Here is a 144179-nt window from a genome sequence, read left to right on the forward strand (position 1 = left end):
AAGTATGGATCGACCTTTCAAAGCCCATGTCCAGTGGAAGATTATAGCAGTCAAAATTTCTGCCTTCTGTACCCTAAAAAGAATTTTTGTCCATGCTACCAGAGAGGTAAATAATAGGGAAGTTTCCAATGGAAAGGATAAGACACAGAACTCTGGTAGTTGGAACTGTATGGAATTATACTTCGATTACCTTACAATCAATATTAAATTACTAATAAAAAATTAAGGGGAAAAAAGCCCTTACATTGTAGGACCCCATAACCTGCAGCATGATCAAGCATTTAGGGCACTTAGCAGGTGTCCTTAGCACAAGGCAAAACCTCCCGGGCAATTGCTGAGATAAGAGGCAGCAGAAAGATGGTGTGTTCTTTGCTCTTATTGTTCAAAGGTAACAGGTCTGTCTGGAAACCATTTTCAACTCCCAAAAGGCCTTCGGGGTTCTGAGACATTCTGCCTTGGTAGATATATGCTACATGGTCATTTTCATGGTCATTTTCCTCTTCTCCATCTTATGAGGGAGGATCTGGTTATTGATATCTAGGGAAAGAAGCTATCAGTAGATTTGTTCATCCTCTGCAAAAAATGCTTGATAATCCCTTTCCTGTTTAAATGTATATCATGACAAACATGACAGAATAATCAGAACACTAAGTATTTAATGAGTGGCAGTTACTTTTTTTTTTTCTTACAACTGCAGATGATACCAACCTTCTCTCTAGGGAGAATTATTTCTTACTGATTCAGGAAACACACAGAATATACAATTTTTTTAGATCAAATATTGGATTGTCAGAAAAAGCATGATGTATTTTTCTATGTAAAATTGTGTCATGACTTTTCAGGCAACCCCAAAATACAAAATAAGCCCACAGTGCTTCTTAGCATGTAAAATAAAACATATTTCCCCATTTTAAGACAAATTACTTGATCTCAATGCAACTCACAGGTTCTAGAATTTGCATCTGGGAGCAACAAAGTTCAAGCAAGGTGATATTCCACCCAAGCCACCCCTATTTTCATCACCACCAAGTATGGAATCTTCCCTTAGAATCTGAAAAATTACACCCAAGATAACCTAATTAAAATGTCTTTATATGCACTGGGATTTGTATCTCTTACCCAATTCAACACAATAATTTCCTGGCACTTCACCTCAAGGGAATAATACTCTTAATTCTCAGAAAAATTTTAAACATTTCCATAAAGACAATTAATTAGGCGGTGCTCTGAGTTAAACACTACCCCCAGAAGGATCATTCTATGGTTTACTGATGATATTAATTTTTTTTTTTGCCACCAGGGTTATTAGTAGTACTTGGTACTGGCACTACAAATCCATTGCTCCTAGTGGCCATTTTTCTTTCTTTCTATTTTTATTTGATAGGACAGAGAGAAATTGAGAGGAAATGGGGATATAGGGAGAGAGAAATAGAGACACCTGCAGACCTGCTTCATGGCTTGTGAAGAATCCCCTGCAGCTGGGGAATGGGGGCTTGAACCCAGGTCCTCATATCTGGTAATGTGTGTACTCATTTGGGTGTGTCACTGTCTGGCCCCATAAAATAACTTTTAAGAATAGCTTTCTCTTCCAAGGTTTTGTCCTTCAACAGTGAGAAACACCATCTGTATATCTGACCTTTAGTCACCAGTCACACTTCATTTATCTTACCACCCAGTTTAAATTAAAAGTGTATCCCACTAGGGGACTTGTAGTTTCCCCAACCCCAAGATTTCCTTTCCTCAAGGGATCCTTACCTTATTGTTTTATTCAGGCACCCCTTTCCCAGTATCCGAAACCCCTCCCTGCCTCCTTGCCTCTTTACTTCCTATTTTTCCTTTGGATCTTAGAGGAAATTCGCCATCTTCCCTATGTGATCACTACTATTTAATTGTAAAATTCTAAAGGCAAGGATTCTAGTTTATAGGCATTTTCTTTCCCCTACTTTTAAAAAATAAATTAAGCAACTCTAAGTATGAATTTTTATTTTTATTTATGTGATATTACAGACTGAAGTGCATAAAGGAAAGCAAGAAATGAACATATTTATTTACCCTCTATTTTTATTCCAATAATTTTAATGTTAGATTTTTTTACATTTACAAAGAAATTTCTATTACAATGCCATTTTGTTGTTCTATTTCACTAAATATGATTCCTCAGTGCATTTTACAAAATAATCAACCCTCTAATACTTTTAATATATTTAGTTACTTAATGATAGAAAAAGAGAGATACAAAGACACCAGAGCACTCTGATTATATTCATTTCCAGGGGTTAAAACAAGTCTGTCATGAATGCAAAGCATATGCTCTACCCACTGGGTCTCCTCCCCAGTTGCTTAACTCATAATCCTAAGCCTACTGGCTGACCCACAATAGATGTTAGTAACTTTAAATTCTGAAATGATTAAAACCTTCTCTTAAACAATCTTTAAAAATTTAGCAAAAGGAAAGAGAGAAAGATACAACTTCAACTTTAGCATATAGGATGGATATGTTCTCTCTACACCCACCAGAGAAATTAACTACCTATAATGCTGACTGCCCATTTCTTCCACAAAGAAAACAATTTGCCTCGTAGATCAGTATTTGCAAGATAACCTGGAAGAAAAAGAAAGAAAAGTAAAATTCCAAGTTACTAATATGTAACAGGAACACAAAGATGATAGCTACTTCTCCAGCTTTACCTTGAACCCCCCCACACACAATATGAAAATGGTAACATACCTTTTCATCCCCCAAATTGAAGCGCAGCTTGCTTAAGGGTAGAAGTTGCCATTTCTGAAACGTACACTGACCACGGCTGTGGTGCGAGCCCTGGCTGCAGCTCGGGCTTGGGCCCTCTCTTCTTCATCTCTTAGAGCCTCTTCATACCAGAATGGAAAGGCACTGGGGACTGTATCGTGCACTTTGGCCAAGAACTCCAGGACTCTCATCTTGCTGGTTTCAGCCTTGGCTTTGGGGCCCCATAGGAACTCATAGCGGGGAGGCTCACTGTGGCGCACCTGGCGGTATTCCAGGTAGTTGAGCTGCACCAGATCTTCAGTGATGACCTTTCTGGGCTCTCCATAGATGAAGTGCTTCCTGTCAGCATGCACACCCATCATATTCAGCACTTCCCAGATCTCCTCCTCTGAGGCACAGTTGCCTTTCATGAAGATCACACCCAGTACAATCATAAGAAGGCCAGTCTTGGGCATGTTCTCTTCATCATTCATCGTTCCATCAGAGGAGAGGTTCAGTTTGTTGACAAGGGTGTAGCAGTGCCTGATGGGATCCACTTCCTTCAGATCAACACCGAAGGCCAGTTCCATGTGGTCAGAGGCTCTCTTGATGATTTCGTTGAAGTGATACTTGTATTTTTTTATGACAAACTTCAGCATGTCTGCCTTTGTAATTGGCTCTTTTTTTTGATACCTCTGCAGCAAGAACTGCACCAACAAAATCACCTTCTTGTTTAATGGGTCTCTGCGCCAGAGCTCAGGGATACTTGACGTTCTGGGGGGTGCCACATCTTGACTTTTGGCACCTTCTTCTGAATCAGCATTTGCTATGGCTGACGCAGCACCGATGGTAGCTGGGGTTTCTTGAGGCACCTTATGCTCGCAAGATGTCCCAATAGGAGGAAAATTATGAGATCTATCCTCAGCCTGAGGCTTGGCAGACTGATTCTCTGCCTGAGGCTTGGCAGACTGATTCTCAACCAGAGGCTTGGCAGACTGATCTTCAACCTGACACTTTGCAGACTGACTCTCAACCTGAGGCTTGACAGACTGATCCTCAACCTGATGCTTTGCAGACTGACCCTCAACCTGAGGCTTGGCAGATTGCTCTTCAACCTGAGTCTTGGCAGACCAATCTTCAACTTGAGGCTTGGCAGAGGCTGCGGGATCTTTTTCTGTTGCCACAGAAGCCTGGGCAGTCTTCAGAAACCGGCTTTCACCGCGGAGCTGGCGGCGTTTCTCTTGAGCTCGGAGCTTGCTCTTCTGACCTCGAGGCATGATGATTCTGCTTAGAGACAGCAGGTACGAGTGCAAGCAGTTGGCTTGATGCAGAAGCGACCCTAGAAGATGGAGGAAGAGACGGTGAACACAGCTTCAGTAGGGAGATTCTACTTTGAACTCCAAAAGCCACCTCTGTTGATTCCCTGTAGGATAATATTTTAGAAACCCACAAGGTAGGAGTGAAGGGCGGGGGGCTATTCAGGAACGCCCCATTTCTATGGGGGCTTATCACGTTTGTTCTAAATCAGGATGCTAAACTTGACCACTGACCAGTCCTTGGACTCCTCATTCGACTGGCCCAATGCTGCATCTTCAGACCCTGATTTCTCCCCAGGGCACCAATTCCCTGGGCGGCAGGCAGGGAGCATTCGGGCCATGAGCGTGGAGGTGGAGGTGGAGGTGGGATCAGACTCAGCAGCTCAGCAGGTGAGGGTTACACCTGCCGCTCTAGTGCTGCCCTCTGCTCAGGTGACAGGCTCCAGGTCACCAGCCTGGCGGAAGTCGGCGAGTGCTTCCGGTAAAACGCACCTGGCGACCTCGTGAAGCCGCGAAGACAAGGTACTTAAGTGTGTATGTGTGGGGGAATCCTCTGCTTTTTCATGAGGGGCAGAATTCCCTCAGGGGATCTCTCGTGACTTCCGACAAAGCCTGAAACCTGTGTGTGTGAGTCCAGAGAAAAAGCGGCTCATTTCCCGCTGAGCCGCAGAAGGAGGAGCCTGGACCGAGCCACCATGCCTGGACCTCCTGAGACAGTAAAGGGGTTCTTTGTGCCACCACCCCAGCCCCGTTGTTTTTCTAAAGTTACTCATTTCTTGTTTGACACAGGGTTTCATCTGCTAGAGAAGCCCCTCTTAGGGTGGGCGTTATCACTTTGCCAACTCGACCAAACCCATCAGGTAAGACATGTTTGTATATAATTCAATAATTAATACTTTTCCGCTCGCCTTGGTTAAATGCTGTTAATACTGCCCTGGTTAAATATCCTATTGTAAACTTCTTTTTACCTAAGATTTTGAGCAGTTTCTTTCCAGAAAGGCTGTGTACAGGTCTGGGGAAATAACATGAGGACGTAGAACTTGCCTGCCTGAGGGCTCAGAGGTTCCAGGTTCTGGCCTCAACACCCCTTTATGCCAAAGTTGAACCTGCTCTGAGCTTCCTCTCATTTTCTCTTTCACTCAAAGTAATCTTTTAAAGAAGGTTATGTGCACATTTGTTAGATTTCTTTATTGTTTTTTATATATTGCTGCAGTTCTGTTTCCCACCTAATCATTTTATGTGACTAGACTCTTGATTTTACGATATTGATTTACATCGGCTTTCTGCAGGTTTTATTTAAAATTATATTTACTTATTTGTTTTGGAGAGAGGCAGCAGGAATTGAGAGGGGAGAGAGGGAAACACCTGCAGTGTTGTTTCACCACCTGTGAAGCGTCCTCCTGCTGCAGCTCCTTTTACATTTGTATATTTGGCAGCTGTTTTTTTTTTTTTTGAGGTTTTTAATAAGAGCATGCTACTTTCTTTTTTTTAGCATGCTACTGTTCATTACTGTGTGTGTGTGTGTGTGTGTGTGTGTGTGTGCGCGCGCGCGCACGCACACGTGCGAGTGTGTTTTGGCTATGCAACTCAAATCAGGTTTGAATAACAGAATCAATACCATAGCTGTGTAAATTACTGTACTCTGGATTTTACTATGAATGTTTCTTTTTTCCTAATATTTCACACTTAGATATCTGCAGTGTTGGTTTTGCCATATGGAGATTTCATCCCAGTGTAAGTTTGCTAAAAGTTATTACCATAAACTCCTGTTGAATTTTTTTATTAAAGTTTTTCATTTCTTCCTCCCTGCAATGATCAAATGCTTTCTCCATCTGTTATCTAAGTGAATTCCACTATACAGTTTTTTCCCAAAGGTGATACAATCTCTATAGTCTGTGAACATTCTCTGTTTCACCATTTAATTCTGTATTGGATATACTATGAATTTGTTGTTGTTGTTAGCCAGAGCTGAGCAATCAAAAGATAAATGGAGGGAGAGGAAGAGGAAAAAAAGAAAGTGCTACTGCTTTTTCCAGACTCTGGGAGAAGCCCAGGAATACATTCATAACATACATTTTTTAAAAAATTGTGAAATTTAAATTTACATTTACATTTTACATTATAAAATTTACATTTTAAATTTACATTAAAATTTAAAATTTAATTTTTTAAAATATTTATAATTAAAAATATTTTTAATTCAGACAAAAAGAGATGGGGAGAGGGTGCATCAGTTAAGCACACAAATACTAAGTGCAAGAACCTGCACAAGGATCTGGGTTCGAGCCCCTGGCTCCCCAACTGCAGGGGGGACACTTGACAAGTGGTGGCAAAGAAGGTCTGCAGGTGTCTGTCTTTATCACTCCTCTATCTTCCCCACCTCTCTCATTTTCTCTGTATCCAATAAAAAGGAGACAATGGCCACAAGGAGCAGTGGATTTGTAGTGCAGGCACTGAGCCCCAGCCATAACCCTGGAGGCAAAAACAAACAAACCAAAGGAAAAAAAAAACAACTTTGAGTAAGTTAGACTCAAGAACTTTTTTATTTTTTGAAGCAAACTCATCTAGCGGGGAAGCAATTACAGAAGCCAGACCTTCCATCTTCTGCACCCCACAATGACCCTGGGTCCATACTCCCAGAGGATTAAAGAGTAGGAAAGCCATCAGGGGAGGGGATGAGATATGGAGTTCTGGTGGTAGGAATTGTGTGGAGTTTTACCCCTCTTATCCTATGGTTTTTGTCAGTGTTTTCCTTTTTATAAATATATTTTTTTAAAAAGTGGTTGACTAAGTTAACTTCTTTCTTATATAGTTGAGTTTCCTTAATGTAGTACATTTCCCCTTAACATTTGGTGTAATAGTCTTTTAAATTCTTTTGTTTTATTTTTATTTATAGGATAGATACAGTGAGAAATTGAGAGGGAAGAGCGTGGTAGAGAGAGAAAGAGAGACACCTGCAGCACTGCTTTCTCCCTGCAGGTGGGGACCAATGCCTCCAACTCATGTCCTTGTGCTCAACCAGGTATGCTACTACCTGGGCCCCTGTAATAGACTTTAAATGTTGTTGGGACTAGAACATTTTGGGAGTTTCAGTTTTTATCATTCAGTGAAGTTTTGTATTTATTTATTCTCTCTCTTTTCAGAGCACTCCTCAGCACTGGTTTATGGTGGTGTTGGGGATTAAACCGGGGACTTCAGAGCTTCTGGTATCAGAATCTCTTTGCATAAACCATTATGCTAACCACGCCTCCAAGTTTCATATTTCTTTCTTTTTTAAAAAAGATTTTATTTATTTATTAATGGGAAAGATAGGAGGAGAGGGAAAGAACCAGACATCACTCTGGCACCTATGCTGCCAGGAATCAAACTTAGGACCTCCTGCTTGGGAGTCCAAAGCTCTATCACTGTACCACCTCCTGGACCAACAAGTCTTTTATCTTTTAAAAAAATTTTATTACTCATTTTCCGTTCTGTTGTCCTTGTTTTATTTTGTTGTTGTTGATGATGTTGTCGTTGGATAAGACATAGGACAGAGAGAAATTGAGAGAGGAGGGGAAGACAGAGGGGCAGAGAAAGATAGACATCTGCAGACCTGATTCACTGCTTGTGAAGCGACTCCCCTGAAGGCAGGGAGCTGGGGGCTGGAACCAGGATCCTTATGCCTGTCCTTGTGCTTTGCATCAAGTGTGCTTAACCCTTTGCACTATCACCCGCCCCCCCCCAAGTTTTGTATTTCTATATAGACTTATATAGGGCTATATATTTTGCTACAGTTCTACTTTATTGGATTTACAAGTTTGTAGACATATTTATAAAAAATTATTTTAACTTGGGTCAGAGATGTAGCTCAGTGGTAGAGCACATGCTCAGTGGTGAGGCCATGAGTTTCATTCCTAGCACCAAACGTATGCACAAATAAAATAGCATATTTCAGCACCACCATAAGCCAGAGCTGAGCAGTAGTGATCTGGTGAATCTCTCTCTCCCTCTCCCTCCCTCAGGAGCAGTAGTAATCTGGTGAATCTCTCCCTCTCCCTCTCCCTCTCCCTCTCCCTCTCCCTCTCCCTCTCCCTCTCCCTCTCCCTCTCCCTCTCCCTCTCCCTCCCCCTCCCCCTCCCCCTCCCCCTCCCCCTCCCCCTCCCCCTCTCCCTCTCCCTCTCTGTATTACTCTAAAAATAAAATAACTTTTTGAAAAATTAAAAAATAGCACATTGTGCCTGATACATTAATAAAGTTTAGTAATGATAGTATCTTTTTTTATTTAAGAAAGGATAAATTAACAAAACCATAGGGTAGGAGGGGTACAACTCCACACAATTCCCACCACCCAATCTCCATATCCCACCCCCTCCCCTGATAGCTTTCCCACTCTCTATCCCTCTGGGAGCATGGACCCAGGGTCATTGTGGGTTGTAGAAGGTATCTTAAGCCTGTTTAGATCAAGGTTTATTTGTGCATTGATTGGCGCACTCTAATGGTGACACTATGGAATTCCACTGAGACATATGTAATAGGTGTTTCTTTTGTGGTGATATTGACAGTATTTTCAGGAGCATTATTGCCATCCCTTAATCTATTAGGGGCTACTGAAATGCAGTTCTCAAATTCTTTCTGACGTTAACTAAAACACCCCTTTCAGTAGAACCTTTTATTTTCCTCCAATTTGTTTTTAATTTTTTATTTTCTCCACTTTATAGAAGGTTAATTGTTTACAGCACAATTGTAAACACATGGGCTCTATTTTGCTTTCTTGAGATGAGCTTTACAATGTCTCCACTATTCTGTTAAGAGAGAGCTGGATAGGTAAAGAAAACTAAATCTTTGTCTTGTTATTATCAAAAAGAATTTTAGCCCAAAGCATATTGTATTGTATAATTTAAATAATGAATCATTTGATAAACCATTTAAGAACTGTTTGAACAATTCATTTATCCTAGGGATGATTAATGAGCAGCTGTAGAATAATCAATATTCAGGCTCTAGTCTTTGCTACATTTCATGTTACTTGTGCTTACATATAGTTTTGAATTTGGAAAACAGGAAATTTTTCTAGGATTTATTTAAAATGAGCTTTTGTTGAAAGGATTCAGTTTCTTTGTTTTCTATTTTAAAATATATTTTTATTAGTGATTTAACATTGTTTTACAGAATTATCAGATTTCAGGAGTATTTTTATACTTAGACTTGGTATATGTCACTACACTCCCTATCAAAGTTCTGTGTCCCCCTCAGGTCCTCCCAAACTTGCTTCCCCAGCCATCTTAGTTGTCAAATTTTATGACTGAGTTTTTAAATATTTTTTGAGGGTTCAAGTACCTGCACCGTGACTCTACTGTTCTGATGGCCATTTCTTTTTTCTTTTTTGATAGACACAGGAATAGAAAGAAGGGAAGAGAGAGGGCAAGTAAGAGATACCTGCAACCTGATTGAGTGCACACATTACCTTCTGCTTCCCACCTGCAGTGGGGAAGCAGGTCTGCAGATGTCTTTCTCAGTTTCTCTCTACCCTATCAAATGAAACAGAAAGAAAAAACAAAGAGGAAAAATGGCCACCGGCAGATTTGTAGTACCAGCACTGAGCCCCTGTGGTATCCCTGGTGGCAATTAAAAAGAGAGACACACACAACACTGCTTGTGAAGCTGTGGGGACTGGGGCTTAAACTGGGGTCCTTGTTCATGGAGATGTATGAACTTAACCATGTGGTCACACCACTGCCTGTACTCCCCATATGGATAACCAGACAGTATGCCAATTGAGTTCTGATTTTTCTTTAAAAAGTCTAATGTGAATATGGCAAGTATGAGTGTTGCTACTTACATGCCAGCAGACTAGAAATAATTATGACATTCTGGGAGTCGGGCTGTAGCGCAGCGGGTTAAGCGCAGGTGGCGCAAAGCACAAGGGCCAGGCATAAGGAACCTGGTTCGAACCCCGGCTCCCCACCTGCAGGGGAGTCACTTCACAAGCGGTGAAGCAGGTCTGCAGGTGTCTGTCTTTCTCTCCCCCTCTCTGTCTTCCCCTCCTCTCTCCATTTCTCTCTGTCCTATCCAACAACGACGACAACAATAATAACTACAACAATAAAACAACAAGGGCAACAAAAGGGAATAAATAAATAAAATAAATATTAAAAAAAATTATGACATTCTTTGTTCTTGGTTCACAAACTTACCAATTATAGGGATCTCATAATTGCATATTAGGATTCTATATGTTAATGTGATAAAAACCAGATTTTTTACTATGCTAACTTTTAAGTTTATTAAAGTTTCTAAAATCTTCTTCCACTTGTTAGACAACTGGATATCTGGGCCTTTTGAATGATTATTTCTTAAGTAGGTACCTTTTTGCACATGTTTCTTGGTAAAAGAGAAAGTTGGCAGAGCAGACACTTAACCTCTGGGTGAGAGGTCCTAGGTTACAAACACAGGCTTATCTCTGGCTATTTTAGAGTTCTTGATCTATTAGAACTTTTCTCTTGTTCCCTTGCCTATCCTGCTTCTCTCTGAATGGCATAATTCCTCAAACAGAAACATCCTCTAGGATGATTTGACTCATGACACCTTCAGCTTTTCAATGGCTGGAGACTTTTTTTGCCTTTTTTATTCTACTACAGTTCAACATGAGCAAGTCGTCCACCCATGTTTGTTGCTTCTAGTAACATTTCAGCCATTTTAGTGGTCACAGTGCCAATGAAGTCAAGTTCTGAAGACTTCCCCATCCCCTTGCCTCATTTGCTGAGGTATCAACTCTAACCAAGAAGATGATTTGAAGGAGAAACATGGCCCTTTAATGATGAATGGCATTTTAGAGGAATAGGTTCAGCTGCTCTCAGTTAGCCAACACCTGTGACATGACGCCAGACTAACAGTCAGGAGCCAGTTTGTAAACTCAGAATACCAACATTTTTGAATAAGTTTCACTTGCAAGACAACAAACATACTGGGTAGAACTTTCATTTTGGAAATAAGTTAACATTAATAATGAATGATAAGGAAGTATTGAGTCGGAGTGAGGACTAAGGTGAGTGAGAAATAAGATGTTATAGTTTTAAATAAAGAAGAATGAATCTTACCCTGAACTTGTATGGCCCTAACCATGAGACTTTTACATAATTATACGTTATCTTGTTTGAACATTTAGGCATCATTTCACTGTTTGCCTTAATGATTTTGAGCAATAAAATCACAGTATATGAAACTTAAAAATTAGAGAATAAATTCATTCTATTATTATTATTATTATTATTATTATTATTATTATTATCAGAGTAGTGCTCAGCTCTGATTTATAATGGTGCTGGGGATTGAACCTGGGAACTGTGGTCTCTCAGGCATGAAAGCCTTTTTGCATAACCATTATGCTATTTCTCCAACCCAAGATTATTCTCTGTATGGAGCTGCGAAATGATTAAATAAAAGTATATGAGAAAATGCTTTTGTAAAATTTACAAATTACTTGTTATTTAAAAATATTTGTTGAACACTTTTGAGAAAGTTCTAAAAATACTCTTGACCCCTCCTATGAAATATCAGTGGATTAATTTTCCATGGCTGAATAATTCTTTAGGTGCGACTCATTTGTGTTCACTGTTCAGGTCCTTACTCTCAGTGTGTCCTGTTTACCATGCCGTTTTACTGTCAGGAAGTTTTAGGCAAGGATTCATTTGAAGGATTCAGGTTGCTGGCTAATTAGAGTTCGTTGTAATTGGGTAAGACTGAGGTTCCTTGGATAGATGTCAGACAAGGGGCCACTCCTGACTCTGAGATGTTAAAGGCCACTCCTGCCATATAGTCCTCTCAGTTCTGGCTTATGGTGGTGCTGGGGATTGAACCTGGGACCTCAGAGCCTCAGGCTTGAAAGGCTTTTGAATGACCATTATGCAATCTCCCCAGCCCCATTGCCCTTTTTTGAGGGCTTATCTGGTCATGTTGGCTCCACTAAAGATATTATTTTTCTTTTGTTTAGTTATTGCAGGGGCATTACTGCTTGAATCATTTATTTTTATTTATTTATTCTTTTAGATAGAGACAGGGAAGAGGGAAAGACATCTCAGTACTGGAGCTTCCCCTAGGGCCACAAGGGCCAGGCTCAGATGTGGGTAGCAAAGCAGGCACGCTCCACTTGAGTTATCTCGAAAGCCCAATCTTCCTTTCTGAAAGTCAGCTGTGCCCTTTAAGAACTTAATCGGGTGAGACCTTTCCTTTAATAGTACACTCTAATTTCATCTCAGGTAGTTCACTTTCCAACAAAGTCCCATAACCTAGATATACACCAGTTTCTGTGAGAGAGAGCTTATGTGCACACGTATTCATAAACTACTGCAAAATATATACCTGAAAGCAGGACTACACTAGAGTTTGCAGTGAGTACCTCCCTAACACTTCCTCTCCACTATTCCAAGCTTGGGATCCATGATTGCTCAACAAATTGTTTGGCTTCATATGTTACCTCTCTTTTCAATCACCAGGTTCCAGATGCCACCAGGATGCTGGCTAGGCTTCCCTGGATTGAAGACCCCACCAATGTGTCCTGGAACTCAGCTTCCCCAGAGTCACACCCTACTAGGGAAAGAGAGAGGCAGACTGGGGGTATGGACCGACCAGTCAACGCCCATGTTCAGCGGGGAAGCAATTACAGAAGCTAGACCTTCTACCTTCTGCAACCCTCAACGACCCTGGGTCCATGCTCCCAGAGGGATAGAGAATGGGAAAGCTACCATGGGAGGGGGTGGGTTATGGGGATTGGGTGTTGAGAATTGTGTGGAGTTGTACCCCTTCTACCTTATGCTTTTGTTCACTAATCCTTTCTTAAATAAAAAATTAAAAAAAAAAAAAAGAAAGAACTTAATCACGGGAGTGACTGACTACCACATTCGCAGGTTCTTCCAGTTTTGAGTCTGAGTAGATTATGCAGAGGGTGAACAATTATAGGTTACTTTAAAATTCTGCCTTTTGAGGGGCTGGGTGTTGCCCCACCTGTTTGAGTGTTTGTTATGATGCACAAGAATTTGGGTTCAGGGAGCCCTGCGGTAGTGCAGGTTAAGCACACATCTCGCGAAGCGCAAGGACCGGCACAAGGACCCCCCAACTCCCCACCTGCAGGGGGTTGCTTCACAAGTGGTGAAGCAGGTCTGCAGGTGCTTTCTCTTCCCCTCTGTCTTCCCTTCCTCTCTCCATTTTTCTCTGTCCCATCCAACGACAACAGCAATAACAACAATAATGACGATGATAAACAACAAGGGCAACAAAAAGGAAAAAATAGCCTCCAGAAGCACTAGATTCATAATGCAGGCACTGAGCCCCAGTAATAACCCTGGAGGCAAAAAAAAAAAAAGAATCTGGGTTCACGCCTCTGGTCCCCACCTGCAGGGGGAAAGTGTTCAAACACTTGACTTCACAGTATTATTTCATCATTAATCACTGGTACCACGGTTATCACTGGGCCTTGGTGTCTTTGCTACTAATCCACTGCTTCCAACAACTTTTTCCCCTCTTTTTTTGGTCTACTTTATTTTATAGGAAAGAGAAATTTGGAGGGGGGTAGAGGGAGATAGACAAGGGGAAAGATACCTACAGATTTGCTTCACTGCTCATGAAGTGTCCCCCTGCAGGTGGGGAGTAGGGGCTCAAAACCAGGTCCTTGAGCACGGTAATGTGTGCAGTCAACTGGGTGGACCAACACCTCGCCCCAGGAAGCACTTTTATTGGATTATTTATATAACAAATCTAAGTTAGGTCACTACCATGGCAAGAGTAAGGTAAGCATTAATGAATGAGTCTGCCAGTGTTTTCAGTATAATAAATGGAAATCAAGAAGCTTCAGAACTCATTCTTCTTTGCAGTACAGTAGCTTTAAACAGAGAACAAGAAACTGTTTTTTACATTTTTTTTCAAAAGTCTAGCAGTAATCAGATAACAGAATGTGGAGTGACCCATTGAACACTAAACTGGACCTAAGACATGAGCTTCAGTGATTATCTACCTGCAGCACACCATTTAATGAATATCTTTACCTGCCTAGGCCACAGTTCCATTTTAAGAGGTAGTTGAACTAATCTATAGTTTGCAGCTGGTGCTTGCTAAAAACACAATGTAAGTCGAAAAAACTGTATGTGTATATATCAGAGCGCTACTCAACTCTGGCTTTGGGTGGTGACGGGGAATGAATCTGGGACCTTGGATCCTCAGGCATGAATGCCTTGTATAAATACTATGCTCTCTTCATTGACTAAATTTATAATTTAAAAATAATTTTGAGAGTCAGGTGGTAGCTCAGCGGTTTAAGTGCACGTGGCGCAAAGCACAAGGACCAGAGTAAGGATCCCAGTTCAAGCCCCCCACTCCCCACCTGCAGGGGAGTCGTTTCAAAAGCGGTGAAGCAGGTTTGCAGGTGTCTTTCTTTCTTTCCCCCTGTCTTCCCCTCCTCTCTCCGTTTCTCTCTGTCCTATCTAACAACAACGACATCAAAAACTACAACAACAATAAAAAGACAACAAGGGCAACAAAAGGGAAAATAAATAAAATTTAAAAAATAATTTTACTTTGAAAATGATTTTATTTTTAAGTCATATTTTAAAAGTAATAAATAGCATCAGATTCTATAAGATATTTCAGGGGGCCAGGCAGTGGTGCACCTGGTTAAGTGCACAGACCTCAGTGTACAAGGACCTGGGTTCAAGCCCCTGGTTCCCACCTGCAGAGGGAAAGCTTCACAAGTAGTGGTGAAGCTGTGCTGCAGGTGTCTCTGTCTCTGTACCTCTCTGTCTCCCCCTCCCCTTTCAATTTATCTCTGTCTCTATACAATAATAAATAAATAAAATAAACACAGAATTACCAAAAATATATTTTACTTGAAATGCCTAGAAAGGAGTAATCTGCAAAGTACATAAAGGCAACATAAAAACAGTACACATTTCTACAAGGTAGTTGGGAAATTTTCCTTGACTGTACATGGGAAAATTAGAGGAGTTCAGGTAAAAAGAAACACCAGCCTAAAATAGAATTTCAATTATTTTCAACAAGAGAGGTCTAATTTATTTTATAAAGAATATATTATAAAGAAATACTGTTAGAAATATTGTTGAAATTAAGAAAAAAGAAATATAGCTAACAAAAATAGAAGTTTGGTTAATTTAGCTGTTAGCAGTTATATAAATAGGTTATATATTTTGCCTGTAAAGAAATTAGTTTCCAAGTTATGAATATATAATGGAATATTTGGAGCATTTAAAATCTTCTTAGCTAAATGATTTTTGTTTATTAATTTTTACTCATAGTGTTACACTAGAACTAACAGTATATATGGATATATATATAGATACCCACTCATGGGGTAGATAAGAGAAAAAAACAAGTTATCAACTACAACAAGATAAACAGAAAGTGTTCTAAGAAAGATGTGGTTATGACTGGAAAAAATTAATTAGCCTACTTTCCCAAAATGCATTCAAGTCTTCAGTATGACTTTATTGTGGACTGCGGCACATATATTTTCCTCACCCCAATCTCTAAAATATCTGTCGTAGAGCCACAGAACTATGAGGGGAAACAATAAGAAAGGACAAATATTTGTAAATGAAAATTTAGCTACTTACTATTTGAAGACCTATAATGTTCAAGGAATTTACCATGTGCATTTTAAATCTTGTGGTATAGGTTTTATTCACTGGACTACATAGGCAAAACAAACTTGAGGGGAGTCGGGCTGTAGCGCAGCGGGTTAAGCGCAGGTGGCGCTAAGCACAAGGACCCGCATAAGGATCCTGGTTCAAGCCCTGGCTCCCCACCTGCAGGGGAGTTGCTTCACAAGCGGTGTAGCAGGTCTGCAGGTGTCTATCTTTCTCTCCCCGTCTCTGTTCTTCCCTCCCCTCTCCATTTCTCTCTGTCCTATCCAACAACAATGACAACAATAATAACTACAACAATAAAACAACAAGGGTAACAAAAGGGAATAAATAAATAAAATAAAATAAACCCTTGAGATTAATAGGGCAAAGAGTCTTTCATTTATCCATTTAGTTCATAGAATTACTCTGAGAACTTCATTAAAGTCATAAAAATAACAAAATTTTAGATTGGAAAAAAGATAGAAGGGAACCAGATGTACAGGGACCCACGTTCGACCTGCAGATATTGGGGGATGGGACACACTTCACAATTGGTGAAGCAGATCTTCAGGTATCTTTCTCTCTCCTCTATCTCCTCCACCCCTTTCAGTTTCTCTCAAATGTCGAATAAAATAGAAAAAAGAGAGAGAAGGCTTTTTTTCTGTATGCTCAATTGGGTATGCTACTACATGGCCCCTGATGATTTCCTTTTTAGCCTTTGTTTCTATTTATAATATTAATAATTAAAATAATGGATAAATTTACTCTGAACTAAAAGCTAGTATGGGAGTAATTATAGCAAAAAATACAAAATTTCATATAAGGACATAGTTCATATTTGAATTTTCTTAACCATTCAGTTGAAAAGATCCTTAGGAAATATGATTTTAGCTTTATTTTATAGAAACTTGTTTTTATCTGGTGGACTTTAAAAAAAATCAAGATCAAAAGTGGAATTTCAGAGTTTGATTTATATATTATTTTAAATAATTATTGAAAGATCTATTTTTATGTAGTTGGGGGAGCCCAGAACACCACTCAACTCTGACATGCGGTACTACTGGGTATTAAACCTGTGGTTTTAGGCAGGGAAGTCATGTGATTTAGCACCGACATCTCCTCAGCCCCAATTTTACATATTCTTACAGCAAATGAACATGAGCCGATTCTGTGTACTTTGAATACCAACTTGACAGCTTGTATTTAATTCCCACTTTAATAGTTTTCTGAATACAAAGATAATTTACTACTTAATTCAGTAGTTATTTGTTGGCAAATAAGTTGTTCATTCACTTTGTTGGGAGTTGGATATAAAATGATAAGTGAAATGTGGGCAAACACTGCTCCTTGGAGCTTGTCATCTAGTGGAAGGGATAGATATACATCCAGCAGACACACATAGACATTTATTACAAGCTGTGAACAAAGGAAAGAACAGGAAGGTAAAATAGTAGGATTCTACTTGGTAATTTTGGAAAGGCTTTCCTGAAGAATGAGTGCCTTCACCATGCATACCTTTTTAAAGAAACCAATTGTATCATAGGCTAATTGAGGCTAATTAGGTTCCTGTGGCATATTTCTGGTTACAAAACATCAACAGTTTTCTAAATAAAGACCCAACACACTTTCTAATATTCTTTTTTTGTACCTATTCATTTTGGACCCTTTTGTTCAGAGTTTTGGGTGGTCAGACACAATCCTGGCAACTCAGGGCATAACGTGAGAACTAACACTGAACAGGATACATTTACATCCCCCACACTTATTTAGACTGGGATTGTCTAGATGTACCACTGGGCCTCTAACATGGACATCTTTAAGATATGGGAGGAAACTAGAGCCTCTGGAGGAAAGCCATGTCCACCTGGGGCCAATGTGCAGATTCCATGTAGATAGTGGTCTCAGCCAAGAGTTGGATTTTTGTTTTTTTCTATTAACTATATAATGAAAGGACATTGATTGAAATAGTATTATTTGAAGACCTGCTGTACAAAAGTTTTGAAGTAGAGGAATAAAATGATCAGATGTATATTTTGTAAAGATATCTGGCTGAAGTTTAGAAAACAAATTAAAGGGAAACAAATATTGTAGGAAAAAATTCTTTATACTTATATATTGGGTTTTGTCAGAAAGTCATGATATGTTTTTTCTATGTTTTTATATGCAAAAATGCCTCATGACTTTTCTGACAAACCAATAGTATTTCAGGATTAGAGAGAGATCGGGGCCAGGCAGTTGCACACTTGGTTAAGAGCACACATTATAGTGCATAAGGACCCAGGTTCAAGTCCCTGGTCCCCACCTGCAGGGGAAAGCTTCACAAGTGGTAAAGCAGGGCTGTTTCTTTCCTTCTCTGCTTCCTCTTATCTCAATTTCTCTCTCTCTATCCAGTAATAAAGAAAAATATTATAAAAGAGAGAGATTTTGATGCAATGCCCCACATGAGAAAACTTTGCAGGATCTATTTGCTCAGTTTACATGTGAATGACATGGATGATGATAGTGTCAAAAATGTCTGCATATTTCTGGTATGTGAATTTGTATTTACGTTCGCATCACTTACTAAAACTGGGATTTCTACAAATGTGCAATTTACCGAGAGTGGAAATGATATGAATGGATGTAATTTGGAGATGTGGTGATGACTTCAATTTAAAAAAGGTTGTGCTTGAATATTCAAATGAAGATATCAGGGAAGTATAACTCTGTATGAAGCTGAATATTAGATGGGAGATGGACTTGATGACCTGTGAATCATGAGCAGATATTTGAAAATAGAAGTGATGAACATGAATGAAATTGGCAAGAGTACATAGTGATATGTGCGATATATATATATATATATGTAGTATATATAAAAAATATATGGACACAATCCAACATTTAAATAATTATAGAGAAGCATACTTATTGTAGAAGTCTTAGAATATATAAGAAACAATTTAATCACCCATCATTCTCTGGCACAGATGTAAAACTTAAGATTTTGGTGTAGACCATGCAGTTCCTATGAATATCCAGTCAATATTTTAATTCTTTTAAAAGTGTTTTCTAGAGTTTTTTCAAAGACTCCTACTATTTTTATCATTAGTTTTAAAAAATTGATTGTCTTTATTTATTGGCTAGGGATAGCCAGAGATTGAGAGGGAAGGGGTGATAGGGAGAGAGACAGAGAGACACCTGTAACACTGCTTCACCACTCACAAAGCTTTCCCCCTGCAGGTGAGGACTGGGGGCTCAAACCCAGGCCCTTGCACACTGTAACATGCACACTCAACTAGCACGACAACACTGCCCCCCTTTAAGTCCTAAAACATTTTTACTCTTAATTATCAGACATCGTAAGTTCTCAATTAGTGTTCATGAATAAATTAACAAACACCAAATATTTTTAAACTACAGATACAATAAAGTAATAATTGAATACATCCTATAGAGTTAAACCTATATGTTTAAGTACCTCAGAGTTTGGCAAAATGTATGATATTCTCACAGGTATAAAGTGGTATCTCATTGTTTTTTATTTGCATTTTTCTGGCCACCGGTGACTTTGAGAATTTCTTCATATGACTGTTGGCTTTTTGGATCTCTTCTTTGGGGAAGATTCTCTCCATGTATTCCCCCCATTTTTCAGTGGGGTTATTTTTTATTTTTGACTTTGGTGACACGTTATAATTTTTGGTTATTAGCCCATTATCTGTGTGTGGCATGTATACATTTTCTTCTACTCTGTGGTGTGATTCCTTTGTGTTTTGGTGGCAACTCCTTTGGCTGTGTGGAAGCTTTTCTGTTTGATGTAGTCTCATTGTTAATTTTTTGTTTTCCATGCAGGTAGACTTGAGTTGTCGAAGGTGTTTTAAAAACTCACATCAAAAAGAGTTACTGTAAGGTTTTTGTCTATGTATTTGATGATTTCTGACCTAATATCCAGACCCTTGATCCATTTGGAGCTTACTTTTATACGTAGGAAAATTGTAGTAGTACAGCTTCATTCTTCTGCAAGTTACAACCCAATTTTTCCAGCACCATTTTTTGAGTAGACTCTCTTTTCTCCTTTTAATATTTTGAGTCCTCTTGTCAAAAATTAGATGTCTCTATATGTGGGATTTGGTATGTTTCAGGGGTAGAAGAATGTAAACAGGAAGTCTCTGAAGTATTTATGGCAATGAATTATAGCTGCTCAATCTACACAAGAAAACATATAGGGATGGTGTTTGAAGATCTCAATAATGCTTAATAAGCCTACTATTTAATTTAATATTTCTACTGTGCCTAACCAGTTGCTATTTGAATGAAACTAGTTTTTGCTCCCCTTTCCTGATTCTTGGAGCTATTATTGGCTAAAAGACAAACACCATGAAAGGTCATGTAGCAATGACCAAGTCATATCTGAATCATAACCATTAACTTCAGAGAAAAAAGCATCATGGCAAAGAAGATAACCAAAAGAGACAAACTACATACATATTTTATGAATCGTTTGCCAATCATAGTAGCAATCTGTTTGTTGACAAGGTGCATATATTTAATTACAAGAAAATTTTGTACTGCCACCAGGGTTATTGCTGAGACTTGGTAACTGCACAAGTCCAGTGCTCCCAGGGACCATTTTTCTTTTCTTTTTATTATTATTTTTGGATATAGACAGAAATTAAAAGTGGAGGGCAGGGGAGAGGGAGAGAGAGAGGGAGAAAGAGAGACCTAGAAGCACTGCTTCACTGTTTGTGAAGCTTCCCCCCTGGGATGGGGGAGATACGGTAATGGTTATGCAAAAAGACTTTCATACCTGAGGCTCTGAGGTCCCAGGTTCAATTCCCACCATCACTATAAACCAGAGCTGAGCAGGTCTCTAAAAACAAACAAACATGCAAATTTCCCCCCTGCAGGTGGGGACTATGGCTCTATCCCAGGTTCTTAAGCATGCTGATGTTTGTGCTTGACCAGGCATGCCATCACCCACCCAACAAGATCTATTTTGGACCATTGCATATTCGGATCATAAGCTTATATTCAAGTATATCCATAATAGCAATGCTCAAATAGAAATTTAGTGTAGAAAAGTTTTCCAAATAAGTTGTTCCTGGTAGTACATTTTTATTCAGTGCAAGGCTGCACAAAAGACATTATTGAGATAGTGAAAGGCAGGGCTTTCATAATAGGAAAATTTGATATTGCTGAGAGCTTCCTGTTGGGCCAAAAAATTATTCATTGAATGGTGCACTGCTTTGTAGTGTGCCCGACCCAGGTTTGAGCCTCACCCCCACTGCATTAAAGGAAGCTTCTGTGCTGTGGTCTCTTCCTCTTTGCCTTTCCATCTTCTATTTCTAGTCTAAAACAAAAAGAAAAAAACAAAACAAAACAAACAATAAAACCCCAAAAACCTGCCTCTGAACTAAGGAGAAAAACTAAACTTCACTGTTTTCAGACATAACCTTTAAAAATCTCCATGTTGAGGAGTGTGGATGTATGTATTATTTTGCCTATCTTGTAGGCAAACTGAGCCACAAGGAACCTGCATGATTTATTTAAAGGTGATAGGACATTAATTTAATGGAGTATAGTTGTAAAATTGACTATTTTCACTATTCTTTCCTCCTCAAGAACCAGACTGTTCTAAATTAGATAGTTTATCCAGGATAATTTCTTTTTTTGGTGACACTTTATTTAAAATGCTACAAAACAAGAAAGTAAAGTTGTAAATTGATGAGAGAGAGAGAGAGGAGTAGTAGGGAGGGAGATAGAGGGAAGAAATATAAGACAGTGATGGAAGTAAAATTTCTGGAAATAGTGGAGTCAGAAGGAACAAATATAGTAACCAGTTGAGAAGGTATGAGTTTGTCAGAGGGTTCCTAGATGGAGTCTAGTCTGTGCAGCTTCAACTCCTGGCTAGGGGTCGCAGCGATGTTCATATGTGCCTTCTAACACCTGTTAACAAATGGTTGGTAAATGTCAGGTGAGCACAACATCAGTGACATAATTGAAATTTGTGTGCATCACAATGTAAATGGTTAGTGTTTTACATGAATTTTTGTAGAGAATATTATTTTCAGGTACTCTCATGTTATTTTCATTATTGCTTTAACGGTGCTGGCAAATGAATCGAATATGCCCTGTCTGGGTAGATATTCTGCCAGATTTTGCCCTGGACAAGCTTAAAAACACTTGTGAAGTTGCTGTAGTGTTTTTGGAACCAATTACCTATTGCCACTGTTGTGCTGCTTTAAAAGTCAGATGCAATGCATTTCATAAGCATTTCTCATTCAGACTGGCTAGTGTCCTGAGAGACTGGCTGAGTTTTGGGGAGTACTCTTTGCACCAGTGGTGATGTGTTACCTCTTCTCATGACAGCAATACCATATCACCAGAACAAACCCAGTGCCAAATACATTAGAACAAGCCCAAGCCCAATCATGCAAACATATTTCAAATCACAGTTGATGTTTACTAATATTCCATTGGTGAAAGCAACTCATGACCAAACCTAATATCAGTGGGTCATGCATGGGTGTACACTCTTCTCATCTAGGTGGACAGTGTGAAGGTTGAGTGTGAATATCTACTTAACACTAACCTAATCTACCATCTATGTCTTAAATTACAGTCTGTGACCTGGGAGATAGTTCACCCAGTGGAGCACACTTCGCTGTACATAGGGCCCTGGGTTCAAGAGCTGGCGCTGTGTGGGAACACCAGGGATGGCGGACTGCTGCTGTCATATTCCTCCCCTCTCTCCTCTTTCCCTGCATTAAAAAAATAAAATAGGAAATTGGGTCAGAGAAATGGCCCAGCAGTACTGTGTATGTACAAAACTCTGGGTTCATTTCCTGGGAACACGGCCTCTGAATTTTTATTATGGACCTCCCAGAATACAAAACCCAAATTTATTTTCTATTTTTGTTACATTAAGGAAATAGAAGTGTTTGTTTTTTTACCAAGCATTGTTCAGCTCTGGTTTATGGTGCTTCTAAGGATTGAACTGGGGACCTGGGAGGCATAGGCATGAGAATATCTTTGCATAACCATTATGCTATTTTCCCCCACCCAATAAATGAATATAATAATACAATTATTTTATTTAACTTTTATATTTATTTATTTATTTTGCCTCCAGGGTTATTGCCGGGGCTCGGTGCCTGTACTATGAATCCACTGCTCCTGGAGGCTATTTTTCCCATTTAGTTGCCCTTGTTGTTGAGCTTGTTGTAGTTGCTATTGTTGTCATAGCTGCTGCTGTTGTTGGATAGGACAGAGAGAAATGGAGAGAGGAGGGGAAGACAGAGAGGGGGAGAAAGAGAGACACCTGCAGACCTGCTTCACCACTTGTGAAGTGACCTCCTGCAGGTGGGGAACTCAAACCGGGATCCTTATGCCAGCCATTGCGCTTTGTGACTTTATTTTTATCAAATTACTGTTATCAAATCAGCTCTGGTTTATGGTGGTACTAGGGATTGAACCTGGGACTTTGGAGCCTCAGACATGAGCATCTTTTTGCATAGCCATTATGTTATTTCTTCCTACTCCTAAAATATTTATTTTAATGAAATACAGGCAGAGAGAGAGGGAGAGACAGGGACAGACGTACCAGAGCACTTTGAGCACCAGGGCTCAGCTCTGGCTCTGGTGGTGCTCCAGGAATGGAACTGAGACCTCTGGGGCTGCAAGTGTGCAGGCCTGGTATGCCACCTCTACACTACTTTGCCAGCTTCAGAATTGGATTATCTTAGTTTATTCAGAGGTGTATTTACAGATGAGTGTCTGAGGAAGTTGTGGTATATATACACAATAGAATACTACTCAGCTATAAAAGATGGTGACTTCACTGTTTTTGGCTGATCTTTGATGGACCCTGAAAAATTCATGTTAAGTGAAATAAGTCAGAAACAGAAGGATGAATATGAGATGATGTCACTCTCAGGCAGGAGTTGGAAAACAAGATCAAAAGAGAAAACACAAGTAGAACCTGAACTAGAATTGGCATACTGCACCAAAGTAAAAGACTCGGTGGGGGGTGGGGCAGGGGAATACAGGTCCAAGGAGGATGACAGAGAACCTAGTTGGGGTTGTATTGTTATATGGAAAACTGAGAAATGTTATGCATGTACAAACTATTGTATTTACCATTGAATGTAAAACATTAATTCCCCAATAAAGAAAATTTTTTAAAAATAAGAAAAAACAAAACAAACAAAAAACAACAAAGGTGTATTTACTTCATCAGAGAGACTAAGGAGGGAGTGGGGTAAGAGGCACTGACCCCAGAGCTCTGTTTAACTCTGGTACATTGAAGTTACTGGAGCTTGAACCAGGAACATCTGGGGCCTTAGGCATGAAAGTGTGGTATACAGCCACTTCACTATTTCCCTAGCTTAAACAGATCTTTAAAACTAAAAAACAAAACAAAAAATAGCAAGAAAGCTTGAGTGTTTATGTATACTACAGACAGACCTATGTAATAAAAACTCTTCACATGCACAGTTATAGTCTCTCTTTGAAATGATAAAAATTTACAAAAGTTGGGAGGACATTCTTGGTGCAGAATTTCATACTAATATTTAGAAACAAGATTTAAACTATAATCTACTACTTTTGTTTAATACTTTAAGTCATTGTATTTTTAATCAGAGAATTGCCACAGAATGCAAAAACTGAATTCAGACTGTGGATTTGTTGATTTGGCTTAAGACAGACTTGAGAATTTTGAATAAGCTGAAGATTGGTAATTTTCTTAGGAGGGCTATCATTACTTAGAAGCAAGCATTTGGTAATCCCAGTTCTGTGATGGAGATTGAGCTATCAAGTTGCTTTCTGTGAGGACACAATGAAATTTGATTTACTACTTTATATTTTGAAAACTATTGGGAACTATGAGAAATCCCCATTATGACAGCTCTTATTGAGCACTTGAATTTAACCACTTGCTTCTTATATTTTGGAGTATGAAAGCTTCTAGAAATGACCTGATGTTTTATATCAAAATGCTTCTACCTATAAAAGTTATTGTAATTCATTGATCATATTATCAAATTGCTTTTAGAAAAAAGAATTCTAGAATTTTTGAGGCTCAACATACTGTTATGATACTTAATTTAATTTGTAAATAGATAAAAAATGCTATTTTTGTCATGAAGATTGCTTTTGGGGATGGGTGTGGCACAACTGGTAGAGTACACACATTATAGTGTATAGGGACCCTGCCTTAAACCCCAACTCCCCACCTGCAGTGTGGAAACTTCACAAGCAGTAAAACAGTGCTACAAGTGTGTGTGTCTGTGTGTGTGTGTCTCCCTCTCAATTTCCTTCTCTATCCAAAATAAATAAAATAAAATGTTAAAAAGATTGCATTTGGCACTTGAATCACTATTCTGCATACTATTTTTTCCTGACAGTGAAGGTACTTCACTACTCTTGGCTGACTTGGCACAGAGAACAGAACAGGACACGGGAAACACATCTTAAGGATACTGAGAGACAATGACTCTTCTGAGTAGTTAAAACAAGCTTAATTTGAGAATAAGACTAGAAAACTGGACCAGGGAGAGACCCCACTTCTCCAGAGCCTTGCCTCACTAGGGAAAGACAAAAACGGGCTGGGGGTATAGATCAACCTGTCATTGCCCATGCTCAGTGGAGAAGTAATTACAGAAACCAGACCTTCCGCCTTCTGCACCCCATAATGATCTGGGTCCATACTCCCAGAGGGATAAAGAATAGGAAAGTTTACAGTGGAGGGGATGGGAAACTCTGGTGGTGGGAATTGTGTAGGATTTTACCCATTTTATCCAACAGATTTGTCCTTCATAATTAAAACAATAAAAAAGAAAAAAGCTTAATTTAAGTAACATTCTTCTTTTCCTCTTCCTCCTCCTCCTCCTCCTCCTCCTCCTCCTCCTCCTCCTCCATTTTCTCCTCTTCCCCTCCTTTTTCTGTTAATGTCAGGACTTCACTACTCCAGCTGAATTTATAGATAGACAGACAGACTGACAAAAAGAGAGGTGTACTTGAGGAGAGATGTGTTTTGTTCTGAGACTGTATAGGATTTCCACTGAATTAGCCAGGTATCCTTTGGGAAGAAAAATCACATCTGTAGAAGTTTTAATGCTACTTTAATTTTGCATCAGTGCCCTTAAAATTCATGGAGGAATGAAATACTTAAGGAAACACACCCCAGTTCCATTATGGCTAAATCTACCATTGCTGTTTCCTCCCTAGATGTTGAGACAATGACATTTCTGTATTCTGCTCATTGTCAGTCTCTGCTCTTGTGAGAAGAAAGTGATTTAAGGCAATTTAGATTAAAATTGAACTTCACCAGAAAGAATAATTCTGAAACAACCCTATTCACGACTTAATCCTTTTGATCATATTCTTGCATCTGCAACAGAACATTTGGGAATGATCACTTGAGAATTTGAATCTGGCTTCAAACTTTGACATAAAAAACGCGGTACAACAGTGGAAAAAAGTCTATAATATTAAGTTCATTTAATGGAGATTTAGATGGAGATAGGAACACTTGACCAAAATCTAACCATTTTCAGTAGAATGCATTCAAATTAGTTTTGTTGCGTCAAGTGAGAATCTCATTCAGAATACAATTGGAAGCCTCAGGTTTCCCAATAACCCAAGGAAACTTGCTGTTTAATAAAGGGTTGTGTTTCTTCACTAAAAAGCCCTCTTTATAATGTTTGAAAGAATCTCCCTTTCATATGTTTGAATTGATAACTAAAATATTTTAAAGGAGGACATCAAACTTCTTTAAAATTAAGAGTACTTTTCCCCTGCAACATACCACTTTTTTCTGTTCAAATAATAGTTGTCTCTTCATTTGAATAGATATCATTTGACATCAGAACCTCAGTTGTTTCATTTAGTGTCTTTCAGTGAATTAAAGCGTAAAAATGGCTTGTAACTTATGTCCTGAAAGGTGGTCCAGTTACCAAGGTTTTTTTGCTCTAGCAAAGAAACAAACAAACAAACAAACAAAAAAAAAAAACACCTATCCAGTGAGTGGAACATAATATTTTTAATTTATGTTCCTTAAAGTTTTGTCCAAATGAGTCATATTAATTATTTCACAGAGAATAGGCCAAGAAAGAAATTATAGCATAACACTCTCAGGGAAAAAGCAACAAGAATAAGACTCAGCAGCTTCAGGGAAGATATTACAGTAGCATTTTGCCTTTGGATTATAAGAGCAATAGCTCTTCTTAACCTGGTGCTTCACAACCATATAGCTCTATTTACTATTTCAGGACTTAAATAAGACCTTTTACTTGTCCATATAATCTTACAGATACACATATTTCTGCCTCCTTATCCTGGCAGCACAGTATTCTTATTCCTGAACTTGTCTGTTCTTAATTCCTTGCCATGCCAAGTTGTCTTCTCACAAGTATTTTAGGTCAGGTATTAACATTCCTTATAACATTTGCTGCTCAGTGAATCTCCCACTGAACATCAGTTAAGTTCATCTACTTATCTATCCACTTATCAAATATACATTGAGCTCTCTGAGTTGTCAGGAATCATGTTTAGTGCTGAGGATAGGGAAATGGAATACTTTCTTATCCTCTAAGTTTGTTAATGATCCCTCTGTGAGCATAGGTTAGTAGTCAAGGAAAGAATTGTTGGTAAGAAGATAGAGATTGGCTGGAAGTATGGATCTACCTGCCAATGCCCATGTCTAGAAGGAAAGCAATTACAGAAGCCAGACCTTCCACTTTCTGTACCCCATAATGACCCTGGTTCCATGCTCCCAGAGGGATAAAGAAGGAGGGAGTGGGATATGGAGATTGGGTGGTGGGAATTGTGTGGAGTTGTACCCCTCCTACCCTATGGTTTTGTTAATTTATCCTTTCTTAAATAAAAAATAATAAAAATAACAAAAGAAAGAATTAATTACATAAATATAAAAAAATAGGAAAGCTCTCAATGGAGGAGATGGGATACGGAACTCTGGTGGTGGGAATTGTACCCCTCTTATCCTACGGTCTTGTTGTTCATTATTAAATCAATAAAAAAGGTGGGGAGAATGGTTGGAGAGAGTAATTTGATGGAAATACAGAGAACTAAATAGCACATATTAAAAATACCTAACTGGGGGGACAGGTGTAACTCTAGGAAGCCTTTTGTTACTGTGAGAATTGAAAAATCAGCAAAGCAGAGAAGCTAGGTGAGATCATTCTAGGGTGAGAGAGAGCAACTTAAGCAAAAATGCTGTCTCATACTATCAGGATCTGGCTTGGCTATATTTTCATCAGGGATTTAATATTTTTCATTGGGCCAAGAGTAAATAACTTTCCTACTCTATTTCTCTTGCCTTATTTTTAAAATCTCATTTTATCTTTCAAACTATGTAAAACTTAAACATAAGTAGGATTTAGTTTAGTAAGAAAAGTAAAATAAGGGCGTCAGGCAGTGGCACACCCAGTCAAGTGCACATAGCACAAGGGCCTGCACAAGGATCCCAGTTGGAGCCCCAAACTCCCCACCAACAGAGAGGTTTCCTCATAAGCCGTGAAACAGGTCTGCAGGTGTCTGTCTGTCTCTCTCTCTCCCTCTCTAATCTTCCCCTACTCTGTCAATTTCTCTGTCATGTCCAAAAAGAAAATAATTGAAAAAATGGCAGCAGGAGCAGTGGATTCATAGAACAGGTACAGAGTCACAGCAATAACCCTGGAGGCAAAAAACAAAAACAAAAAAGTAAAAATATATAATGGAGAGTCAGATAACAGAAAGAAACATAAAATAGAATTCTAGACATCAAAATACATGTACTGTGATAAAAGTAATTGGACTAAAGTCTTCTAGATAAAGAAAAAAATCACATTTTTAGTAAGAAACTAGAACTGACCCCTGAAAGTGCAGTTTTCAGTATATTTTTAATTTAATGACAAAATAGACCAGAGTAATATAGTTTTAGGTTTTAAGTTAAATCACTCCAGTTCAGTGGATCTCTCTCTCTTTCTCTCTCTTAGATGAACCCTATAATCCAGTAATGGGACAGATAAGCCAGAATAATTCTGTTTCATTAAATATTTTTTAGCCTGTAGCATATTAGTTATCTATAGTTGCATATAAAATTGCCATAAAGTTAGCAAGCTTAAAACAATACTCATCTATTATCTCTCAGTTGTCATGAATCAGGATTTAGGGCACAGGTAGACAGATCGTATGCTCTGAGTCTTACCAAGCTGCTGTCAAGGCTGGTCTCTTTTCTGTAACCTGAGTCCTCTTCTAAGCAGCTCTGAGGTGTTACTCTATGCCTTAGGTACCCATTTTCTGACTGGTTGTCAGCTGGGTTACTCTTGTCTCCTAGAGGCTGCCTGCCTTCACAGCCTTCTTACAATATGCTAATTCATTTCTTTAAGGACAGCAGGACAATTTAACTTTTTAATACACCAAGACAGAGTTTTATATAATGTGGCCTTATCACAAGACTACCTATCTCATCACCTTTGCCACATTCTATATTCATGAATATAGACATATGGATCCTAGAAGTCTATATGATTTCTATAATCATGAGTCATATAGTTCATAAATAAAATTATAGACTCTACTTATACTTCATGGAATGCATCATATAAAGGCATGACCCATTTGGGGTAACTTTTGGATATGTCTACTTCAGTGGTAAAGATATATGTAAATTATATGACCCAGTAATTACTAATTTTGAGTGCTCTCTTAAAAGAAAATGAAGATAGTATATATCTGTAAATGCAAGCCACTTAAGTACCTTTGAATCTCAAAGTTTAACTATTTTAAGATAAATCATCCTACATTGAAATATAGTAGTTTTGTTCTACTAGGACTTTATGCCTGTGTGATTCCATTGCTGCTGGTGGACTGGATTATTATTATTATTATTTGTTCTACAGATAGAGGATGAGAGGTGGAGAAGGAGAAAGAGACAGATAAGTAGAGATACTACATCAGCACTCCACTGCTCACCATGAAGCTTCTGCATGTGGTGGTCAAGGACTGAGGTCTTTTGCATTGTAAAGTGTGCTCTACTGAGTGATCTAGACCCAAGATATAATAGCTTTATATGCTAAAGGGAGTCAGACATTAAGTAAACAAATATGTATGTATAATATATTAAACAAATTGAAGTATTAAGTAACACTATGAGAATAATGGTGTAGTGAGGCTGGCAGTTTTGAATCTGAGACAGGCACTTTATAAATATCTGCCTCTTAAGACCTGAGGACAAGAAAGGTTTGGGCATAATATATTCCAGGCAGAGGAAACAGCATGTGAAAACCTCATGAAGCTTGAAGGAGCACAGGGTAGTCAAGACCAGATCAACCAGTGCGTTTCCCATTGTTCATAATAATAAAAATCAGTCACTGGAGCTTTCTAGATAAGAGATATGAGAACTTGAAGTTATTTTCACTTTTTAAGGTTCATGAGAATGATTGTGGCCTGTACAGTGCTTTGGTATTTGAGCAAAGCACATTTATTTCTTTGATGATGAATAACATTCGAATACATAGGTTTAAGATCACAGAATTATATAATGTGTATAAATGTCTAAAAATATTGCTCAGATTTTACCTTGAAATATAACAGCTGTTATTTTTGGGGGGGTGGGGATGGGATCTGATTACTCCAATAATTAAATTATTCAAATAATAAAACTACAGTTCTCCTGGGCATTCTTTAACCATAGCCATATCAAAGAGGATAAAAAAGATTCACTTCTTTGCTCACTTTGAAGTATATGTTTTTAATTTTCCTTTTGATTCTTTTAGTCTTGCTAGTGATTCATAAGCCAAGAAGTAAATCGATAACTCTTCAAGGAAGACTGAGTTTATGGGAAAATCTCAGCTCAGAAAAAATAATTTGTTCATTCAGGCGGAAATGTTCTTTTCTGCCAACACAAAAATTTCAAGAAAGATTCTATGTTAAAATGATGCCTAACAGAAAATACTTCATAACTCACTTCCTATGTACAATAAATCTATTGTAATCCTCTCTGTGATGAAAACATGGGGAGATTTTAGAAAGTCCCGGGCTCCTCAGAGAGTACTACAGCACCAGCAAAGTGTTATATATCCCCTCAGAATTGCACAGGGAAGGTGAGAATTCAGAAACCAAGCTTTACCTCACAAATATAGAAAAGAATTCTGTACAATCTTATCAAAGATTTGGGGGGAAATTGTTGTAGTGTTTTACTGAAGAAAGGAATTTTTTAAGAGTTCTAGTGCCTGATTCAGAATTTACCATAAAAGGAACTTTGAAATGTAGTAATGCTTATTCTTTCAGAACTATCACACTTTCTGCTAAGTACAAAAACTTTTTTTCATTTTTTTTTTTTTACTTTTGGTTAATTATTTTTGTTTGTGGAGCAACATGAAGTTTATTATAAGTGTAAACAGATATTAACTTGAGCACACTGGAGTATATAGCAGGCCCTCAAATAATGTCTTCAGTGTTCTTTTGTTATAACATTGGTAAGAAGAATAACTTACTATCTAAAACTAAAAGTTAACTAGGAGTGGTTATTGTTCAGGGTGCCAAGCCCCAGCAATAACAAAGAAAAAAAGTCAATATTCACTTGTCTTGGTATGGAGTTTGCATGATCTCTCCATATCTGTGTGGACTTTATTTGTGAACTAAGACTTTTCCCACAAAGACTTGCACTTGAAGTTAATTGGCATGTCTTAGTTGTCCCAGTCTGAGTAAGGGTGTGAGTGTGCCCTTGTGTTGGAAGTGTATCTTGTCTAGGGTTGGGACCCACCTAAGCTGCCCAGGTAGGCTCTGACTATCTGAGACCCTGAACTTGTAATAAGAGGGTGAGTAAATGTACAAGTGGTTATAATTTATTGTTTAATACTACAACTATCTTGGGTATTTGTTAGATTTTGGTAATATTAATGTGTAAGCAGTATTCATAAAAATTCAAGTTGGCATTATTCAGCTTATACTAAAATTTATTTTGTTATACATTATTTTGTTGAAAGTGACAGTTTCCAAGAATCTACCAGCTTCTCTAGTGAGAAATTTTAGCAGATCATGTGAAGAACGTTTTAATAACCTGGAGATTGTTTCTCACTTAAGGGATCAATAAGACAGACACGATGAACATGAGATTTATGATTCTCATAAGTTAGTGACACTGGTCATGATGGTATACCTGCTGGAGACCTGCTGACTCTTTAGTGGTTATTCTATGGTTGGTTAATCATGTCACTCTTGACTCTTCACTTTTAGGAACAACTTCAATATCATGCAATAAATTTTTCTTCTTATAAGGAGTCAGTCAGTTTTATAATTTCATAGCCAGAGAGTACTTTTGGGATGCTAAAAAATGGCAGGGCATTAATGAGAGTATGGCTCTTGAAACTAAGACTCAGGGCTAAGTGCAGATTGGGCCTTCACCAGCCACCTGTTAGTCCAATCAGTAACATTTATGATGTATTGATTTTATTATTTGTAAAATAATAATGTTGACCTATCATTGTTGATAAGAGTTAGATACCCTCTTTATGTACATATTTTGGTTTCATGATGCATGTACAATATGTATTTGTCTACATTGTGCTTGTATGTTTGTCCTTAAGAAGTAAAGCTATCAGGGGGAGGGGATGGGATACAGAGTTCTGGTGGTGGGAATTGTGTGAAGTTGTACCCCTCTTATCCTATGGTTTAGTCAATGTTTCCTTGTTATAAATAAAAAAAGAAGTAAGCAGCACTTTTATAGCTTGCTAAGACTTTTTTAATTGCAGGAAGATATTTAAGGTTATAAGGAGCCTTGCTGAAAATATCATATCAAAGTACAGATATAACTTTAAAAAATGTTTAAAAATCTAACTTTTAAAAAATTTTAAAAGTCTAAATTTTAGAAAACAATTTAATCTTCATTTATTTACTTGATAGAGACAGCCAGACATTGAGAGGGAAGGGGGGATAGAGAGAGAGACAGAAAAACACCTGAAGTTCTGCTTCACCACTTGTGAAGCTTTCCCCCTGCAGGTTAGGGACCAGGGGCTAGAACCTGGGTCCTTGTGCACTGAACTATGTGTGCTACCACCTGTCCGATAAGTCTTAACTTTAATCATAGAAGAAATACTTTTCCCTGTGTGAGTTAGTATGGTTTGTGTACAGGACTCTGTTTAGCACTTTCTACCTGTTCAAAATTACTCTGCTGGATTTAAGAAGTGAGCAGACAGGACTCAAGTGCATCTCCTGGGTACAGGGAACAAAGTTAGAGGGTATGTCTACAGTGTCTGACTCACCTGAAATTTTAATACAGATCACTATGTACAATTATCTTTTAATTCACTCCTCATAAATCATTGATTTTACACTCCCGTGAGTGTGTTATTGAGGGTCTGTTTTGTTTATCTGTAACAACATTTAACTTACAGATTTTTTTGAGGGTTCAACTAAATAATAACCTTGAAAATACAAAATTAAATAAGTTCAAGAAAATGTTACTATACCAAATTTGTTAACTTTGTTATAACTCCTAAATTTTAATTTTCTTTTTTGTTGCATTAATTTACAGGAAATAAAGGCTAATTCTAAGTTTTTTAAAAAGAGAATGGGGGCCAGGTGGTGGCACACCTGGTTAAGTGCACACATTACAGTGCTCAGGACTTGAGTTCAAGCCCCTGGTCCCCACTCGCAGGGGAAAAGCTTCACAAGAGGTGAAGCAGGTCTGCAGGTTTGCATCTCTCTCTCTCTCTCTCTCTCTCTCTCTCTCTTTCTCTCCCTCCCTCTCTCCCTCCCTCCCTCTCTCCCTCCTCCTTCCCTCTGAATTTCTCTTTGTCCTAACCAATAAAATAAAATTTAAACAAGAGGGAGTCGGGCGATAGCGCAGGAGGTTAAGCGCAGGTGGCACAAAGTGCAAGGACCAGCATAAGGATCCCAGTTCGAGCCCCCAGCTCCCCACCTGTAGGGTAGTTGCCTCACAAGCGGTGAAGCAGGTCTGCAGGTGTCTATCTTTCACTCCCCCTCTCTGTCTTCCCCTCCTCTCTCCATTTCTCTCTGTCCTATCCAGCAATGACGACGACGACAATAATAACTACAACAATAAACACAAGGGCAACAAAATGGAATAAATTAAAAAAAAGTAAAAAAGAAATTCTAAAAAATAGTGGAATGAAATAGTTTCTTTTTAATTAAAAGTCAAGATCTAGAGAAAGAACACCATTATTTCATAGGGTCTTTGTATTTTTTCTTGCATAAATATAATCCTATATATCATGGTCTGAACTTGTAGATATGTAAAATAATTTTATATTTTGTTTTTAGTGTTATATAGTACTTCACTGAAAAATATGTGCATACACACCTATATACATACACACACATGGATTTTCCCAGGGCAAAGCAGTTCATTATGCTCAGTTGAGCTATTCTACCTGCCCTAAAGTCAGTTGAGGAGCTAATGTGTATCATGTTTTCATATACATTAACTCTTTTCTATATATGAATTACATTTATACACACTAAAATACCCACGGTCACCACTGTATGCCTACTAGACTATAGGATGTTTTTCCATTTGTCATTTGTCTTTAATTTGCATATTACTTTTTTACTGAAAATATTATTTACTATAATCTTTCTGAATATCAGTTTGTTACATCAAATAATGGGTTTGTAGTTTTTTCTAACCCCAAATTATATGTGTCTATGTTCATCATAACAATTGTACAATTTGACTTACATATTTTTTCATTGAAGTAACTTTGGTTTATATAGGTTTTAAGTATGTACCATTACAAATCTACATGTTTGCTAGAAATTGTACAGCTTCTTCTATTGTTTAAATAAATCTGACTAATCAGGTCATCAGACTAAATTAATGTGGTATGGTTCTAAGATTTTGGGAAGGCTTTAAGTTAGTCAAGAAATCATTTTCATTTTAACTTCCTATAGCAAGAAAACATCTGTCTCTTGACCCTGATGGACATGCAGACCACAGGAACCAATGAAGCTAGCTTGCTATTTTTGCACCAAAGGTAAGACAAGTACATACTACCATTTTACTGCATGCCCTTGTATAGCAGTACTCACCAGCAACCTGACCTTTTGTTCTGTTTTGACCTCTCATAACAATCAAGGCAATCAAAGGGCCGTGCTGCCAGTGTTTATTATTTGTTGCTGGTGTTCACCTGACTTTTATCCAAAAATGTATTACTGGTTACTAACATCACTGTAAATTTGTTGCCTCAATAGAACAGTTACCCCAATTGTTGCCCCAATCTTGAGCCACATTGCTTCTAAGGAGATGACATGGTTTCATGCTTTGTCTTGAGCCGACTTGGCAATATACTCTGCACCTGAAAGGCATTATGCCCAGCTCAAGTTTTGTAGAAGCTATTCTAAACAGACATGTAATAATAATACACTTATTACATCTTTTCTATAGTTTTTGAAAATCAATGAACATACTTAATCTTAGAATTTTAGGCTATATTTAAATTCAGTCCTCATCTTTATAACTTACTAGGTATTTTAATGTTGAATCTAAATCAGTTTTTTGTCTTTAAATGACAATATTAACACCTTACAGGATTTTATTATAATTGTGAAACCGAAATAATTTTTGTGACAATTACATCTGATAATGAATATATGTTTTTCATCATATATTCTGTGGTAAAAAATCATATTTTGTGGATTATCATATCTCATTGTGATATTTTAAATTGTTCATTAGATTTCCTCTTTTGTAAGATTACTCCTGTGGTAAATAACCAGTGTAGTTCGAAAAACTTGGTCTCTTTGGCTTACTACTTTTAGTACAAGGTTCGGTGTTAACTCCATAAACCAATGCAGAATAAATGAATCACAATTCAGCTACTAGGTGAAGAGCCAAATGTTCCAGCAATCAGTATATTTCATATACAGTAAGAACAGACACATTTGAAAAAATATTTTCCAGTAATTTTTAAAGACTAATATATGCCTAGTTTTTTTTTTTAATCTGTTTGAATATATAACAGCAAGAACATATTCTGGGAAAGTTTTAAATTCTTCATTAATCATGTTGATGACTTTGAATTCTGCATTTTTTTAATAAATACATGAACTGAATAGAAAGGGAGGAAAAATAATGCACACATTTAGCATATAGCCTGTAATCAGGAAACAAAGGACTTCTATAATAATGTGCATACGATTACTACACTTTGATTAAAACTACTGGAACATTTGGCTCTTCACCTAGTAGCTGAATTGTGATTCATTTATTCTGCATTGGTTTAAGGGGCTAACACCCAACCTTACACTAAAAGTAGTAAACCAAAGAGACAAGTTTTCTCAAACTACACTATTTCTAGATTTATATAAGAGCCCTGAATTGCTTTGATAAAGAAAAAACTATATTGTTCCTCACTCATACTATGGTTGAATTTTGGCATCTAAACAGTGCACTAGAAAAGAGATGAGAAATATATTATATTCTGTATGCCAAATTCTGATCAATGACTGGTAGCGACCTGTTGGGTTGTTTGTATTGATAATGATACTGAAGTCATGCTTGGCATGAGTGAGAAAGAGATATGGAATTAGATAATGGTGTCTGTTACTGGCATTATAGGACAACCATAGACATTGTCTGGGTTCCTGTCACCTTTATTTGTTTATTTTTTATTGTAACCAGGGTTATTACTGGGGCTTGATGCCTGCACGATGAATCTACTACACCTGGTGACTATTCTCCTACTCTCTTTTTTAGTTTTTACTTGATGCGACAGAGAGAAAGTGGGAGGGCAGGGGGGAGTATAGAGAAGGAGAGAGAAAGGTAGGTACCTTCAAACCTGCTTCACTGCTTGTGAAGTTTCTTCCCCTCAGATGGGGAGCGAGGGCTTGAACCTGGGTCCTTACACATGGTATTGTGTGAGCGCTCAATGGGGTGTGCCACTGCCTGACTCCCTATCTCACATTTCTGAAAATCAGCACTGCTTGGCTGGATTTTCTACTTAGGACTTCATAAGTCCAAAGTTAGGATATTCTCACGTGGAGCTTGGGGTCTTCTTCCAAGCTTATTTCTGTCATAGTGGCAGACTTTAGTTCATTGTAGTTTTGGAACCAAAGTCACTGTTTAGTTTCTGGTTACAGGTTTGGAGCCATTCTCAGCTCTTTAAGTCTGTCTCAGTCTCTCTCAGGTAGTCTTTTCATCTTCAAATCAAAAATGTCTTCTCATGCTTCAAATCTCCCTGACATCTACCATCAAATAGAGAAAGTTCTCAAGTGATTTACAGGTGCATTTGGATTCTCTCTGACCCTTACGCTCATGCCATATAACATAGCATAACTATAGAAGTGAAATAATAGTTACAGAATCTGTAGGTTAGATAAACAGGGTAATTTAGTGGGGAATATTATACGTTCTGCTTACCACAGGCTATTTGGCTCATTATAATAACACTCTCCCAAGTACCATTTTCCCATCCACATATCTTAGAGATAGAACATTTTAATTAGCATAAGATGGATCAGCAAAATAACTGACTTGGATAGTGCACCTGCCCTGCCGTGTGTGTCCCATATTTAAGCCTGGTCCCTACTCTATTGAAGGAAGCTCTGGTGCTGTGTTGGCTTCCCTTCCTTTGCTCTCTATTCCCCCATCTGTCTCTGTCTCTTTCTCTTTCTTTGTATTTGAAAAAGTCAGCTTTTGGCAGTAAAGCCACAGCAATTAAAAACTTAAAAAATAGTAGTACATTTTATGATATGTACTACAATATACTTAATCATCTTCCTGTTTATGGAAATCCCAATTTCTAAAAATTGTATTACTGCACAAAGATAACATAGTTGTTAAGATCACAGGCTCTTGTGTTGCCTAGTGTCACTGAAAATTCTTCAAGATTATTTTCATTGTCTATAAACAAAGTATATTATTAACTTTGAGGAAATTATCAGGAGTGATTCATAATTAATATCAAGATAATGATGACAGCAGTGATATAACTATAAAAAGGATACTAAAATAAATATTTTAATATACCATTGCTATTTTACTGTGATTATACAATTAATATGTGATTAAAAGTCAGCGTATCATAAACCTATTTTATGAAGCACTTGCTACTATGTATGAACTTTAAGGAATGTTTCTTGTCCTGTGATGTAGTTATTATTTACAAATCTGTCTAGCTTACTGGGTTACCTGAATATATGCACAGTCTCATTTATTTTTATTTCCTTCATAGCTTCTTTTATATGGAGAGTAAATGTATAGTACTTGGAGACTGTAATTGGATAGTTTGGTCAAATACAAATAAAATAGTTGATTATTCTCAGCATTTGCCTCCATATAGCTTATTTTACCTACTTATAGGAATCTATGGTTTTTTGTTTGTTTTTTTTTGTTTGTTTTTATTTTTACTTTTCATGACCTTTCCACCTATTGTTCTTTTTTCTTTTTGGTATTTTTTACTGATTTAATAATGTTTCCTACTATTCTAACTAGTCCTGTCATTTATTAATTGTTGGATATCAGGAATTTTTTCTGACTCTGGGGCCTCACACATGACTCCCCCTTTTCTGGACTGATGTTTCATTTTTTTAAAGATATTATTTCTTTATTCATGAGAATGATAGGAAGCGAGAGAGAAAGATAGGGAGAAAGAACCAGACATCACTCTGGTACAGGTGGGGGATTGAATTTATGACCTCATGCTTGAGAGTCCAATGCTTTATCTACTGCGCCACCTCCCGGTCTGCTGTTTCATTTTTTTATGAGGAGAGAGGGAGAGAGAGGGAGAGAGGGAGAGAGGGAGAGAGGGAGAGAGGGAGAGAGGGAGAGAGGGAGAGAGGGAGAGAGAGAGAGAGAGAGAGAGAGAGAGAGAGAGAGAGAGGGAGGGAGGGAGAGAGGGAGGGAGGGAGGGAGAGAGAGAGAGAGAGAGAGAGAGAGAGAGGGAGGGAGGGAGAGAGAGAGAGAAAGAAGGAGGAGAGGGAGGGGAGGGGGAAGGAAGGAAGTACAAGAACTAGAAGTAGAAGAAAGGAGGGAGAAGAGAAAGGGAGTGGCTTAAGCACTGGAGCTTTTGCTGATATCATGGTACTCCATGAGGTGCTGGGGCTGGAACTTGGACCACATGCATGGCAAGATACATATCCTACCAGGCGAGCTGTCTTTAAACCTTCAGGAATATATATATTTTAACATTTTTATTTAAGAAAATGAATGTGGATTTACAGGAAACTGAAAAGTTCCAGAATAATCTTTATATAGCTTCTTCTAATTTTGACATATTACTTAACTATGGTATATTTATGAAAACCAAGAAATTAATACCAGTAGACTAGCCCAATATTTTATTCATGTCTCACATCTTCCCACTAATTAAATTTTTTAATCCATGATCAAGTTCAAGATCCCATATTATGTTTAGTTATCATATCTCCTTGGCATGCTTTAAAGATGTTTTTCAGATTCCAATTGGGGATAATATTCATATATTCTTTTTTTAGTTTCATTATAGAGATAGGAGACTGAACATAAACCATGCATGTCAGGAAGATTATGGTATATAATATCAGGGGTGTTAGAAAGAGGGGCCATAGGTATTCTTCTACTTTCATATGTATGGAGATATATGTATTATTTCCCATGGATTAGATACTTAGAAATGGAATTAGTGAGGGGAGATCTTAGCCATTAGAGAGCTCAGCCTTGTGCATGAGGCCCTGGACTTAAGCCTAGCATCATATGGAAGCACCATGTATGGCACCAGGGGAACTACACGGAAGGTGGAACAGTGCTATGCATATGATCATGCTGTGTACCAGTTGTGGGGAAAGTTATGTTAAAGAAATGTAAAGGTGGTCTGGGAGGTGGTGCAGTGGATAAGGCATTGCATGCTCAAGCAGGAGGTCCTGAGTTCAATCCCCAGCAGCACATGTACCAGTGATGTCTGGTTCTTTCTCCTATCATTTCTCATGAGTCATAAATAAGATTAAAAAAGGAAATGTAAAGTATGTTAATAATATCCTATCTCATATTTTGATTGATAAGAAAATTTGAGTGGAGACAAAACAGGGAAGGTGAGAAACAGAATGTCATGGTTGGAAGTGTTACTTGCACTTTTCTCACTGTACTAGTTGTGAAACATGAGGTAAATAATTAGATGTATAATAAAGAAGATAAAGAAATACTCATCACATAGGTATCTAAAGGAGGGTCCCGTGAGAATTCATCGAGACTGAGACCTACGCTTCCTTACTGAGTAATGGATCCATAAAACTTTTTATTTTTCATTTGGTGAGAAAGAGGGAGAAGAGACCAAGAGACCAGAGTGCCACTTAACTCTGGTGTATGTACTGTTGGGTATCAAAACTGGGGCCTGCTGCATGGAAATCCTAGTGCTGCAGTATCTCTCTGACCTTTTTTAAAATTTAAATTATGACTTTATTGTTTTAAAATAGCACCAAAACTGAGAGGACATACTAATTTCCCATATATTCTCTGAATGAATAAAGCAGCTATAAATATTCATGGATTTTTTTATAATGGGTATGAACTTTCAACTCCTTTGGGAAAATACCAGGGAACATGATTTATTTGGTTATATAGTAAGAGTATGTTAAGTGCTTTTTTTTTTTGTTCTTTTAAGAAAAAGGGTTACTGGGAGCCAGGTAGTGGCACAGCGGGTTAAGTGCAGTTGGCTCAAAGCGCAAAGACCTGCATAAGGATCCCAGTTCGAGCCCCCCAGCTCCCCACCTGCAGGGGAGTCCCTTCACAGGCGGTGAAGCAGGTCTGCAGGTGTCTCTCTTTCTCTCCCTCTCTCGTCTTCCCCTCCTCTCTCCATTTCTGTCTGTCCTATTCAAAAACAACGACAGCAATAACAACAATGATGATAAACAATGAAGGCAACAAAAGGGGGTATTACATAATAAATAAAAAATAAAAAACACAAAAAACAGAAGCTGACTCAGGCAGAGTGGCTGCTGTTAGATTTTAAAAAAAAAGTAAAAGGGTCACTTGTTTCAAAAGTGGCTATACAATTTTACATTCCTACCAGCTGTGACTAAGGATTCTAGTTTTACATCCTCACTAGTAGGTCTGTAGGTAGCTTATCTTTTAATAAAAATTTAAATCTTCATTTATTGGATCGAGACAGCTAGAAATCAATAGGCAAGGGGGTGATAGAGAGGGAAAGAGACAGAGGGATACCTGCAGCACTGCTTCACCACTCGCAAAGCTTTCCCCCTGCAGATGGGGGACCGGGGGCTTGAACTCAGGTCCTTGTGTATTGTAATACATGTGCTCAACAGGTGTGCCACCACCTGGCCCACCTCTTACCTTTCTCTCTCCCTCTTATGTCTTCCTCCTCCTCTCAATTTGTCTATCCTATCCAATAAAGTAGAAGAAAAAGGAAAAAATGGCTGCCAGGAACTGTGGCATCAGAGTGCCAGCACTGAGTCCCAACAATAACCCAGGTGACGATAAAAATGTATTTTACTTATTTATTTTGGATAGAGACAGACACATTGAGACAGGAGACAGACAGACTTATGTAACCCTTCTCCTCCTCTTGTAAAGCTTCCCCCCTGTAGGAAAGGACCTGGGATTCAAACCATTATGACATGTGTGCTTTACTTGGTACGCTGCCACTCAGCTTTTCATTCTAAAATCTCAAGTATTTTTTTTTCTGTAAAATGAAATTATATGAACCAGGTACCGCTAATATTTGACAGGCAGTGCAGGTAACATTTTCATTTAACTTATTAGTGACTTTTTAAATCCCCATAAATTTTTCTACCTTGTGGTGGTTGCAAATTAAATCATAAATTGGATATTAACTAAAGCTGAGTCTTTGATTATTTTTTACTCACTATCATTATTTATTTTGAGTTTTAAGAGTTCTTTATAATTTTAGATAATAATCCTTTATCAGATGTCTTTTACAAAGATTTCTCCTATTTGTGACCTGTCTTATTCTCTCTTAATGTCTCTTTTCATTTTTTATTTGTGGTTAATAGTGGATTATAATATTTTAAGATTGCAATGTATAGTTCCACACCACACCCGCCACCAAAGTTCTTTGTCTTCACCCTTCCACCTCCCAGAGATAACCATCACAGTTCTCACAAGTCGTAGAAACAGTCTGCTTGCTTTTATATTTTCAAGTTCATGTGTATGAGTTCTCTAGATTCCACATATGAGTGAAACCATCTGGTAGTTGTTTTTCATATTTCACTAAGCATAATCACCTCTTGTTCCATACATTTTGTCCCAAAGGACACAAAATTATATTTTTTGACTGCAAGAGTAGTATTTCACATTGCAGTATATATCCCATAATTTCTTTAGACATCTGTTGATGGGTATTTAGGCTGCTTTCACTCTTTGGCTATTGTGAATAATGCAGCCATGAACATAGGGGTGCACATGTCCCTTTGAATTAGTGTTTGGGTATCTTTTGGACACATTCCTAAGAGTGGTATTTCTAGATCATAAGGTACTTCCATTTTGATTTGATTAAGAACTCTCCATACAGCCTTCCAGAGGGGCTGCACCAGTTTGCATTCTGAATGTCTTGCAGAGCAGACGCTTTTAAAATTTAATGAAATCAGGTTTAGCATTTAATTTTTTCATGAAGGATGCCTTTGGGAATTATCTCTAAAAAGTCACTGCCTGGATGGCCAACAGGTGACTAACCTGGTGGGACACACGTTACAATATGTTATATGCAAGGATCTGGGCTCGAGGCCCAGGCCACCACATAGGAACATACACAGGGAGGAAACTTCATGTGTAGTGGAGGGGCATTACAGTGTCTCTCCTCTCTCTGTCTCTAGTTCCTTCTTCATCTCTAACCCTTCCTTTAGAGGACAGTAAACAAAGGTCACTGTGACTGGTGGCCATACAGGCACTGAGTGCCATTGATAACCCTGTTGACAAGCAGAAGTCATTGCCTGACTGAAGGCCACCTTAGTTTTCCTCTGTCTTATATTTCAGGGCTTTAATAGTTTCACAGTTAAGCCAAGGTAGATTTCTCAGCAGTACAGTACAGGACTTGCATGCCTGGTACTATAGTTTCAATCCCTGATACTACATATGCCTGAGCTGAGTGGTGCTCTGGGCTCTCTTGCTCTCATTCTCTTCTCTCTGTGTCATATAAACAAATAGATTTAAAAAACAGTAGTGAAGTCTGTGAGCCAGAAGGAATTATTTTAGCAGTTTATAAAATAAGACTCATAACTCACCTTAAACTGGAAGATTGCTATAAAATGGGAACAATTTAACAATAAATCTTTAGCATGACTCCTTGCATGGTTCCTAGTCTATGTGTAAAACAGCATAATGTGGATAATGCACTGCATAAATAGTCAGAGATTGGTTCATAATTCATAATTATAAAAATTGCAACAGATGTCTGAACAAAGTTCAGTGGGAATCTAGACATATTATAGCAAGTCAGAAAACAGGCAAATTATAACAGAGGATAACTTACTGAAAACAGGAGCCCATGGCTTATTTATTTTTATGTTTCCAGTATGTTACCTAAAGCCTATTAAGTCAGGTGTAAATAAATTTTAGTGATGAATGCATGACTGAATTAACAACACGGATTTATTCTTCCCTACTAGATGGTATGTGTACCAGGGTAGAACACCATCCAAGTTGACCAATTCTGTATCCCTTATAGTGTCTAGGGAGATACCCTGTTCATAGAAAGTAAACACATTCACATTTATTGAGAGGTTCTTAATTATTATGAAATGAGTGAATTTGCCTATATATTATGTGATAAACATAATTTGCATGCACTATTTTCTGACATAGTATCAGTTGTGTTTTCTGTAATAACTTAAGGTAGGACTCTGATTAGAGTTTAAGATAGCTCACCTGGTACAGAGCAGGCATTGTTTGTGTGAAGCCCTGGGTTTGAGCCATGCCACCACGTGGGAGCACCATGAATGACCCTAGGGAACTCCATGAATGATAAAACATTTCTGTGGTGTCTCTCTCCTCTCTGTGTCTCTCCAAATAAAGGATGAAGAAATATTGGGCTGGGGAGGCCACTCTCAGCAGTGGCGTTGTATATGGATGAGACCCTAGGTTAATTCCCTGGTGCCACATTAACAAAAAGACTTGAGTTGCCAGGGTACTACAGTAGCTCTAACAATTTCCTGTGGTTGGTAAGAGTATTCATAAAGAGATGTAGAGATCCTCTACATACGTTATGAAGTTGATGTGGGAGAATGCTTGAGTACCTCCCTGCCCTCTCAGGGTAGGTCATGTGAAAGCCACTTTAAAATGTCGAATCCATAGATTGTTACTAACTCACATGTGCACTGGATACCCCATCTTAGTTATTCAGTGTTTTGACCCAAGTCCTCTTCACTCTGGTTCACCCTGTAGCTAATATTCTGTAAGTGATGCATTGAGATTTTTATCTAGTTCCTTTAACTTATTTTCTAAAATATGTCAGGTTACTGTTACAAGCAGAAGGAACTAAGGCATGATTGTCCATATTAACAGTAAGCTAACAGGCTAGAATATATTATAATTGTAATTGAAACTTTAGTTTTTAATCAGAGCACTGTTCATTCCTGGCTTATTGTAATGCTGGGTATTGAACTTGGGAGCTCAGAGCTTCAGGCATGAAAATTGTTTTATAACCATTATGTTGTCTCTCCCCAGCAATTGTAATTGAAATTGGACAGGGTTTATGTGGTGCCAGGGAATGAAGCCAAGACCTTGTATATCAGGATATCACTGAATGGTTTCCTAGCCCCAATTTTAAATTACATGTTTTTAAAATATTTATTTACTAGTGAGAGAGGGAGAGAGAGGCAAAAAATATGAATGAACCAGGGCATCACTCTGACATGTGAATCCGAGGATCAAATCCAGTACTGCATGCTTGCAAGTCCTGTGCTTTGTTGTGCCACCTCTGTGGTCAGTTTTTTTTTTTTTTTAAGAGGAGGAAAACGACATGAAAGGTGGCACCATTCCACCATCCACGGAGCGCCTCCCTAGTGCTATCCGTAGAACTGGGGACCAAACCTATGTTTCATACACCATCAAGGCATGTACTTGGTCCAAAGAGTCATCTCCTTGGCCCTTCCATAGGTTTTAATAACTTTTAAATATAAGGAAAATCACATTTGTGAAAAATTATTTCAAACTTGAGATAGTTGTAAATCCAGTGTTGTAGTTGATTCATATTTGAAAATAATCTATTAAATACTTCCACTAAATATTTCTGAATACATATTATCATAGATTATTATCAGAGTTCAAAGATAAGCACTTGATTTCTACTAAAAATTTATTATTACATATTCACTATCTGCAGGTACTTCATATATTCTCTGATGCTTTTAGGTAACCCTTAACTGTTAGTTTATTATTGTTCTAATTAATTTTTTGCTTCCAGGGTTATCGCTGGAGCTCAGTGCTGGCAGTACAAATCCACTGCTCCTGTGGCCTTTTTTATTTTTCTTTTTTTACACTTTAAATTACCCAAAGACAGTAGGTATAATCTTTAGCATAGGGTTAGGGTGAGGTTCTACAGAGAGAGCCGACAGAAATACTTACTCCAATCTCCTGGAGCCTGCAGCCAGAACCCAGGATACAAGCTGGATAATGTTCTCTATAGTGGCCGACCTCCTAGGGCCTAGAATAGAATATGACACAGAAAAAAAAAAAGATTTGCATAAAGTTTTAGAAAATAACCAGTATAAGTGGGTATATAGTCATATGACCTATTTAAAAATAAGTAAAAATGAATTTAAACACTTGTCCCTTATCTTGTCAAATCACATGGGACTCAGTATGCCTTGCAATTTATCTTATGTGAATTTTGAGTGCCATTATGGGCTAAAATTGATGTTGCAATTAATCTTGTACCCAAATCCTCTTTAAAATTGGGGTAGATAATTTTCTTGGTGGCCTATATAACAAAGGATTCCTAGGAAATGACACCTATGTGCACAAAAGCAGAAAACATAGTTTTACTAACTTTTAATTTGTACCTTTTTCTCACTAGCTATGTGACTATGAATAGTATCTTCTCTGAGACTGTGTCCTTTAAAAATATTTTGTTTATTATTGGATAAAGACAAAGAGGAATTGAAAGGGGGTAGGGGGAGAACTGGGGAGAGAAAGAGGCAACTGCAGACCTGCTTCACTACTCATGAAGCTTCCTCCTGCCGATGGGGGTCTGTTTCTATACTGTGGGGAAGTAAGACTCCCTTGAATAATAACAGGAAATACACTTCATAGGTACTGAACATATAGACAGAGGTCAAGGAATAGTTTGACATTACCATTAGTAATGTTAGTATCATTAATATAACATTTAGCTATTATCCAAGAGAATAGAGCATCGGATATTTCTGGTGTGTTCTCCTTTAACTGCTTGTTTGCCTAGATGTCAATTGTAATGTTGTCCTCTGCTTGCTTACTGGTATGATCAATGTGACTTCTTCACTTCAGGGTGGCTCTCTCTATATATGATCTTATTCCTCCTGTCAAGAATTAGAGCATCTATCACATTTATGTAAATATGACAGCTTCTGAGAGGACTAAAGAGTAGAAATGATAGTGACAATATAAAGCCTCCAAGAGTAAAAAAAAAAAAGGAAAACTGTGGGTGAAGTCAACACTGTGACTTCATGATAACCCTATAGTAACTTTTTAGCTTTTATTTACTGGATAGAGATAGAAATTGAGAGTTAAGTGGGAAATAAAGAACACACACACACACACACAGAGAGAGAGAGAGAGAGAGAGAGAGAGAGAGAGAGAGAGAGAAAGAGAGGCCGACCTGCAGCATTACTTCACCACTCACAAAGCTTCCCTGTGCAGGTGGTGATGGGGGGGGGGCTTGAACCAGGGTTCTTGTACATTATAACGTGTTGTCAACCAAATGTGCCACCACCCAGCCCCAAACCTTGTAGTAATTTATGATTTACTTAAGATTGTCTTTCAGTGACAGGTCCATTCATGTTCAAGTCTAAGTGTCTTGATATCTGTGAAGTTCATTTGATATATAGCTTTATTCAAACATATATTGAAGAAAAGCATGCAGAACCATCTGCTTAATTTGCTAGACTACAAGCAAAGAACCTGCTGGGTAAACATGTTTTGCCTGTCACTCAGTTATGACTCTAATGTGAATACATACTCATTATGTATTCATTAAGGCTCTGAAAGATAATCTAATACAAAAATTTAAAGGTGTTTTCTTCATATGTGAAAAATAGAATTGCTAATATGCATTTTAATCTGATTTTATATGGAACTTAGATTCGGTTAACTTAGTAGACTGACAGAAAGAGCAAAACACAATGACCTATTCTTTGAGCTTGTAGCAACAATTACTATGTTTTATAGTATTTTATAGTATCTGCCTTCATTTTATTCCACCACAAATACTTTATGTTAATCTCAATCAACACTGAGCTTTGTAAAGTGCACCTGTTACAAATAGTGACAAGTAGAGACCACTAAAATCATGAGAGTAGCTTCCAGGGAGATCTTGTAATATTAAAACTGAGCATTGCTTCCACAAGCTCATGATTTTCTCTCATGTCTGATATACTCTAGTCATTCTCCAGGACTAGAGTATACTGCCAGGTAGATTTGGGTACTTAATCACTGTGGATACCCACTAGGTGTGCTTTAAGATAAAGATCTAATGGAACCCATATCTTTTCAGGAATTAATCTTCATGGTGTATGGTAAATCAATTGTCAGTGGCCAAAACTTTTAAAATTTTTCTTGTATTTTTTCCTTTTTCATAGACCCTTGTGGTTCATTATTCTGACAGGTCTTCCTGCTCTACTTCTTGATTCTGAACTCTTTTGACTTGATTTGGCTAGTAGGATGGTAGACTTAACCCAGAGATGTGCAAAGATACTTAGAAATTTCTCATTTATTTCCCTTAGCCTTGAGAATATGTCTACTGAAACTGTGTAAGAGATTCACAAAGAGAGTTTAATCATCATTCTAGATGTAGTGATGTAGTCATCAGGAAATGAAAAGAAGGGCAGGGGTAAATAACATAATGGTTATACAAAGAGACTCTCATGCCTGTGACTCCCAAGTCCCAGGTTCAATTCCCCTGCACCACTATAAGCTCGAGCTAAGCAGTGCTCTGGTAAAAATAAAAAAGTGACAAGAATATTGAGCTGTATCTTAAAGATTGATAGGGATTTACTAGAAAGACTATTGAGAGGGCTATTTCAAGTAGGTGAGTTAGAATGCAAAAATATGAGTGAGATGTGAAAATACTCGACATGTTAAAAAACATAGGATGAGAATGATCACAAAAGTCATTGCTAGGAGCTGGGGTTATATTTTGTAGTTTTGTCAGTGAAGTTACTGAAGAGATCTTTATCAAATGTTGACTTCACATTAACATTAGTATTTTGGCAGTAAGATCAAAGTTGGACTTAGAGGTTACAGAGATTAAAGGAAGAGAGTGACCACTTGGGATATGATTGAAATGGTCCAGATAAGAGATGTTGACTGACACGTTTGGGCCATGGAAATAGGGAATTGAAGAGAGAAGTGAATTAAAGAAATGTTTAGAAGTAGAATTTATAGATCTGGTAAATCATTGGATTTTGTACAAGGAGTGAGAATGGTTTCCAAATTCATGAGATTATCCATTTACAGAAATAGTACATCCAAGAAATGAAGTAGACTTTGGCTGAAACAGGGAGGAGAAATTGGAAGGGGGGGAATTGTAGATGTTATGAAGACAGTAGTCTAAGCTGAGGAAAGAGCATAAAGCTCACTAATTGTGAATCTTAATACACAAATTGTAGGTTTATAGCTAGAAATACAAAAATAATAAATGAGTGGAAAAGGAAACAGCGTTTAATATTATTTTTGTGGCACCTCTGCTAAATAGCTAATAATGTATTTGAGAGATAGAAACCTAAGACAGTGTACATGAGAAAAAGAGAAGTAAAGGTGTGTAACTAAATTGTGTTAACCTTTTAACTGTGCTTTTGTGTTTCCCTCTTAAGAAGAGACACTGAAGACTGTTCAGCATATGGATTCACTTAGCATTGAGATTTCTCTGCATAGCACATGAGACACAACTGTGCCTCAGAGAAATCAATGTGACCCATTGCTAATCTTATAGTAAATTGTTCCATGGAACTATGGAAACAGTAGGAGGAACTGAATTTTTATTTTTGGTACTGGGTAGTTCTACTTGGCTGTGTGATAGGTTCCCAGGAAGAGTGTCTAGCAGAGGTATATGATTGATTGTTCTCTGGCCTGTGTGGTGTGTTCAGAAAGACAGACACAATTGGAGGGGGCAGTGAATAGAGTCTGAGGATGCTCGTAAGTTTTGTGTTCAATGTCAACATAGTGCATGCTGAAAAACAAACTTTGAGTGAAAAGCAGATTATTAAAAGTAGGCCTATACTATTGATACTTTAAAGATACCTTTTTTATTTTAATGAGATATAACAGAGAGATATATAGAGAGGGAGACTAACTGATCAGAGGACTGCTCAGCTCTGGCTTATGGTGGTTAAGGGGATTGAACCTAGGATCTCAGAGCCTCAGTTATGAAAGACTGTGTAACCATTATGCCACCTCCTTGCTCTCTACACTATGCTTTAAATTAGGTTTTAAACATCATAATATAGTAACATTTAAATAAATGTATACACATACTATTAAATTACAAAAAAATAATTGGATGATAAACATCAGTCCCAGCAGAGAGATGACTTCTGGCAAAAAGAGGGCAGTTGTATGGAAAAACTATGTAAGAACCTTGAAATATATTGTTGTTTTTTTTTGCTTGATTTCTTTGACCTTCCAACTCCTTTTAAAGACTACTTTATTAAATAAGAAATGGTTTATACTACAAGTCTCATATGGTTACAGCTTCTTATCTCTAAATAATAGTTCTTTTTTATATTTATTTATTTTCAGTTTTGTTGCCCTTGTTTTTTATTGTTGTTGTAGTTATTATTGTTATTGATGTCATCGTTGTTGGATAGGACAGAGAGAAATGGAGAGAGGAGGGGAAGACAGAGAAGGGGAGAGAAAGATTGACACCTGCAGACCTGCTTCACTGCCTGTGAAGTGACTCCCCTGCAGGTGAGGAGTGGGGGCTGAACTGGGATCCTTATGCCCGTCCTTGTGCTTTGCGCCACGTGTGCTTAACCCTCTGTGCTACCACCTGACTCCCAATAGTTCTTTACACATTGAAATATATTTGTAATGGTTTGTTTCTGAACTTGGTTGGAGAAACTTGTGTATTTTAAAAACATTTTTGTATAGTATATTTCTTTCTTTTAAAATTTATTATTATTATTATTACTTATTTTCCCCTTTTTTTGCCCTTGTTGTTTTAATGTTGTAGTTATTATTGCTGCTGTTGTTGATGTTGTCGTTGTTGGATAGGACAGAGGGAAATGGAGAGAGGAGAGGAACAGAGAGGGGGAGAGAAAGATAGACACCTGCAGACCTGCTTCATTGCTTGTGAAGCGACCCCCCTGCAGGTGGGGAGCCGGGGGCTGGAACTGGAATCCTTATGCTGGTCCTTGCACTCTACGTCATGTGTGCTTAACGCTTAACTTGCTGTGCTACTGTCTGACCCCGTGTATAGTATATTTCTATAGTCCATTATATAAAAAAGAAATAATAATCACTGAGACTTATGATCAATAGGAAACTATAAAAGTAAAACTTGAAGAAACAGATAACAATGAAAAGGGAGTTGGTAGGTAGTACAGTGGACAAAGTCTTGGGCTCATAGGAATGAGCCCTGAATTCAGTCCCCAAAATTGCATGTGCTAGAATGATGCTCTAGTTCTCTCTCTCTCTCTTTCTTTTTCTCCCATAAATAAATATATCTTTATTTTTTAAGTAAAAATGTAAGATATCATGTAAAGTAGAAAAATTATGATGGCAAAAATACATATAAACATATCAGGAACACTATGGATATGTATAAGCTAATTTGACTATTTAAATATAGATTATTAGAGTGGTAATTAAAACAAGTAAAACTCAGATATATTCTGTTTATAAGGAAACACAAGTTAAAATGGTGTTAAAGATTGATAACAGAGAAAATTATATAGCAGTTATATGACTGGGCAATAACAGTGATACAAACAGTATTTAAGGTCAAATAGGGTAGATTGGTAGAAGGCATTAAAAAATTCCATGTCTTGGGGTCAGGCAGTGGTGCACCTGGTTAAAGCACAAAGTACAAAGTGCGAGGATCTACACAAGGATCTGGGTTCTAGCCCCCGCTCTCTACCTTCAGAGGGTCAGCTTCATGAGAAGTGCAGCAGGTCTGCAGGTGTCTTCCTCTCTCCCTCTCCATCTTCTCATCCTCTCTTGACTTCTTTCTGTCCTTCTGATTAAAGTGGAAAACAATGGCTACTAAGAGCAGTGGATTCATAGTGCTGACACTGAGCCCCAGTGATAACCATGGAGTTAAAAAAAAAAATCCCATGTCTTGACATAGAGAAAACTTCCATGATTATATAAGATATAAGCAACTAACAAAAAAATTGTAAAACATAAAAGACAAATGTGAGAACCTCTTATAAATATATAGGAAATGGACACACAAATCAGAGCAGCAATATTTATTACTGAATGTGAGGAAAAATAGTGGATTGAAATAAGTTTAGAATTAATGTTCTTAAAGAAAAGGTGGAAGCAGAAGCTGAAGCAGAAGGTGGAAGATTTACTTAGAGTGAAAGTGAAAGATTTACTAGAGAAATCTATTTGATCTCAGTAAAAAAAAAAAGTAATAAAAGAATGCAGTGTGAAAAGGTAGACAAATTGTACCTGGCAAAATTATTGAAAGGTGGTGAAAACTATTGTGTATCTTTAAATGTATTTGTACGTTTAAGGATGGAGATTACAAACATTCAGCAGAAGCATTAAATTATATACAAGGGAAAACAAATACACTGGAAAATATTCTTTTCCATGGAACATAATTTTGGAATATTGGAATAAGAGCATGGAAAACATTCTTTCCCATAATGCTGCATATAAGAAACCTTAAAGTCTGAGAAGAATGTACTACTGAGTATATATTTATTGTAAACATAAGAATTCATCATATGTTAGCAAAAGCCAAAAATTATTTACAGCCAAATTAGCTATTACCCAAGAGAGCATTCTATGGAATATATTTCAAACAAAATGACTGTACCATTGAGAATGGAGTCTCAAACTGAGGAATGAATTTTTGGTTTTCAAAAACAGTGGATCAGTCTGATAAAGCTGTCATAACAAAACTCCATAGAACAGGTGACTTAACCAATAGCAACTTACTCCACTACAGTTCTGGGGATTTAGGATCTAAGATCTAAGTCAGTTACTGATGATAGCCCTCTTTCTCTCCTTGCCTTGTTCTCACAGCCCTTCTCTGTGGGTTTGTGTCAAGAAAGAGACTACTTGTTTTCTGGTACCCTTTACTTTTTGGCTAATGCAATTTTATTCACACTGAAAGTTCCAATAAATTAAATAATTCAATGATATAACATAATGAAGTAAATAATTTTCAGCATAAAGTTCACTTCAAAATGTGATGTTGAAACTGGGGAAAGATGGACAAGAAGCAATAGGGGGTATACTTGTAAACAACTAAGAAAATATCAGTGGTAGAGATAACTTGCCAAAATCGCATCTGGCAGAAGCATGTGCCAAGCTCTTGTATTATTCTCCCAGCATGACCATATCCTAGGATATCTTACTAGATGTAGTCCACTTATCATCCAGTCTCTAAATCTATAGTCTTATTGGATTCAGTGTCAAAGAGAATTAACTCATTGACACACAAATCAGGATTTTATGTGATTGTATTAACAGATGGCACTTGGGATCTGGTTCTCACTCTTATGATCTCATTTAATTTAAAAAAAGCTACATTGGGAATTAGGATATCAGCATATAAATTGGGATGCTGAATAAAAAATTTCTGTAACAGATAGGGAATGAACATTAAATTATTTAAACAAAAATATTATTAGGATCCTACACATGTAATTTAAAACATCTTATGTCTCAATTTAGTCAATTAAGCAAGTAAAATAAAGTGATAAGTAGATTTAGCAACAAAAACCCAGACATGAATAGATTTTAAAGAGTCATACTTTTATATTTGTTTTTTGTAGTCTATAACAACTTTTATTCTTGATATTACTATATGAAATTATTTTTTTGTTTTTATAACCTAGTTTTTAAAAAATTATGCCAAAAGGTGATAATGTCAGAAGATAATAGGTACATTGTAATGCACTACAAGAATCTCATAATTACTAATGTAATTTTTACAGTTTTTTTTTTACAGTTTGCTTCTTGTAACTCTAAAATTGACTAACATGAGAAATCTCTTTAATCAGCAATTTTGTTGATTTGCATTAAATTCCCACAGCTTTTGTGATACCACTTTAGTTGTTCAGCACAGGCTTTTTACCTGAGGCTCCTTAGTACTTCTCCATACCCTAAGAATAAATTAAGAATAAATGACAACTATAGTTGAATACCGAGGCATGCTAAGATGAGTGTGGCATTTCCATGTAATTTATCTTTTTATTTAAATTTAACTTGAAGTTAGTTATTAAGCACATTTTATATAGGATCACATACTAATAATTTTAAACCATCTTAAGTAAAAAAAATTATTAGAATTGAAAAATTCTACTAATCTGCCATAAGAATGATCTATAATTTTATCTATTATTGATTCCTTTTTCCTTGTTCATTCTATTTATTTTGTAGCAAGATATAAAAAAGAAATCAACCATCACAGTTTTAATCCAACTTTCAAAATATGACTTCATTTTTAAATTTAAGGTTGATTAATCAATCCATTCTAGTTATATCAATTTTTCAGATTAGCTACAAACTTTGATTGATAACTGTCCTATAAGATGCAAAAGAAGACCTATATAAATAATGGAAATTCTTTGTGCCTCCATCTGTCATATCAACTATTAAAATGCAAATGTATTCCTAAAAATGTACATTTATGGCACAGATTACATGGGCAAGATCAGACCAAATATTTAAATAAGAGGTTTAAAACTCTATATGAAAGAATAGTTAATGGAAATTGATATTTTCTGAGCTATAACTTAAAACTTGGTTTTAAACAGATTTTTACATAAAACCACAAGGTGTATGCACATATAAATATGTAAACATGCATATTTAAATGTACACATATCCTCTAATTATTACAGATATAAACATTTTATTTTTATAAAACATATCCAGAAATTTGATATGCTAGAAGGTATATTTATTCTTTACTCATATATTTCTTTTATGACATAATCTTGGCTATTGAATTTAGTTTTAGCCAGAACTCTTTGATCCCATGATTTCATGTTGTAGTCACTCTTGGACTTAGAAGATCTCTACTGTATCTCTTTGTATGTGATCACTAAGTAAAATAAGAAAAAGAACCTGAGAATTTCTATTAGAAGTTTAAAAAATGGTCTTGAGTATAATATATGCTACTTTCCCCTATTTTATTGAACAAAATGTGTATTTCTTCTATCACAAACATAAATGCTTAGGGCAAAGAAATATGTGTTTCTTAAAAGAAGAAACACTAATATTGGTTAAAAAGAATATTTTTTGCTACAGCATTAAGAAAAAAAGTCATCTATACAAGGACATATACCTTATACGTAAGTAATTGACTAAATAAAAATTGCGTTTTGTCATCTTTCTCATGAATAATATTTTTTACTTAGATAACTTAAATCTTATCAAACACATAATTAAACTTAATCTTAATCCTCTGTATACTTCTGTTTTTTATTTATTTTTTATTGTTGTAGTTATTATTGTTGATGTCCTCGCTGTTGGATAGGGCAGAGAGAAATGGAGAGAGGAGAGGAAGACAGAGGGGTAGAGAAAGACACCTGCAGACCTGCTTCACCGCTTGTGAAGTGACCACCCTGCAGGTGGAGAGCTGGGGGCTGGAACCGGGATGCTATGCCTGTCCATGTGTGCTCAACCAGCTGCGCTACTGCCCCACTCCGACTTAACTCAGTTTTAACATCCATATGCTAACCATTCCATGTACTCAAAATCTTTGTCCTTAGCTTTTCCCTTTGTAAACACTGAAAAATAGTCTACCTTTGCCAATCCAGTCTTCTTTCATTTATAAGTATATGAACATGATGGCAGATTTTCTATAAAATCACAAGTTTGGTTTTAGTTATTTCATACTGTGATATGTTTTAATATTTATAAATACTTTGAAGAATAGTTATAAAGTGACTTTAACATGTGGCATAATTTTTAATGCTACCTGGAACATATTTTAAATAGTAGACCTCTCAGGAATGGCTAAATGCTAAAATAAGGCTTTGCCTTCTCAAACCTATTTGTGCAGTAAATAATGCATCACCAATTTAGATGGAGCATACTGAGGTGCCCAATTTCCATTTTAACCATAAGTATTAAAATTGCATATAAGCTTTTTTAAAAAAAATATCTAAAACAAAATATAATGGCACACCATTCTTATCAAATGACTAAAGAAAAAGACAGATTAACCCCATTAAGGGCAAATGTACTTTAGATGCCAGGACCATTTAAAAAAAGGAAATTATACTCATTATATCTCACCTAGCTGTTAAAATTAAAACGTAAAGGAAACCATAACTGATGACTACTAATTTAGGTTCAGAATTCAAATAGGATCATTTTTATTTCTCACAGCAACACATGTATTTCAAAATTGCACTAGCAGTTTATACTGGGGTGCCATTATTTTTCTTTTCCTAAAGTTATGTGCTCTTCTGTGAAATGTCCCAGTGATATAGTGATAAAAACAATTGAACCAGTCTTTGTTCTCTTAGAACTGTAACAGTTGTGGATATAATAACAGATACTAGACTTGACTTTGTAAATACAATTAGAGTTTGGAAGAACAGAATGTTATAAAGGGATTTGTGAAGCTTGTTTCCTATTTTCATATGGGAGATATGTAAAAAACAGCAATTTTTCTAACTTTTTATCATCGCATTAATCATTAAAATACAGACACAAACATAAATTTAAACTAAAACATATCTTAGATCCTGCTTTGTTGACATGCCATACTTTACTGTGATTTTTTTAAAAGAATTTATTTATTAAAGAGAAAGATAGGAGGAGAGAGAAAGAACCAGATATCACTCTGGTACATGTGCTGCCGGGGATTGAACTCGGGACCTCATGCTTGAGAATCCAGTGCTTTATCTACTGCACTACCCCCCAGACCACTATAGTGATTCTTAATGCTTTTGTCTATATTCTTGTAACTTTCAGACACTTTGGGGAATGACCACCTGTTATCAGAGGCCAGTCGTGACCCAAAATGGCAAAATAGATAACTTGCTCTCAAAGTCTGTTGGCCATCTTGTAATCACTTTCCTATTTAAAGTTGTCTCTAGCTGTATATTAGCTTCAAGTAACCACCCTAGTTTCCTGAGAAACAGGTACAATTGTTTTATTAGTGACTTAACATTGTTTTATAGAATTACCAGTTTTCAGGGGTCTTTCTATACCCACACTTTGTGCATGCCAGTCTCCATATGCTTCACTAAAGTTCTGTATGACCCTGCCCCCAAACTAGTCACATCACTCTCTTGTCTCCCATAACATCTTAGTTCTCGAATTTTACAAGAGGCAATTTGGCTATCTTCTTTCTTCCTCTTTTCTATATTTGCAAGTTCTTTTGTTTTAGTCATTTATACTCTACATGTGAGCAGCATTTCTAAAAAACTTTCTATCAGACCAACCACAACAGTTTCATCACACTAGTGTCTGAAGGATGTAGGCCTGGGAATCTATCCAAATCCAGTAACATAAAGTAGGTTAATAGTAGACAATATCATAAATGTAATCCCACTGAATTAGGTATTGTCATTTTATGAGAAATTTTATTACTTAAACTGGAGGAGAGTGATAAATTAGAAAGACTTCACATGAGTTGGGAAGATTGCATAGCTATGTGGGAGGTTTTCTTCTTTAATAGTTCTCTGCTTATGATGTGAAATGGTTATCTGGAGAGACTCCAAGCACACTCTAGTTATACGTGTGATTTTGGCTCATGGTGACTTATACTTCACTATTCTGGGTTCCCTAATAGAAACTGTAGGAAATTCCTAAGGTATTTGGTAATGACATATATGTATAAAAATATATGCAATATTTTGAAATTTTTACACACTTTTACATATTTAGAAAAACTGCTAATGTTAGGTGAGTGACATTTATTACTAAGTGTGGTCATTTTTATAACTGGTTTAACTATTTTTGTATTTGAAAACAAATTCTAGAACTTTTGAAATGACTATTTCCTTAGGTAATCGTTGTTTTCAACAAAGGTATAGCTCTTAGGGAAAATATTTTACTGTTTTATTTTTCAGCATTCAAGCTATCTAAAATATAATAAAGGATCTGTTGTTAGTTTTGCTTAAGTTTCTTTTATTAACCCATAAATTAATTTTTTAACCAAAAATAACCTTTGAAGAGTCTGTATGGCAGGGAAAACATCTAATTACAAGGCATTTGCTAATTGTCATATGATATAAGCCACTTACAAAGTGGCTCAATAATATGGATCAATACAACCTAGGAGAATTCAGAGACAAAACCATAGGGTAGGAGGGGTACAATTTTGTTAATTAATCCTTTCTTAAATAAAAAAGAAAAATAAATAAATAAAATAAAAGCTTGACCAGGGGAAAAAATAATTTGGCAGAGTTCTATTTAGAATAAAAGCTTTCCTCAATAAAAAAAAAAGAATTTAAAGAGTAAAATATATGTGAATTAATGCTGTATTTCATAATCATATCTTTTAGAATTTAGTGGAAAGTTAAGAGTTTAATAAAAATATTTTCTTTCAAGTCATGGTTTTGGTAGATATTTCAAAATCTCTTAATGAGATTCCCTTTGAATGTGTCTTTTTATGTTGCCAGAGTGTTCTACTTCTCAGACACTTAGGTTTTATCTGGAGATCAAGAGAAAAAGTCATTGCTTACCTTTTGAAGTCTAAAAGTTTCACAAAGCCATTTTTATTAAGAGTTTGGAAAATCTGATTGTTCATTTTCAAGAGTCAAGCAATTATGAGAAGAGTAGAAATCCCAGATAATTTAATGATGAACCCAAGCCAGTAGGAGCCTGTGACTAATTTCCAGAATTGAACTCAAACTCTAAAAGTTCTGTCTCTATAGAGTCAAGATTGGGTTGGTTTGGAAGAGAAGAAATAGTAATGAGGGTACTTTGCAGATAGGAAATATTAATTGGTTACAGAAAAGTTTCCATGTGTGCCATTTCAGCATCCCCATGCTGAAGAACACATCATGTTAATAATGGTAAAACAAGAACTGTTTGAGAAAGACTTGAGCGGAGAAGCAATTATAGAAGCCAGACCTTCCACTTTCTGCACCCTACAATGTTCCTGGGTCCATGCGTCCAGAGGGATAAATAATAGGGAAACTATCAAGGGAGGGCATTGGATATGGAGCTCTGGGGGTAGGCACTGTGGAAATGTACCCCTCTTATTCTATGGTCTTGTCAATGTTTCCATTTTATAAATAAATTTTTAAAAGAAGTCATGGCAGGGATCAGACACATATAAAGCATACACTGCCCTGTGTAATGCAGGGCAGGAACAACTGTTGCTTCTGTGGAAACCAACATCCAGAGATGAATTGGCACACATTCAGTGGAAGCCACCGAGGAACAGCTCTGAGATTCTTCATCCTTGAGGCTCTAATAAGCTCCACCCTGTCTCAGATATGACCTTGGGAATCAATAGAAACCACAATTGCCTTAATAGTTTCATATATGTTAGAGATGATTAAAATGCCAGAGCAGAAATTAAAACTAGTTAGCTCTGAAGAGAATCACTTATTCCGAGTTACTGTAGCAATGTTTCCTCAAAGAGAATTGATCCCTTGATTTAAAAACTTGCTTGGAATTCTTTATTTTATTCTATTTTATTTTATTTATAAAATGGAAATATTGACAAGACCATAGGATAAGAGGGGTACAACTCCACACAATTCCCACCACCAGAACTCTGTATCCCATTCCTCCCTTGATAGCTTTCCTATTCTTTAACCCTCTGGGAGTATGGACACAAGGTCCTTGTAGGATGCAGAAGGTAGAAGGTCTGGCTTCTGTAATTGCTTCCCCACTTGGAATTCTTATGGGGCAATTATCAGAGTGAAAAAGTACTGGGAAATCAGATTCAATAATTGAGGAGTGGTCATACAAAGATAGTCCTGTAATATTTGTAATTGGCCAACTCTAGTTTAGGAATAAATCTTTGGTCCTTGGAATATTACTACTTAGAATTTTTGTTGTTGTTGTTGTTGTTGTTGTTGTTTTCAGGGTTATCGCAGGGGCTCAGTGCTTGCACTACTAATCCACTATTCCTGGAAGCTGATTTTCCCCTTTTGTTGTCCTTGTTGTTTATTATTGTTGTGATTGCTGTCATTGTTGGATAGGACAGAGAGAAATTGAGAGAGGTGGGTAAGAGAGGGGGAAGCTACTTTTCCCCTTTTGTTGCCCTTGTTGTTTATTGTTGTTGTTGTTGTTATTATCATTGTTGTTACTGATGTCATTGTTGTTGGATAGGACAGAGAGTAATTGAGAGAGGAGTGGAAGACAGGGAGTAAAAGATAGACACCTGCAGACTTGCTTCAGTGCTTGTGGAGCAAACCCCCCTACAAGTGGGGAGCTGGGGCCTTGAACCAGGATCCTTACACTGGTCTTTGCACTTTGCACCATGTGTGTTTAACCCACTGAGCTACTGCTCAGCCCTCACTACTTAGAACCCTAATCCAACTCCTGAAACTGCCTGTAAGAAGAGAAGTCCAACTCTATTTATTTATTCTCCGAAGAAAGCATCTTTACAAGTGTTTTCCCACTTGTAAAGATGGTTAGAAAGTGAAACAATTACATTTTATCTGTGTACATGTTAGAAATATGTACTGAGTAAAGTGAAATCCTAAAAATGTTACTCTTAGTTTTTTTATCCTTTTTAATTTGTGATTTAACCGAGTTTTACAAAATTATAATTCTTTAAGGCATAATTTTACATGGTAAGTGTAAGGTATCACACAATCTTCAGAGTTCTGTGACTGCCTCAACAATAACTACCATAGTTTTCACAAAGTACAAGAGATAGTTTGATTACAATTGCTTTTATAAGTTCATTTATTTTACTTATCTATATTCCACAGATGAACAGAACCATCAGGTAGTTGTCCTTTGCCTCATTTCATTAAGCATAATCACCCCCCAGTTTGATTCATTTTGTTCCAAATTATACCTATTTCATCTTTTTTGATTACAAAAATGTTCCATTGAATTTATAAACCATAATTTCTTTATCAATCATCTGTCATTGGTCATTTAGCTTGCCTCCATATTCTGGCTATTGTAAATAGCCCGACTACAAAGATATAACCCCTTGGCACATAATACAAAGGGCATAGAAAAACTAATTTAAAAGGATATTAAAGTGCTACATTTGAAATCAGCATTAATCACATTTTTATCAAGAATATTTTGCATTTATTTTAGGAACAGTGAAGCATACATAAAAGTGATAATCTAGTTTTGTATGCATTATCGATTAATCAATGTATGTAACTTATGGGGCAAAGTGTTAAATAGAAGCAAATCACTTTAAGTAAAATGTTATAGTAATTTCCTAAGGAAATCGCTTATGCAATGACTATATAGAAGATCTGAACTGTATACATGCATATATTAAACATATATGTGTGTATATGTATTTCCCAATAAGAATATAGCTAAGGATTTTGCTACATATTTATATGTAACATACCTTATATACTATTTAAAATAAATGTAATACACATTTTCAAAATTACATAGCAAAATTCTCTATATTCCTGGTAGGAAATCTGAGGGACATCTTTTCTTTTTCTTTTTGTATTTTTTGTTAACCAGAGCATTGTTCAGCTCTGGTTTATGGTGGTGCAAGAGGTTGAACCTGGGACTTTGGAGCCTTGGGCATGAGAGTCTCTTTGCATAACCATTATGCTATCTACCCCTACCCAGGGACATTTTTTTATACAGTTAATATTTTGCTTATGTAAGAGATTTGTTTCAAAAAATATATGCAATGGAAAAAGATTTACCATATAAATCTTTAGTTAGTTTAGCATTTTCTTACTTTATTGCCTCTTTCTAATCATGCAGGAATTTCAAAGTAACTTTAAATGGAAAAATCTATATTATATTACAGGATACATACTATGGAATTACATTTTATGGACCAAACTTAACAGAACTAAAAAGCATATTTTTTTAGGAGTACAAATGAATGTGATTAAACTTATTAAAAGGTAAAAGAATGGGAGTCAGGTGGTAGTGTAGCGGGTTAAGCACATGTGGCGCAAAGCTCAAGGACCAGTGTAAGGATCTCGGTTCGAGCTCCTGGCTCCCCACCTGCAGGGGGGTCACTTCACAGGCAGTGAAGCAGGTCCGCAGGTGTCTTTCTTTCTCTCCCCCCTTTGTCTTCCCTCCTCTCTCCATTTCTCTCTGTCCTATTCATCATCAACAACAGCAATGACAACAACAAGGGTAACAAGGGCAACAAAATGGGAAAAATGGCCTTCAGGAGCAGTGGATTCATAGTGCATGGACAACCCCAGCAATAACCCCGGGGGCCAAAAAAAAAGGTAAAAGAATGAGACTATCTGGTGATTCTACTTCTAGAAAGGAGAGTTAGGGAATCCTTACTATTTTACTTCTGATGATAGTTTTAAAAGTTGGATGAACTTGTACTAGCAGCCCAGATGCCCAATGAGAGATGCATGGTTAAGAAAATTATGGTATATATGTATACAGTGGAATACTATTAAGTTGTAAGAAAAGATGAAATATTATCCTTCTCCATAATTTGATCTGAACTTGGAGAAATCAGGTTAAGTGAGATAAATCAGGAAGAGATGAATTAATACCAAGTGATTTCACTTTTAGGTGGTACTTAGAAACAAGGGAAGGAAAAGGGAACAGGGTGAGGCTTGAACTTGGTGTGGTGTATTGCAGCACAACAAAGGAGTCTGGATTAGGGGGAGATGAAAAAGGAATGGCATCCTATATCCAGTGCAGGATGGTGAACAGGGATTTGAGTAGGTGGTACACATGATGTACCCATGTGTCAACAACTTTGCTGTAAATGATTATTTCCCCCAATAAAAGGTTAATTTTCCCACTCAGGGCATTTGCTTCTTAGATAGCCACAACTGCGAAAGTCAACTTTCACTTTTAGTTACATTATGGGAATAGAAGGAAGCACACAAGAAAAAAAAAAAGAGAGAGAGAAACATCAGAACAAATAGATTAAATAGTTTTGAGATCTACTGAAATTATCAGGGTATAAAGTTACTGTGTTTATTTGAATAAATAGAATAGGAGGCAGACAGTGGTTCACCCTGTTGAGAATATACACTACTATGCACAGGGGCAAACGCTAGAAGAAGAACCATGCACAGGAACCTGCAACACTGAATAGAGCCTACCCAGTGTCATTGGCACTGTTTCTCATGAAGCCTATCTCACTGCACCTTTGCTTAAATCTGTTTCTTATCTCCTCTATGAACAATGTGTATTTTTGTAGCCAGATACCATTCATTACATTTTTCTTAGTAACTCACATGTCAGAATTTATTTCCTGGTACTTGAGAAGATCTAAAATAAAAACAAAGCAAAACAAACAAACAAACAAAATTCTAGACTTGGCAAAAACTATGCTTTGAGACATTTGTTAATTTTCCTAACTCTTTATAACTGCCAAAATAAAATAATATTGCTTTAAGGAACATTTACATTTAGAAGATGTAACCGTTACCAAACTCTACATATGAAAATGTCACAGTGGTTACATCACCCATCTTAGTGTTAGCTGCCAAACTCTCATGATGATTGACAATGAGAGGAAATACCGTTTTAAAACATACATACTTTCTTCCAAAGGAATGGCTTGTTTGATGTAATATGTGAAAAACAGATTTCACACTAGTGAAATTAATATTGAACTTTAATATGTGCCTTGTCTATGTAATTCCTTTGTTACGATATTTGACTCTTTTACTAATTGACAGAAGCTTCCCTAATTTTGCTTTTCAGATCTGATGTAGCAATTTTGTAAAGTATTCACACATTTCTAATCAAGAAATGAGATGTGTTTTGTTTCCCTGAACCTAGATTGACCTTAGTGACTCATTTATTTTTTATTATTGTTGTTGTTGTTATTGTTTTTTTTATTAAATGGAAATATCGACAAGAACACAGGATGAGAGGGGCACAACTCCACATAATTCCCACCACCAGAACTCCATATCCAATCCTCTCCCTTGATAGCTTTCCCATTCTTTGTCCCTCTGGGAGTATGGACCCAGGATCGTTATGGGGTGCAGAAGGTGGGAGGTCTGGCTAGCTCATAGGACTCCTTAATTCCATTTTGGGTGGTACACTTCTTAACAAACCTCAAAACCTAGATATAGACCAGGGTCCATGAGATAGGGCCTATGTACATGTATCCGGAAGTTGGGGGGAAGCATATACCTTAAAGCAAAAGTGCACAGTAGTTTGCAGTGAGTCAATAAATGTAGCAAGCAAACACAAAGACCTAAAAAGACACCATGAAGTAACTAATGAAAAAATTTCTACTTAGACCTAGATACCCTCCTCACCTACCTCCTATTGCACGTTCCTCAATCACTCCAAAGCTAACCGTGTCAGACAAAGTGACTCATTTATAAGTAACCGAGTGTGGTGGCTGTGACACCTCTTGACTTCTGAGTCTTGGTAATCAGACAATGCTGCTCCTGCTCTTGCTGCTGCGGCAGCTGCTGTAATACTTAGTGGGAAATTTACTTTTGGATCCTTGAACTTCAGCGTAAGAGATCTGTTTCCCTGAGGCCAGCCTGCTCTGATGAAGCATGAAGGGGCCTTGCGTAGGAGTTTTGATTAACAGAGACAGCCGAAATCCTGACTGACAGCCAGCACCAAGAGCAAGAAATGGAAGTGAAGACATCGGCAGAGAGTTCTAATCTGTAGCCATTAACTTTACTAAGGGATCTTCCTCTCTGAAGCCCTAGGCATTTTGGAACACAAATTATTCTCAGGGCAGTCTGAATTCCCAGTCACAGAATCTATTAATTATATTCACTTTAAGCTACTATTTTTGTAATTTGTCTTATATTAATAGTATTTATGCATGAGGAACAAGTTAACACATTATCGTGCTCCAGCAATTACTGCCAAGGTTCTTATTTTGTGCATTATTATATTAAAGAGCTTAGGAAGCCTAAAAAATATAGAGGGTCAAACTGGGTAGCTCAGGCAAGGCCCTGTGTTCAAAGGGATCCTTAGATATTTGTATGAGAAACTGTACAGAATTTGCCATCGAGGTTTATACAGGTGTCTAAGCAGCTTCCTAGCAACTAAGTAGCAGGTGGTTGACCACTCATGCATGTTCTCCTGCTTGAACAATCAGCATCAATCACTTTATCTGCTAAGTCATATTTTGTTGAATTAATTCATTTTTGCTAAGTTAATCTTACAGTGAAAATTTGGGTTGCTATTCAAGTTGTTTCTTAGGAATATGGCATATAGAATATTATGTATACATGTCTTTTTGCAGATATGTTTCCATTTCTTTTGGATAAACACCTAGCAGTGGAATAATCAGACTTTCATATCAAGATCATGTGGTCTTCATAGGATGAGATGGAAATTTGATTAACATAGACTTTGCTAATAGAATTTTAGATTTTATCACTTACTATTAGAAAGAATTTCCTGACATTTTTTTGTTTTAATTTTTTGTTCTGTACAGAACTTTTATTTAGAATTTACATTTTGTTACACATGTAGATACTCAGATTTTTAAATTCCATCTCATACCAGTTTTGTTAAGTTATATTCCTTTAAGAAATGTAACCTGACATACCTAGCACATCATTTGATAATCCTTCATTATCATTTTCTTTGTCTGTAGGGACTTTGGCAAGTTTTTCTACTCATGATTTTAGTAAATTTTAGCAGTTTTATTTTCTAAATCAGTTTTGTTAGGTTTATCATTTAAAAAATAATTTCTAAGGCTTTACATCCTTACTAATGTTATCTATTGTTTGTCCACTTATTTTATTTATATTTTTGTTTGAAACTTTATTTCATTAATTACATTATGACTGAAATGATTTTCAAAAATTTATACAAATCATGAACATTTCTATTGTTTTTAATTACTTTGTATGAATTTGAGTGTCCATTAAGTACATTTCCATTCATATGTAAGAACTTATTTTAGCATTTTTTACAGTGCAAGTTTTCCAGAGAATTCTTCACAATTTTTCACTGTACCCTTTCAAGATTTTTTAACACTTTGAATATGATTCCAAATCGTCTAGCTTTTACTACCTATGATAGATGCACTGTGATTCTTAGCATTATTTATGCAAGTCTAATGTTTTCCCAGTTGAGCCCTTTCCCCAGCCACCTTATTATTTATATATGTGCCTTTTTGGCTGCTCTGAAATTACTCTTTCATTTTCAGCCAGTTTATGATTATAAAACTAGGTGTGCTTTGTATCTATCCTGCTTGATATTTTTTGACCTTCTTGAATCTGTAGTTGAATATATTTAATAAAATTTCAAGAGTTTTCAGTAACCACTTCTGATACTTTCCATTGTTTGTGTCTACTTGTTCTGGAATTTTAAGGACATGAATATTGTGCCATAGATATTGGATATCATTGCATTTTTTTTCAGACTTTGCATTTAATTTGGGTTGTATCTACTGATTTCATGCAAAAATCATTTATCTTTTCCTTGGTATGTGGATTCTGTTAATCAACTTGAATAAATTCTTCATAGTTTATAGTCATGTACTGCTTAACCATCTATTTAATGATCGCCCTTATAGGCTATATAGTACACTGTGGGCTATACCATTTAGCTTTGTGGAAGTACACTGTGATTTTTGCAGTGATGAAATCAGCTAGGACCATACATTTTTCAAAATGTATACTGTGTTGTTAAATGACACCTGGCTATTACCATATTAGCTTCCATTTCTTGTACATATTTACAATTATAGTCTCATGGTTTGTATCTTTCTATTTTATTTTTTGTGGCTTCAGTGAATTTTTACACTTGTTCACACATGCTGCTCTCCTTTGGCTTTACATCCTTTAGTCAACTTATCCTAATTATTTAAAGCTGTTGATTAGTAACTAGTATTTGTGTAATTTGTGTCTGCATATATTAAATAATAGCTCTTCTATTCACACAATTCTTGTTTGCTAAAATTATTTTATGCCAGATACTGTATATAAAACAACAGAACAAAATAATACTATTTGACCCCCAAATTGGATATAGCTCCTCTCATGAATAAATAGATAAGGTGACAAATGCAAGCTAATCAATTTTATGGTAGGATTTGAACTTTGTGCCATCTGTAGTTGGTTTACTTCATCACTAGATTTTAACAATTTGATTCAGAGATCAGGAACTTGACTTCAACAACATTTGTGACCTGAACATTATATATTATACTTGTCAGGGTGACTCTCATATGTCCAAACTGGGAGAGCTTGCTCTCTACTTTGTGGCTTTGCTGCATGATTTATGGCTCATTAAAAATTTCTATTTGCTACCAGTACCTATTTTAAGCTTTCTGCACTTGCAGTTCTCTCTGAGGCCTGAAATTCTTTCCCAGTTTCCAGAAAGCTAATGCAGTGTACTTGATAGGAATTCTTCTAGCTTTCTTGCCCTACTTTAAACCTTCAGCAGATGATGATCTCCACTGGGGGGTTTGTGGTGCTTAAAGGTAATTTCTAATCAGGTTTATGATCATTTGCAATTTACTTGATAAAGACATGTTATCCTTCATAGTGAAGTCCCTCTTTTCTCCTGCTTTAAGCCTTCAAGTGATCACAGTATTATCATAGGCAAGGCCCTGCCCACTTAGGAGTCAGCTCTCTGCATTCCTCCCCCCTTTAGTTTACTTCTATTATGCATCTAGTGAAAGTTTGGTAGGTAAAGACACTCACTGTGCAGTTGGAACTCATCCAGTCTACCATGTCATCTCCATTCTCAACCATTAAAAGGTTTTCAAAAATCAGACTGACTGAGACCAGATGATGGTGCACCTGAGTGAACAAATATGTTAATATGCACAAGGATCCAGGTTCCAGCCCCTGGTCTCCACCTGCAGGGGGTGGGGATGGGAAGCTTTATTTGGGATGAAGCAGTGCTGCAGGTATCTGGGGTCTTTCTCTCTCTCCTTCTTCATCTCCCCAACCCCTCTCAATTTCTCTGTCCTATCAAAAACAAACAAACAAACAAACAAAACAAAGGGAAAACATGGCTGCTAGGGGTGCCGGATTTGTCATGTAGGCACTGCCACTCAGTGATAACTGGTAAGAAAAAAATCAGACTGAGTTTTCCTCAACTTTATATGTGGAAGACTTCTCCTCCCACTATTCCTTGAGGGTTAAAAGCAAACGTGTACCTCTTCTGAAAGAGCTTGCAGCATTTTGGAATTTAGTCTACTTGGATTCACTTACATCCTTAGCTCTCCTCTAAGTTTAAGAATGGCGAATGGCACTTGTTTAATTTGCTATATCTACTGACACTGCTAAGATAAGAGTAGGGCCTGGGAGATGGCATAATGAGTATAAAAAAAATTCATGCCTGAGGCTCTGAGGTCCCAGGCTTAATCCCCTGCACCACCATAAACCAGAGCTGATTGATTATCAACAAGAAATGGAAGTCTGAGGGTTTTTTAAAAAGCCATATAATATAGTTTACTGTTCTTCTCAAACAGCTATACTTTATTGCAATAGCTATTCGTCATATAAGGAGTAACTTTATCCATCTGTACCTTACCTTAAAATGAGGTTCCTTGGACATCCTTATAACTGGCTTGTAGAAAGGAGAATAGTGGTATATTTTGAAAGATTAAGACACCTGCACTAGTAACCTATTGCTGCAATAACAAATCACTACAAATTTCTTGACCCCAGAATGACATAGCTTATAGTTTTGTAGTCACAAGTCTGACATAGGTCTCACTGGGCTAAAATTAAAATTTCTGCAGGGCTGTGTTCCTTCTGTAGTCACAAGGAGAGAGATTTTCCTTTTATCCCAGCTTGTAGATGTAGTCCATATATTTTGACCCGTTAACCACTTCCTCTTTTGTCAAAATCAACACTGTTGCACCTCTCTGATTCTTCTTCCTGTCACTCTTTCTTTTTCCTCTTCTACCTCCATCTGATACTTAAAGACCTTTGTGATTCTTTTGGGCCAACTCAATAAAATATTTTTCCCCAAGATGTCCTTTTTATCATTTTATTGGGGGCTTAATGGTTTGCAGTGTTGACACATGGCTTCAATTTCTCATCTCCCCATGCTAGGTGTCTACAAAGCACTATCTCCCCAATTTAGGTCCACCAGAACTTTAATTTGGAGCTGGGAGATAATTTAACCAGTAGAGCACACACTTTACCATGCTTAGTGACTCGGGTTTGAGACCCTAGTCACTGAATACCAGGCAATGAAAGCTTCACTAATGGTGGAACAGTGCTAGAGTTTCTCTGCTCCTCCTTGTGCCTCTTCCCCTCTCTGTCTTCCTTCTGTTTGGAAAGGGAAAAACACAACAAAAAACTATATGTCTACCTGGAACAATGGAATCTTGCATATGCAAAGCCTGGCAAAACAAAAACAAAAACAAACCTCCCAAATATTTAATTCTACCCACAACCTGAATTACTGTCTTTCATGTAATATAATACATTGGCAGGCTCTGGGAATGGGGATATATGGCTATCTTGGGGAAATAACTAGACTCCTCACTTCTTGTCCTTCAAAATTTCACAGGAATTCTGCAATGTTGTTTTTTAAAGTAGACTGAATCTCCAGTTTACACACAAATACTATGACTAATCCTAATTCCACTTGCATGGAAAAGTATGAAAAATTTAAAAATGTATCTACTCAATGAAAGATTGCAGCACTCTAAACCTCTAATATTAACATTTAAAGCAATATTAATACATTTTACTGGGCAGGCTTGCTTTTTGTACTTATACACTAATTTAAAATGCATGTAAGATGTAATCTTAGATTAATTTCCTTAAGTGAAAACATTGTAAGAAAAGTACACATTAGCCTGCTTATAGTATCAAATATTTTATTCATATGCTATAACTAGCTTGAGGCATTATCACATAACCCTCTGGTGTCATTTTGGACACAATATATTATGGAATAAATAATACAGTGAAAATTGGTTGGCAGAAAGCAATTCATTTTTTATAATAATCCAAGCATTTTAATGGAGAGCTATTTATCATGCTTTGCTATTATCACTTGGTATTTGAACCATAAAGCTAATTAACTGGGAATAAGTGAACCAAATAATATGCCTACACCTGTTCACACTTTATCGGCATGACTTTATGATGCACACTGGTAGGAGAAATGTTTTAGCTGGAGGCAAAAATAAAATATTAATGCTTTTAATATTGAATACTATTATGCCTTTAGAAAAATAATTCAATAATATGAGCCAGGACTTAGGATTTAAAGGTGTTAGAGTCATACCTGAATATATAGTTGTTCCTTTGCTGGTACCAAACATTCTCACTCAAAACTTGTACTTGACACTATCAGTAAGATCTTTTATATGCTTAAATGATACCTGACAACATTATTATACCTGATAATCTGTAAGGATTGATAGCTAGTATTTAATTTTAAAATATCTGTGAGATTCGGCATATTTATATAACACTGAATTTATAAATAGTGAAAATTAAAGTGACAAAAATAATCTCAATAAAATATTACATTTTTGTTGTCATCATTTTTGAAGTGATAGAACACCAAGGGGATTATTATATTTTGAGATGCCCCGAAGTAGGGAAAGCTGTTGTTGTTGTTGTTGTTAGTGTGTGTGTGTGTGTGTGTGTGTGTGTGTGTGTGTAGAGAACTGGTGTTGGGAAAACAATACAAAGTTACTGGTCATGGAGTAGAGGCTGAAACCCAAATAAATTAATGGTACTGTTTAAAGTCCAAACAATTAAATGGTTTTCTAGTCTAAGTTCAGTGATACTTCACATGGGAACTATGTATAAAGTTAGAGCTAGGATTGTCATGATGCCTACTACCCAGGTTTGAACCTGTCCCCCTCCCCACCACGCTTCAGTGCTGTGATATCTTTCCTTCTGTATCTCTTGTCATTCTATCTGAAACAGAAAGATTATGTGGAGCAGTGAAGCCCTGGTGATGACAAAAACAACCCTGCCCCACTAGGGAAAGAGAGACAGGCTGGGAGTATGGATCGACCTACCAACACCCATGTTCAGTGGGGAAGCAATTACAGAAGCCATACCTTCCACCTTCTGCATCCCACAATGACTTTGGGTTCATACTCCCAGAGGGTTAAAGAATAGGAAAGCTATCGGGAAGGGATGGGATACGGAGTTCTGGTGGTGGGAATTGTGTGGAGTTGTACCCCCTTATCCTATGGTTTTGTCTGTTGCCTTTTTATTAGAAAAAAACTAAATTAAAGGTCAAATAGGGGATAAGGAGAGAAAATGAAGTCAAAAATATGAATCTAAAGTCATATTTCAATAATGAGCCTGCACATAGTATATCTACTTGCTGAGCTTTATACCATGACCCCTTCCCTAGATTTTCTCTTTTACATGTCAGAGAGCAATTCTCTCAAAGGTATTGTTTTTTAGACTTTTACATTAGTCATTTAAAATTTTAGACTCCAAGTCAAAGAATGCAGAAATTCAGTAAGGTATGTCAGTCAACACTGTCAGGAATCAAATATATGAGGTCTTAATTTAACTTCCTATGATTTTTTTTAAGACCATCTCTCTGATGCTTCACATCAGCTTATTGTTGGAATGATAGTGTTTGGGGGAAAAGGTACAGGTAATTTTTAAAAATTATTTTACTCCTTCTACTGGCTTCGGATTTTCTTTGCTATTTTTTTTTCTTTATTGGGGGACTAATGTTTTAAAGTCAGCAGTAAATACAGTAGTACATGCATAACATTTCTCAGTTTTCCACACAACAATACAACCCTCACGGGATCCTCTGCCATCCTGTTCCAGGACCTGAACTCTCTCCTGCTGCCCACCACAGTGTCTTTTACTTTGGTGCAGTATACCAACTCCAATCCAACTTCTGCTTAGTGTTTTCTTTTCTGACCTTGTTTTTCATCTCTGCCTGTGAGTGAGACATCCCATATTCATCTGTTTTTGACTTATTTCACTTAACATGATTTCTTCATGCTCCACCGAAGATTGGCTGAAAACAGTGAAATCACCCTTTTGGATTTCCTTTTCTTTTCTCTACTAGAGACCTTCAGTCAGGTTTTTATTTATTTTTTTCTTGTAGGGCCCACAATCAAGACTTTAATCTACTTTATTAGTATTTCTTAATATTTTAAATTTATTAACATGAGAGAGAAAAGTGGAGTGCCACTTTGGTGCATGCATTACCATTACCAGGGACTGAATGCAGGATCTTGTGGTTTTGAGGAAGTGGTACATATTTTTAAGTTTATATATCTTAATTAATGGGGGGCGGAGAGAGTGAGAGCATCACTCTGGCACATGCAGTGCTGAGGACTGAATGCAGAATCGCATGCTTTTCAGTCCAAAGTTCTGGCCACTGTACCATCTCTTGGGCCATGTTAAATTGATTTTTGTGTGTAGTGTAAGATAGTAGTTTAGTTTTCTTATTTTTCTAAGCACCATTAAATCAAGACATTTTCCTTTCTCTATTTTATGCCTTCTCATAAAAGAGTTCTTCATATATTTGTGGCTTTATTTCTGGACTCTTGTCACATTGATCTGTGTGCCTTTTATTATATCCTGTCTTGATAATATTGCTTTGTACTACTGTATGATACATTTATTTGTGTTCTTTTTTTCTCAGTTGCTTTTGCTCTTGGTGGATCTTCCATAGTTCTAAATAAATTTCATTATTTCCATCCTATTTCTGTGAGAGATGGCATTAGGATTTTGATAGGAATTGCATTGAATCTGTAGATTGCTTTATGAAAGAGAGCCATTTTAAGAGTGTTAGCTTCTTTGTTGATGTATAAGCAAAGAAAATCTTTCTCAACACATAATTTCTTATAATGCATTGTACAGTGTAACCTTAAAAAAACAAGGTTCTTACCTGAATATATTTTCAGTAATGTTAATCTTCCCTTTACAAATTTGATTCCCTTTTTTAATAACCATAATGGGTGAAGTAGATTGTCTTAATTTGCCTACATGTAACTGTATATCTAAATAATATGTAATAATGAGTAGTAAATATTGTGAGTATCACAACATAGATCTAGATATATTTAAATAAAAATAATCTATTTACCATATCAATTAATGCATATATTTTGAAGAATTTTATTAACTGGATAACCACTATTGTTTCTTTACTATGTCAGTATAGTTAGATTGAATCAACTCATTTTTAAAAACTTAGTTACTTGATTTATTGGATAGATTCAGAGAGAACCAGAAAGGGGAAGGAGAGAGACCTTCAGCACTGCTTCACCACTTGCAAAGTTTTTTCCCTGCAGGTGGGAACTGGGTATATGAATCCAGGGCCTTGTGTACTCAACCCAGTGAGCCACTGCCTAACCCTCCATAATCATCTTGTCTAAAGAGGCATGGATCTTTCTCAACCTTTGTGCTACAATGTTAAAGTGATTCAGTGCTGTCTGATTCTTTATGTTATTCTACGCCAGCTGTACCTGTATTTCTCAGATGTATGGGTGAGAATCATGAGTCCTGTCAAGCTTAGCTCTCAACAACAGGTACTTAAGTTTCAAGACTGATATTCAGTGTATTTATAGAATGAAGTATCTGTGCATCTGGATGATTATGTGAGTAGGTTTATATCTTGACAAACCTCACCTTTGGACTTGGCAAATATTTCATTTGGGTAGTTCACTTGTTTTGCAAAGTGTGTAACCCAGGTTTGAGTCTGGTCCCCACCTCAGGAAGCTTTTGTGCTGTGGTATCCCCCTAGCCCACACCCCAGTCTCTATTTGAAGCAGTTAATGGCCAGTGAAAGCAACAATCCTATCTTTTAATGCCATCATTATTTATATAGATAAGCAGGTGTTACAATAATCTGTACACCTTTTAAGTATAGTGGCAATTGTAGTAGTAATACTAGTTGTAAAAAATGATACTAATAAATTACAAAATGTAACGATTGCTTCTTCAGGTCAGCATGTACGCGGATTATCTTGTTTATCAACATAATAATCCTGTTTATCAACATAATAATCCTATGAAGAGATATCAGTAGCTGTTTCAGTGTTCCATTCAAGCTTTCCAGTTCTGATCTTGAGCTCTCAAAAATGTCTGAAATTCGTATAGTGTATTTAGACTTAGAGGTTTGGAGTAAGTGAACAGAAGTTTCAAATAATTTCTTTAATTTCAATTATAGTCATTCTAATAATAATGACAAAATAATAGAATTTGTATCCCCTAATCAATAAAGGTTTGTTGTCCCCTGTAACTTGCATGTTAAATTCTTAGCATATGAAGGTGAATAAAGTTAACTATTATTATAAAGGAGCAGGAAATAAGTGTTTGTTTGAGGAAGGAGAGGGGCAGACTTGAAAACTGACTAAAGAAGTTCTTGAGATGATAAATTATGAGATGATAAGGATGTGTGTAAGTATATACATTTGCCTGGACTTGTTGAACTGTGCATTTTAGAAATGTGTATTTCTTCACATTTAAATTATGTTAACTGATGCGCTTATTTTTAAAACTTTGATACATTGTCTTATTAAATTTCAAGTCTTGAAACAACTTTTTGAGAAAATAACCATTATCATTTTCATTTAACAACTGAGAAAATAAATGTTAAGACACAACAGAGGCAGAATCAGAATCCAAGATAATATGTCTGCTGAATATGAAGTGTTAATCATCACTCCATTCTGTTTTACTTTTGTCTATTATGAGACACAAGTTAACTGCAATTACATTGAAGCAAGTATTATACTTTATGAAACTGATTTTAGAAAAAAATTTAGAAAACATAATTATATAATTATGTACTAGAATAATCAAATGAGTTTTAGTTCAAAGTTAAAACGATGAGGACTATTAGTATAAATGAATGAACTAATTGTTAGGTATAAATAAAATTATACGATAGGAAAAAAACTTTGCAATTATGTGAGTTTGTCCCTGACATTAGAAGTTAATTGATTAGAAAGGGATTCAAAGCAAATTCAATAATTATTTCACTGGACTTGAATTAAGAACAGAGTGTCCAGTAAAACTCAATAAATGTAAATAAACTGGGTCAGGAGAGTGTTCAAGCAGTAAGGCACACACCTATGTTCAGCTCTGGTACTACATGGGAGCACCAGGGATGATGAAATGGTGGTGTAGTGCCCCCTCTCTTGCTTTCCTTCTCTCACTTACACAATCAGATTGTCCTTGGAGACCACTCATCAGTGGTATTGTGCATGTATAAGGTCTTGGTTTCCTTCCCTAGTGTCACTTTAAGAATAACAGTAACAACATTAATAATAATAATAATGTTAATTTTTAATATTAATATTATTATTAATAATATCAACAATAACAAATAGCAATAGAAATTAAGAAGTGTAATATTCACAAGTCTCTGGAAGTATGATGGAACAACCCAGAGAAACTGGAGTTTGAATCTGGATACATCTGAAATATGGTTTATGTATTTATTTATTTATTATTGGATAGAGACGAGAGAAATGGGTGGGGTAGACAGAGAGGGAAAGAGACAGAGAGACACCTGCAGTCCTGCTTCACCACTCATGAAGCTTCCCCCTGCAGGTAGGGACTAGGGGCTTGAACCTGACCCTTTCACACTGTAATGTGAGCACTTAACCAGATGCACCACCACCTGGCCCCTGAAATACGGTTTTATTTAGTTGCAAATTTTGGCAGTGTGTAGATCTTGCATAAGTCATTCCACGTCATGGTAGAAATGCAGAAAAATAATAATAATGAAATATCTCGTACTAAATGATCAAACATGTTTATATCTGAAAAGGCATCAAGTGAGTATTTTGAACCCTAATATTAAGGAGCTAAGTAATTCCACCTTAACTGCCCCACAAAAGGTAACCTTTTGTTTGTTTTTCTTTAATACTGATTTTATAATGTCTAAAAACATTTAATCAGCATTTATGACAGACAGTTCAGTACAAAATGAAGATAAATGTCAGAATAAAAAGACTACCCACAACCTTCTATAAATGATATACAGTCTGATATTTCAAAAATTGTACCCTAAGATAATGAAAGCACATTACATCTTGATCAAAAAAACATATTTGGGAGTTGGGTGGTAATGCAGTGGGTTAAGCGCAGGTGGCGCAAAGCGCAAGGACGAGCTTAAGGATCCTGGTTCGAGCCGCTGGCTCCCCACCTGTAGGGGAGTCGCTTCACAAGTGGTGAAGCAGGTCTGCAGGTGTCTAACTTTCTCTCCCCCTCTTTGTCTTCTCCTCCTCTCTCTATTTCTCTCTGTCCTATCCAACAATGATGACATCTGTAACAACAATAATAATAACTACAACAACAATAAAACAAGTGCAACAAAAAGGGGGAAGCAAATTTTAAAAAATAAAATAAGGGTAGACACTTGGACTGTGTATCACACCAAAAGTCACAATATAGGCTAGTAACTCATTGTCATTTGTGCACATGCTGTAAGACATGCACCAGATGTGTTTCCTTCAGGACTTCACTTAGCAAAGGCAGAGGCAGGTTGATAAAGTTTAGAACACACAACTCAGTACTTGTTTTTTACTCTTTTCAACCTGTAGGGAATACTATAGGACTATCCATACTTCATAAAACCTAGCATGAAAATATTCAGTTTTAACGGTTTCTTGGGTTTGCATTTCCTAGTGACTCTGTGGCATAAAATTTACACTAAATGTGTATGCTTTATGTTAATGCATTTGCCAGTTCAATTTTCAGACCTAGCCAGGAAGCCTAAATGGGTTGAGGGAAACTTTTTTCTCCCCTACAGTGTGAAATAATGTTTAGGGAGAATAAAAGGTAAGAAATAACAATAAAAATAAAAAGATAACTTATAATAGCAACATTGAAAGTAAGCTAACCATTATTGAACTATAGATAAACCCCCTAAATTAAAAATTATTTTCCCAAAATGAAAATACAGATAAAGGCATCATACTGTAATTCTGTTTTAAAACAGTAATTAATCAATGTAGAGGATAAATATGGACTGACAATAGTAAAAGATCAAATAATTTAAATTTTCAAGAAGTTCAAGTTTAATACAATTTAAAAAATCAAAACAAACCGCATACAACATAAGGCTATACCGTAGAAGCATAACCTGTAGCACAAAGTGAGCTGATGTCTCTGCTTTATATTGGTTAGACTGGATCACATTGTGCCACGTGGGAACAGTCTTTGAAAAGCCATAGAGGGGCCAGGTGGTGGCGCACCTGGTTGAGTGTATATATTATAATGTGCAAGGACCCAGGTTCAAGCCCCTGCTCCCCACCTGCAAGGGGAAAGCTTTGCAAGTGGTGAAGCAGGGCTGCAGATGTCTCTCTCTCTCTCTCTCCCTCTCTGTCTCCCCCTACCCTCTTGATTCTGACTGTCTCTATCCGATAAAGATAATAAAAAATTTTGAAAAGAAAAGAAAAGCTATAGAGAAGGGGAGCATAAAATATCAACAACACATGTGAAGATCACTTTAGAAGTTGAAGAGGATGAACATGTGTGTAGTGAACATAAGCATTGTGTATGAAGGGGAGGCAAAAAGAATACAGATGATGGAATAACTTTTCTTTCTATGAATGAGGGTACTTTAAGTACCTTGTTTCAAGGGACTTGTTTCACAATCAATTCATGACACTCAGTACTTACATTAAAATTCACTAATAGTTTTGTTTTTGAGGTAACCTTGGTTGATAAGCCAGTGTTTCAGAAGTACAATTTTGAAGTACAAATCCCCTTGGTCCCTCCACTAAGATGGCCTTCTCTCCATAACTCCCCCATAGCTCTTTTAACCTCAGTTCATTTCTCTTTGTTGGGTTTTTCTTATTTTCCTGGCTTCATTTGAAGTCATTCTGTCTTTTCTTCTTTCTCTCTCTCTTTTCTTTTCTTTTCTTTTTTCTTTTCTTCTCTTTTCTTCTATTCTGTTTTCTTCTCTTTTCTTTTCTTCATTTTCCTACTAGAGCTATCCTTGAGGAATGATGCCTACATTATTCCATCACTCTTAGTGATCATTTTTTCTTTCCTCTAGAGAGAGGGTATGAGATGGGGGGAGAGATAGAGAAGGAATGACACTGTAGTGCTGCTTTACCACTTTTGAAGCTTACCTCCTGCAATGATCCCATGAGGTGTTCCTGGGCACTAGACCAGGTCCTTGCTCACAGTAAAATGTGCTGTCTACCAGTGATCCCCCATCATTATATATTTTCATTTCATGTGGGCCCCTTCTTACAGATCTGCCTTAGCGGTGAAGAATTCCTTTAGCTGTTGCTTGTGTAACCAAGTATTAATGCTTCTTTTGAACCCGAGTGGTAATTTAGCAGAATAAATATTCTTGGGTGGAGGTTTTTCTACTCAGATTACTGACTAGATACCTTCTAACATTTCTAGCCTCTAGGATTTTGGTTGAGAAGTCAGTTGACAATCCTATGTGATTTCCTTTACAGGTGACTTTTTCCTAGCAGCCTTCAGAGTCATCTCTTTTTGGTCTTTGCCATTCTAACTACTGTGTGCTTTGCTGAATTTACGCTTGGACTCACTTCTTAGAACCTGTCTAGCATCCTTAATTTGGAGGAATTTAAAATCAATTAAAATTCATTCAAATATAAATTCTGGGGGCTGGTTGGTAGTGCAGTGTGTTAAGTGCAGGTGACACAAAGCAGAAGGACCATTGTAAGGATCCTGGTTTGATTCCCCTGGCTCCCCACCTGCAGGGGGGTCGCTTCACAGGCGGTGAAGCAGATCTGCAAGTGTCTTTTTCTCCCCCTCTCTGTCTTCCTCTCCTTTCTCCATTTCTCTCTGTCCTATCTAACAATGACAACAACAATAATAAAAACAACAACAACGATAAACAGCAAGGACAACAAAAGGGAAAAAGATAGCCTCCAGGAGCAGTGGATTTGTAGTGCAGGCACGGAGCCCCATTAATAACCCTGGAGAGAAAAAATTAAAATAAAAATAAAAACAAATATGAATTCTGTCCTATCATTTCTGTACTCCTGTGATACAAATGCTGCTCCTTTTAATGCTCTTCCTTAACTCTATTATGTTATTGTCATTTAAGGCTTTTTATTTTTGCTGTTTCTTTTGAGGTATCTTCTACATTGTCTTTTTGTAGATGTTCTCCACTGCTCTCTGTGTGTTTAGCTCTGATACTTCACTATTACTCTGACCAGTATTTTGAATTTATCTGTAAATTTGTTAATTATTTCTCTGGATTTTCTGTAGTCCTCTTTCATATTTTTTCTCAGTTCAGTGAACATCTCTAGATGCTCATAGGACCATAGCTTTGAGGTATTCATTAGGATGTTTCTATAGTTCTGTTGAATTGGGGTTTTTCTTCAAGCTACTGTCTTGAGCCAACCTTGCAGGCAAATTATGTCTTCCCATTATGCTATTCTCAATGAAGGCTCCAAAGAAGTAGTTTTTGGGAGCCTAACTGGAACTGAAGCAGTGGAAGTAGCTGGAGCCTGGTGAGCTGTATTGGGCATGGGCAGAACCAGGAACAGGCTCAAACACACTTGATTTGAACCTGGAGGGATGAAGCTGAACGTGCTGAACTGACATGGGCTGAACCTGACAGCCATCACAGATGCAGCCAGCCCACAGTAGGTAATCATGACAGAGATGGCATGCAGATAGTAGATGCAACTGGGTTGGAGCTACCTGAGTGGACATTGATGAGAGCTCAGTAGGATAGGACAGGTGGCTACAGCTCCAAGATCCAGGCCCAGTAGTTTGGAACCAAGCAAGGAGTGAATGTTTACTTAGTTGTGAGCCTTTCTGTCCTCACTGTAGGGATTATCTGCCTTTTCTTTTGTTGCAAGTTCATCTGAACTCCAAATTTGTTTCGATGCTAGTTTTTTCATGTATATTTTAGTTTTTGTTATTGTGGTAATGGCTAGAGAAAAAAAAAAAAGGCTGCCAGGCTCCCTTCAAAAGAATTTTTTAAATTTCTGTATATGTGAGGGACATATTAAAAATTTCAAACATATTCTCTTCAGTGAATCTGAAGCTCTTATTTACACTTTGAATTATGGTATTCACAAAGTAAAATTTCTCAGAGTGGTCTGGGAGGTAGAGCAGTGAATAAAGCACTGGACTGAGCACACAGGTTACAGTGCTCAGGGACCTGGGTTCGAGCCCCCAATCCCCACCTGCAAGGGGAAAGCTTCACAAGGGGTGAAGCAGGTCTGCAGGTGTCTCTCTGTCTCTCTCCCTCTCTGTCTCCCCTACCTTCTCAATTTATGGCTGTCTCTATACAATAAATAAAGATAATAAAAAAGTTTTTTTTTAAAAATTTAAAAATTTTAAAAAAAGCACTGGACTCTCACACATGTGGCCCTCAGTTTGATCTCCAGCAGCACATATGCTAGAGTGATGTCTGGTTCTTTCTCCCTCCTCCTTTCTCATGAATAAATAAATAAAACATTTTTTAAATTGTCAAAGAATTATGAAACATTTACTTTGAAGTGGTCCTGGACTGAGTATGGTAATAACAGTCCTGAATTTTTACAAAATAGAATTTCTGTTCAACTCTTTAACCATGAATATCCTTTATGATTCCTGGGAGACTCCAGAAAATGAAAGGTGTATTTATGACTGTTTGAACCCATAAAGTAAAAGTTGAAAGACTAAAAAGCAGAAGCACCACAGGTACTACTGGAATTACTACAAGATAGCTTTTCCATGAAAAAAAAATTGAAAATCAGTCATGTGGAATGTGACATAGAACAATGTCTTCGGACTGATGCTTGCTTGACATTTAGGAGGCTTTTCTAGATCTGTCCAATCTTTTATGATTAAGGTCACTTCATTACTACTCTCCTATTACTGCTGGTCAGGTAATAAGAATTTAATGTAAACTTTGTTAAGAATGTGAGGAGGGCGATATTTAGTTCTAGTTAGTATTCCATGATACATATGCAACCTACCTTCAGCCCCTATTAATTAGAAAGCCTTTTTACTGTACATAGTTTGAAGTCATTACATGACATTCTTATATAAGTTAACTCTGCGTTGGGGGAGAGAATTTTGAGCAGCAAGGTTTATTGAAATCCTGGTAATCCTGATGGACTGGTAGTTAATGATAAAAATCTAGCTACACTATGATTAGTAAATCTGGTTGGAGACAACAGAAAAGTACATAACAGGGATTTCTATCACCCATATAAACTGCTCATTAAATCAATTTTTATTTTTAGCCACCAGGGTTATCACTGGGGCTCAGTGCCTGCATAACAAATCCACTGCTCCCACAAGTCATTTTTTTCCTTTTCAATTTTTTAAATTTTTTTATGTGAAGGAAAAAGAGAGGGGTGAAAGAGAGATGCCCACAGCTGCTTCACAGCTTGTGAAACTTCTCTCACCTGCAGGTGGAGACCAGGGGCTCAAACCTGGGTCCTTGTGTATAGTAACTTGTGTGTTTTACCAGCTTCCCCACAACCCAACCGCCTATAAAACTGATTTTGACAAATTTCTTTGCAGATAATCTAGCAGTTAAAATGGAAAAGTATCATAGTTGAGAAAGCATGTATATATTCTCACACATGTATAACTCATATTTGCTCAAAGGCAGATATTAAGTATAAAGCTAATTTCCTGAGTATAGATCCATTGTATTATGCTTTTTTCCCCCCAATCAGGGTTATTGCTGGGGCTCAGTGCCAGCACTACAAATTTACTGCTCCTGGTAGCCATTTTCTTCTTCGATAGGGCAGAGAGAAATTGAGAGGGGTGGGGGAGACAGAGGGAGAAAGACACCTGTTCCATCGCTCATGAAGCATCCCTGCTTCAGGTGAGGAGCAGTGGCTTAATCCTGGGTCCTTGCACATAATACTATGTGTGCTTAACTGGGTGCACCAATGCCCGGGCCCCAATCCATTCTGTTACACTTTAGAGTGAAATATCATGCCAAATAATGCAGGTAAGAGTAAAAAAAAAAATGGACAAGTTCTATTAGACATATACTTGAAGACATTTTTAAAAAACTAAAGGCTAGGCAGTACCAAAAATGTAGGTGTTTCATAAAAACAGACTGTCTCACTGAATGTAAACATACCTCATTAAAAGTTGCTTAATTTGCTTTAAAAAAGGAAGATACATTTTTAAGTATCAAGGTCTGTATTTTACTAAACCAAGATAATATGGGACATATTGGGACATATATGGGACAAGATAATATTGGGACAATAATTTGGGACATCTTGCTTCTTTATTTTTTAATAGGGGATTAATGGTTTACAGTAGAGTCTTTAACATATAGGCACAGCCTTTAATCTCCTCTTGACTGGTATCAAGGAGACACACCAGGATCGCAATGTCCCTTCATCTTGTCTCTCACTCCCTTTCCAGAATCTTATGGTGCAATATGCCACAACCAGTCCAAGTTTCCTCTTATGCTTTCCATTACTGTTCTTTGTTCTTAAGTTCCACCTTTGTAAATGAGATCATTAGGTATTAGTTTTTCTTTCTGGCTTATCTTACTCAGCATGATGCCTTTGAGTTCTGACTACGCTATTGCAAAGGAGACGGCTCTTGTCCCTTTATATCTATTTCTCCTATATTACTGTGGATATATTCAGTTGTTTCTATGATCTTTCTATATTGGGTTCTACTTGAGACTGTAAATTAATGTTCTTTTTCACGCTATCAGTAGTGAATGGACTCTACTACATAAATCAGATAGTTATATAACCTTTTGCAGAATATATCTGAGCAAACACTGAAACCTTGGTGTTCCTAAGGGACAATAAGATTCAATATCGTAAAATTTTGATTAATTAAATGTTTAGGTAAAAGAGATAAGTCACCAAGTAAACAGCTCATATCAGTAGTTTTTATTTGTTACTAATTTTTGCTTTTCCTAGAGTAGGAGCATTATTACATCTAAAAATTTTATAGTAGTATTTCCAAATACTACTTAAAATAAGCCTTTAATGCATGAGTATGAAGTGAACCAAGGAATATAAATAAACCCCACTTTTACTAATTTATAGGTTTGGTATGAAGAAAAGGGAAAGTCAGTGAAGATTATAATTTTAAAAAGATTTGGGAGACAAAGATAGTTCTTTAATCTATGAGGATGTTGTGGGAAAGAAAAAGTAAAAAAAAATGACTGATAAAGAAATATTTACTCATAGATGATTCACTCATATAAAATAAGGTTTTTCTGCCTGATTTCTGCCATTGCTTCTTGTATATGCTGAATATTGTTTTGGATATCTTTATCTCTCCATATATAGATTACAGCATATATGATTTACATATAGTATAATATGTAATAGGAACCTTTGTTAATATTAACAAGTCATTTAATGGCATTTAAAAGTTTATTAATATTATCTGTTTCTACACACTCCACTTTATTTTAATATTCTTAATTTCCTTTTTTCTTATTGATAGAAAAGGTCCCAGTCTAAAGAGACATATGTATCAAAAAAGAATCTCCAACTTAAGTATTACCTTTTCTATAAAACCTGTGTCCCTTTTCTTAATTAAGTTATTCTTCTTTAATCACTCTTAATTATTATTATATGGATGGTTTTTATGTTTTCATTGCTGGTACTGTTTGTAAAGATAGAACTCACTCTTCATTCCTTTACATACTGCTGGAGTTGGCAGTAACAGTGACGGGCTAAATAGTGAAGAGAAATCAAGTACTTTTTTCTTTTCTGAGCAGTTATTTCCTTTGGGGAGCTCTGTCTTGGAAATTGTCTGTGGTTAAGATCTGTGTTGCCTTTACCCACTTAAGGTCTGTAGGAGTAGTATTAAGTTGTGAAACTTGTTTTCTTGATATATTATACAAGTTACATAGTAATTCATACAGATGGAGCAAATATATGCATGTATATTTCTATGACTGGGGAGGATATTAGAGAAAACTGTCTCTGTGTATGCAGGAGTTTTACCTAGTAGCTCTGCTAAGCTCTAAAAATATCTTCATAAAAATATATTTGTATTTCTACAAATAAAAGTTGAAAAGGGTAAATAACCCACTAAATCTGTGTACTCTGAATAATTAGTAGCTTGGCAGGAGAGGGAAGTTTGGAAGGACTGTAGTGATTTTTCTCTTCTTGCAAGGGTAGAAATGACCAAAACAGCATCTTGTTATTTCTTATCCTGGCTAGTCTCTGAAAGGGTGAAGTCCAGAAAAAGTTAGGCATGTTCTAGCAACATGATCTATGGAGGGTGGGGGGACGCTTTATAGTGGTCGTAAATCTCACAGCCTCTAAGAAAAAGTCCATATCAGGCGCGTGATGCCATCCAACTGACATATATAAATGATGCATTTTCCACTAGAGCCATAGCTCATCTCCATAATCCACACAAGTGCTGAGAAGACAAAATGAGAAATGCAGTCTACCCAGTGCCGTGGCTAAAACAGAACAAGCTGCAGTTAATCTTTTATTGGCATCCCCAAATAATATGGCCAGAAAGTAAATACCAACAGTAGACTGTAATGATCCAGGGAAGTTTAGAGGGGAATCTTACATTTATAAATAAAACCATGAACAACAATATCCATATGAAAACACTGGCATGAGAATCCTTGTGAAAACATTGGAAAAATAAAAAGTACTTTTTTTTTTTCATTAGAATTTCATCCTGGGGGGTCGGGCGGTAGCGCAGCGGGTTAAGCTCAGGTGGCGTAAAGCGCAAGTACTGGCATAAGGATCCCCATTCGCGCCCCCAGCTCCCTACCTGCAGGGGGAGTCACTTCACAGGCAGTGAAGCAGGTCTGCAGGTGTCTGTCTTTCTCTTCCCCTCTCTGTCTTCCCCTTCTCTCTCCATTTCTCTCTGTCCTATCCAACAACGAACAACATCAACAACAATAATAACCACTACAACAAGGGCAACAAAAGGGAAAAAAATGGCCTCCAGGAGCAATAGATTCATGGTGCAGGCACTGAGCCCTAGCAATAACCCTGGAGGCAAAAAAAAAAAAAATTCATCCTCAAGAATAAAGTTTCACCTTATATGTGGGAAAAAAACTATAGCAAAAAAATTTTATTTAGATTTTTTAGAAATCAAATGTTCTTGAAAGAACCCCCCAAATCTACTACTACAGTTGAATTCTGTAACAAGAAAAATGAAGATTTATATAGAAGTTCAATTTCTTTGCTTAGTCTTTAGTGTTGACAGTTTATGGTCCATTTTCATCTATGCTACATGGTCACTTTGGGTCTTGGCATGTTAATGTAGGCAAGAGACCTGTGTAATGTCCCATGTCTTCTGTCCTCAGATGCTTAATCCTCTGGGTCCCCCAAACAGTGAGCACTTAGGAACCCAGTGAGCCACTGGAAAGGCTAGTTCTCTGCTTTAATTTGGGAGACAGACATTTCCTCCACAACCATGCAGCTCATTTTTCCTCCTGTCATGTTGCTGTCCAAATCTGACTAATCCCTTATTCTACACCACTGGAAGAATGCATGGAGGCTAAGAACGCAAACAAAAGCTGCTGACATTATTTAGTCACTCATTAAATACATATTTAAAAGGACTAATTTGTACAAAATGACTTTCTGATTTACCAGTGCCCATAACTTTTAATTAACTTCCATATTTGAAAGTGATTTGTTTCAGAGAGCACAGATCTTTAGGGTTTTCATCCTCTGAATCACACTGACCACAGGAATACATATTTGATAAGTGGAAAATGTATCATGTAAGCATATACTTAAACTGTATATATCTGTAATTTATTCATCTAGCAGGACAAATTCAAGTACCCCATGATCATATACTGGGAAATAAAATGTAGGATTCAGGCATTTCAGCTGAATATGGAATATTATTTCTTTTATTTACGTGATTGAAGTGCTAGATATCACATTTCATAACTGCTTCAAGATCAAACACTGAATAAAAAATTGAGAAGATATACATCAGTACAAAATTCACTTCTGCTTATCCGAAATCATTTGTAGAAAGTTATTTTACGCGAGCAGGAAAAAAATCAAAGCATGTTCAAATTACCTTAGATATAATACATTTACAAAACTTGATTATAAGCGGAATCAGTGATGCTTCCTCAAACAATAAACCATCAATTGTTTAGATTTTCTCCTGTCCTTTAGAAGTTTAAAAATAGGTTTTAAACTGGTACTTCTGTGTAACCAGCATCTTTGTTAACAGGTTTTCAACCCTTCCAAGGCAAGAATGAAATTTTAAAAAGTTGCTTTTGCCTTCCCTAGGACTTCATGCATGTTGTTTGCACCTGATAATGTTGGATTGACTTGTTTGAAAAGTACAAGTCTAGGCCTAATTTTATTCTTTGTTTGCCAGGTCCTGACACTAGTGGAATCAGACTTGTTAGCATAATCATGCTTTTTCACTCCTGCTTGCCCTGCCCAGATCTCCCTAGTCCTCTACTCCTACACTTTCTCACCTCTACTGCAAGCCACTTTTCAGGCTTATATGTAGCCATCTCTGCCACCAAGAGCCTCTCTTCCTCAGCCAGGCACCACCTCCTAATCCTCAGACTTTGGATCACTGACATTTTTTTAAGTGTCATTTATTACCACCAGGGTTGTTGCTGGGGCTCAGTACCTGCACTATGAATCTACCATTCCCAGTGGCCAGTTTCTCTCTTTTTTTCATTTGAAAGGACAGAGAGAACCTTCCCCTTTGCAGGTAGGGGTGGACTTGAACCCATATCTCTGGCTTATGGTGGCATTTGTGTGCTTAACCTGGCACTGCCTAGCACCACCACTGACACTTTGGTATTACTGGATGCAGAGGCATAAGTGTAATGTTGAAAGTCATGGCTACTCTTTAAATATATTATTAAATGATGAATCCCTTCCAAGGTCCCGGTTAAATCCCCAGCACCACCATAATCCAGGGCTAAGTAGAACTCTGGTAAAAAAAAAATATATATATATATATATATATATATATATATATATATATATATATGTATATATATCAAACTGTAGGTAAAAGATAAAATCTTGACTAAAAAGTTAATTTTCTGTGTAGAAAACATAATGTATGAGTAAATATAAACTTTCCAATTATGCAATTCATAAATTATATATATAATAAAAAGTTGTAAGACTAACTTAGTTGACCTACATACTCAGAGAGCTGTGCTGTTGTAGTGCAGGTTATATTTTTAAAAATACGAATAAAAGATCTTTAAATGTTGATTTAATTAATATGTAGTTTATAAATTATTTCAAGCATACCAATAACAGATAATATAACAGAAATCTGTGTCCAGCACTGTAGATTAAGTTGATGATGCCATCTTGCTATAAAGATAATAGATCTTTATAGGAATAATAACTAATTAGGATGATAAAGTTAACTAAAGTTTATTATTATTGTAAGAAAACTTAAAAATCTGTTAGTGTTATTCTGTCACATCTTTTTTTTTTCTCTGTGTGTTATACCTGTTTTACCGTTGGAATCATCAGTCTTATCTACTCATGTAAAAAGACTTAAATATGCTTTCTTGATTTTTATAATACTTTGCTAACCCTTACCGGTTATTGAATAATGAAGTTATTATTAATTGTTACTGTTATAATCCCATCCCACCTATCATTTGGCATTCTGAATGGAAACTACTATTTGTATCTTTGTCTGACTTTTAACTTTAAAGATATTAGCTAGGGCTTACAAGACTGCCTGACCTCCATAGCACTGAGGGTCTTTGGTGCTGTGGAATATTTTCCTCTTTATCTGAAAAAAATCACATTGGAGCAGTGAAGCCCCAGATATGACAAAAACAAATGAAAAATAAAGATATGATGCAGACAAGAGCCTTGGTACTCAAAGTGTGGTCTATGGACCAGTGCTGTCCCTGTCACCTGAGAGTCTGTTAAGAGATGTACAAGTTCAGACCCTATCTCACACTTACATCAGAATACAAATTACGAAATGCATGAATAGTAAACTGTAAAGTTCAACTCTAGGGTGGATTGGGCAGTGGTGTGTCTGTTAGAGCACACAGCTTATAATGCTTAAGGACACTGGTTCAAGCCCCTGGTCCCCACCTGCGGGAGGGAAACAGTGCTGCAGGTGTCTTTTTTACCCTTTCTCTTTGTTCTTGTACTTTAATTCTCACTTTCTCTGTCTCTAAAAAATATTGACACAACAAAAACCTCTAACCTATATAATGGTATAAGATAATGGAGAGTGACTTAAGAAAATCCCCTCTAAATAAACAAGTTTAGTTGCAGATGACTGTAGTGAAAAGACAACACTATCTCTCACCTCATCTCTATTCTCCTGTCCTAAAACCTTGTTTTTCTTTATCACTGGTTAAATCAGTTTTCACTATATCTCAGCCTAAAACTCTCTAAATGGTTTTTATTGGACTTAGAACAAAATTCAAATTTCTTATCAAGATTTAAACATTTATCTCCCCACTTATTCTTTCTTTCTCCCTCTCTCCCCCACCTCTCTCTCTCTCTCTCTCTCTCTCTCTCTCTCTCTCTCTCCCTCCCTCCCTCCCTCCCTCCCTCCCTCCCCTTTTCATCTGTTTTTTTTTTTTTTTTCCACCAGAGCACTGGTAAGCTCTGGCTTATGGTGGCTTAAGGGCCTTAAGCATGAAAGTCATTTACATTAGCACTATGCTGTCTCTTGGCCCTCTATTTGTTTTTTCTATCCAGTTTCCACTCCCTTTCTTCCTCTCACTCTGCTCTGACTGGATTTACTCAGACTCCTTTTATCTGTTGTTCACACTGTCCAGTTTCATTCCCTATTGACCTGTTTCCTCTGCTTGTGAACTGAGGTGTCAGCGGGACTGTCATTACCTTAGAGAGCCCTATCTCTTTCCTCTGTAACATATTACAGTCATGATTTTTATAGGTGCTAGCTCTATAAAATCGTTATTTTACAGTGTATTTTCCCTTGGAAAGCAAACTGTGAAACAAGATTAAAATAGGGGCCAGAACATTGATTTTTTAATGTGAATTATATTCATAGTTGTTGAATGAATAAATATTGAGGTGTGAACATCATTGTGATTAGACTTTATGTACATAGAGATATGAAGGTTCCTAAAGAAAATGCCCTTGGATATTTTTTTACTGAAAATAGTTATATTACCAAATTGAATTACAGATTTTTTGAAATTTTGCATTCAGAGATGAATATACAGCAATTTCCCATTTATTCTTACCAATTCTAGACACACAGTCATATACATATCAAAATCTATATGATTATTTGCTAATTTATTGGGTTTGGAAACCAGGCAGTGGCACGCCTGGTTAAGCACTCACATTACAGTGTGAAAAAGCCCAGGTTCAATCCCCTGGTCCCCTCTTGCAGGGGGAAACTTCATGAGTAATGAAGCAGGGCTGCAGGTGTCTCTTTCCCTCCCTTCTCAGTTTCTCTCTGTATTTACTAAATAAAAAGAAAGAAAGATGGAGAGGTCATCTTTTACAATAAAGAAAACTAAAAGAGTGTTGTGTTTTATGATGACCAGAAATTTAGTAACCTCCCTGATACTTTTTTTTTACATTCCTTAGACATTTATTTTCAATTTTATATTTCTCTTGGAATGCATATCATCTTATAATTCATTTTTAAAGTTTTAGTGAATTACATGCTTACATGTATTTTTCAAAAGTAATCATATATTTCAAAATATTCACTAACATTTTTCACAGGTTTTTTTGGGGGGGTTCTCACTTGCTTAAACAAAATCACATACAGTGTTTTTAAACAGTATATCTGGGTATTTCTATAGGATTTTAAAATTGTGTTTCTCAGTTTGTGATAAGCCCTTGTAAATACTGTAGATCTGGAAGCAGTTGTAATAGTTGATTTTGAAAATGACACCACATTTTATTCTTTTCTAAAAACTCAGGATATTTTTAGTGTTTCTCAGATGAATATTTGAATCCTGTCTTTTGAAGTCATTTACTCATACTACAATTCTGTTGTTTGATTTTTGTTGTTGAATTACAAAAATTTTAAAAGCAATTCTGGCTATAAGTGCTTTTTAGCTTTTCACTATGGATGTTAATGGTTTACAGTAAAGTTCTTGACACATAGGTACAATTTCTGACTCTGGAGAAGGAGTAGAGAGGACATTGGGGTTCTTGGCACAAGATGGTGAGAAGTGGGCTGCAAATATTTATCACATATATGCTTTGGGGATATGTTCTTCCACCTGTGTGTTGATTTTATCTTTTGTGTTTGTTGCCTTGACTTTTGGCAAGGCCCTGGGTTTAAATGGGAATGGGAAACCACAGCACCAGGGGAAGCTCCATTATGGTAGAACAGTGCTGTGTTGGTTCTCCCTCTCTGTCTCTCCAACTACCCGAAATAAACAGAAAGCAAATTTCAAACCAAGAGCAGTGGAATTGTGTACACAAAAGTCCCTACACCAGAAAAATTGTTACATATAGATGGAAATGTACATAAATAGTGATTGGGGAGTGCCAGCATTTTGTCTTCAATTTTATTTTGAATTTGCTCCATCTTTTAACTATATATTCAGTGTGCGGTGTCAGTTGATTTCCATTGCCATTCCTCCCTTACTAAACCTGATGCCATTGTCAAATGACTTAGAGGATTTTGTGCCTATCCCAAGTTCTATATTTGTCTGTGATGATCTTCTTCCCATTACTATGAATTGGTTCAAAATTCAACAAGTAAATGGAAAATCACACAGTGTTGATTCTGAATACGCTAAAATACTGTTTGAAGGGGGAAAAACCTGTGGGCCCCCAAACAACCATAACTTAACCAGTTACATCTATAATATATTAATGACATGGAAATTGATAACATACTTAAACATATGCTGTATATACATGCAGTGGAAATTAAAATGGCGTATGGTCTAAATAACCCTTTTTTGAGTGGAAGTAGGGCTGAAATTTGGATCCTACTTGAATTGTTAGAAGATCACATGGAGGCAGAAGACTATAATGGCTGTATTTCTGGAATGTATACTATTACTAGGAAAATGGTAGTGAGACTGGAAAGGAAGACGTATTAAAAACATACAGAAGAAAGTATTTGGTTCACGATGATGTGGGGAGAGAAGCCTTGGGACCTTCCAGGTTTCATTTATGTAACTATGCAATAAAAGTCATATTTAATTTTTGCAGGGTACAGGAAAATAATCTACTTAAGGATGGGGATCTATTATACTTCAGTAGTGTTGGTAAACAGTCATTGATAATGTGTATTAAAATACATTAATACTGGATAAATACAGGGACATTGCAGGTAACAGTTGGCATAAGTGAAGGACATAAGTAAACTCTGAAATGAGAACTGTAGAGATTATATTATACATACATATGAAATACACTTACAGTTCCCTTTTAGAAACTGCTTCTCTCACAGTTTTTAACACACTGCAATTTAATGTAACCTACCTAAAGTTTAAGGACACTCTCCATGTTGAAAGTCTCTAGATAGCATTAAACATAAAGTGCTTAAAAAATTAGTGTAACCACCCATCCCTTCCTTCTGCTGCTTCTGTCTCCACTGAAATTATAAATACGACTTCACACTTAATATGACAGTTAAAATACCAGTCAGATACTTACAAATATAAGTAATACCTCTCAAAACTTTTTAACACACTTCAGGTAGAAATCATAGGGAAATAAGTCTGCCAGCCAGCTCTTACTACCATAAAATCCCAGAACATTTATAGTTTATTCCTGGAAATATGATTCTGCATTAGTAGAGTTTTCTCATCAGTGAGGTATGTGCCCAGATACTTAATCTCAGAACCTAATTTTCATGCTCTGAGGGCAGACCATAAATGTAAGTGCAGAGACCTAGAGAACATTTCTCGATGTGAGGGAGACAAAAGCCCAGGGCAATTGCTTGGGTCATGCCTACCATAAGGCAATCTAGAAACAACCACTTTTGTAAATGAACACCTCACAATCCATTATAAATAATTTATAAATCATTTCATAGACAGTCTACCTACTGTAGTAGTAATAGTCCCCTAAATATATTCTGATACCCACAACTGCTGATGAATGTGTTAAATGAATTTACTTTACAAGCAAAAGGAACTGCAGAGATGTGATCAAGAATCTTGAGAGGCAGATATTACCCAGGGTTTAATCTAACACTCCCTAAAGTTTATTTATTTTACCTCTGTCACAGGGCTTCACTGCTTAAGGCCAACTCTTTCAAATAGCAAGAGTCAGAGTTAAGGACACCCACCACAGTAAGAAAGCTTCAGAAAAGCAACAGTCAGAGAGAGAAAATATAAGGGTGGAAGCAAAGTTCAGTGAGGAGGTCCTACACTTCTAAGTGGTTTCTAAATGGGGAAGGAACTAGAAGTCAATGTATGTGGTGGTTTGTATAGTAGATGAAAGAGAAATGATCCGCCCATACTCTCCAGAATATGGTGAGGGAGATAAATTCTGTAAAGAAAATATAAAAACTTGTAATAACTAAGATGAAAGTGCTCAAAAAAAAAAAAAAAAACACCATACTCACAAACAGTGCAGGAACAGCCTGTCTTGTGTACTGCACAATTAAACTCCAAAGGTCTTCTTTGGAAATGTGACAACCCAAATTTCCTTTGATGACCCATGTAGCTGCCACTAGCTACCACTGTTTCCAAAAGTTTTCATTTTCGTTGCTATTTCTAGTATTTAAATCCTCCTTTTGCATTTCACAGATGAAATTAAGTGTGCATCAGTCCTCCCTGTATGAAAAAAAATACTATGCTCTCATTATAGATAAGAGGTGAAGGGAGTCAGGCAATAGCGCAGCGGGTTAAGCACACATGGTGCAATGTGCAAGAACCAGCAGAAGGATCCTGGTTTGAGCCCCCGGCTCCCCACCTGCAGGGGAGTCACTTCACAGGTGGTGAAACAGATCTGCAGGTATCTATCTTTCTCTCCCCCTCTCTGTCTTCCCCTCCTCTCTCCACTTCTCACTGTTCTATCTAACAATGATGATATCAATAATAACAACAATAACTACAGCATCAATGAAAAACAACAAGGACAACAAAAGGGAAAATAAATAAATATAAAAAATTAGATATGAGGTGAAATGGAGATATTCTCTCTCTCCCTTTCCTCTCTCACTCCCTCCTCCAGAGTACCTGTACTACGAATCTACTGTTCCTGCAACCATTTTTTCAGTTTTTTTTTTGATAGGACAGAGAGAAATTGAGAGAGATGGGGGGATATATAGGAAGAAAGAGAGACACCTGTAGACCTGCATCACTGCTTGTGAAACAAGCCACCCTGCAGGTGGGGAGCTGGGAGCTTGCAAGTCATATGTGCTTAACCCAGTGTGCCACCACCAGGCCCCCGAGAGGTATTTTTCTATTAGTGATATAATATCAATTTACAAAATCATGAGACATCAGAGGTATAATTCCATACTGTTCTCACCACCACATCTCTGTGTCTGCATTCCCTCCATTGGAATCTACAGTCGTTCTCCCAAGGTATGGATATGGATTGACTATTTCTATTTTTGTATATTTGGTCATTTTTTCCTATGGTCCTTCCTTCCCTTTCTTTCTAAATCACACCAAGGAAAGCTGAGTGAGCACAACTGGGTCACAGGCAGGACATACGCTAGATAATACTCCTCAGTCACAAAGCCTCCTAAAATACAGGTCATAGCAGAGAGAAAAAAAAAAAAAAACAGGCCATCAGTATTTCAAATCTCTACTACACTCAAAGTGAGAAGAAAATATATGTAGAAGTGCAGCCTGCACTGCCACCCAAAAGAACAGTCAGGATTCACCTGTACACTCAATCACCTCCCTTTTTTTCAAAAAATAAACTTGCTTTAAAAGTTTTAGATTAACCAAACAAGCCTATTTTCCCTACGCTGTATAGTCATATGAGTATTACCTTTTACATCACATAAATGAGGTGTACTTGGTATAATTAACCAATATTGATAGCTTAATGAAGGTATGTAATCTTTCAGACTTCCCAGGTTTTTACCTTTTTTTTTTTTTGGTTACAGATTGACATTCAATTTATTTTATATACATAACAGTTTATTGTGTGACATAGTAGTTATTGTGCATCCTTAGGCTGCTCTTGGCTCTGAACAATTTTCTCAGATACTCTATACTTTTTATTATTTTTACAGTTGGTTAATTATTGGTTACACATTTTTGTAGAATTTCTTCCAATCAGATTCTGTTTCTTATTAATAGACAGGGAAGAACAGCATGAAGATAAAATGGCCATTTCTTCATATCACAACCACTCTTTTTACTCCGATTGCCTGGTAGAGGTAGTAATTTCTTCACTGAATTATACCTTGATCCTTCCCATTTCCCTCTATTATACTTAATTTTTACAAGGAATTGCCTATCTATGCCTTTCACCTAAACAGTAGGAAGTTCTATCTCCTTAAGAAAATAGTCCCTATGTAAATCGCTTGCAATTCTTTTTACATGGTACTTCTACTTATGTATCAATATATGTGCTCATGGATATTTGTATTTTTATAATAATTTGACACATTTTTATTCTTGTATTTTGTCATATGTCAACCAATTTGTTTTTTCTTTGAACACATCCTTACATTCTAGCTCCAGACTAATTTTTGTTCTTTTATTATTATTTTATTTATAAGGAGAGAGAGAAAAAAACAGACAGACCAGAGAGAGCACTGCTCAGCTCTAGAATATGGTGGTGCTGGGGACTGAACTTGGGACTTTGGAGCCTCAGCCATGAAAGTCTTTTTGCATAACCATTATGCTGTCTCCCCAGTCTGCTAATTTTTTTTTCTTATTTGGGGATAATGGTTTAAAATACAGTTATTTACACATCAGTACAGTTTGTCATGTCACTAGGATAGGTGTCTGCAAAACACTCTCACCTTCAACTTAGGTCCATTGCCATGGTCATACACCAGGACCTCATAGTATCCCCTCCACCCCTCTCCCTGCCCTTCTTCCCCAGTCCTTTGCTTTGGGACAGTACACCAAATTTATTTTACCTCTGTCACAGGGCTTTACTGCTTCAGGCCAACTCTTTCAAATAGTAAGAGTCAGAGGTAAGGACACCCACCACAGTAAGAAAGCTTCATTCAGTACAGTGTGTGTTGGGCTTGAACCTGGGTAATGCACATGCAAGCTAATCTATTTACAGACTCAGTGCCAGAACAAGCCATTTTTTCCCAGGGAACCCCAATTCCTTTTCTTGCAGAAGGGTACTTGAAATCAAGATCTAAAAACTAGGTGTACTTGTTACTACTGGGATGTTGCTTAGACTGATGCCTACAACTCTCATTCATTGCCATGTGAACCATTTCAACTTCTTCCCTTACTATTCTGTAATTCCTTACTCCAGTCAAGAGAAACACAGGCAGTTGAGGAGGGGGCCCAGTGTGAGAGCTGAGGACTTACATGCATAAACCCTAGGTTCCATCCTAGCTACTGCATACACCACTGTAGGGGCTCTGGTCAGTCTTTCTTCTCTTCCCCCCTCACCTCTCAAATCTGTTTTAAAAAAACATGGCCACTCTCATCTGCAATCTAGTGTGCTTCTTGTGTACAGCAGCATCTGAAAAGTTTTCCTGAACTCTTATGGAGACCCTCCCAGAGTCCTACACTTCTGTATACTTCTTAATATCTTATTCTTGTAAATTCTACTTATTTCCAGTTACTTAGGCCAGTAACTTTTTATTTACTCATTTTTCTTTTTGCCTCCAGGATTATCACTGGGGCTCGGTGCCTGCACTATGAATCCACTGCTCCTGGAGGCCATTTTTCCCATTTTTTTGTTGCCCTTGTTGTTGTTGGATAGGAGAGGAGAGAAATCGAGAGAGGAGGGGAAAACAGAGAGGGAAAAAAAGACACCAGCAGATGTGCTTCATTGCCCGTGAAGTGACCCCTCTGCAGGTGGGCTCTTCAGTGTTGCTACTTCATACATTGGTAATATAGTTAGTTTTGTCACATTCTGGATTCTACCAGTATTAGACATTATATATTGGCAATAAATTTCACTTGATTTTGGTTGAAGACTATACCACTGTTCGCCATGGTCACTGTTTTCCCTCTTTCTTAGTCTGATACAGACAGAAACAAAAGTGTGTATGTTGGGGGTGGGTGGGTAAGAGAGATACCTACCATTACTTCTCTACTTGTGAAGCTTCCCCCTGCAAATGAGGACCAGAGGTTTGAACCTGGATCCTCACACATGGGCATTCTGTCCTTGTGTGAGTTTTGGTAGTTTGTGTCATTGAAACAATTGGTTCATTTAAGTTAATTTGTATAGAGATGTTTTAATCTCCATAGGGTCAATAGTGTCTTTCATTTCTGAAATTGTTAATTGTACCATATTGGGACAGGTATAACACACATTACAGTAATAAGGACTCAGGTCCCCACCTACAGAGGGAAAGCTTCACAGGTAGTGAAGCAGGGCTGCAGGTGTCTCTTCCCTCTTTATCTTCCCCCCATCCAATAATACATAATAAAAAGTGAACTGTGACTTATAAGTTTCTTTGGTATTTTCAAAGAACCAAGTTTTGATTTTTCGTTTTCTGGTTTTCAATTTAATTTATTTTGACTTGGTTTTTATTAGTTCTTTTCTTTTTGACTTGAAAGTGCCCTTTCCCTAGTGTCCTAAGGGGTAGCTTATTTTGCTTGCCCCCCCCCCATAGTGAAAAAGCGGCCTGGAAACAGAGAAATCACACATGTGAGGCTTCAGTTCCACATATGCACACATTTTTTTTTTTTTAGTACCTGTCCCAGGAGAACATGGAACAGCATAAGTTCACTTTCAAATAACAGTGAACTGTTAACATGTGTAGTAGCATAGCCTTAAAGCTGAATTTGAAGTAAGCGATTATATAAATAATATTTTCTAACTGATTTACATTGAATATAGTGCAAATAATACCATACTTAGTTTATATGTATTTCAAATCGGCCTAAATTTTGAAAATAATTAGTATGGTTAGATGAAGATTAGCATTTTAGGACCTTTTCAAACTTTCATGAATTGATCAGATAGTTGCTGAGTATTTACTGAGAACCAAGCAATTAGGGACATACTTGTCAGTGAGCAAAAATTGTGAGAAAAGTGTTGCCTTCATGGAGCTTACATTTTAAGTTACATAATAAAAATAGATGTAATTAGCTATATAATATGGCAAAATAATATGTTCCTTAGATAAAATAGGGTAATATTTCTCAGATGCATATTAATGAACTGGGAATTGTTGAAAAATAAGATTCTGGTTTTAGTAAGTCTACGTTGGGCCTTCAGATTGTAAAAATTTTAAGAAGCTTCCACATATATTATCTGGCATTGCTTTCTGTAAAAGGGGAACAATGAGTCTAAGAGTAGACTAAGATAAAATGAATGAAAATTAAAATAACAAGAATGGAGCCATCTGGGGAGGAAAAACAAGAAGGGTTGAGTAAAGTTAAAACTCAAACTAGACAGGGGAGTCGCTTCACAGGCGGTGAAGCAGGTCTGCAGGTGTCTGTCTTTCTCTCCCCCTCTGTCTTCCCCTCCTCTCTCCGTTTCTCTCTGTCCTATCCAACATCAATAACACCAATAACTGCAACAATAAAACAACAAGGACAACAAAAGGGAATAAATAAATTAATTAATTAATTTAAAAAAACTCAAACTAGAAAATACAAATTAGGATTAACAATACAAAAGAGACTATTGCTATGAAGACTGGATTGTAGAGCACTATTCTATATAATAATTAAAGGCAAAATGGAAATAGAACAAAAGCCTTGGGCTTCTTGAAATCCTTTAGACTTTTCCATTATTCTCCGGCTTAGAGGACAGTGCTTATTGTAATCTTTAGTGCAAATTAAGTCAGTTTAAAAAAAGCAGGGAGAGATCTATGTCAGAGCACTGAGTACCTATTTTCAATCCCAAAGGGGTACAGCACCATGCCCCCCTCAGGAGAGGACCTTAAACACTTTTGCCTGTTTTTCTTGGTATCAGAATTACAGAGAAGAGCAATGTGATCAAGTACTGTACTGGACAGTGGTATACTTACAGAGAGAAGAGACAGAGCAAGGTCAGCTTCAGCAGTAAGCAGGGAGATTCACCTGTGGGCAACCCTCTCCTGGTACAGCAGAAAGAACTACGTCCCCTTCCCATGGACGACAGATCCAGGAGTAGGATTGGCCAGCTGCCATATGACGCAAATTGTTCCAGAAAAGACAAAAGAGTACTCATGTAGTTTGAAACAAGGTTATATGCTGGGCACAGGGTATATAGACTCTATCTCTCTTGGTAAGAAAGTGTTCCCACTCCAAGGTCTAATCTCATGCTGCTGAATGGGGTTTAAAGACTGCATGCCTGAAATTGCTATTCCCACAGTTGAAATACTAAAAAAGAGACAAAGCAAGCGACATTGTATATTTTCACTGCATTTTTTAAAATTTATATATATATATATATATATATATATATATTTGTATATATATTTCCCTTTTGTTGCCCTTGTTTTTATTATTATTGTTGTTATTGATGTTGTCATTGTTAGATAGGACAGAGAGGAGGAGAATACAGAGAGGGGGAGAGAAAGATAGACACCTGCAGACCTGCTTCACCACCTGTGAAGCGACTCCCCTGCAGGTGGGGAGCCGGGGGCTCAAACTGAGATCCTTGAACCGGTCCTTGCGCTTTATACCACCTGCGCTTAACCCACTGTACTACTGCCCAACCCCCTTTCACTGCATTTTTAAAGAATATTTCTGAGACTCAAATGCAAAGTGCTTGAAAAATTATAGAAGAAAATATGGCTGCTGGCTATAAAATGAAGTAATTTTGATCAAATCTTTTTAAAATACTGACACTGTGTAGATACTTGATTATACTTGAATACTGAATTGTACACTAAAAATGGGTAAGATAGTAAGGTTTGTTATTTGCATTTTATTGTATAATAAATGAAATAACAATTAAAATAATTTATAATATAATGCCTCAAGAAAAAATTATCAAGGAAATTACAGAGAGATACAAGTATAAGGCTTGTTATAAATATAAAAAACTTAGACAAGTTGAAATATGGTTACTTTAAATAGTAAATACACCTATTAAATATATCGAAATTCAAAACATGCATTAGTTTCACTTAATAAAACAGTAAGATATACTGGAGAAGGTATCATTCAAGAATATCCTACAGAAATACACAAAAAGATTAAGAAAGCAAAAATGATTTTGCAAGTTTGGCAGTAGATAGTTCTGTGAAACAGGAAATTAAATTTACAGAGACAAAGCCTGGACAATACAGTCTTCAAGATTCCGTATTTAAATAGGGGGGTTAGTTTCATGCTCACATAATTTAACACAGTGCTCTTGGTTTTGCTTCTTCCGTATGACTATATAATTTTTAAACTTTTCCTAATTGTGTTGGATTGTCCATATTACCATCATTAGTTGGATGCAGTATTGGCTCTTATTCCATTGGTATTAGTTTTCTGCATTCTAATCTCAAAAGCAGTTAATTAAAATGAAGCAAAAGAAAATGCTGACCATACCTACTTTACTTCACACTCTGTTCCTAACATGAAACATTTTGAACTTTTTTACATTCCTCATTGCTCCAACTACTGCAATCTGCTTAGAAGGTTCTTACTTGACCCTTCTCTGCTACACTCCCAAGTTTTAATGAGCTGGTTTAGTAATTTTGATATCAGACTACTCAGTCTTTGCTGCATAGCTCTCTTACACTTATCATGGTTTTAAGTCACGTAATTTAGCATTGATATTTCACATTTCATCCTTAATGCCACAAGCAAATAAAGTGGAAACATCATTAGGGCATATGTTCTAAATCTTTACTGTTTCCTCCCCTCTTTCTTCCTGTGTTTTTTAAAGTTCTGCTGGCTTATTATTTGGCTAGCATAATCTATCCAGTGATTTTTCTGAGATAAGGCAGATGAGTAAAGTAGCCTATATTTTTTGCATAGCTACCATTTACTCTGAAGTGTCTGACATGTACCCTGAAAAGAAAAAAATTATCTCCAAATTTTGCATGTATTATATTCCCATGAAGTTTAGTGATTGCATATAAGAAGTCTTATGGACAATCTGATTATTTCACTCTAGAAACTTATTTTTACCCTCATTAACTTGGAATCTAACTGCAGGTTATTTTCTACCAATTATTGGAGCCTGTAAACCTACAGGTATATGTTATCATGCCAAGTAAATATTCCTCGACATTGTTTCTGTATATAATCATATTTTATACTATTTGGTGTTCTTAATCTTTAAAGTCAATACTTATTGGGTGACCACATTCTTTCTAAAACAAAGGAACAGACTCTTGTTTTAGTTTCAGTAAAATTTTTATTTAGAATGCCACAATTGAATTTTTTATTATTTTTTCCTACCAGGGCACTGCTCAGCTCTGGCTATGGTAGTGCTGGGGATTGAGCCTGGAATATAGGGAACTCATGCACGATTCTATTGCATAACGATTATGTTGTCTCTCCCACCCTAAAAATTTTTATATGTGAGATGTCATCTGTATTAACGACTCTACTTCAATATTTAAACTCATATATATTTACTTGATCACTAAATATTACTCTGCTCCTCTGCTGTCTATCACATAAAATTTTAAGCCAGGCTGAATGAAAATATCAAAAATAATTCTGATATTAATATTACAAAAAATGGAAGTAGAAGTATTGACATTTTCATTTTACCTAGAGGTCTGATCCCCAAGAAACCATACATCTTTGATGTAGTCAAATGTACCATTGAAAAATCATAAATATAACAACTAGTGTGAACAGATGTAAATCTGTCATGTCATTTTGGGAGCTAAAAATAAATACAGCTGATCTATATTTAGGTCGACATCAGGCAAAAATTAAAATGCAATATAGGATATTGGAAAGAAGAAGTAGATCATCATTATTGCAGATGACAGTTTTGCACCTAGAAATACCAAGCTAATAAGAACAAATGGTTATAATGGATCTAATTTTATTTTAATGTTATGAAAAGGGACCATAATTCTCTTTAAAGTAGCATCCACAGAAAATAAACATCAAAATAGTGATAACAGTGACAATAATGCCTCCTATGCCAAAGAATTATTTTAACAGCAGTACTTAAATTTTTAAATAACATTAATACAGCTTTGCTGACAGATAAGAACTAGATTTATTCCTTGGTAGGAAAAGTACTGTGATTGAGTCTTCATATAAATGCACCACTTTAAATTTCATCTCCATCAAGCAGCATTTTGCGAGGTTTGTTCATGAATGTAGATGCAAAAATTCTGAAATAAAGTATTATGAAACCATGTCATATAGGATATATTAATCATGATACAATATAATGAACTATTTATACTGCAAGATTTTGGTGGCAGTTTTAGCAGTAAAATTCAGGTAAAGACCATTCTCCCAATAATTGCTGCATGCAATGAAGCTGTAATTTCACTTCACAATACAAAAAAAATAAAAAGTTCAGTATTTTTTGATGGCAGGAACACAAGTGAACTAGTTAGCACTGTTTCCATTCATTATCCTATTGGTGACATTAGCCAGAACAACAGACAGGAAAAATGTAAACATACATAGTTAGAATGTTAAAAATTAAACATATGCAGATGTGATTAAATCCAGAAATAGAAAAACCTCAATGTTTGTCCTTAATTTTATCACACAGTTACTAATGTTTTGTTATTTTTCTATCTTTATTTTAGTGATTTTTTTTTTGTTAAATGACAGTAAGAGTGGATATCCATGTCTTTCCTGAAAGTTTTTCACCATTGAATAATGACGTTGACCTTTATTATGTTGAGAAATGTTCCTTCTATACCTGTTATGCTCAGGGTTTTTGTCATAAAAGGATGCTGAGTCTTGCCAAATCCTTCTCCTTACGTTCCTTTGTTGCATCTCTGGAATAAATCATATTTGATTGTCATTATTTTAAATCTATAAAGATATGTTGGAGATATTTTCTATACTTTTGGAATCAGGGTAATGTTTGGAAGGTTCCCTCTTTTTTGTTTGTTTTTAGAAATGGTCTTTTTCAATTTTATTGGATAGACCCCTGCAGCTTTCCTTCTGCAGGTGGGGTCCTTGTGCATTGTAATTTGTACACTTAACCAGGTGGACCACCACCTTGCCACTCCTCCTAATTTTTTTAGAAGAGCATTCTTCTTTGAACATTGGGTAAAAATCACTGCCGAAGTCATGAGGTTTTTTGCTTGTTTGCCAGGTTTTCACCTGTACAATTCTGACATTCAGTGGACTTATAAAGGAGAGACACTCCAGCCCCAATGCTTGTGCTCAAACCCGAGTCCTCACACAGGGTATAATATGCACTCCAACAAGTCAGCTATCTCTCCACCCTTGGGTGCTTAAAAAAAAAAAAGATTGTGTGTGTGTGAGAGAGAGAGACCACAGCACTAAAGCTTCCTTCTGCTCAGTGGAGGCTGGGCTCATACAGATGGCAAAGTAGCACACTATCCAAGTGAGCTACTTCACTGGCCTCCCTTTTTTTTTTTATTTTTGTCTCTTATTAACCTTTCATTGAAAATCTATTATCTTTTCCCATTAGAAATACAGTAAAGATTATCATGGTTTATACTTTTAAGTTAGTCACTTGTAAAAAGCATATTGTTGGATTTCATTTTTGACAACTGCTGTTTCAAGCTTTTAGGAGATACTGGAAACACAGCTCATCATTGTCATTTAATGAAATATCCTCGTCTTTCTCTAAAGGCATTTATTTTTTAGATCAATTTATTGGGGGAAATCATTTGTAAAACTTTTCTTGTCACAAGTGCAGCTTCATATCTCCCCATGATATATGTGAGAATACAACACCTTTCACCAATTTGTCATCTTCTTCCACCATATGACACTTGCTCTCCACCACTCTGTGCTAACTCTTTTTCCAGAGGCACCAAAGTGGGCACCAGGCATATATAGGTGAGCTATTCTGCTGGCATCTTACCCCCATTATAGTCCTTAAATTAGCCATGGCTGACAGCCACTGATTCAGATACCCCCTTTGTTTTTCAAGTCCCATATTTGAGTGAGATCATTCAATATTCTGACTTATTTCATTTCCAATTTTATCTAAGTTGTAGCAACAGAGGATTTAGTCATTTCTTATAGGCGAGTAGTGATCCACTGTGTGTATATATTACAATTGCCTTAACCATTTCATACAGTGCTACTACAATGGGCATAGTAATTGCTGGACCAATTTAGATTCACACTAAGTACAGAAAGTACCACTACCAGTTTTCAGCACTATTTGTTTTTGTCATATATCTTAATGTTTTCTTGGTTTCATTTTATATGCCTGTTGGCCATTTAAATATCTCATTTGGTGAAGAATCTGTTTAGATTTTATCCTCATTGTTAATGGGGTGTTTATTGCCAAGATCTGTGAATTCTTTGTATGTTTTGGTTATTAACCCCATGTCAAATGTATGGCATGTAATTTTCTTCCATTTATGAGGTTGTCTTTTCTGGATGATGGTTCCTTTTACTATAATCTATTGATTTTTGTTTTCCTGGCTGTTGAAGATTTTTTGATGCAGATATCATATAGAATGTATGTATTTTATGGTTTCTAGTCTAGCATCCAAGTATTTGAACCACTTTGAGCTAACAGCATTTATTGAAAAGACTCTTTTCTGCATTTGATGTCCTAGATCCCCTTGTCATAATTTGACTTGACTGTATATGTGGGGACTTATTTCTGGGTTTGCAGTTCTATCGATCAGAGTGCTCATTTTTGTCCTTATAATACAACTGTGATCACTCTAGATGTACAGTATTATTTGAAGTTAGGGAGTGTGATGTCTCCATTTTTTTTTCTTCCAGGATTATCGCTAGGGCTCAGTGCCTGCTCCTGGAGGACATTTTTGTTGGTATTGGACAGGACAGAGGGGGAGAGAAAGAGACACCTGCAGACCTGCTTCTCCACCTGTGAAGCGACCCCCCACCCCCGCAGGTGGGGATCCTTGCACTACAGCCTGAGCTCCCCCTTCCTGCTTTGGTGATTCCAGAAAAACTTTTCTTGCTGTAGGGAGAGATGCCAGTCAGAATCCATTGGTTATTTTAATTATGTTGATTTGGGAAGGGTCCACCTAAAAATAGCTACTTGTGAAATCCTTCTCTTCCATACAAATCCCCCCAAATTTTGAAATCTCAAATGCACCAGCCTCTATTTTTAATTATATAAAAATTAAGGGAAGAAAATGACTTACTGAACATTTATGGCTACTATTCCAAATACTACGGCCACCTCCCTGAGGGATACTTTAACTGAGAGAGATCTGAACTTTGGAGTTGCTCTGTGAGTAGTAGGATTAAGCATGCTTAACTATAATTTATGGAGGCCAAATTCAGAGATCTTTGATCTCTTATTTGTATGTGTTCATAAACAAAATGCTGGATCTTTTAAAAATGTGGATTGAATTTATAGCAATATATGATCTGTAGTACTAAATACATGAAAACTATAATCTTTCACTATCTCAAATGTCTGCTTACATATCAACCAGATAAAAATGAAAACCTCTGGCCATTATCATTTCCCAAATAGAGAAGTGTTATTATGAAGGTAGATTACAGTTAAAAAGTTGTCATTTGGACTATCTAGGATCATGTATCCGGTACATTTATAGTGCTTTGATGAACTTACTTTTTGACTCCTGGTTCATTGCTAGAAGCAAAAACAATCTTTAATTTGAAATATATACTAAAGATGGATGCCACCTAGTTCTTGAAAATCCTAGAATCACTTGCTACCTGTGTATAGTGTGAACTGTCAGTAGCAAAAGCATCAATGTTTCATTGTTGACCACAATTTTCTTAGTCAAAATGTAATATTTCAATGTTCTAGTTACTTTTCCAAACCTGGGGGTCAGGCGGTAGCTCAGTGGATTAAGAGTGAGGATCCCTGTTCGAGCCCCTGGCTCCCCACCTGCAGGGGAGTCGCTTCACAGAAGGTGAGGCAAGTGTCTCTCTTTCTCTCTGTCCTATCCAAAAATGAATGACAACAAGGGGAACAATGGCCTCCATGAGCAGTGGATTCACGGTGCAGGCACTGAGCCCCAGCAGTAACCCTGGAGGCAAAAAAAAAAAAACTGTCTTAGAGTCAGGCTGATATATTTTCATTCTGATAATGACAGTAAGTTAATTATATGTGAGATCTTATTTTTTGCTATGCTTTTGATGGATGATCTTGCTTATGTGTGGGACTTAGGAGAGAAAACTAGGCGACTGAGTGAAACACAAGTAAACCATTGTATTATTGCTGAATATCTGAAAAGCGTGTGGCGGATGTTCACAGGTCTCTTGAACAGGTGTGAAATTGTGTCCCTGAGAAAATAGACTTGTAAAACACATTCTTGGTTAAAAAAAAAAAAAGCAACAAACTTATATTTCAAACTCTGGGCTGACTTTTTTTCAGAGAGAGACCACCGCACCAAAGTTTCCATCAGTGTGGTGGGGGCTGGACTTGACCCTCAGTTGTATGCATGGCAAAGCAGGCACACTATCCAGATTAACTGTTTTGCCAGTCCTACTACTAAATTCTTACATAATAAGAATTCCGTATATGATAGCTAATTTGTCTAATATGTAAAGGGGGTTTAATAACAGTGTGTGCTCACTGGTTAATGTGAAGGTTAAAAGAGTATGTGTAGGAGGCAGAGCGAAGATGGTGACTGGAATGTAGCAGCATCCGTGGGCTCTGACATCAACTACTAGAAAGCCTTGAAATCCTGGCCTTCAGCGGGACAAGCAAGGAGGCATCTTAAAGGTAGACCAAAGAGGTGATTATAATTCAATTTGGGTTAAAAATTAGAGCAAAAAGAAAGGAAATTTCTTGATTATTTCTCTCAGCCCCCCTCTCCCCATAACCAGACCCCAGAGGCAGGAAGCTGCTGCTAGCAGGCTTCCCTTGGAGCTCCTTTCTTTACCAAGATTCCTGGCCCACCGGGGTGCCATTAAACTCTGCTTCCAAATTTCTAGGCTATTTCTGTTGTTCCTCTGAGTAAGGGACTTAGACCCATTCAAGTGACAATTAGCTAATCAAGCAAGCCTCACCAAGCCTGGGAAATACTGCTTGAAAGTTCTTTTTTTTTTTTTCTTTTTTCACGTTTGTTTTGTATTGTGTTTTCTTTCTCAATCAGTTGTCTAGACTTAATGTACATAGGCTAACAGGGAGCTGTCCAAGCTGTAGACCCACTGCTTGGGCTTTTTACTCTGTTCTATTTTACAAATACTATTATATATACACGCATATCCCTTCCCCCCCCCTCAGGTGACCAAAATTAACTCTTAGTATACTTTCCATTGCTAGACGACAAGAATTATCACCCACTGTGAGAGAAACTTGTCTCACTTTTCATACCTCCTCTATACGCTATTGCCCTTCTCCCACCACCAAGCCAATTAAAAAAAATTGTATATATATATATATATATATACAACTCTCCTTTCACTGCTTTTTTTTCTGTTTCCTTCTTTTTTCTTTTCTCTATTTTTTCCCGTCTTCCTTTCTCCCTTCCTCCTCCCTCTACCTTCTGAATTCACTGATACTTATTTGTGAACTATTTCAGGGAAGAAATCTGAGTCAGAGTGGACACTCTTTGTGTGTGTCTCTGCTCTACTTCCCTTTCTCCTCTTGCTACACCTAGACTCTACAGTGGACAGTAGATTTTCATAATTGTCTATTCCTGCTATCCCTTTTTTCCTTTCTCATTTAGATTTGGTTGCTATTTTCTCTTGAACTGGAGACACTGTGGGACTGTTATTGGTTAAACTGGTTCAGTCATTGCTTCAGTTACTGATGCAATTTCTGGGGGGGTGATTGCATTTGTCATAAAGGTATTTAGTATAGTGTGGCTTGTACATAAAACAAAGCAACTGAGGAACAATAGAACATAAAAATAAAAAACACATAAAAAATGGGTAGATCTAGAAGAAACTACAAATCAGCCAGAAGTAACCATAGATAAGAAAAGCATGCAAGCAATGATAGATTTATTAATCACAGAAATTAAAACAACTTTGGAGGAAAGGAATAGCAGTATTAGGGAAACAACAGATGAGACCCTAAAGGAAAATACTAACTACCTTGAGGCAATTAGAGAATTGAAAGCTAAAATAGCTGTAATGAATAAAGCAGCCGAGGGAAGGGAAAACAGAAAACAGAATTAGCCAGACAGAGGATGAGCTAGAGAAAACTAAGAAAGAGGTAAAAGTGCTCAAAAAGAGATTGAGAGACACTGAAAACAACAGCAGAGACATATGGGATGATCTCAAAAGAAGTAACATTCGCATAATTGGCCTGCCAGAGGAAGAAAGAGAGGAAGGGGAAGCAAGCATTCTAGAGGAAATTATAGAAGAAAACTTCCCAGACCTGAACAACAGAAAGGGCATTAAGATCCAAGAGGCTCAGAGAGTCCCAAACAGAATCAACCCAGACCTGAAGACACCAAGACACATCATAGTCACAATGAAAAGAAGTAAGGATCCTAAAGGTTGCAAGAGAAAAACAAAAAATCACATACAGGGGAAAATCTATAAGACTATCAGCAGACTTCTCTACCCAAACTCTAAAGGCCAGAAGAGAATGGAAAGATATCTATCGAGCCCTGAATGAAAAAGGGTAATATATCCCACTAGACTTTCATTCAAACTAGATGGAGTCATCAAAACCTTCTCTGACAAACAACAGTTAAAGGAAGCAACTATAACCAAACCGGCCCTGAAAGAGGTTCTAAAAGACCTCTTATAAATAAGAACATCACTATAATACTTGCAACATATCAAAAGGCACAGAGTGGGAGGATGGATCCGAAAACGTAACCCAACCATATGCTGCTTGCAACAATCCCACTTGACCCAACAAGATAAACACAGACTTAAACTGAAAGGATGGAAAACTATCCTACAGGCTAATGGGCCACAAAAAAAGGGCAGGAACAGCCATTCTCTGACACAATAGATTTTAAATTAAATAAAGTAATAAAAAATAGGCAAGGACATTACATAATGATTAAAGGATCAATCAGCCAAGAAGATATAACAATTATTAACATCTATGCACCCATTGAGGGACCATCTAAATACATCAAACACCTTCTCAAAGAACTTCAAAAATACATCAATAGTAATACAATAATAGTGGGAGACTTTAACACCCCACTCTCAGACAGATCAACAAAACACAGAATCAACAAAGAAACAAGAGAATTAAATTAAGAGATGGACAGACTAGACCTCTTGGATATTTTCAGAGCTCTTCACCCCAAAAAATTGGAATACACATACTCAAGGATAGGTCACAAAGACAGCATCAATAAATTCAAGAACATTGAAATCATCCCAAGTATCTTCTCAGACGACAGTGGAGTAAAACTAACATTTAACAACAAACAGAAAATTATTAAAAGTCATAGAATCTGGAAACTAAACAGCATACTGCTTAAGAACCACTGGGTCAGAGAGACACTCAAGCAGGAAATACAAATGTTCCTGGAAACGAATATGAAGATACAAGCTATCAAAATATTTGGGACACAGCTAAAGTAGTACTGAGAGGGAAACTCATAGCCATACAATCACACATTAAATAACAAGAAAAAACCTAAAAAAACAACCTTATTCATACACTCCCATACCTTAAACTATATTATAAAGCCATCATCATCAAAACAGCATGGTACTGGAACAAAAAATAGGCACACAGACCAGTGGAACAGAATTGATAGCCCATATCTAAACCCCCACACCTATGGACATCTAATCTTCGATAAGGAGCCCCAAAGCATTAAATGGAAGAAGGAGGCTCTCTTCAATAAATGGTGCTGGGAAAACTGGGTTGTAACATGCAGAAGAATGAATTTGAATCACCTTATCTCGCCAGAAACAAAAATCAACTCCAAATGGATCAAAGACCTGGATGTCAGACTGAAACCATCAAATACTTAGAGGAAAACATTGGTGAAACACTTTCCCACCTAAACCTCAAGGACATCTTTGATGAAACAAACCCAATTGCAAGGAAGACTAAAGCAGAAAAAGCCAGTGGGACTACATCAAATTGAAAAGCTGCACATCCAAAGAAACTATCACACAAACAAAGAGACCCCTCACAGAATGGGAGAAGACCTTCACATGCCAAACATCAGACAAGAGACTAATCACCAAAATATACAAAGAGCTCAGCAAACATAGCACCAAAAAAGCAAATGACCCCATCCAAAAATGGGCAGAAGATATGAACAAGAAATTCACTTCAGAGGAGATCCAAAAGGCTAACAAACATATGAAAAACTGTTCCAGGTCGCTGATTGTCAGAGAGATGCAAATAAAGACAACATAGCGATACCACCTCACTCTTGTGAGAATGGCATACATCAAAAAGGACAGCAGAAACAAATGTTGGAGAGGCTGTGGGGACAGAGGAACCCTTCTACACTGCTGGTGGGAATGTAAATTGGTCCAGCCTCTCTGGACAGCAGTCTGGAGAACTCTCACAAGGATAAACATTGACCTTCCATATGACCCAGTAATTACTCTCCTGGGGATATATCCCAAGGATTCCATAATGCCCAACCAAAAGGGTGTGTGTACATCTATGTTCATAGCAGCACAATTCATAATAGCTAAAACCTGGAAGGAACCCAGGTGCCCAACAGCAGATGAGTGGCTGAGAAAGCTGTGGTATATATACACAATGGAATACTATGCAGCTACTAAGAACAATGAGCCCACCTTATCTGACCCATCTTGGACAGAGCTAGAAGGAATTATGTTATGTCAGCTAAGTCAGAAAGATAAAGATGAGTATGGGATGTCCCCACTCATCAACAGAAGTTGAGATAGAAGGAAAGAAAGGGAAACTAAAAGCAGGATCTGATTAAATCGAGAGCAGGGCACCAATTTAAAAACACTGTGGTGAAGGGGAGGGTGGCCATTGGGCTTCCCAGCATAGCGGACTGTGGGGGGGCAGGGGTGGGTGGTGGGGATGGGACACAGTTTTTTGGTGATGGGAGTGGTGTTTATATACAGTCCTATTAAAGTGTAAACATTATATAAACCACTATTTAATTAATATGAGAGGCGAAAAACTGATGTGTCTAGAACTTCTTAAAACACAGACTGAGTCTTTTTAATACATAGGCTGTCTTTGATATGTTCTCTCCCAGGGAGAACAGAAGCAACCGACAGCATAGCTATATACAAGATGCTGGGTACTATACCCCAAACCCTATCAAAGGGACTTTCCAAAGTTAACCCTATCACCAAATAATGTGATGATAACAATAACTATCCATTGTCTTCTTGAACCCTAAGACAAGAGGAACCTCACATTTCCACTATAGAACCTATATTTCCCCCAGTAGTGGAACCTTAGGGTGGGGCCCACTTTTCTGCATGCTGCTCTCAATTCAAATCAAATAATATTGCATCTGGGAGTCAGGCTGTAGCGCAGCGGTTTAAGCGCAGGTGGCGCAAAGCACAAGGACCGGCATAAGGATCCTGGTTCGAACCCTGGCTCCCCACCTGCAGGGGAGTCGCTTCACAGGCGGTGAAGCAGGTCTGCAGGTGTCTGTCTTTCTCTCCTCCTCTCTGTCTTCCCCTCCTCTTTCCATTTCTCTTTGTCCTATCCAACAACGACAACAACAATAATAACTACAACAATAAAACAACAAGGGCAACAAAAGGGAATAAATAAATAAAATAAATATTAAAAAAATTAAAAAAAAATAATATTGCATCTGTGGATCGCAACCTAATCAACACAATGAGTGCCACCCCAGCATGCTTCACTTCAGACTGTGACCAGAGACTTTAGGTGTGGAATGACAACCCTTCAGCTTCATCACTAGGGTGAGACCTTTCCTTTCATAGTATTCTCTAATTCCATTCCAGGTGGTCCACTCCCCAATAAAGTCCCCAAACCTAGACTACAGTCCAGGTCCCCTGAGATAGAGCATATGTTCACCCATGCCCATAAACTAGGGGAAGAATATATACCTGAAAGCAGTACACAAGAGCATGCATGGAATACCCCCAACACTTCACCGCACTATTACAGTCTTTAGGTCCATGATTGTTCAACAATTTGTTTGGCTTTGTATGTTAACTCTCTTTTCAGCCACCAGGTTCCGGATGTCAGCGAAATGCTGACCAGACTTCCCTGGACAGAAGACCCCATCAATGTGTACTGGAGTTCCACTTCCTCAGAGCCCCACCGTACTAGGGAAAGAGAGAGACAGACTAGGAGTATGGATTGACCAGTCAACGCCCATGTTCAGCGGGGAAGCAATTACAGAAGCCAGACCTTCCACCCTCTGCAACCCACAGTGACCCTGGGTCCATACTTCCAGAGAGATAGAGAACTGGAAGGCTATCAGGGGAGGGGGTGGGATGTGGAGATCGGGTTATGGGAATTGTGCGGAACTGTACCCCTCTTATTCTATGGTTTTGTTAATGTCTCCTTTCTTAAATAAAAAATAAAAAAATATGTGTAAAGTACACAGAAGAGTGTCTTGTACACTCCTAAGTGGCACTTAAATCTTAGCCACTATTAGGAGTTATATTCTATAAGCAGCAGAGTAGAAGATTATTTGAGGTATATACAAAGTCATACACCATAAATATTAATATTTTATCCTCCTCTGTGGCCAATTCTGTAAGGTTTAATTTCTATAGCAACATAAACATTTAAAATGAGAAATAAACAAGATTTATGTCTTAAATGTAAAACATGCTAAATATTTTATAGAATATAGCAGACATTCTATAAAGTCCTCTGTAGGGAATCTTGCAAACCTTCCATCCCGCTCTTACCAAGTAAAGAGAGTACTGCATGACAGATGCCAGGAATCCCTAGTCTAAAGTGATAGACATATACACATCTCTTGGAATAATCATAACAGAAAGTGTAGGCAAGTCATCGCCACAGAGTTTTCATATTCAGGCATTTTGTAATTACCTGATCATGGTTGACACTTCATTTCAGACCCTAATGAGTTTTTGTCCACTAGATCTATATTGGCAGATGCTTAGTAATGTAGTATGGAATCCATAGCATCATTCTTTTCTTTTGGCTTCCAAGTTTTTAAGTTATATAATTAAATGGTGAAATATTTTCCAAATCATTGGCTATTGATATAATTTGGAAGATAATAGGAATAACAACATGGTTTAAATATTTTAATTTGGGAGTGGTGCTTCTAGAAGCAGGTGTCTTTCCATCTTGTCAAATAAAAATAATCATTAGGGGCAGTTTGTGGCATACTTGGTAAATTCACACATTATAATATGCAAGGACCTAGGTTCAAGCCCCTTGTCCCTACCTGCAGGTGTCCCCAAAATAAGAAAAATATTGGAAAATAATCATCTGAAATTTAGGACAAGCCAGATGTTACTGTAACTACCTCACTTTATCCCATCATGAATCCTATTATTGCTTCAGTGCTTATAGTGTTTTAATTTTAAAAAATGAGCTTTTCTTCTGGAGAAAAACAAGAAGCTATGACTCAAAGCTCTTGGTGACAGGCTAAATTTATCAGGGTTTGCATCCACCCCTTCTTGACCATCAGAGTACACACGTGCTTAACTTATATATGCTTCTGGAAAAAATGACTATATACTATTTTATAAGTAAAAACAGGCACTTACAATAGAATATAGCAAAGAGATTGTGGTTTTCACACAGGGAAATGTGTGGAAAGGTATTGCTAAAAGAGTAGTACATAGATCTGCTCATAGTTACTATGTACATTGCACTTAATTTGGAAGAAATGAGAACTACTATGTGCTCACAATTCCAAACATGTTTAGAAAGGCTTTAGTATGCAGCAGCCCTCTGCCCAGCAAGTGGAAAATGATGTAAATGCTGTGCCTTTCCATCTTTTCTTCAGATGGAAAGACGGCAAAGCAACACGTATCCAATAGAACTATTTCACCAACCCTAGAATTAAGTAAATGGCAGAGGGGCCAGGGGGATATACCTAGTTAAGCACACACATCACCATGCAGAAGGACCCAGAATCAAGCCAATACTCCCTGCCTGCAGGGAGGAACTTCATGAATGGCGAAGCAAGTATTACAGGTGACCCTCTCTATCTCCCTCTGTCCTATCAGAATAAAATGGCCACCCAGAAGCCCCCATATCTGTGATCTTGGGAGAACTACTGTAGTTTCCAGTAGGGACACAGGACTCTGTCCTCTGCTCCTGGAGGCTATTTTTTCCCATTTTGTTGTACTTGTTGTGGGATAGGATGGAGAGAAAGATAGACACCTGTTTCACCACCTGTGAATCAACCCCCTGCAGGTGGGGATCCATGGGTTTGAACCGAGATCCTTACACTGGTCCTTGTGTACTTAACCCATTGTGCTACCGTCCAGCCCCCAATTCACTGTTTTTTTTTTTTTTTAGGGAAGCAAACATGCATGAAAACATAGCTGCTAATTATAAACTCCTTTGAACCATGCAGTTTATAACTGAATAGAGTGTAAAATGCCTACTGTGTTGCAGATGTTATTCTTGGTACTGCTACAGGATTCATAGCAAAATCTCTTTCAGTAAGAGGACTTATTAGGTTTTATTGTTGTGATTGTAGAGATGATCTTTACAAATAAATGTGTACTACTTTAGTAGGATAATTTTAATAGACTGATCAATTAAAGATACCAGGAGTTTTGCTTTCCTGATATTTTATTTTCTATTAGATATGGACACCTGGAGCCCTGCTTCACCACTTCCTGCAGGTGGAGACCAGGGGCTTGAACACAGGTCCTTGTGTACTGCAATGTGTGTGCTTAACCAAGGACACCACTGCCTCACCCCTAAGACATATTTTAAAAGCCAGTAAATTAGAAATTATATTTAAGTATGAGGGCAAGCAGCTTGTGATTCAGTTACTATTGGGGAAAGTTGCCTGTAGTTAGTTTTTCTATCCTCTTAGTCTGACTCCCTAAGCCTAAATGATCAAAACTATCCTGACCAGCTTAGCAATTGGCAATAGATACAAAGAGTAATAGTTTATAAACATTCCCCTCAAATGTAGCCACAACTACATTTTTAGGATACAAACCTAGAAAATACATTTTTTTTGTTTCTCCTTTCCCTGTTTTCTCTCTCACTAATATCTGGTTAATTAACACTTGGATGCAAGGATTACATCTTAGACGTTCAGAAGAGTGTGAAATTGCCCTCTTGGCAATGACAAGGATGAATTAATATCCGAGGCTCATATATAGTACATTCTACATCTGGATTTAAAATTTTAAAGAACCCTTTTTCAGGTAACAGAAATATGATCCTGTGAAAGTGATTGCCTCACTGTGACCCCAGATAAGCATCATCATTATTATTCAGAAACTTATTAAAAATTGAAATCATCACCCCAAATTTTTAGACTTACTGAATCATAACCTTTGAAGTGTGGGCTCAAGAGTCTATATTTTAACATCCTATCTTGAATATGACTGAATTATTTATTAGCAACTTTAACATTCAGATGTAATGAATGGTTCAAGACTTAAGAGAGATGTTCAAGTCCATAGGACTCCATTATTCTATTTTGTTTAAAAAATGTAGTTTTACTATCACAAGAATTACTAATTTGAAAATTGTTAGGGAAGCTTCACAGGCACTGTAACCCTGGTGCCTAAATAAACAAATAAGACACATAGGGGCCAGAGAAATAGCTCAGTAGAAATGACTCACGCATTGCTCTGTGCATGAGCACCACGCGCAAGACACTATGGCAGTGGCTTCTCCCTCTCTTTGGAAGAACAGTGAAATGGCACACAAGTGGGGCTCTGCTTACACATAAATGAGCAATAGGCACAGGAAAAGATGTTCTCTAATCTTGGCCTTAGGAAATTCAAATTAAAAAAATTAGATATAACCTCACAGAATGGCTATTTAAGACGACAGATCTTGGAGAGGATAGAAGGGAATACTTGTATACTGTCCACTGATTCAGGAATTGTGGAAAGCTGTCTGAAGATTCCCCCCAAAATGAAAATTAGAAGATTCCAGAGACTAGAAATTGGCTCACTTTGAAGAGTCACGAGTGATGGAGCATCTCTCCTATCTCTTCCTATATGAAAAAAGAGATGAAATACATCTTTAGAATATAAGACCTGTGGTCCAGGGGGTGGTGCAGTGGATAAAACTTTGGACTCTCAACCATAAGGTTCCAAGTTCAATCTCCAGCAGCACAGGTGCCAGAGGGATGCTCTGGTTCTTTCTGATTTTGTTCTCTCTAGAAGGAGAGGAAGATGGAGAAATCAGGTGAAAGGGTTGCATGTTATGGTGAACTTAATGGAGGATGTGCATGCCCTTCCACTTCTAATTCTTTTGATACAATTCTCAAAAATAATAAACACTTTAATTTAATCTAAAGTATTTTGACTATAGTTAAAGCATTTAACTGTAGTAATTGAACTTCGATTCAATATGCTGATCTTAGGTAACAGTGGTTGGCAGGAGAACTTGAAAAAATATTTAAGGCCACAAAATGTGAAAATACTTCACAAACTATAATAAATAATAAGTTTAAGAAAGCTTCAGTCTTTTGTTGGTTGCTACTATATATTTTGTGTTGTTTTATAAATGAAAAATTTTAAACAATAGTTAAGTCAGAGAGAAAAATAATTTACACCAAAAGTGTTTTATTCTTACTATGTTCTTGAAATATTAAATTTATTTTACTCATTAAATGTGATGATGGCTATATTTAAAAAATACTCACCTCACATATCTATGTATATATATAATCATAAACAAGGACAGTTTTAGTGTTGGGCCTTCAGAAAGGACTGCGACAAGTGTATGAACTACTCATTTATATTAACCAGACATCAAGGAGTTTTATTCTGAAATTAGCTGTCCTGTCAGATGCCAACGATTGAACCAGGTGCCTCTACTAGCTGATCAACCTTCTTGGCCACAAACCCTATTCACTGCTGATGATTCATTTCTAGATCACTTAAGCATCAAATGAGGCAACAGACACTCAAAAATTCAATAAAACTTGCTCAGTAATAGAATTGATAAACAGAAGATCTTTTCCTATATATTTTTTTTCAGCCTTAACCAAAAGGAAGTAGATATGGAAGTGAGAATGAACAACAGAGCATCTTCCTGGGGCATAGATCTTAAAAGGACATTATTTCAGAGCAGTAAGGACATTCGAGGTTTGAATATTGTGCAAAGGAAAAGCAATCATTAGGAAAACTTAATTATCTTTACTTGGCATGGCGAAGAATGTCTATTTCTTTATTTTATTTTATTTTATTTTATTTTATTTTTTTCCCTCCAGGTTTATTGCTGGGCTCGGTGCCTGCACCATGAATCCACCGCTCCTGGAGGCCATTTTTCCCCCTTTTGTTGCCCTTGTTGTAGCCTCATTGTGGTTATTATTATTGCCATTGTTGACGCTATTTGTTGTTGGATAGGACAGAGAGAAATGGAGAGAGGAGGGGAAGACAGAGAGGGGGAGAGAAAGATAGACACCTGCAGATCTGCTTCACCGCCTGTGAAGCGACTCCCCTGCAGGTGGGGAGCCAGGGGCTCGAACCGGGATCCTTACGCCGGTCCCTGCACTTTGCGCCACATGTGCTTAACCCACTGTGCCACCGCCCGACCCCCAAGAATGTCTATTTCATGGAAACAAATTAAGAGACTGTTAAAATGTTCTCTAAGAGCAGTAAGAATCTGAATTGAAGTGTATAAAATTCTTAATCACCTCATGCCCTTTGCCCAATACTAACTAGATAGTTTGGTTTAATGTTAACTTTCTTTAAGGACACCAATAGATCTTTTTCTGAAATATAATAAAAAATGATTTATTTTGTGTATCGTTGTTACAGTTGATAAACGAATTCTATGTTAATTCTTTGTTTAACACCCTGCCACCAGGGTTATCACTGGAGCTCAGTACACCCAAACATATTCTGAAGCTAACATCACTCTGATCTCCAAAGCAGGAAAAGATTCCACCAGAGAAGAAAGCTAAAAACCTGATAAACATTGATGCAAAGATCCTCGACAAAATCTTGGCTTATCGAATCCAGCAACATACTAAGAGAATAACTCACCACGTGGGATTCATCTGTATCTAAGATACAGTGATTAGTAGATACCTGCAGTAAATTAAGTAGCAAATTATAACTTCTATAGCACATTCAGATCTAACTCAAGACCTTTTTCAGAATTCATAAAGTAGGAAAATAAATGTCTTTGTCATTTATTTTGTCAGAGCTAAAACTGCCCTTGACACTCATTAATTCAAAAGACCGTACCCATGACCCAGGTTGAAAGCAATTAGCAACAACCAATGACTGAAATACAGTGGTACCAGGCGAAAGTATCATCCAAGATGGAGGTAGGAAGCAAAGCTCACAGCTAACAGGAACTCAACTTTCTCACAAAGGGTGAGGATTAGTTTGAGAGCCTTAGTTCAAATCCTTCATTGATGCTGGGTCAGTACCCTCATTGACAACTAATATTTGGGTTTTTTTTTTTTGAGGACATAAAGGCATAGTTTAGCATTCAGGCTTCATAGAAGAAGTTGTAGGGAGGTAATATGGCGACGGCCTGAGAAGTCGCTAACAGCGAGTGCTCTGATAGCATCGTCGGCAAAGGTAGGATTTTCTGCCTTTAGCAGGCCAGTCAATAAGGGGGGGGGCACCAAAGAAGTGATTACAGTTTAATTTGGGTTAACAATTAGAGCAAAGGTGACACGGACTAGCGGGGCTCCAGAATTCCCAGGCGGCGCCAGGCAAGGCGAGTGCGCCGGGCATTGTCCTCCACCCGCCCGGGAAGGCGGCTCCTCCGCCGGTTGCAGAGCGCGGCGGGCAGAGGACCCGGAGAGAGCACTTTAGCTCGGGGGCTGCCTCTTGGGAGTTGCCAGGGTCCACCGCAACCCTGAGGGTGGATCCAAAGACTTCTTGAGTATAGCTCTCATTGGATCAAAGGACTTGGAGCTAGTTTTCATTTTTGAGAAATCCTTTAAAAAAGTCTGGAGGGCGGGGTCTCCTGGAAAATGGCGCCCGGAGAAGCAGAAGCGGCTAGCCTTTGAGCTCCGGACACATCTCGTGTAAACAATAGGATTTTCTGCCTTTAGCAGGCCATCCAATAAGGGGCCATAACGGTCATACCAAGGATGTTTCTATAACTTAATTTGGGTTAAGAATTAGAGTAGGGGAAAAAATTCTTTTTTCTTCCTTTTAATTTTCAAGCATACATCCTTCCCGCCGCCCCCCCTCCCCCCATAAGCAGTGCCTGGGACCAGCTACTAGCAGAATACCCCATACCACCAAACAGGGTTTTTTTTTTTTTTTTTTCCTTTTTCCTTTTTTTTTTTTTTTTTTTTTTTGTTAATTCACTGATACACATTTGGGAAGTTCCTCGCACTGCTCTTTAATTACAACTCTTCTTCCTATCTTCTCCCTTTTCTCTCTCTTATCTCTCTCATTCTCTCTCTTTTTTTTTTCTTTTTTTTTTTTTTTTTTTTTTTAATCTTGTCATACACTTCTTTCTTCTTTGCCTTTCTGAATTTGTGAATTACTTTGGGGAAGAAATCTGACCCAGAGTGGACTCTCTATGTGTGTATCTCTGCTCTAGTTCCCTTTACACTCTTGTTACCCTTAGAATATACACTGGATAGTAGATTTGCATAACTGTCTATTCTTGCTATCCTCTCTTCCTTTTCTCTTTCTTCACTGGGATTTGGTTACTATTTTTTCATGGACTGGAGAAATTGTTAGGCTAACTGGTAACGATTAAACTCCTTCAATACTTACTTCAGTTGCTACGGTTATTCCGGAGGTTGGTGAGTGCAATTGTCATAAAGGTATTTAGTACAGTGTTACTTGTGCTCAAAACACAACAACTGAGGAACAACAGAACATTAAAAAAAAAAAAAGAGAGAAACACATAAATTAAAAAAAAATGGGTAGATTAAAAACAAATAAAACTGCTACCCCAATGAATGAAGACAAGAGCCCAGAAGAAACCACAAATCAGTCAGAAGTAACCATAGATAAGAAAAGTATGCAAGCAATAATAAACTTATTAATCACAGAAATGAAAACAACATTGGAGGAAAGAAATGGCAGTATTAGGGAAACAACAGTTGAGACCCCCAAGGAAAATACTGATTATCTTGAGACAATTAGAGAACTGAAAGCTGAAATAGCTGTAATGAAGAAAGAAGCTGAGGCAAGGGAAAGCAGACTAACAGAAGCAGAAAACAGAATTAGTCAGACAGAGGATGAGTTAGAGAAAACTAAGAAAGAGGTGAAAGAGCTTAAAAAGAGATTGAGAGACACTGAAAACAACAACAGAGACATATGGGATGATCTCAAAAGAAGTAACATTCGTATAATTGGCCTGCCAGAGGAAGAAAGAGAGGAAGGGGAAGCAAACATCCTAGAGGAAATAATACAAGAAAATTTCCCAGACCTGAATAACAGAAAGGATATCAAGGTGCAAGAGGCCCAGAGAGTACCAAACAGAATCAACCCAGACCTGAAAACACCAAGACACATCATAGTCACAATGAGAAGAAGTAAGGATAAAGAAAGGATCCTAAAAGCTGCAAGAGAGAAACAAAAAGTCACATACAGGGGAAAACCCATAAGACTTTCTGCAGATTTTTCAACTCAAACTCTAAAAGCCAGAAGGGAGTGGCAAGATATCTATTGAGCCCTGAATGAAAAAGGGTTTCAACCAAGGATTATATATCCTGCTAGACTTTCATTCAAGCTAGATGGAGGGATCAAAACCTTCTTAGACAAACAACAGTTAAAGTAGGCAACTATCACCAAGCCGGCCCTGAAAGAGGTATTAAAAGACCTCTTATAAACAAGAACATCACTATAATACTTGTAATATATCAGAGCAAACAAATTGTTTTTTAGAACAATGGCACTACAATACATTAAATCCATAATATCAATAAATGTCAATGGCTTAAACTCACCCATCAAAAGGCACAGGGTGGGGGGATGGATCAGAAAACATAACCCAACCATATGCTGCTTGCAAGAATCACATCTGTCACAACAAGATAAACACAGACTTAAAGTGAAAGGATGGAAAACTATCATACAGGCTAACGGTCCACAAAAAAGGGCAGGAACAGCCATTCTCATCTCAGACACGATAGATTTTAAATTAAATAAAGTAATAAAAGATAGGCAAGGACATTACATAATGATAAGAGGATCAATCAGCCAAGAAGACTTAACAATTATTAACATCTATGCACCCAACGAGGGACCATCTAAATACATTAAACACCTATTGAAAGAATTTCAAAAATACATCAATAGTAATACAATAATAGTGGGAGACTTCAATACCCCACTCTCACACTTAGACAGATCAACAAAGAAGAGAACCAATAAAGATATAAGAGAATTGAATGAAGAGATTGACAGACTAGACCTCTTGGACATTTTCAGACTCCTCCACCCCAAAAAACTGGAATACACCTTCTTTTCAAATCCACACAACACATACTCAAGGATAGACCACATGTTAGGCCACAAAGACAGCATCAATAAATTCAAGAGCATTGAAATCATCCCAAGTATCTTCTCAGACCACAGTGGAGTAAAACTAACTTTTAACAACAAACGGAAAATTATTAAAAGACATAGAATTTGGAAACTAAACAACATGCTCCTTAAGAACCACTGGGTCAGACACTCACTCAAACAGGAAATTCAAATGTTCCTGGAAACTAATGAAAATGAAGACACAACCTATCAAAATATTTGGGACACAGCTAAAGCAGTACTGAGAGGGAAACTTATAGCTATACAATCACATATTAAACACCAAGAAGAAGCCCAAATGAACGAACTTACTACACACCTCAAGGACTTAGAGGAAGAGGAACAAAGGAACCCTAAAGCAACCAGAAGGACAGAAATCACTAAAGTTAGAGCAGAAATAAACAACATCGAAAATAAAAGAACCATACAAAAGATCAATGAAGCCAAATGTTGGTTCTTTGAAAGATTAAACAAAATTGACAAACCCCTAGCCAGACTCACCAAACAAAAAAGAGAGAAGACTCAAATTAATAGAATTGTCAACGATACAGGAGATATCACAACTGACACCACTGAAATCCAGAGAATTCTGCGAAACTTCTATAAAGAACTATATGCCACCAAGCTAGAGAATCTGGAAGAAATGGAACAATTCCTAGAATCCTATGCACTTCCAAAACTGAACCAGGAAGAACTACAAAATCTAAATGCACCAATCACAGACAAAGAAATTGAAACCGTTATTAAGAATCTCCCCAACAACAAAAGTCCTGGACTTCACAAACGAATTCTACAAAACTTTCAGGAAACAGTTAATACCCATACTTCTTAAGCTATTCCATAAGATTGAAGAAACAGGAATACTCCCTTCCACCTTTTATGAAGCCAACATCACCCTGATACCAAAAGCTGATAGGGACAGAACAAAAAAGGAAAACTACAGACCAATATCTCTGATGAACATAGATGCCAAAATATTAAACAAGATCTTGGCCAACCGGATACAGCAACACATCAAAAAGATTGTTCATCATGACCAAGTGGGATTCATCCCAGGAATGCAAGGCTGGTTCAACATCCGTAAATCAATCAATGTCATTCATCACATCAATAAAAGCAAAGCCAAAAACCACATGATTATCTCAATAGATGCAGAGAAAGCCTTTGACAAAATCCAACACCCATTCATGCTCAAAACTCTACAAAAAATGGGAATAGATGGGAAATTCCTCAAGATAGTGGAGTCTATATATAGCAAACCTACAGCCAACATCATACTCAATGGAGAGAAGCTGAAAGCATTCCCCCTCAGATCAGGGACTAGACAGGGCTGCCCACTGTCACCGTTACTCTTCAACATAGTATTGGAAGTTCTTGCCATAGCAATCAGGCAAGAGAAAGAAATCAAAGGGATACAGATTGGAAGGGAAGAAGTCAAGCTCTCACTATTTGCAGATGATATGATAGTATACATAGAAAGACCTAAAGAATCCAGTAGAAAATTACTGGAAGTTATTAGGCAATATAGCAAGGTATCAGGCTACAAAATCAATGTACAAAAATCAGTGGCATTTCTTTATGCAAACACTAAATCTGAAGAAGAAGGCATCCAGAAATCACTCCCATTCACTGTTTCAGCAAAATCAATCAAATACCTAGGAATAAAGTTGACCAAAGAAGTGAAAGACTTGTATGCTGAAAACTATGAGTCGCTACTCAAGGAGATAGAAACTGATACCAAGAAATGGAAAGATATCCCATGCTCATGGATTGGAAGAATAAATATCATCAAAATGAACATTCTCCCCAGAGCCATATACAAATTTAATGCAATACCCATCAAAGTTCCACCAAGCTTCTTTAAGAGAATAGAACAAACACTACAATCATTTATCTGGAACCTGAAAACACCTAGAATTGCCAAAACCATCTTGAGGAAAAGAAACAGAAATGGAGGCATCACACTCCCAGACCTTAAACTATATTATAAAGCCATCATCATCAAAACAGCATGGTACTGGAACAAAAATAGGCACACAGACCAGTGGAACAGAATTGAAAGCCCAGAAGTAAATCCCAACACCTATGGGCATCTAATCTTTGATAAGGGGGCCCAAAGGATTAAATGGAAGAAGGAGGCTCTCTTCAATAAATGGTGCTGGGAAAACTGGGTTGAAACATGCAGAAGAATGAAATTGAACCACTTTATCTCACCAGAAACAAAAATCAACTCCAAATGGATCAAAGACCTAGATGTCAGACCAGAAACAATCAAATACTTAGAGGAAAACATTGGTAAAACACTTTCCCATCTACACCTCAAGGATATCTTTGATGAATCAAACCCAATTGCAAGGAAGACCAAAGCAGAAACAAACCAATGGGACTACATCAAATTGAAAAGCTTCTGCACATCCAAAGAAACTATTAAACAAACAGAGAGACCCCTCACAGAATGGGAGAAGATCTTCACATGCCAGACATCAGACAAGAAACTAATCACCAAAATATATAAAGAGCTCAGCAAACTTAGCCGCAAAAAAGCAAATGACCCCATCCAAAAATGGGCAGAGGAAATGAACAAAACACTCACCACAGAGGAGATCCAAAAGGCTAACAAACATATGAAAAACTGCTCTAGGTCACTGATTGTCAGAGAAATGCAAATTAAGACAACACTAAGATACCACCTCACTCCTGTAAGAATGGCATACATCAAAAAGGACAGCAGCAACAAATGCTGGAGAGGATGTGGGGACAGAGGAACCCTTTTACATTGCTGGTGGGAATGTAAATTGGTACAGCCTCTGTGGAGAGCAGTCTGGAAAACCCTCAGAAGGCTAGACATGGACCTTCCATATGACCCAATAATTCCTCTCCTGGGGTTATACCCCAAGGACTCCATAACACCCAACCAAAAAGAGGTGTGTACTCCTATGTTCATAGCAGCACAATTCATAATAGCTAAAACCTGGAAGCAACCCAGGTGCCCAACAACAGATGAGTGGCTGAGAAAGCTGTGGTATATATACACAATGGAATACTATGCAGCTATCAAGAACAATGAACTCACCTTCTCTGACCCATCTTGGACAGAGCTAGAAGGAATTATGTTAAGTGGACTAAGTCAGAAAGTTAAAGATGAGTATGGGATGATCCCACTCATCAACAGAAGCTGACTTAGAAGATTTGAAAGGGAAACTAAAAGCAGGACCTGATCAAATTGTAAGTAGGGCACCAAAGTAAAAACCCAGTGGTGAGGGGTAGACATGTAGCTTCCTGGGCCAGTGGGGGGTGGGAATGGGCGGGAGGGATGGGTCACGGTCCTTTGGTGATGGGAATGGTGTTTATGTACACTCCTAGCAAAATGTAGACATATAAATCAGTAGTTAATTAATATGAGAGGGGGAAATCAATTGTATGTCTCAAAGGTTCTCAAAAGACAAACTGAATCTTTTTAATAGATAGGCTACGTATTTGATATGCGGACTCTCTCAAAAGCCTAGACCAAGTAGATTAGAAGCTTCCAATAGCACAGCTATATACAAGATACTGGGTACTGTACAGCAAACCATAACAAAGGGACTTTTCAAAGTTAACCCAATTAACAAATAATGTGTGGGTAATATTAACTATTGATTGTCTTTTTGAACCCTAAGACAGCAGGAACCTCACATCTTCACTATAGAGCCCCTACTTCCCCCAGTCCTGGCACCCTTGGATAGGGCTCACTTTCCCGTATGCTTCTCCCAATCCATACCAAATAATATTGCATCCGCCGATCACAACCTAACCAAAGCAACGATTGCCATCTCAACATGCTTCACCTCAGAGTGTATCCAGAGACTTCACGTGTGGAATGACAACCCTTCAGCTTCATTACTCGGGTGAGACCTTTCCTTTTATAGTACACTCTAATTTCATCTCAGGTAGTTCACTTTCTAACAAAGTCCCATAACCTAGACATACACCAGTTTCTGTGAGAGAGAGCGTATGTGCACACGTATCCATAAACTACTGCAAAATATATACCTGAAAGCAGGATTACACTAGAGTTTGCAGTGAGTACCTCCCCAACACTTCCTCTCCACTATTCCAATCTTGGGATCCATGTTTGCTCAACAAATTGATTGGCTTCGTATGTTAACTCTCTTTTCAATCACCAGGTTCCAGATGCCACCAGGATGCTGGCTAGGCTTCCCTGGATTGAGGACCCCACCAATGTGTCCTGGAGCTCAGCTTCCCCAGAGACACACCTGACTAGGGAAAGAGAGAGGCAGACTGGGAGTATGGACCGACCAGTCAACACCCATGTTCAGCAGGGAAGCAATTACAGAAGCCAGACCTTCTACCTTCTGCAACCCTCAACGACCCTGGGTCCATGCTCCCAGAGGGCTAGAGAATGGGAAGGCTATCATGGGAGAGGGTGGGTTATGGGGATTGGGTGGTGGGAATTGTGTGGAGTTGTACCCCTCCTACCTTATGCCTTTGTTCACTAATCCTTTCTTAAATTAAAAATTTAAATAAAAAAAAAAAAGAGAAAAAAAAAAATGGAGGTGACCTCACATGTGAAACTGGAATTTATTTTCTCCATAGATAATTTGTATTCAGTCATTATGTTCTTTTGAATAAGTTATTTCCCTACTGCAATGTTTACCTCTACTTAAATTGATTCTTCACACATATGTGTGTCTGTATGTGAATATGCATATGGTTGTGCAATTTAGTAAATCTATGTATTTGAGAAATAAATTATGCTGGGGTTAAGGGTCTATGCTTCATCATAAAACCCAGGGCTAAAGTATGGATAATAAATTGATTTATACATATGAAAATATTTGAAATCTCATGGCACCCGTCTTGTAATATCCCCTTTTCAAAACTAATGATGTAAAAATTCAGGATTAAAGATCAAAGCCCATGAATCATAAACAAAAAAAAAAAAAAAAAAAAAAAAAAAGAAGAAGTTGTAGTTTTATTTGAAGATAAAGGGAATTTAAGGGAAAGTGAGTTATAGTGATGACTGGTTGACAGCTATGATGGGGGGAGAGAAACTCTCCACCTGTGACAACAGTTTTGTAAATCATTTCTCCCAATAGTTATTAAAATAAAAATGTAAAGATTGGGGGCAAATAAAGTAAAAACTACTGTAGACATTACATGGTTAGATACAGAAAAGAACACAATAGTAGGCATGCCTTTTATTAATATAAACTGTGACAAAATGGTGGTGGGTAGATGTCAATCATACAGCATTAAAACTACTAAAATACAGGTTTAATCATCAAAACGACTGGTGAGGCAGTTGATTTCTTCAAAGGCAAAATTAATGAATTTACTAATTTTTTACAGAAACATAAAAAAGTTGTTCATTTAATAATTCACTAATAGCAGAGCTAAAGGTTTTGACAGTGATCAAAAGTATTTGCAGTGTTTATATCACACATCTTTAATGTGGGACCTGTGTTTAAAGTATGGACATCAAACAAAATTATGTCATGGCTATAAAAACTGGCAGAAAATAAAACAAATCAATAAGTGTATTTCAAAGCATACCTCAATAGAAGTGAAAATGTACATTAAAAAAAAACTGTTCAGGGAGTCGGGTGGTAGTGTAGCAGGTTAAGCACATGTGGCGCGAAGTGCAAGGACTAGCTCCAGGATCCCGGTTGGAGCCCCTGGATCCCCGTCTGCAGGTGTCTTATCTTTCCCACTCTCTCCTATCTAACGATGACAACAATAAAAATAACAAGGGCCCACACGTATGGACATCTAATCTTTGATAAAGGGGAGAAAAGTATTAAATGGAGGAAGGAGGCTCTCTTCAATAAATGGTGCTGGGAAAACTGGGTTGAAACATGCAGAAGAATGAAACTGAACCATCTTATCTCACCAGAAACAAAAATCAACTCCAAATGGATCAAGGACCTGGATGTTAGACCAGAAATTATCAAATACTTAGAGGAAAACATTGGTGGAACACTTTCCCACCTAAACCTCAAGGACATCTTTGATGAAACAAACCCAATTGCAAGAAAGACTAAAGCAGAAACAAACCAATGGGACTACATCAAATTGAAAAGCTTCTGCACAGCCAAAAAAAATATCACACAAAGAGATCCCTCACAGAATGGGAGAAGATCTTCACAAGCCATACATCAGACAAGAGACTAATAACCAAAATATACAAAGAGCTCAGCAAACTTAACAACAAAAAAAGCAAATGACTCCATCACTTTCCTGCATGCTTCTCTCAATTCATACCAAATAATATTGCATCCACCAATCCCAACCTAATCAACTCAACGAATGCCAACTTAGCATGCTTCACTTTAGACTGTGTCCAGAGACTTCAGGTGTGGAATGACAACCCTTCAGCTTCATTACTCAGGTGAGACCTTTCCTTTCATAGTATTCTCTAATTCCATTTTAGGCGGTTCACTTCTTAACAAAGTACCAAAACCTAGATATAGAACAGGTCCCATGAGATAGAGCATGTGTTCACATGTATCCATAAACTAGGGCAAAATATATATCTGAAAGCAAAATACACAATAGTCTGCAGTGCGTAAGCCCCAACACTTCATCTGCACTATTCCAGACTTTAGGTCCATAATTGTTCAACAGTTTGTTTGGCTTTGCATGTTAACTCTCTTTTCAGCCACCAGGTTCTAGATGCCAGCATGATGCTGACCAGACTTCCCTGGACAGACGACCCCACCAATGTGTCCTGGAGCTCCGCTTCCCCAGAGACCCACCCTACTAGGGAAAGAGAGGCAGACTTGGAATATGGACCGAGTCAATGCCCATGTTCAACATGATATTCAAATAGTATAGCAAGTTGTTTAGAGTACAGCTTTTGAGTATAGACAACCTGCAACACTATATTATGATGCATAAGTTATTGAACATACACAGGTCTCAGTTCCTTCTTGTGTAAAGATGATGGTAATTATAGCACTTATCTTCCAGAGTTGCTATGAATGCTAAGCAGGGTAATGGATAGCAACATTTTAGTACAATATGTGACTCTACTGAGGCTCGTAATGTTAGCCATTATCATTAAGTGAATATATTTAAAACACTATTTTTAATTTTTACAAAAAAAGTATACACACTGTAACAGTAATTATCAGTGAATCTTGATGTTAGATATTATTTTCCGGTGTTCCTTTCCATTGCTACTCATTCCTTTTTTTTTTTTCAGGTAAAAAGGGTAGGGAAGGAAACCACAGCACTGAAGCTTCCTCTGGTGGTGGGGACCTGACTCAAACCCAGCTTATCCACATGGCAAAGCATCACATTATTCAGGTGAGCTTTTCCTAGTTTGTTATATTCATAAATACAAAATAAGTGATTTCTTAATAGCAGTGGAGTAGAAGGCAGCATATATAGAGTTGTGAAATTGTATGCCCCAAATATGCAGTCTTATAAAACAATCTTACCTCAGCAACTTTTTTCAATATTTATTTATTACATATGGGAGAGAGAGACAAGCCAGAGCACCACTGGTATATGTAGCACCTGGAGATCAGACTAGGCACATCAGGCATGGACGTCCAGTGCTCTACCAGTTGAGCTATTTCCACAGCCTCAATAAAATCTTTTTATTGGGGCGATAGCTGTTTATGTCACATGGGTGCAGTGTCTCATCTTACCATGATAGAAGTGAAAAAATATCTAAAGCATTTAGTTGGAAATACTATATTATTATTATTATTATTATTATTTTGCCACTAGGGCTCAGTGCCTTGCATTATGAATCAATTGCTCCTGGATGTTATTTTTTATCCATTTTTTGTTGTCATTGCTGCTGTTGGATAGGACAGAGAGAGAGGAAGAGAGAGACAGACACCTGCTTCACCTTCTATGAAGCAACCCCCCAGTAGGTGGGGGTGTCAGGGGCTCAAGCTGGGATTCGGTGCTTCACCCAGTGTGCTACCACCTGGCTCCAATTATATTTTCTTATATTAGAGTTGATTATTCAATTAGTGTAGTTAGATGACTTAAATTCATCAGCAGTAGACACCTTATTAAAATTGTACAGTTTAGTTGAACTAAATGCTTTGGGTGACTTTAATTAGCAATCATTAATTTACATTTCCTCTCTTCAGAGTATATGCTGTTACAACAATACCACCAAGACACCCATTCCCCTCCTCCAAAGTCCATTCTGTGTTCTCTTTTTAATTCTTCCCCCCAACTTCTCCTTTAGTAACTTGGTATGCAATTAAAATCAGGGTTTGCCATTTAATCTTGTCTGTTCCCTTGCATCTCACAGGACAACATAGTCCCATCCAAACATCTCCCAACAAAAGGGAGATTCTTTTTCATATTCATACTTTTCCCCATAGATACTGGACCTGTTAATTCCCTCTTCTCTATGCTCTCACCAACACATTTTATATCTGGCCTTATTTATATGGACCAACAACGAATCACACTACTGGATTATTTTGAGTATCACTTAAGAGAATGTGATGAAAGTTCCTGACAAAAGGAAATGTCCTAAATATAGATTTATATGAAAGGTATCTGATATTTGATCTGTATATTTTACATATGTTGAAAGCATACAAAATGTCATTAATCAAGAAAAAAATCCCTATGTGAATTAATTAGGATGAAGATTATCTTTCGGAGCAAAGATAATTACAGTGCCTGAGGGGCTGCATGGTGGTGCAGCTGGTTAAGTGTACGTGTTATAGTGCCCAAGGACCCGAGTTCGAACCCCTGGTCCCCACCTGTAAGGGCAAAGCTTTGCGAGTGGTGAAGTAGGGCTGCAGGTGTCTCTATCTAATAAACAAAGATAAAAATTAATAAAAAGAACTGCAATGCCTGAGTGGATACAAGTTCAACATCTAGACTGGAAGTACATACACCAATACTTGAGCTGTTCAGTAGTATAGGCTGCCTTCCACGGTTAGTGTTGTGCCACGCTTCTCTACTCATTATTGGTTGTTCACTCTTTCATTTGACTTCCAATGTACATGGAAGGAAAAAGTTACTAAGTGACCAAATGGCGATGCAAAGGAAGCTAGGACAGTGGACTCCCCTATATGATCACAGAGAAAGGTACAAAAGATGCGGTGGAGACAACTATTGGTCAAATCCATGACCCTATGCAGGATGCCTGGCTACATACTACCATCAAAGCCAGCAGTAACACTTGAAGGAATTTTCTATTATTTGTTTTAGTGCCTTAGTCATTCTATTTACTGTGTCGATTGGCTTAATTCTACAGGCTGCACTTCGGTACAAAGCAAAAATACTAATTTTGACAAATATTTTATCTTTTACTAGGGATTCACTCCTATCATCAGGTTTCTTGCTCAGCTGTTTTGTATGTGGACGTTCATGACAGCTGTAGAAGAAACTAATGTTTGGAGACAAGAAACTAATGTCTTTGAAGTGTGTGAGCAATAGTGTAGAGGTGAGTCTTAAGGCTGTAATACAACTTAAAGGTTTGGCAAAATGCCCAAGAGGTAGTTTAACACAGCCCATGAGGAAGCAATTCCTTTGTTAAAGGACTTTCCAATTGATGAATATGCCCAGCTTAGGAAGTCTTCCCCCTATGAACTCAGGCATATTTCTATGGATGTATTAAGCAGTGAGCTTAACACTGATTTCTCAAAAATATTCTTTGGTTTGAAAAACAGATTTAATAGATCAGACCATTAATTTTTCTACTATTTTTAGGTATTAATACCAAGATTAGGAATTGCATCACACTGTTCAGAATTCCCTCTGTTTCAACAACCATGCTGCCTTTTGGGACAAAAGGGCTCCAGTCTAATTTTAAAATTTCCATGGTTGCTGCAAATTACTTTAGACAGAAAGGTGATAGCAGACAGAGATCCTTGAAAGATATTTTAAATGTCATGAGAGAATCAATAATCAAGGTTTGTAACATAATGTTTCTTTTGGCAGATACAAAAATGAAGAGAGACTGTACAAATTCTCTTAGGCCTCCTGTCTAATCCCCACAAAAGAAATTAATCTTAAGTGAACGAGATGAAGGAGTTGAAAATGAAAAAGATGGGAAAGCTGTAAAAGTGTGTTAGTCATTAGTCACCTGTTTCAGAAACTAGATCTGGTTTCTTTAAAGGTAAAATGATGTTTTAGCAAAAATTAATGTTTAAAACATTGAACAAAGTACAAGAAAAACTCAGAGGATTTAGATATGTCTGTTATCATGATTGTGCTGATGGTATGCTATCACAAGTGTTTATATATGTTTAGTTTGCAGTATTACATAGTAAGTATATACATCTTAATATATAACCTGAGGTCTTTATAATTAATCAAAATATACAATTATGTATATATTTAAAGAGGTTGATTTTAGTAGCAATTTACTTTTCTGGTAGACATTTAATGACCTTTGATCCAAAGATTAGGTTATATCAAAGTATAATCAACCCATCGAGAGAAAACAGTTCAAATTAATAGCACATGCTATGTCTCTATCTTAGAGTTTATTTTCTTTTACATTTAAGGAGTTGGGTCATTATGCTTCAACTAATGAGAAATTAATAGTTTTTTAAAGTTTTGCAAGCAATGAAGATCTTACACCCCTGCACTATTTTTAATTATAAAATGTTATGGTTGATTTCCTGCAATGCTATCTGTACAAGTGTAAGACTTTCATTAAAACATAATGAAAACTGTTGATTCCTAAAAACTGTTCAGAAATTAAACAGGAAATCTAAGAGTATCACATACGTTGAGAAAATACTCGACGTAGGTCAGAAAGATAGCTCACCTGGCTAGGGTGCTGTCCTGCCACACCATACAGGAAGCTCAGTGCTATCCCCCCCCCCCCCCAGTCTCTTTCTAACTGAAAAGTCGGCAAAGACAGAAATGTTTTTATTTCACTACATTGACTGGACATTAGTTATCATTGTTTTCTTAATTAATACTGCATTTTTTTTAGAAAAAAAAGATTATTTCCTTAACAGAGACTAGAAGATGTCAGAGCACCCTTCAGCTCTGGCATATGGGGTGGTGCAAATGCTCAAACCTGATGTCTCAACAATACAAGTTTTTGCTCCATCACGACCCACTTCTCTGATTCCACCAAGTGGTTTTATTTCTGTTAAGCAAGCGATAATTGACACAGCTTTGTCCAAAGTCAAGCAAATAAGTAATTATAGAATTAAACTTTTTAAAAAAATTATTTTCCCTTTTGTTGCCCTTCTTGTTTTAACGTTGTTGTTGTGGTTATTGATGTTGTCGGAGAGAGGAGGAGAGAAAGACGGGAGCCAGGGGCTCAAACTGGGATCCTTATGCTGCTCCTTGCGCTTTGCGCCATGTGCACTTAACCCGTTGTGCCACCGCCTGGCTCCCAGAATAGAGCTTTTTATAAGCCTTAGCTTTGAGGACTTCTATCAGTATCTTAGAAGTTCAAAGAACTGTACAAGGAATTTTCCTATACATATAAAAAGCATATCAAGGCTAGTGCCCTGCAAAAAATATATCTTGGATATTGTTTCATGCAAAGAACCGGGGTGTCCTTCTATACTGACGATGTTTTATAGAACTGTAATGTAATTTTAAAGGAGTTATGAAATGAAATGACTTGTATTTCAAAGTTTAGAATTCTATCCAACACATACATCTAACAATAAGCAAAGATATTCTTCATAAGCATTAAAGTAAGTGCACTCAAACTCAACAAGAAAACAAATGACCCCATCCAAAACTGGGGATAGGACGTGGACAGAATATTCACCATAGATGAGATGCCTCTTCACTCCTGTGAGAATGTCATACATCAGAAAACATAGCAGCAACAAATGCTACAGAGGTTGTGGGGACAAAGGAACCCTCCTGCATTGCTGGTGGGAATGTCAGTTTGTCCAACCCCTGTGGAGAGCAGTCTGGAGAACTCTCAGAAGGCTAGAAATGGACCTACCATATGACCCTGCAATTCCTTTCCTGGGATATATCCTACGGAACCCAGCACACCCACCCAAAAGATTTGTGTGTATAGCCATATTCATAGCAGCACAATTTGTAATAGCCAAAACCTGGAAGAAACCCAGGTGTCCAACTGGGTGAGGAAGTTGTCTATATACACAATGGAATACTACCCAGATATTAAAAATGGTGATTTCACTGTTTTCAGCTTGAAGAAATCATGTTCAGTGAAATGTGTCAGAAACAGAAGGATTGAATATGGGATGATCTCACTGTCAGGCAGAAGTTGAAAAACAAGATCAGAAGAGAAAACAGTAAGCAGAACCTGGACTGGGGTTGTATTGTTATGTGGAAAACTGAGAAATGTTATGCATGTACAAACTATTGTATTTACTGCTGACTATAAAACATTAATCCCCCAATAGAGGAAAAAACAAATTTAAAAAAGTGCACTTTTTCCATGCTGTGTGTATTTTTATAGTGGTGCAGCACAAAGAATGTTTTTTTTTCAAAAAATGTATTTTATTTGTTTGAATGAGAGAGACTGCAAGCTCAGCTTATGGTGGTGCAGGAGATTGAACCTGGGACTTGAGAGCTGCAGGCATGAAAGTATTTTTACGTAACAAATGCTATCTTCCCAGAAACAAACATGCTTTTAATGGGTATTATTTTTTTTCCCTTTGGTCAAGAATACATTCTTAAGGACAAGTGAGAGAAACAGAATGGAGAGAGTAAAACATACTAAAATTGTGCAAAAAACAAAAACTAAGGGCACAGTAGGGGTGTCCTTCCTTTAATCCACCCCATCTCTGAATTCCTCTATTTGGGACTGTTTCTTGATATCTAGTGATCCGAGTGTCTAAAACTACACATTTTTCCTTTATTCTGACAAATATGAACCAACTCCTTCATCTGTTACTGAATACAGAAAGAGCTTTTCTAAAGTTGGAATACAAGCTATCCATGAGAGAGGTGTACGGCCAGTCCCTATAATCTTAAGAACAATCAAAGGTAATTTTGACTTCAAATGATGCTGTGTGCACTGACTTGTCCAGCTCTCCGGTTAAATAGATTTCAGTCCACTGAGATGAAAATAAAACTTTTATCTCTCAATTGTATTATGAAATCTTTATTCTGTCATGAATAAATGAAATGTTTTTCCTAAATTTTAGTATGGATTAATATTTACCAAGTACTGCTCCTAATTTATAAGTCATAAATTTACTACTTATCATCTGTAAAATAATTTACAGTAGTTATTTACCGAACTTTCTTCTTTGCATTTCTCAGAATATTAGAAATTTCACTCACTGTAGTACCTTGTAAATGAATTAATACAAAAGCCCTCCTTGACTACCTTCCCAATGGATCTTATTAATCACCAAAATTACTTTAAATGTGTGTGTATGTACAAAATATCATGATATTCTTATTTTATATGTGAAAGAAATATATTGAGGACTGGGAATAGTACACATTAACCATGTGTCAGAACCCAGGGGCAGGTACTTGAATGGCAGAGAAGTGTCTCCATCTTACATTACAAAGGGAAGAGAGAGGAGTCTTCTGGCAGTGGAATTCTGCATGTATGAAGACCCAGCACAACTATTATGTTGGTGAAGAATCATCTTGGAAATTAACTAACTGATATAGTATGTGTGGCAGGATTTGAACCCGGGTAATCTCTCCACCACAGAATATAATACTAACAACTCATATCTACGCAAATGACTTCCCTTTTTGCTGTGCTGACAGTGAGAATTCATGAATAAGACCTGGAACAGCAATAATCCCTTTAAGAAACATTTTTCCAAGGCAATGCAACTGAACATGAAATAATAATGAGAAAAATAGAAAAACTTTGGGGAGCATATTTTAATCTAACACTACATGAGAAAATACTGCATTAATAAACAAATATGGCTATAGAAAACAGATTATAAATTAAAGGAATAGTTCCCTTGTACTAAAAATTCATCAGTAAAGGTTTTATGAGTGAAAACCGCAGAACTCTTTAAGGTATTTAGCCATTTTTATCGAATGTCAAATAAAAGTCTGTATTGACAGTGCTTGTATTCAATTTATTCTTAAACCCATGTTCTAATTAATTTTTCTTGCTTTTCTGTTTTTTTTCCCCTCCAGGGGCATCACTATGGCTCGGTGCAAACACTAGCAATCTACTGCTCCTGGCAGCCACTTCTTCCATTTTATTGGATAGGGGAGAGAGAAACCTGCAGACTGTTTCACCAGGCGGGGAGCCAGAGGGTTGGACTGGGGTACTTGCGCTTCATACTATGTGTGCTTAACCAGGTGCGCCACTAGTTGCCCCCCCCACATGATTACATTTTTCAGGAGCCTTCATTATCATTGTGGTTTGCATCATTTTGGCTGGCAAAGAAAAGAATCCCTAGAAAGACTGAGTGTAAGCTATATCATGCCAGCTACTTGGGAAAGGCCCAATTGTTTCCCTTACATATACTGATAGATGAGGTACTGTATTTTTCTATGTGCTTTAAAAATCTTATTCCCCAGTGCTCCTAATGTGAAAAACAATGGGGATGGCTATCTCCCCATTTCTGCTTCAAAGATCTAGTTTTTCCTTTTCATTGTTGTCAGCCACTCCATTGAATCTGTTAAATAATGAATAGTATCACATAGACAGATATTGCCACATCCCAAACCACTTTGCTTGCTGATTGTTTAGCTTTCCAACAATATAGACAACTTCTATAATGGGTCAAAATAACAATTTCAAAGAAGTTAGCTTCTAGTTTTATCCGAGGGCTATTTTAATGCAACCTGGAGCTTTTAGTGAACTACACAGGCCCTTTACTACTACTTGGAAGACTCACAGACTTGGCTTGACTCTGATTCAGATTAACTTGGTCAGTGAAGTTCTGAGGTAAATAAAGAAGATGCTATATAAACTAAAACTGAATGAAACATGCAGTTTTAATTTTTTCCAAGTTTATATTTTATAAAGATGAAAGACCCAAGTATCGGGGATATAAATAAATAGCAATAAAAACATTAAATCATGACAAAAATTATGTTTCACCTTAATTACAACATGTAGCTAGACTTCATTAAATAAAACTTTAAGGCATTTTATTTATCTTAATGGGAAAAAACAGAGTACTGCTTAGCCTGGTTTATGCTGGTACTGGGGACTGAATCTGGGGATCTTGGAGCCTCAGGCCTGAGAGTCTTTTGCAGAACCATTTTGCTGTTTCCCCAGCCCAAATGTAAGACATTTTAGTAAGTTAAATGTGACTTCTTTTAGTTGCTTTTGAAATCAACTATGCCTCAAATACCCAATCACCTATGTCAGCAAAGACACATATTAAAAAAAAAAAAAGCTTCCTATCATTAAAAAAATTCAAGCTTCAAGACTTCCTGATGGAAGAGGGTGCACAATACTTTCATAGGTAGTAAGAAACTGAGGATATCTGCTAATCCTATACTGGTGGAAATTTCAGTCGAAAGAAGGTGAAAAAAATCACAGGCAACATGGTAAAGGGAACCCAGGAACCTTTTTAATGCTGTAAGAAGTAGTTTTCCAGAATATAGAGCAAACAAATCCAAACTGTAAACTCAAATCAAAATGTCTGTTAGAAAATACCTTTCTTTCGTCTCTAATCGATAACATCTAAGTGAATAAAATTCAGAACTGGGGTTAGGAATGTGGCTACGCTGTAGAAGTGTCTTCTGCGTGTGATGCCCAGGGTTGGATCCCCAGCACCGTGAAAGCAACAAAAAGAAACCCAGTGTAACACCATGGATGGTCTGTCTCTCTCCTAAAAACCAGTATGTAAAATAAATAAAAGTTGGGTTGGGGTGCTTTGGTGGCAGAGCACACACCTTGTATGTGTTAAACCTTAGATTCAATCTCTTGCCCCCCATAAAAATAAAAAAGTCATAGGGTCCTTGTGAGATATAAATCCTTGCACAATTTTGGGAGACAGAGGTTCCATTTATTAAACTGTGACCTCTGGGGTCTCAGCATGGAAGTTGGGTGTGTCACCACTACACAATCTCTCTGACCTAACATGGTTTTGAGAGGTTTTTTTTCTTTCTTTCAGATGTAAAAAGTGAGCTGCAGTAGATATGTCAGCAGAGCACCTGGGTGTGTAATACCTAGATGTGATTCTGGTTCTCCTTCATTTTGCCTGTGTAACCGTAAGTGAATTGTGCTACCTTCCAGGTCTTAGTTTGCTTGTCTAAATCATACTAAATTGACAGAATCCTCTAAAAGGAATTAATGAGAAGTTGTATGTAGAGCTCTTAGACATTATGTTGTGGGACAGCTGAAGCTATGAGCTTGACTCCTAAGACAAAAAGAGACTTCAGTCTAATTCCACATTGCTTAGCTTTATAGGACAATTCAAGGCAGGAATCACAACATAACATGTCCTTAATGGTACATCATCTGCCCAAGGATACAGATTCTTTTGCCATTGCACATCTCAGAGCATCTATATCAGGTGATATGTTACGAGCCCACCTCCTTACTATTGGGTTGTCAGGAAAATCATGACATTTTTCTATGCAAAAATGCATCATGACTTCGGCCAACTCAATAACTTTTTATATTGTCATCATCACAAAGGCAGAGCCCCACATGCAAAAGTTACACACACCCACCATTCTCCTTCTAGTGTTAGAGTTTCCAGGGAAACAATGCTAGAGAGCCCAAGCTCATTCTTAGTCAGATTATATCAGTCCAGGTCTTTACTGAGCCTTTACTGAGCCTTTACTCATAGCCAACCACACAGAAATGTTGTAAAACTGGTACTTGCATTATTCGTCCAGTCAGCAGAAGAGGTAATACTCTGAGTTAGAGCACAGTCTTACCATCAATGAAGATACTTAAATAAGTTATGAAAGTGAAGACTTTCATATTGAATACTGAGACAGTAATTAAATTATGAGAGTACTAAGAGACCTCTTTTCATCTGCTAAGTTCTAAGAGTATTCTCATTTTTCATGGGAAGGTCATGCTCTCCCTCACTGTCATGTACTTGTTATGTGAATGACCCACACTTGGCTCTGACAGAAGGAGTTATGGGTCAGTGAAACAGTTCACTTGGGTAGACAGTCTTTCTGTCTCTATCTATAAAAGTCTAAGTGTTGCTTTGCAAGATTGTGTCCCAAATTCTTGAATATTTCATAGGAGTGTTACTTTGGTTCTTTACCAGAGTTATTACAAGAGAGAAGTTTGCTCAGCTGCTGGTTTATCACAATAGCACTTCTGTAGTGAGCATCAATGGTCAGGTACAAAACTGATAAAGCCTACCTGAGAACAAAGGTCACAGAGAAATGCAATGATAAAAGATGGAAAACTTGGAAGCTGAAGTCTCTAGATTTTTCAAAACTATGTCAGTGATTCCCTTTTGATTTTAAATCAGTTTGAATTGGGAACTATAAAGTGGAGGCTCTAAGATCCTGACTAATCCAGGGAATCATTTGGAAGGGGAGATGCAAAGGGAAGAGGCCGCTTAAAGGACAAGCACAGTGACTGTCCTGGGAAGCAGGTGTTGGTTTAGAACAATTCCCCAAGTGCATCAGGAGCTGGCAAGAGCTTTTCTGAGGGACTGGGACTAGCATAGGGAAAAGGAGCAGCTGAACTCCTTCGTGAGAGCCATCTAGGAGCAAAAATGAACTCTGTTTCTGGAGGTTACTGACAGCAATTTTAACCACAGGGCATATTTTGTTGTGCTTCTATAAGCCCTAGAAGCCCAGTTGGGATGGAGCGACACTAAGTTATTTGAGAGATACAAGCAGAAGGTCAGCCAGAGACCAGAGCAAAGATGAAATTGTTATTTGAGAAACTGTTTTGCTGATGGTGCTGAAATAAATCTCTCTCCTTTTGTATCCAATCTGAGCAGCTTGGAGATGGAGGGTCACAACTAGTATCTGGGTTGGGAGAAGCATGGGACTGACTTTGACATTTCACATGATTAAGAAAATATAAAAATATCTTCTCCCCAAATAACTGCTTAACATAAAAATGAGTTCACAATATCTGAAACATATTTTTATAATTTGTCATTAAAATGATAGAGGTTTCTCTTATTAAGTGAAAATCTTATTGATATTTGTGATGCAACATTTATATACTCACAGAGAAAAAATTCAAGCAGCATTATATAGATCCAAGTATTTCTCAGTTTACTGGATAGTAAAAGATAGGATACTACTGAATGGATATCAGTCTTGAAATGATACAATAAAATATTATAAGTTTGTATTATATGAGAAGAAATTCTCAAAAAAATTAAATGTATAAATTCTCGGTTCTTAAGGAGGTGGCTCAGTGGATAGAGCATAGGACTCACTCACATGATGCATGAGGCACTGTGTTCAGACTCCAGGATAAATATGTCAGAGTGGTTCTCGTTTATTCTATTTCCCTCATTGAATAAGTCTTTAAAAGTATGTATTCAAAAATTCCTGTATACAGGAGGACTAACAAATCCAGGGATACTTTTGTCTTTCCTAGGTCTTCAGTGACACCTAATAGATCTCTTTATCCATCTCTTGGTCTTAGCTTTGTCTCAGGCAAACCAAAAGGAAAAAAAAAGCTTGTATTTCTTTCCTCAATAAGTCACTGGACTTGGTCCATTCCTTAGTCATGGTGGTCAGGGAAAAGGAATATTCCGATGGCTAGCCCTTCAGACTAAATGGAGGAAACCTTGCAATTAACATCCCTCACAGGGGGAGGATAGTTTACTAAAATGAAAATAAGCTAGGCAGTAACAATTTTCCACTGAATTCCTGTTCTCAACAGATACCTGCAGAGCTAATCTAATCACAAGTCACAGCCAGATAAGCTGGAGGCTCAGCAGTGGGAATGGCATGGTTTGACTTCTGCTCTTAGCTCACCTAACAGAACCAGGATTTATGTATTCTAGTTGACCATATTCTCTGTTTTCCTAAATGATGTGTTTTTTACATGTCAAAACATTTTTAGTTACAATTGTGCAGGTACAGAAAGAAATAATACTGTTGGAGAAGTCAGGCTGTAGTAGAGGTCCTCAAAGTGAACACACCTGGTTCATACATGAACACACCTGGTTCATAATGATCTTAGGAGCAATTTTAGTTTTAGGGTTCAACTGTAAGCTGTTCAAACATAATCTATTTTTTTTTCTTTCTGCTATGACTTGTGTTTCTTCACTGTTAATGATACAGCTCAAAAAAAAAGTGAATGAGCTGATGAAATGTTACCCCCTTTGTTGTGTTGATAACCAACCAGATATTTGTATCTTCACTCATACCAACTTGGACAAAAGTGAAAGTAGTCATGTTTTATCTACATCATAATGAGCTTAGGGTGCCACCAGTGCTATGGCTCAAATTCACCCTATTTAACCCAACAATCAGGACAGGATATTTTCAGATATATGCCAGAGATGTTCTGTGTTTTCATAGAACTAGATACAGCACTATTGCACTATAGAATTAATACAACACTAAAGCAGTTTGTAATTAGCTCTACCCTGGTCACTTCTAAGATTTGTACTGAGGATACTCTTCAGCTACCACTATGAATTGAATATAAAGTTAAAAGCTAGGCTTGGCTAAGTATCACTAGATATGGGGTTTACGGTTAACGGCATTTAGCCATATTAAATTTTTCCATATTTGAGAGTTTCTCTCTGCCTTGATATAGCTTTCTAGTCCTATTCTCAAGTCTGACACCATCTTCCCAAACAATACTGTTTGCCCACAAAGAATAGGGAATCTTCCAATAAGTCACACACAAAAAGCTAGGCTCGGGGAGACAGCATAATGGTTCTGCCTAAGGCTCCAAGGTCCCACATTCAATCTCCAGCACCACCATAAGCCAGAGATGAGCAGTGCTCTGGTCTCTGTATATCTTCCTCTCTGCATCTCTCATTAAAATGAAATAAAAGAATAAAGCTAAAAGAGAAACAAGGAGGTTGCTTCTCTTAAGCAATTCAAGTGAGCTGGAGGTAGCTCACTCTGCAGAGCGAAGACCATGCTGTCCATGAACCTTGGGCCATACAGGAGTACCACCGTGGAGAGTGGAGCAGTCCTGTGGTGTCTATTTTCTGCCTCTCCCTTTCATTCTATTTTTCCTCCCCCATAAAATGAAGGGAAAGAAATGGACCCGAGGAAGCCACTCAGTGGTGCTACCAAATATGCATGGAGTTCTAAGTTCATTCCTAGGTGCCACATAAAAAGAGAATAAAAAGAAATTTATTGTGTTACATGATTTTTAAAAATGCCTTTCTGTATGTGAAAACTGATCAAGGAAAAAAAAAAAAAGGAACTGCCATGGATCCACAAAAGAATGTTTGCCCAGGGATCCACATCCTTAAATTTGTGCTCATTAAGGTATGAGAAGCAAGGAGGCACTTAATAGCAACCTTTGCAGTATACCAGAGTCACCTTGGGAGAATTAACAAGTAGTGTCACTAGAAGTCTAGCTCCTGAAGTTCTGGTGTAATTGATGTGAGGTGTGGTTCTCACCCAGAGGTGAAAGAGATGTAACAGAGGTTGAAAAAACACTGTGGTCTGAGAACTATTATATTGATTAGTGAAAATATCTGCCAAAGTGTTTTAAAGGTCATTTCTTAGGAGAAATGTGAAAAAAATGTTAATAGGTGTAACAAAAGAAATTGCTGAGTTCTTCTTGGAGAAATAAAGGTAAATATGAAAAATTAGAAGCCTGAGACAGAGTCTCACAAAATAATTAGGTTTGGAATACAGAGGACTGAAGAATACAGAGTGAAGGGAGACTGTTAAGTAAAGTGGGGAAAGTAGAGAGTTTTCCCACCCAGGACTGGGAAACTGAACTCAACTTGAGAGCCAGTTGAAAGCTACTGTAAATTCTGCAAATGGCAGAGGCATGATGAAAGGTGCACTTGAAAATGAAAGCATCAATCCAATGCAGCTTAGAAAGAACCACTCCTAGGGAGTTTTATCTTCATGTTCCTCTAGCATGCACTTTCAGCTACAATAATGAAGTAATTCTACTAACAATGAAGAAACTGCATGTGGGGCCATTAAATTACCGAACACTTGACTTTTTAGTCCAAGTTTGCACTGTCTTTCTAGGGAGAGAGGCCAGACCACAATTGCTAGTCTATATTTAAAGACTGGTCACAATGAAGATTTAAAGTTAAGGTGTCTTCACTTCAGCTTGCTATTATAAGTGGCAGAGCTAAAACAACCTAAATATGAATCTGATGTCCTTTTTTCAAGGGAAAGCAACCTATAGATTGGGAAAGAACAATGCCTTAAAAGCAGTTGAACTTGAACAAGTCTAAGAAGAGGCGGCACAGAAACATAGTGTGGTTATCTTAGGTAGAAAAACAAGTCCAGGAAGGGAACAGCTGAAACACAAAATATAGAACTAATACTCCAGTAGATTTTGTGTAGGGGAAATCTAAAATAACACTGTGTTCTTTTACTACTTGGTAGCAATACTGGAGTACAATAGTTAACACTGGAAAATTAGGATAAATGGACCTAGCGATCCTACAACCTTCTGAGGAGATAAAAACATTCTGAAGTATTGCTCTTTATTGAAAGGGAAAATTGTATCCAATTTGGAACAAAAGTATTTTCTTTTATCTTCTAATTTTAGGGAAGTTATCAAGTCAGGAACACAAACAGAAATTTTCATTTCAGAAGAAACACATCTTTAAACCTACTGAGAGCAAGAATTAACCCCCTGTACCCTTCCCCTTCTGGTTAGGCTGGTCCTGCCTCAGACTGCCTATCTGAATTATTTTGAAGCATTGTTGTTATTCTCATGTTTAGTGAAGAATTCAAGAATTATCTAATCAGAACTGCATAAGTAATTTTTAAAAAATATTATTTATTAGTAGATAGGGAGATAGTGAAAGACAGAGACATAACTGCAGTTCTACTTCACCTCTGTAGGTGGGGATGGGGGCTTGAACTTGGGTCTTTGAAAACTGTAGTGTACGCACTTAATCAGGTGTGCCACCGGCTGACCCCTACATAGGGAATTTTTATGAGCTCTACTAAGTTAAAGAGCTACAGTCCTAGGAATCATGGCAGTGGGCAACGGAGAGAGAGTCACTGTTCCTGCCTAAACACATCTCCGGGCAGCATGATGTTGGAAAGATTAACTTTCATGGGCCATCAGAGCATTTATTCCTCCTAATCTACTTATAGGAATACAAAATATGAATCAAAAAACCCTTTTATATTCCAAATGAGGAATTTCTGGGAGTCACTTCTGTCCTAAGAAGGAAAACCTTGTTATTACTTTTTCCCTACTCTTGACCAACAGAAAATTTTATTCATAATTGAAGATTTGACATCTAGGTCTGGCACTAAAAAAAATCTACTACAAAAAAATCTCTGAAACATCTGAAGAAAGTAATTTTAACACTTTTCTATCATTCAAAAATTGATAGCCACTTCACTTCTCGCCTACAGGTATATGATTTTAGATGAGAGAATTTCAGTAGCAGTTATTCTTTCATATATGTCCAGAAAACTCATTCCAAACAACCACAGGAAAGCAACCATAATCTCTCTAAAAGTAAGAGTAAACACAAGGTTTAATTTGTTCATGTGCAGTAAACACTTCAGGTTTGAAGGTAGAATCTGAAGTGAGGATTTTGTTTCTCTGCATTTTGATCTCCCTGGTTGAAAGATAATACTGAGATAAGGAAGCATCAAGACCTAGTTCCAGGTTATAAGAGGTGAAGGAATGTAACTTTACTTAGAAATCATTGTCTTAAACCTTCTTTGGCTCAAGGTTCTAATACAGCTTGTGCCCTCACAGACTATCTACACAATGCTAGCTACAAATCAAGCCTTTAGGAGTTAAATGGTCAAAAGCAAAATTGCTTATTTGGTGTTTGGGATTATGGGTCTTTTGACCAAGCAAGGATAAGAAGGGAAAATCACAGTGCTCCTAAGTTCCAAAGGGTAGATCACTTTGCGATTATGTTTGTGAAATACCCAAGATGATTATCACCATAGAGAAAGACAACCTACTCTAAAACAGCTTTGATCAGCAGGAACACTCACTATGGGCCTGGCACTAGAGAGAACATCACAGCCTGAGATCAAGGTGGCTTGAGGGGGTGCTCAGAATTGCTAATTGGCATAGAGAGATGTGCTTCTTGTTGGAGTCCATAATGGGACCAGTAGAGCTCTTAAATTCTCATAATACTTTTATGAAACAAAAAATACCATGAAAGATGATTTCAGAATACACAACAATATCTAAAATTGTAGCTCTCTAGTACTGCCCAAGAAATCCATGCACTGTTTGATGCAAAAGTTTAAATTACTAATTACATTTTTCCTCATTTAACTTCAACTGTACTAATAGGTTGTTCTTAGAAATAGGAAAACTATATACAAGGAAGAAGTAGGCATATAATAAGAGAGCTAACTAGCACTTCAAATCTATAGGCTAACACTTTCACCTTTTCTCGATATTCTAGGTCACTGTTAAATGGAGGCAAGTAAACAATCCCCCCCCCAAAAAAAAAAATTCCACACAAACGATTTGTAGTCTACCCTGAAGGGGGAAACCAGTAGCGTTGGGTTGACCTCTCATCCATGTTGGCTTGATTGCAATATCTTCTATGGGAATTTGAAAGAAGGAATGGCTTAACTTGCTAAATAAAATCAAGAGCTATGAGTCCAGCAAATCATCCAACACTTTTGTTGTTGTTGTTGTTGTTGTTGAAAAATAAGAGGAGGCCCATCTCAGAGGGAAATCAAAATAAAACAGAGTTGCACAGATTTTTCAAATAAGATGTGCAGAAGGAATGTAGAATCCGAGGGGAATTACATTTTTGAGTCCTGGAAAAAAACCGTTTTAAAGTTTACTTATCTGTCTCAGAATTCTGTGAGTAAATTGTGTGTGTGTGTGTGTGTGTGTGTGTGTGTGATGTGTATATACTATTTACATGAGTAAGATAATTGAAGTAAATTATATGACAAACAGGAATCATTATCAAGAAAACCTGTCTCAAATTTTCATTGATGTATCAGAATCCTGTCACTAAATGTTAATTCCACTAGAATCCACTAAATACATCCTGCAAATGTATCATTTGTAGGTATAAACAAGATTTACTTGACTGGCAATAGGAATTTTTATCAATACATTTTGTTCATCTTTTTTCACTATAATCAATACTTTGTACAATTAGAGAATATAATGGAAAAGTATATTATTAACTGAAATATGAGATCCTGGGTAATAATAAAATATTGCAAGTCATACTGGACTTTATATCTAAAAGTAATTACTAGAGAATATAATAAAAGAGATATAGTGGAAAGAAAATATTTCAAGATGAAAAAGAATTGCATAACAATACAAATTCTTGGGGCTGGGTGTTGGTGCACATGTTGCAGTGTACAACGACCTGAGCTTAAGCCCCCAGCCCCCACCTGCCCGGGGAAAGCATTGCTAGTGGTGAAGCAGTGTTGTAGGTATCTCTCTCTCTCTCTCTCCATAGATTTCTGGATATCTCTAATAAATAAGGATAATAAAAAACATTAATAAAAAAGATACAAATTCTCCTTCACTTAAATTATAAAAGTACATTGTTATCCACTAGGGATTTTTTAACTTGATAAAATATCTCTACAGTTTTGAAACATTAAACATTAAAAAACAAGTAACAGTAGCTTCCAATGCCTGGTTTTGGAATGCATTTTGATGACAATTAGAATACTGTTAAATTGTGCAATCAGTCTACGGCCATACCACCCTGAACACGCCCGATCTCGTCTGATCTTAGAAGCTGAATTGTGCAATCAAAATT

At 37.1% G+C, this 144179-nt stretch overlaps 1 protein-coding gene across 1 annotated transcript; it reads right to left on the bottom strand.

The window, feature by feature from the left end:
- Positions 1-2023: 2023 nt before the first annotated feature.
- LOC103127157 (melanoma-associated antigen B18-like) lies at positions 2024-96977 on the bottom strand. Its single transcript, XM_007538050.2, has 4 exons — positions 96906-96977; positions 45169-45247; positions 2729-4064; positions 2024-2602 (listed from the first exon to the last, which is right to left on the bottom strand). The coding sequence occupies exon 3, from the start codon at positions 4000-4002 to the stop codon at positions 2761-2763; it is 1242 nt and encodes a 413-aa protein (XP_007538112.1). The 5' UTR covers positions 4003-4064; positions 45169-45247; positions 96906-96977; the 3' UTR covers positions 2024-2602; positions 2729-2760.
- Between the last annotated feature and the right edge of the window lie 47202 nt (positions 96978-144179).

The sequence above is a fragment of the Erinaceus europaeus genome, chromosome X, assembly GCF_950295315.1.
Source record: "Erinaceus europaeus chromosome X, mEriEur2.1, whole genome shotgun sequence".
In the NCBI taxonomy this organism is placed as follows: Eukaryota; Metazoa; Chordata; class Mammalia; order Eulipotyphla; family Erinaceidae; genus Erinaceus; species Erinaceus europaeus.

What these genes read in the sequence shown, in the direction of transcription:
- LOC103127157 (XM_007538050.2), bottom strand. Translation starts at nt 4,002, where the DNA reads ATGCCTCGAGGTCAGAAGAGCAAGCTCCGAGCTCAAGAGAAACGCCGC.